Here is a 144179-nt window from a genome sequence, read left to right on the forward strand (position 1 = left end):
GACTTGATGCTTTGTGTTGTTTTGAGCCCCTCGCCCATTGTAACATTCCAAGGATTTTCTCCAGGTCTTTGTTTATTTCAGGGAATTCATCTTTCCTCCCCACCATCCTGTTTTAATTTACCAGCAGCCTTTTTATCTCATTGAGTATGAATCTTAAGGTGGGAAAGAGCCAATCTTAAGCACTGTTTGAAAAGTTAGCCCTAAACACCCCACAAAGAACAGTTTGTAGTGAAGCATTGCTAGACGTCTGGCTTTAGAAGGAAGAGGTGCTGAAGTTTCCCTGTAAGTGAGGAAAGGCTCCTGGGAAGGGCAACTTGAAGTGAGGTAGTTAGCAGGTAGGCAAAAGCTGTGACATCAGCAGTCCCATACTTGAGTACTCTGTGGTATCCTGGAGAGCCCTGTCATCTCCTGTGATGTCACCAGTGTTGCTGTGATACCAGCAGGCTATGGGGCATTTATTCAGTGCCTTTATGGTTAACCTATAGACATGGTGGCAAGATGAAGCAAGCTACTTGGAAAAGAGAATGGAGAACATAGAGAGACCAGACAGAAGCAGAAGAAAGTTGGCCTTTGGTACCATTGTAACACAGCAAGAGACAAATCTTCCGAGGATGCCATATTGAGCCTTGGCAGGGGATGGAGTGCTTCCTGCAGGAGGTAGGCTTGAACTGGGCCTTCAAGGAGTAGGGCATGGGAGGTGGCAGTCTCTGGGAAGCAATGAGACTATCCTGATTCTTTGAGTTCCTACAGAGCATATATAGAGTCAAGGATTTCTGATGATTAGTTTGGCAGAGATCCAGGAATTATCTAGGCTGCATATTCTGTAAGTCTTTGAAGTGTTTGAAGATTATCTACCTAATTGAAATATACCTTTATATATCTAAAAACTTAATTAACATAACTATGAGTTTGATTATCCTAGGCTACTATTAATCTGTACTTCTTAATTGTATATTACAATTTTAAATGAGTTGCATAAACATAATACCTTAAACAAGAGTAGAGATATATACAGTATAACAAAATTAACTTTAAATTTGTATCAATAAATTAAAATCTATAGCAATGTAAAATATTTTAAACAAGTCGTTGCTCTTTAAATGTAGATTCAATAATCTACCCTTTCATCCTATCATATCTATATGCCCTTTTCTTTTTTAGAAAGAGATTGCATTTATAATCAATATCCTTTAAATAAAAATAATCATTTATAAATAATATAGTGGGAATTTGGGCATAGCCTCTCATACTACTCCCTGCTGGTTTGGGGCACTGATAATCTAGTGGGTATCCTGAGAAAATTAAGAATTATAGTTAAATTTTGGCTGTAATCTATGAGAATGTATTGTCTCAACCAGTTTTTTGAAGCTGATTTTGGATGTTGGAACATCTGGCTACCTCTCAGGGGGTCTTCCTTGTTCAAACCATAATAGCTTGGAAGCAATCCAGAGGTTCTCATCTTCTGTGGAAACAAACGCAGAACCTCTTTTCCAAAGTAATGTATCCTTAGACAAATTTTGAAGTCTTTATATATATATTATATACTGGCTTATTTCATCAGCCTTTATAATCAAATGTCCGTTTGCATGTAAAAATCCCAAAGACTATAGAATCCAGACTCTGTGTATGATTTCTGTCTTTACATGGCTTATCTTTATACTATTTTTATTGTCTCTTTAAAGACATTATTTTTTAAAACTATGTATTTTTATATAACTTCATATATTCCTTTTTCTCCCCCAAGCCTTCATACGTTTTTACACACATTGTAAACATTTTAGAATTTTATGCCATCTAAATCTGTCTTATTGTGAATCTATAATCCTTCTCTGACCAAGAGAGATTTTAAACTGTTAAACTGAATGGCTCGGATGAAAAGCAACAGCCTTGGCTGCTGACACCACCCACCTCAGCTTTCTAACATAGTGGTGATAATTTACTGCCAGCTCTGTGATCCATGCTCTTGGCTGACTCTGGAAGTCAGTAGGTTGATGTCTCTATCAAGGAACATATAGCCCAGAAACATTTTTGTCTATACTAGCAAATGCTAAGTCTACCACACAGGATGCTGTGTAGCTTGAAGATGTGACAGTGTACCATGGCAGGAATCCACCATGCTGTGCTCTAGCCCACATGCTGTAAACTCAATGTACTGTAGCTCAAGCCTGTATGCCACACCTTGCCTGAGAGATAGAACTAGGAAGCTGTTTTTAGATCCATTTTAGAATCTTTTTTTTTTTTGAAATTCTTGCTACAATATCTGGGTGCCAAATGTAGGCAGAAGATTTCTGCAGTCTTGCCTAGCCCCCCCCACAGTCCCATCAAATCTCTCCCACCAATGGTCCCAGAGCTGCTTGGACTCAAGTAAACACAGAGAGGTTTCTTTTTATTTACAAACTGTGAGGTCTATGACAGTCCACTTGCTAGCTAGCTCTTATATCTTAAATTAATCCATTTCTATTAATCTTTGTTTTGCTATGTGTTCCATGACTTACCAGTCTGTTGGCATGTTTTTCCTTGGGCAGCAGGCTGGTGTCTCTTCAGATTCTGTCTGTCTCTTTCCTTTCTCTCTCCTTGGATTTTCTGCCTACCTCTAAGCTGCCTTGACATAGGCCAAAGCAGCTTATATATTAACCAATGAGAACAACATATATTCACAGCATACAGAATGACATCCCCAAGATAGCTACATTTTACTTGGACTTAATATCTGCTTAAAAAGAATAAAATCACTCTTGTTTCTGGAAGCCTATCTATCTATTCAATGCCAAATAAAGTCATGGTTATTAGAGGAGTACCTACAAATACTAATTTTCTGAATCCTAATTACAAATGCTAATAATCAATAAACATTTGGGCTTATACTTACTTGTCAGTGTAGTCTACACAACTCATCAAATAAATTTCTATTTCCAGTAGATGAAGTCCTCTATAGAAAACCACAGCCAATTAAATATAGAGGTGGATCTTAGGCACAATGGATATACAAAATAATGACTGCACCTAAGTCTTACATAATATTGTGGAAGTGGTAACAAAAAGATTTAAGAGCCAGAGGCTAAGTGACTTTGCTCAGAAATTGTGTCTCCTGCAATGTCAGAAGTTACAGTCATTTATTCTCAGCAACATAGCTTTCTAAACATGATCTGACTAAGCACAGCAATGACTGCAATGCCAAGAAGGGCAAGGAAAAGCCCATGAGTCTTCAACTTTACACAAAATACTATAGGCAACCAAGGATTGCTCAGAATGGAAAAAATAGTCTTCCCAAAGGAAGAGCACAGCAATTGGTTAACTAATGCATAAATTAAAAGTACAGAAAAAAGAATTTCCATGCACAGTTGTGAAACAGGTTTTCTGGTTCATTCCAGATATCTTCATTTGGTTAACATGACCAATTGTTTGGTTGGCATCTAGAACATTTGTGAACTGTGTTCAGAAGCTCTACTTTTGGGAGGCTATAAGCACAGGAAGGCCCTAACCAGTTGATGATACCTTTGTGATCTAATCAGAGTTGTAGCAAGTGTCTTTGTTCATACAGTTTCCATGTGATGAATAGCATTTTGTTCACATATTCTCACCATTAGTGACTGAAATAAGAGAAACATAAGAAAAATCAGCCTTTCATCCATCTACTGATATTTCCTCTTCAATTTTCTAAGAGCAATGGAGTTCAGGAGACCAAGTGAATTTATCTTACTTGGCTGAACAATACCTTACATTATAGGAATATGTCAGCAGGCATGAGACCACACATCTTCATTAGACCTATAAACACACAAAAGCAAAAACATTAATCTAAGGTTGACTTTAAAACATATTTTTAATTCAATATACTTGAATTTATATGTAAAACCACATACTGAAGAGTGGGAGATTAGAAGCATAGATATGGGAAATACTATCTGTAGTATTACAATATTGATTAAGGGCCTACAAATGATTCATTCATACATATAATATGCCAAATTATTTTTTATCCAATCCAATGCCCTTGTAATATTACAACATCCATTTAGAATAGTATTGTAACTGAGGCTTGCCCCAAGGTGCTGTGGTCCAAGAGAGGAGGTAAGGAAGAGGTTAGGATAGGATGAGCCAGGGATGATTGTCCAGACAATCTTGTAGCCTTACTAACTAGCAGCCAGAGTGTTTACTTATTTGTACAGAATTCATTAATCAGGGATAGATTCACAATTTTCTAAAACATAGATAATATGAATTTTATTTTTGGGCATGTGTTTTCTCTTGTATATCTGGGGTTATAAGTTTTGTCATCATTGATGAATTGTGACAGAATACAGTTATCTTTTATAATTATTTTCCTCAAGTTTAGTCACCATTGATAAACAGTTATCCTTTACAATAAATTTTATAATTCAACCCCATAATCCAACTTTTAAAGAAACTAGAGGCATATGATAGCCTGTTTTCAAGTTTGTAACTTTTGTGGCTTCAAGGACTCTAGACCAAAGTGAAATTTCCTTGCCAGCCTTGGCAGTTTGCCATGTCCCAAGCAATATATTATTAACATACATGAGAACAAAAAATCCTCAGGTAAAAGTTTTGCAGTTATTATTCAATTTCTGGCATAACACAATGCTTATATTTTATATCTTTATAGAATTTATTTATCTGTCTAATTTTGGAATTCTTGTGTTCCTTGGTCAAAGCAGCACAATGGCTCTTCATATGCTAACTTTTTTTCAGAAAGAGAGGTTCTTATATCTCATTCCTTTATCATCATTTCACATCATTCTTGTCCTATCAATATATATTTCTGTGTGGGGCAGAGGTAATTTTTGTTAATTTCACTTTAATGCTGCATGTGCCATGTAATTGCCAGAGTGTATAGTCAGAAGGGGCTGGCAATCTTATCTGAGGCTAACTCTTCTAGCCCACCGGATCTTCTTGACCTTTGTAAGTTTACTTTGGTTCGATTATCTTGTTCCTGAGTAAGTACAGGGACAGATATTTTAAGAATAACTCATGTCCTCATGAAGAGAACTCTTCTATATGTGTGTCACAACCTCAAAGGCTAAGGAAGAGAGTGAAATATATAAAGCTATCTCTCTAAAAGAGGAAGGGGTAGTATGCTCAGGCCTTTACTGGAGAAGCTTAGAAGCAGAATCATGGGTAAAGGCATAAATCATTCATAAGAAAATTTCTAGCAATCCAATATCCCCATAGTGTACAAATATTAAAAGTCCCAAAGTCTGAAATATATCAAGATCTAAATGAAAAATGGCATGGCAGACATTATGCTGCTCAGGTTTTCTGGATCTTCTTCAAACAGTTGACATGGCTTTCTGACTTTTGCTCTTCCCATAAGATATGGCTGGATCAGTATTGTGCACATTAAGTGAGTAACAATTTCTTCAGGAATTATTTCTAGAGTAAGCATCCATTATGACTCAATTATAGGGGATACAAATTAATTTTTCTTAGGTGTACAAGTATTGAGGAAGATTTAAAGGATGTGGATAATTTTCTATCTTTGATGTACATTTTATTTTTTATTACATCAATGAATGTAACACACTATGTTCATTAAAATAAACTTTCAAGTTGAAAAATTCACATGTACATGAAAAAACTGATGAGATAAGGCATTGAAGAAACAACAGTTTCTAAGTTAAATGAGTCATCTTTCTAGTTTGGAAAACTAGTTCCAATTTATGTGCTTATATGGGGACTAGTTTAGTATTTATTTTCATGTATTCTAAGACTAGGTACGATTTGCTGATGGTTGTTATGTTCATTTCTATCTATGAAATTTTATTGTGGAAATCCTAATCTCAGGCTCATTAGTACTTAATAAGTAGGCAATTTTCTTCCTTAGTGAGAAATGATTACAATTCATTTCAAACTCTCAAATAACATCTCCCCTGTTTAAATAGAGACTATTTCTCTATTGCTTTCCTGTCCAGTATGTCTCCAGTGATAGATATAAGTGGTGTCATGTGATAATGAAGAAACTACAGATGTATGTAACACTGAGACCCACAGAAAAGCTGGGATCAGGTGTTCTTTGCTCTCTGAGGAGAGACTACAATACCTCAGAAGCTTTGTGTCTGCAATACCTACATTCAAATAGAGTTGAAGATTTACTGAATGGTAATCATAGAAAGCAGAGTAACTATCTAAAGCTATACACATACTCAATCTTGGCTCATCTCAGTACTTTCAGTCTCTTTAGCCTTGAATTGTTGAGGCCTAAACATCTGAAAAGAGCAAATTATGGTGGAGAGTTGTTTCCTACTAACATCCTCATGAGGATCACAGGAGGATTTGTAATGTTCCAAGCCTCACATGATGAAGGGAAGTTTGTTTGTCTTTTTTGTGTGTCTATGTCCATGGTTCATCTACATCTGTAAACAGTAGGTCACTCACAGACCTACTCCGGCCTTATTTTGTTCCCCATATATACTTCTAATGATTAAATCTGTTACAGTTTTCCCAAAAACATTTGGTTTATATTTTCTTATTTTTTATTTTTTTTGGTTTTTCAAGACAGGGTTTCTCTGTGTAGCTTTGCGCCTTTCCTGGAACTCACTTGGTAGCCCAGGCTGGCCTCGAACTCACAGAGATCCACCTGGCTCTGCCTCCCGAGTGCTGGGATTAAAGGCGTGCGCCACCACCGCCCGGCCTTGATTTATATTTTCATGACATGTTTTTTTGAACATTTCCTGTAATGCAGTAATTCACTATACAACATCAATTTAAATGAATATCCAACATTCCAAAGAAGCAGAAATTGAATACAAGTTTTATTATATTTATTGATAATTGAGAAAAATTTGGGACTAACTGGAGGTTCAAAACAATCTAAATTCTATAAAATCTTAAATACTAGCAACACAATAATATTTATATAAAGCTATAGCAGTCTCAGGTCAATATTCTGTTTCATAAAATATACAGAAAATTATGCAGTAATTTTGAAATAATATAGTTATCCATAAAATTATCCTGACATGTCTTCATTTTTTAAATTATTACTGCTTTCATATCTTGTCAAATTAATTCTATATCATTTTAATACATGATTATTGCATAATTCTTTTTGTTATATTGCTGTATATATAGTTTTCCAAGGAACTTTTGTGAACATAAATTTTATTTCTTGGCAAAATGTTTCTAAATCATTCCAAGAATAGGGATTCCTGATGTCACTCATCTGACATTGAGCAAGGTTTGAACAATTGCTGAAGGTTTCCTTCCACTACTCACATTATAGAGAACCCTTTTATTGTATGATTACTGGGGCAGTAATTACCAATTGAGTTAGATTCTTTCATGAATTTTCTGACATGCTCTAAATTTTGAGCCCTTTGTAAAGAATTTTTAAATTTCTGTACGTTTGTTAAGTTTCTTCTCATTAGTGAAACTCTGCTAGGCTTGAATATCTGAGTACTCCATAATATTTCTCACATTCTGAATATTGTAAGGGTTCTCTCTAGTATAGATTATGTTATGATCTTCAAGATTTAAGAACCCAGATAAGGTTTTCCCACATGCTTTGTATTTGTATGCTTTCTCTAATGTATGGTTTTAGTAGAGATTATCCATGAGAAAAAGACATAACAAAAACACATTCATTACAATTTTAAGGGTTCTGCATTAAATGGGTCTTTAGTAGCCTTGAACACATGAATCATGGGTAAAGGACTTGCCACAATCTGTATATTTTTAACTTTCTTCTCCATTATGGATTCTTTGATGAACTTAAATTGTTGAGGACCTGATAAAGGATTTGCCACATTCTTTTCATCTGTAAAGTTTCCCTCCTGTGTGTACTTTGTGATGTCTTTGTAGATGTGAGATCTGCTGAAAGGACTTTCCACATTCTTTACATCTCTAAGGTTTCACTCCTGTATGTATTCTTTGATGAACATAAAATGTTGAGCTCTGTAAAGGACTTGCCACAATCTGAACATTTGTATGGTTTCTCTGCAGTGTGTACTCCTTGATGGCCTTCAAGTGTTGAGCCTGAGGTAAAGGACTTTCCACATACATTATATTTGTAAGGTTTCTCTGCAGTGTGTAAACTTTGATGAATTTTAAGTGTTGTGCCTCTGGTAAAAGACTTTCCACATCCTTTACATTTGTAAGGCTTCACTCCAGTGTGTATTCTTATATATATTGAAGTGTTGAGTCTGAGTAAGTGACTTGTCACATGTATTACATTTGTAAGGTTTCACTCCAGGATGTATTTTCTTATGAACTTGAAGTGTTGAGCTATCAGTAAAGGTGTTTCCACAATCAGAACATTTGTAAGGCTTTTCTCCATTGTATATTCTTTGATGAACTTTAAGATTTGAGCCTACGGCTGGGCGATGGTGGTGCATGCCTTTAATCCCAGTACTCGGGAGGCAGAGGCAGGTCGATCTCTGTGAGTTCAAGGCCAGCCTGGGCAACAGAGTGAGTTCTAGGACAGGCTCCAAAGCTACACAGAGAAACTCTGTCTCAAAAAATCAAAAACAAAACAAAACAAAAAGATTTGAGCCTACATTAAAGGACTTTCTACATTCATTACATTTGTAAGGTTTTTCTTCCAGTGTGTATTTTTTATGAACATTAATTTTTGAGCCAACAATAAAGGACTTTCAACATACATTACATTTATAAGGTTTTTCTCCAATGTGTATTCTTTGATGAACTTTAAGTGTTGAAACTCTGGTAAAGGACGTTCCACATTCTTTACATTTGTAAGGCTTCACTCCAGTATGTATTCTCTTATAAACTTGAAGTGGTGAACTCTGAGTAAATAACATGTCACATCTTTTACATTTGCAAGGTTTATCTGCAGTGTGGACCCTCTGATGAACTTGAAAAATTTGAGGCCTTGTTTAATGACTTGCCACATTCTTTACATTTGTATAATTTTTCTCCAGTATGGATCCTCTGATGTATATGAAATGTTGAACTCTGAGTAAAAGACTTGCCCCTTGCTTCACATATGAAAGGTTTTTCGCCAGGATTGGTTCTCTGAGGAAGATGAAGAGAAAACCCATGGGTAAAGGACCTGCCATACTCTACATTTGAAAGCTTTCTCTTCAGTGTGAATTTTGCAGTGACCTCTATATTTTGATGCATGTGACAAGAACATGTCATGCTCTGGACTTTTGTATGATTCTTTTTTTTTTTTAATTTTTATTTTGCAATACAATTCAGTTCTACATATCAGCCACAGATTCCCTTGTTCTCCCCCCTCCCGCCCCCTCACCTTCCCCCCAGCCTGCCCCCCATTCCAATCTCCTCCAGGGAAAAGCCTTCCCCACAGACTGAGATCAACCTGGTGGACTCAGTCCAGGTAGGTCCAGTCCCCTCCTCCCAGGCCGAGCCAAGGGACCCTGCATAGGCCCCAGGTTTCAAACAGGTTTCAAACTCATGCAATAAGCACAGGACCCGGTCCCACTGCCTGGATGCCTCCCAAACAGATCAGGCCAATCAACTGTCTCACCCACTCAGAGGGCCTGATCCAGTTGGTGACCCCTCAGCCATTGGTTCATATTTCATATGTTTCCGTTCGTTTGGCTATTTGTCTCTGTGCTTTATCCAACCTTGGTCTCAACAATTCTCGCTCATATAAACCCTCCTCATTCTCGCTAATTGGACTCCCAGAGATCCACCTGGAGCCTAGTCATGGATCTCTGCATCCAGATCCCTCAGTAGTTGGATGAGGTTTCTAGCACGACAATTAGGGTGTTTGGCCATCCCATCACCAGAGTAGGTCAGTTCGGACTGTTTCTCGACCATTGTCAGCAGTCTGTTGTGGGGGTATCTTTGTGGATTTCTGTGGGCCTCTCTAGCACTTTGTTTCTTCCTATTCTCATGTGGTCTTCATTTACCATGGTCTCCTATTCCTTGTTCTCCCTCTCTGTTGTTGATCCAGCTGGGATCTCCCACTCACCCAAGCTCTTGTACGATTCTTTTATCATATGGATTTTTTTTTTTTTGGTTTTTCGAGACAGGGTTTCTCTATGTAGCTTTGCACCTTTCCTGGAACTCACTTGGTAGCCCAGGCCGGCCTCGAACTCACAGAGATCCACCTGGCTCTGCCTCCCGAGTGCTGGGATTAAAGGCGTGCGCCACCACCGCCCGGCTATCATATGGATTTTATACTGCGCCTTAAGTGCTGACAACAGAGAAAATGACTTTCCACACTTTTTACGTTTGCACATTTTTTCTCCAACGTGAACTGTGTTAGTTCTAAAGAGGTCCGAGCATCTCTTGTAACTTCTCCCAAATTTCTTATATATTTGTTCAATGCAGGAATTCTTCCTGAAATCTGAAAGGTAGGTTAAAGACTGTCTACTTGCTTTGGATTTTGGTTTTTTTCCCTTCAGTGTGGCTTGAGTCATTTTGAATATTTGAAAGGAAATTGTGTGATCTGAATGGAAATGATACAGAGTGAGCCTTTTGAGGAGAAACTGAAACTTCTTCATCTATTCTGTCAGGAATATCAGTGATGGATGCTGCATAAAGATCAATTCCATCAGCACATGATTCAGGCTCTTCGTTCACAGACCTATATCTGCAGAACTTCCTTATGTGTAATTCACCAAGGCTATTACTTTTAAACTGTCCAGACAGTTCTGCCTGGAAAGTATCCTGTGTGCACTCTTTAGGGGACAACTCCTGAACGGGATAACAAAACAGAGCTGGAAGAAATGAAAGGCAATTCTAATCTAACTGTGTATAAATATACAAAAATAACATAGAAATTTTTACTTAAAATGACACTAATATGTGGAAAAATAGCAAAAAGATGAAACAAAAAATTTCAGCACTTCTTCCATAACGAATTAATGTCAAAACATGATAAACATAAAGAAAGCAATTTCATGGACTTTTATTTTATAATATGTAAAATTTGAAAAGGTCATCTTTAAACATGTCATGTTACCAACAACTGTAAAAATATTAAATGAAACTATTAGCCATTATTAAAAATATTCCATTCACTTGGAAATTGAATTATTAATCTAGGTAAAAATATTCTTTCCAAATATATTAATGATAAAATGAAAAATATCATATATAGATTTCTAAGATTAATGATTATTAATACATGTTAATGTGTAGTTATTAAAGGTGAGTCATTATTAAAAAAACAATAAAATGATCATGAAAAACAAATTTGCCTATCAGGTCCACAGAGCTTTATGCCCCTAAGGAGAGAGTGTTTCAAAATCCCCACAATCACACTGATAATTCTTTAGGACTTTCATTTCTTCAGATGCCCAAAAATATCTTAAATTAGTAAAAGATGGGCCTTTAATCTCAGCATTCGGAAGGCAGAGGCAGATGGATCTCATTGGGTGTGAGGGCAGACTGATCTACATATTTAGTTCCTGACCAATCAGGTCTACGTGGTTAGAGACCCTGACACAAAAAAAGGGAAAAATGAGAAAAATTAAATATATGTCCAGGAAAGAAAAGATGATCCATCCATGTGAATCACAGTCTGGCTTTTTCTTAGTGTTCTTCACTGACTTCAATGCAGAATATGAATGGTGACCAGAGTGCATTACAATCTGTTTTTTTCTGAAGAGTCTTAGATCTCTGATATGTTTGGATTCAAAAACACAAAAAAGGATGCTGGGTGGTGGTAGCAGATGCCACTAGGACTCAACAGGCAGAGACTTTAATCCCAGAACTCAGGATGCAGAGGCATGTAAATCTCTGTGAATTCAAGGCCAGCCTGGACTACAAAGCAAGTTACCGGATAGCCAAGGGAGTTACACAGGGAAAACTTGTCTCCAACAACAACAACATCAAATTGATAAAAGTCCTACTGAATAAAATTTATATTTTCAAAGTAGACTGAAATGTAGAATTCTCTTTCAAAGTAAAATATCATTACTCAGAGTTTACATGTGAAATTCAAAAATTCTTTTTTAAATGTAATTTTAATTTAAATATAATTATATCATTTCATTTCAAGCTTATCCCAGCCACTTTCCCTCCAACTCTTCCCACATCCACAAATCAATAATGTAATCTTCATTTGATAATTGTTACTCTTAGGAATTTATGTATATATTTTTTCAAATATATATATACATAAATATATATGTACATGAAATATATTTAAATATATTAAATATATATGAAAGTTAAATATATATTTAACTTCAGAATGTCAGTCCAGCTTTATTGTAAATGATTATATCATTTCAGGTCTCACCACTTTGCACTAGACAAGCAATAATGAGGGTAACCCATGGCAGATGATAATTCTCTTTCTCACAGTAATCATTAGGTGTCCATAATTCTTTCATTAGAGATTAGAGATAGAGGGACACTATGAATTGGGAAACATTAATTTAGGAGATTTCTTCAGTTATGATGGAATGAAAGTCAGTACTAAAGTTGAAGGAGAGACTAACAATAAACTTAGCTCCATGCATAAGAATCTTGATTTAAATTTTCTGGTATAAAATAAATATTATGTGTAATGAGGAAACTATGATGCTTTTCTTCCTTGTCTGTATCCCCTTGAAGTTCATGTTATCTTAGATGGACACTTAAGACTTCAAGCAGAACATCTAACATGTATTTTGAGAGTGAGTATCCTTTATTTTCCCAATTATATAAGAAATATTTTGAGTTTTCTCCATTTATGGTGATTATGCTGGTAATTACTTACAGTAAACATATTCTATTATATGTGGATATGTTCCTCCTACTGTTGGAGTTTTATAATGTAGGGATGTTTTATTTTGATGAAAATATTTTCTGCATTTAATGAAGAGATCATTTGGTCTCTTTGTTATAGTCTGCCCTCCTAATATATTATGGGTATTTATTTGCTTATGTTGATCCTATTAGCATCTCTTGGATGAAGTCACCTTGATCCTAGTAGATAATGATTTTGAGGTTTTCTCGAAATGGTAATTTTGTCATATAATTGGAAATGGATTAGTGTTAGTTTTTCTTTAATGTTCTGGTGGGATTATGTCCTGAATCCATCTGGATTTCTTAAGTTGAGTTTTTTTTTAATTTTTCCTTCTATTCAATTTCAGAATACATGACATGATAAATTATTTATGTCATTTGATTTATCTCTATTAGTTTATATGCTAAGAAATTCATTCATTTGTTTTTGATATTTCATATATTGTAGGCAAATGGATGTAACTGAAAAGAAGTATCCTAACTTAACCCAGAAAGACAAATACTGCATATTTTCTCAGATTGGTGGATGCTAGCTTTTAAGATTTTGGTTTCTATGTTTTCAATAGTTTAGGTAGCTAGTATGGGGCCACTGGGGATGTAGGGTTTTTTTTTCCAAAAAAGGGAAAATTAAAAACAGTATTGTAAAAAAGGAGGAGAAATTAAAACAGTATTAAATCATGAAAGTGATTATAGAGTAATTTAGAAGAGCAAATACAAAGAGGAATAATTAAAATTACAGTCCTTTCCTTGATAATCTTAGAAATATATTTATATATTTACTGACTATATGTATGTGGGCATATGTGTGATTAGATGGTAGTTTTCAGAAACCTCTTTCCACTGTCTGTGTCCTAGTGATTGAACTCTGGTCATCAGACTTGAAGGGAAGCATCTTTACCTTTCTGGACATGAGAAATCTTTTGAAGAAACATAGGAAACCATACTTCTGTAGAAGCTTGTTAAAATGCATACATGTCTAAAAACTATTTAAATGTCATTACTGTACAATAGTGTAGTCAATACCCAATCTTGAAATCATGTGCCAACAAATAAAGCCTCCTGTACACGTAATGGGTTTCATTGTTTTCTGGTGTTATACCAAAACATTTTGGGTATTGACTTTCTAATTAGTTACCATCAACAACCCAATGATAAGGCTCACATACTTAAAACATTGAATGGGAAGATATCAAACTTGTGTGCAACTGACACTTTAAACCAACTGAAATACATGCATGGTGTTAGAAGACGCTATATATGCTACATGAGGAGAAAAGTACTCATCAGTCTTTCACCATTATGAACCATGTAACTGAATATTCTCGCTGGTCTGAAAGCAATGTGCAAAATTAACAATTTGTGTTGGCAATAGATAACCAGTATTTGATTGTCTTAACTTCAACTGCATTGTTGGAACTCATACCTGACATTGTTATTGCTGCCAAGGAACTGAGACCAAATTGGACATGGGCCCTAGAAAAAAAACTATTATTATTCTGCTTAATGAGCATGGCATTAAGTGAATGTTAAATTTTTACACCCATTGATTTGTGCATCACTCATCCTTCACTAGAGAAGCATAATATGGAGATTTTGCAGAACTGAGCCCTATCTTGGATACCTTTATTTTAACTCTTGCATCAGGGGTCAGACACCTATGAACATATGGACACAGAGAGAACATAAAGACAAGCAATGGGAAATGACTCTATGGAAAAAGAAGTTTACTCATATTATAGGAATAATGGCCATACAATCACCAAGTCTGTGACAGCAAGACCCAAACGCACACAAGCCCGATACAGACAAATTCTCACATTCTAATGTGGAAAGTAGGCCCAAAGTCACAACTTTTTGACAAGAATATACGTGAAGTCCCTGTCTTTCAGGAGTAAGAAAATCTGTTTTTCAATTGAGTAACATCAATGTATGTCAATCATATTCAAAGTCTTATGTTCAGAAGCAGTTGGCCAGCACAAACATTCCTTGATTTTTTTATTTATTTTCTGCTCTTTCCTTGAGAGAATAAGATGGGGTGTGGGAATCATGACATTGGGTAAGTATGGTAAAGTGATAGTATGCAAGGAAGTAAAAGAAATAAAAATAAATTGATCCAGATATATTGTAAAAATACAGAAAAAAAACAATAGAATCACTGACATACAGGAGAAAGATTCAGACATTTATTGGAACACAAAATAAAGCCCCACATACATTGTCAAATTGCTACTGACCTACTAAGTTTCATCTAATCACTCTTTTGATGAAAAGAGGGAAAACCATGTAAAATTCTCTTTGTGTTAGATTCTAGTGTACAATTCAAAATGAAATTCTTAGGCATTGCTTCTAGTGAGGAGTTGGGCTAATCCCACTGCATTTATGGTTTGTTTCTTGTTTTGTACTCTACACATAATCCATTGTTTCCTTTCATCTTACCTGGTTCTATACCTTCTGCTCCCTCTATGTTCATAATCCAGGGTTCTTTGTTCTGTTTGAGACAGGTGAATAGCTCTGGTTTTGATACAGAAAGACCTGTGAATTAGAAGAGACATATGAAAATTTATTTACATGATGTGGAAAAGAATGGGGTTCTAACACAGGCATCTACTCAGTGGATATGAAGTAACATAAGGAAAGACTCATAAGTGAAGTCTTATTAGTCCATACTTAACAGGTGTTGTAGGCTTTTAAGAAATACACAATTTTAAATTTTTATACATTCAACTTTCCTTAAATTAACCATTACAAAAATAAAACTGTTGGAATCAAACTGTATTCACTTTATTGCTACTGAGTGACTGCAAAAAAAATGACATAAGGTATCGAAGGAAGTATTCTGTCAAATTAAAATTTTCTTATTTAGAATAAGAAAAATTGCAGTAAATATCACACTCACCAATATCTAGAAATAATTGGGAGCTAAGATTCTCTGATAGGAAACAATTCAAAATACTAATACAAGTTGCTAGACATTCCTAGAACTAAGCAGCAATCATGAAAGAATTTATTCTCACCTACAGAAACCAGGTTGCTGTAGTTCTCCAACATGACCTCTCTGTACAAATCCCTCTGACATGTGCCCAGGCATTCCCATTCTTCCTCAGAGAAATTGATGGCCACGTCCTTGTATGTCAACAGACTCTGGAGTGAAAAATGAAAATTTTCTTTGTTACAATGGTTTGAGTCCTTTTTTTCCCCAGAAAAGAGTATTTAACTAAAGAACTTTTTTTCAGTAATCAATCTGCATTTTTTAAATGTTATATATTAAGAGGAAGGATGTTGTAGCTTTTCATGAGATCAAAGTTGCAACATCTAAACACTTCATGAAATATGCACCTTTTCCCAGTGATGTATAATGTCTGAAGTTGTCCTCAATAGGAATTGAGTTTCAACATTCACCTCTAATATCAGAAAATTTGTAAATATTTTAGGTCATAAGCTGATGTAGGTAAGTCATATTGGAAAATAAAAGGTGGAAAAGAGTGGAAAGCAGGATGTAGAACAGAAATGACAGTTATAATAAAGAATTTATATTAAAATATAATAAAACACAAAAATATGGTTTTCCACAGTAAGGAACTATAGTGAAGTTTGAGAACTCTGCAAATGAAGCACTTATGTTTGTAATGTCATCAACCTGTCCCATCCTTGTGCCTACATTTACCTGAGAACATGCCATCTGTCCTTCCCCTTTTTTTTGGATCTTGTTATAAAATTTATCTTAAAGTTTCACCTTTCTGATACTCTTCCATGTGCAAAGGCAGCAGTACCTGCATTCCATGATTCCATACTCAGAGAACCAAAAGAAATTTTAAAAAAAGTCCCAAATCAGTGACTTGTGCCACAGCAGGGATGCAAAAAACATAAATGTTTACAACAGATTAAAACTTAGCTTCTCCTTCCCTGCATTGAGAGGGTCCATTATTCCAGCAGATCATAGAAATCTGTACAGCCTGGGTATGTGGCTTCAGTGCTTTGCTTTATAATGTGCATAGACATTTTAATTAGTCTAAACACAGCTGTAAAAAGTTGTACTGACCCTTCCTCACATTCCATTTCCCTGAGATTGTTAAATAAAACATAACTGACACATGTATTTGAAATAGTGGATGGACTCTCAGGGGTAGTCCCAGGTGAAAGTATTTCTCACCCTGGGTAAGTAATATACTTGCCTATAGCCAAGGCCCAGTGATGCACCACCAATGTCTCCAATGAGGTATTCCCTTTAGCTTCCAGGTTTCATTCTAAAATCCCAACATTTCACAGATTTTCAGTGAGACGAATCATTAGATTCTCATTTAAGTTTATTTTAAACAGTTAAAATGCTTCATTTGGATTCACTTGCAAATGCTATATCTACTAACACCTAAATATGGCATCCCAGCACCTAGTTTAATACTTTTGATCATTAATGAAGACACTTCAACTGCAACCACATAAATTTTCCTTGTAGAAACATTTCGATTGTTTATGAAATTGGCCTAAATATAAGTATTCTTTGCCAGTCAGTTCTCTATTAGTTCATTTGTTCAAAAAATGTACTATATAACCATAGGAGGTAATATTGCATCAGCTCCCAGAGAAGTGATTTTTAGCTGGTGTGAGCATAACAGAAGGGCATTGCAGGTTCACTGTAAAGTCAGTAGCTAGCAAAGAGAAATGATGGAATAGACTCTCTGAATCTAGTCATAAAATGGAAGAATAAAAGGAACAAAACACTCCTGTTAGGATAATTTCACACCACCTATGACTAACAAATACCATTTGGAAGGTTGTATCACATTTAAATACTTCATCTTAGTATATCTCACAGTATGTCTTTCATAGAAATTCTACTTTAAACATTACTTTTGGCAGGGCAGAAATTCCACCCTGTTTCTTTGTGCCCCTTTCTTTGATTTTATGTAATGGGCAATTGATCCCCATTAGAAAGCATCATGGAACATGGGTCCTTCCTCACTGTTAAAAATGTTAAATGTTTGTAGGACTATCAGTTAACAATTAACCACAGAATGCCCCAATGCCAGAGATAGTCTACAAAGTTTGACAAAAATCCCATCAAAACTGCAAAGTAAGGTAACATAGATATTTTGAAAAGCCCCTAAAACTTGAGACAATCAATATTGTACCCATACTAGCACTCCTAACTGATGTAAACTTGTGATTTTTGCCTTTAAAAACTGAGCTTGCAGAGGGGTGGGCACCTACTCTAGCCTCTACTGCATCAGGGCACTTGATGAGGTCCCTGATGCGCTGCTTGAACTGCTCCAATAAATTTTGCTTTTGCATTTTGGTGAGTTTGTGTCTCTGGTGGTCTTCTCGGGGGTCTTGTGCCCAGAGCCCAACATTTGGGGACTCATCTGGATTTTGGGAGGAAAATCTCTCCAGAGGCCCTGAATCCCGAACCTTTATACCAGCTGGTCGGATGCGTTTGTCTGTGCGTCTTGCCTGTTTGTTGTTTCTGTTTTCTGTTTCTCTTTTTGATTTCTGATTGCTGCCAGCAGCTGTCCATTTCTGAGAAGTTCCACTTTAGTGGATGCACAGTATCAGCAAACCTGGATGAGTTGAGAGATGTCCCCTGTCCTTGTCTGGGCAGGGTTCTCAAGTCTGAGGATACTTTGCCAGGGACCCACAAGGGTCGCATCTGTATATCCAAGAATTCTGGGGATCAGGAGACTCTGTTGACTTGTCTCCACCCCATCTGTACAGTCTTTGGCATAATCAAGGCACGATCTCCAGATGCCTGTCTGCCTGGACCATCTGTCAGCTGCTGTTGAACTCTGCTGTGGGCCCTAGTTGTTCTGTTTTGTCTGTCTTGTTGATAACTGCTGTGTGTCACATTTCTGTTCATCTTCATCTGTACATGTACCAGGTTGAGCCATGGGAAATACTCCTTCATCCCTACTTGACCTGACCCTAGCTCATTGGAAGGATGTAAAGTTGATTTCTCATAACAACAGCTTCCCATGAGACCCAAAGAAGGTGACCCAAAGCTCCAAGTCATTTAAGGAAGAAGGGAGGAATCTAACTTTTCCCTCCATCCTACTTTCTCTGCTCAATCCATCTCACCCCATCCATCCCCCACGCAATCCATATCCCCAACCAGAACCACCTTTACAGGGGCCAGCTTAAGCAACCCAAAGCCAAAAAGGGGCCACCCTGCAGCCAGACACAACGGTGGCCCTACCACTTAGATGTACCAGACCTGTGGATGCTGACAGGAGCTAACCCTATCATTATTGGCCATTTGCAACCAGTAGCCACCACACAGAATGCCCCATTTTCCAAAAACCCCAGGATTTAATTAATCTTTTAGAAACTGTTTTTTTCCCAACCAGGCCACTTATGATGATTGTGGTCAGCTTCTAAACATTCTGTTCACCACTGAGGCGAGGAATAGAATCCTGGAGGCTACCCTGAAATTGGTTCCAGGTCCCACAGAAGCTCCCACCACTGATCCAGTGACCATCAATGCTTATTTTCCTTCCAACCATCCTGATGGGGACTATAACATGGCACAAGGTAAGGAGAGGATCCATGTCAGAGGGGATAAACTGAGACCAAACTGGGAACTGTCAGGGAGAATGTCTCTCTGACAAAATGGAAAAAGGACAGATTCCTCCCCACAAAGCTGCTTGAGTTTGAGGCAGATTCAGGGGGAGAAAAAAAGCCCCTACCTCCAGAGGCAGCTAGCAGAGGAACAGAGCCACAGCCTGAGATATCTGAAGCTCTGCATCTGTGGGGGAAAGAAAAAGCAAAATGAGATAAAGATCGATCCATGGAAGAAAATCTCTCTGAAGGAGCTGTGGAAAAGCTCTGTTGTTAACGCTTCTGTTTTTCACTGACTGGCTAAGGCAAACACAAGCTCTGAGGGAAGTTGGGAAAAGGAATGCCTGCCTCAGTGCAAGCTAAGGATGCAGATGTGGTTCTAATGCGGGGCTCATGTCTGATGGAGAGGCACCTGTTAAAGCAAGCTGAGGAGAGAATGGAAATCTTCAAATATCCCATAATTAAAAATGCAAAAAGCTTGGTTGAAATCTCATGGGCAAAAACTTTGAGATCAAGTCTGGTAAAAGAGAACCAAAAGTTGACTTTTAGACCTGAAAAGAAGTGTGGGAAGTGGAGTCCATAAGCTAGTTCATAACAGTAATCGAATGAGGAATGCATTTTAGGAAAGGTAGTTTTTCCGCTAAAGATGCAACATTGGAAAAACTTTTCAGCTTGAAAAGAGATTCATAGTAAACTTAAAATACAACTTTTAAAAGAATAAGAAAGGCTGGGCAGTGGTGGCCAACGCCTTTAATCCCAGCACTAGGGAGGCAGAGGCAGGCGGATCTTTATGAGTTCGAGGTCAGCCTGGTCAACAGATCGAGATTCAGGAAAGGCGCAAAGCTACACAGAAAAACCGAAAAAACAAACAAGCAAACAAACAAAAAGAATAAGAAGGACAAAAATTGTCTAGAGTTTCTTGAATGTAGGTCCAAGGAAAGACTGTAAGAATACAAAACTTGGAGCTATGCTGCTTTTTGGCTTTACCGGCTCCTTGAGAAAATGCCTTATTTACCCTAATAGCTGTGCAAAGTTTTTACAGTAGTTGGATGACAAAAAGCCGACATGTAGAAGATTGCAAAAAGCTACCTACAAGAGCAAACAAGCCACTTTCAAATCCTTAAAGCAAGAGAAAGTAGTTTATACACCAAACTTTGTTTTATGTATGAAGAAACTTATGGGAAATTAAACAATTCTTTCCCTTTTGAACAAACAAAATGAGTGATTTCTTTGCAAATCTAATAGGGAGACAAGGAAACAGGCATTCAAAAAGAAATGACTGCTTAAGAGATGGAAAAAAAACTTCAGGAAATCTGTCTTAAAAAATGGAGTTGCCTCTCGACCATTGCCAGCAGTCTGTTGTGGGGGTATCTTTGTGGATTTCTGTGGGCCTCTCTAGCACTTTGTTTCTTCCTATTCTCATGTGGTCTTCATTTACCATGGTCTCCTATTCCTTGTTCTCCCTCTCTGTTGTTGATCCAACTGGGATCTCCCACTCACCCAAGCTCTCTTTCCCTCGACCCTCGCCCTTCACTACCCCCACTCATGTCCAGGCTGTTCATGTAGATCTCATTCCATTTCTCTGTCATTGGGCGATCTCTGTGTCTTTCTTGGGGTCCTGTTTTCCAGGTAGCCTGCCTGGTGATGTGAGTAGCAGTCCAGTCATCCTTGTTCCACATCTAGTATTCTGTTATGAGTGAGTACATACCATGTTTGTCTTTCTGAGTCTGGGATACCTCACTCAGGATGATTTTTTCTAGATCCATCCATTTGTCTGCAAACCTCATGATGTCATTGTATTTCTCTGCTCAGTAGTGTAACAGTAACGCCCGCGTTACTGTCACCCGTTCACTATGTCCAAGCGAGGGTCTGTGGATTAAAAAATAAGGGACAAGAGACAGCGGGTCATTTGCCTCAGCAGAATGCCAAATGCCAAATGCCGTTTATTGAAAGAGGGAGGAAACCTTAAATACAGGCTTACAGCACAATGGTGGATCCCCGGAGGGCAGAAGTTTGCTACTGAATGTTCTACATTCTTGTATCTAAGCTGTTAACGCCCAATATGCAGGATACACAAACAAGGAACTTCCCTAAAGCATTCAGGTGGGTGGATACCGGCAGGGAATTAGCATAGGGAGGACATCTGGTCAAGGTCGGCAAGCAGGCAACGGCTTTACTCAATATGGGAGGAGACCAGGGCCCTACAGGTCCCCCCTTTTTACTAAAAAATGAGCTTCTGACTTAGGTTGCGTGGGACGTCAGCAGGTCACCTTACCCGTCATGGAGACACCTGCCCAGGCCCCGCAAGTGCTCTGTCTTAGGTTGGTGAGCGCCCCCCAAGTATTACCTGTCTCTGAATACTCATTATCATACAGGATCAACCACATGAGCTGTAGAGTAAACTGTTGCCAAAGATCTCAAAGTGGCGCTGGGCTTGAAATCTGTGCGACACAGAAAAGACCAACAGTAGTCCTAACCCACCCATAGCCAGGAGGCTAAAGGCAATTGAGCCATTCCCTTCTTAAACGAGCCTTACTGCAAATATTGGAGTCCTTGTAAAGTGGTATCCCATAAACAAATGGAACTTGAGTTTAAATAATTTTTACAACTTTTAAAGCCAATTTAAATGTATAAATGTAGAATTAAGTTTATCATGCCCAATAAAATAAAAGATTAACTAACTGTGGTAGCTACTTTTGCTGCCAGGGTCTCCATTGTGCTAGCTGTAGAACCTAATTATGAAATAGCCATCCCAGAAATAGTAGCAGCAGTGGCCACCACCGCTATAACAGCAACAACGGCAACAGTGATGTCAGTCTCTTCTGGAGCGTGTTAGCATCATCTGTGTCTAACTGCCATGGTCCACTGGCATGGACGCAGCTCCAGGAACACGAACCACCAAGGCCCATTTTTCTTGATCCCAGCACTACTTAGGCTGGCAGGTCTGCAAAAGAACAACTAAGAACCATAAAGAAAACAAAAACAAAAACAGCAAACAAGGAGCAGAACTAATGGTCTCATAAATGGCTACATTCAAGCTCACAAATTTTAAGGTGTCTTCAAAAGAGGCTAGATGAATTTCAGGAGGCCAATAGATGTTGCACAGAGCCATTCCTGAAAAGTAGGTACTACACCAGCTTGAAGAGGGTTGCAAAATGTGAAAAGGCTTAGCTGGCATGTTACTGTTAACAAATGAAGGTCATTGACCTTCGGGGTTATCCTTAATCTCCAAGGTGTGACACATTCTTAACACTTTTGAAAAAAGTTACCATACATTACCTTCTGAAGAATCCAACCACATGGCTACACTTCCTAGGCTTACAATAATGTTTGCCAAGGCTGGCCGTATTGGGCTCTCAATCCCCATTGGCATCAGAAGGGGAGAGTTTTTTATGAAGGCCCAATAGGTCTCTGCCATGTCGGGATTCAGCAGCAGCCACAGGGCGCACACAGTGCTCAGGAACCCGAAGAGGAACTTCATTGTCCTGTGGAAAGACACAAACAGATCCCCGGGCCCACACCAACACCGGATCGGGTCCCCTCTAAGTGCCAGTAGAAAGATCCTTCCATCGCACCAGAGGATGATTTGCAACAGGAGCCCTCCAGTGCTTATCTGCAGCGGATACTCCAGCAGAATCCACCGATAAAAAATTTAAAATATATAAAACAAGGGAAAGAATAGAATGTGGAGAGGAGAGGTGAGCCCCTAGCTCCCCCCTTTTTACTTTAGAAATATATGTTTTTAAGGTACGATGGCAGCGTTCTACTATAGCCTGTCCTTGAGGATTATAAGGAATACCAGTCTTATTAACAATAGAAAAGTCTTGGCAGAATTTTGAAAATCCCGTACTGCTGTAGGCGGGACTATTATCAGTCTTTATGCATTTTGGCACGCCCATGTAAGCAAAAGCATGAAGGCAATGATTCTTTACATCCTTAACCATTTCCCCTGAATGGGCAGAAGCAAAAATTAGAGAAGAATATGTATCAATAGACATATGGACATATTGTAATTTTTCAAAGGAAGGCACGTGTGTGACGCCCATCTGCCACACATGATTAGGTAAAAGTCCTCGGGGATTAACTCCCAAATGAGGAACAGGTAAAAATTCAACACAAATAGGACATGATTTAACTATCTGGATGGCTTGTTCCCGGGTTATGCCTGTATGATGATGAAGAGATCCAGCATTAAGATGATAACGTTGATGCAACTGAGTAGCCTTATCAAAGGCAGAACAAACTAATGTGACAGCCATACGAGTAATGGCGTCAGCCCTCTGATTACCTTCACTTAGAGGTCCAGGCAATTGAGTGTGAGCTCTAATATGGCCCACATAAAGGTTATGTGAGTGGACCATATGAGTCCTTGCACTTGCAATAAATATTCATGAATGGGAGAAATGGATGGTATGTAGGCTGTTGTCTCCAAAGGCATAATGGCATGTGCCACATATTGACTATCAGTATAAATATTTACACTCTCATCAGAAAACATCTGTAAAGCAAGCAACAGCGCCTGTACCTCTGCCATCTGGGCAGAAGTGCCATGGACTTTCATTCTCTTTACTATGTTACCAGAAACCACCACAGCAAAACCATGTGAAGTGCCATCAGTAAATACTACACGGGCCTGAGGAATAGGAGTCATCTGTACTATTTTGGGAAATATAACAGGATGCAATTTAAAAAAATGACACACATCATTGGAGGGGTAGTATCAAACCGACCCTGCATGGAGCATGTCAATATGGTCCAATCATTATCATTAGCTTGCAACCATGCTATTTGAGACTGGGTGTATGGGGTCACCACAATATCTGGCTCCTTACCGAAAGTTTAAACACTGATCTTGATTCCCTTAAATATAATCTGAGCAATAGCCTGTGGATAAGGAGTGATGTTTTTTGCTGGAGAAGCTGGGGAATGTACCCATAGAATAGAACCTGTTTGCCAAAACGCTCCAGTAGGTGAATGAGAAAAACAAAATATTCATGACCTAAATAATGATAGGGAAAAGATACCTGTACCTTTTCTGGGGCAATCTGTAAATTAGCCAGGCTAAAAACCTCTTGTAATTTAGAAAAGGCATCAAAAACAAGTTTTTTATCTTTAGCAGCCAATAAAATATCATCCATATGAGTCAATCACAATTAAATGCCAATGTTTAGAAATTGCCATGGGGCAGGCAAACCAGGCTGTGTTGCTCCCATGAGAAGCATGGTATTATTTATAGCTCTAAGATCTTGTAATAGCCGCCATTTTCCTGACTTCTTCTAGAGGCCAGTTGGGATCTCAGGATTCTTGTGAAGTTATAGATATGTCCAGCACCAGAATCCAGTAATCTTTTAATCTCAATCCCATATAATTTTATTTTTAATTTAGGCTGTTTATCATTGATAACTGTTTGCCAAAACACCCCTTTTCCTATACTTTCAAAGCCTCCAGTTCTACATATAGGTGCCATTTTGCAATTAAAATATAAAAGCAATATTAATCGAGCAATTTTATCACCAGCTTCTATTTTCATGGTCCTTTTTACATATACCAATTATAAAAGCATTAAATACAATCTCTACAGGATTAAGAGGTAACTTTAGGTAATACTTCTGAGTATTTTTATAAAATCTTAAAAAGAGGATCCTTTTTTATAGATTCCAAGTAACATTAATGTAAATTGCCAAATATTAACAATGTGGACCAAACAATTTACTTGTATTTTATTTACTGGAAAAATAATTTTGTAACCTCTTTATCAGTAAGAGATTATTATTTATGGGTTTATCTTAGCAACATTATTTAATAAGCTAACAACCCAATCCATTTCAGGTATTATATTTCTATAGAATTAAACCAAGAATTTCTAGAAAGCAACTTAAATTGCAGAGCCAAATTTTCAGTAATGATCAACAGACAAGAGCATACCTAATATATAGTTCACAATTATGAATTCTGTTCCTTAGTTTATCTACCATGAGAATCCAAACATTTATTAAGACAATCAAAAGAACAGAACATCCTTTATACAATGAATAATTAATATCCCTGGAAATTCAACAGCATTGACTTAGTATTCCATGTCTGACCGAAACCATTTTTCACCAGAAGTTGGGCCCGTTTAAACTTTTAGTGCTAGTCCCTCTCCTGGCCTTTGCTTGTTTGCCTGCCCGAGAGTCTGTTCCCCTCATCAGCCTTGTGGCTAAGCCTCCCACCTGCTGCTCTGGGCTATCTCACACACATCTTTACTGCCATGCTGGTCGCATGCCCCGCACAAGCGCACTCACGTTTAAACTTTCTCTTACTTCCATGAAGGGACTACCTAATGAGTTATTCCCACCATAAGGGAAAAACAGAAAAACATTTCCCATGAAGGGATCCTAAATATTGAATTATTCCCATTCTGAGGGAAAGAAATAAAAAACATTTGAACCAAAATTAAGCAAACAGACAGCAAAACTTCTAACCTCTGGGCTCGCTTGCTGTTCAGCCAGCAGCAATGAGGCCTACCTGCCGACTCTTTGTAATTCAGATGCTGCACTGCAGAAAGAGCTCAGAGTTTCAGCTATCCTGAAAACTCTACAATTGGAAAAAGTCTTTTCTTCCTCCATTACCACTGGGAAGAGGCTTTTTTCTTGTTCATCCTTCCTCTACAGGGCCCCAATCTTTAGGCCTAGTTTCAAAATTTTTCCCCTTTTTTACCGGGAAAATCCTTTTTTCTTGATTAAAATTTTTTCTCCCTTTTCTAACGGGAAATTTCCTTTCCTTCCCTCTTCTCTTTTGGGAAGATTTCCTTTTTTATTTAAAATCTTTAGCTGTCTTGCCCTTTCTTAACTTCGGTGCCTTCCTGCTTCAACAGTCCAATCAACTGACTGTGAGCTAGCTGCACCCATTTCAATTCACCCTTATCTTTTCTTTTTTTCTTTAAATTGCTGGCCAGCCTTACCTTTCGGGTGTCCATCAGCTTGTCCCTTCTTTCTCGGATCTCGGTAACGTCTTGGTAGAATCTCGGTGGGACCTCCATTTGTAACAGTAATGCCCGCGTTACTGTCACCCGTTCACTATGTCCGAGCGAGGGTCTGTGGATTAAAAAATAAGGGACAAGAGACAGCGGGCCATTTGCCTCAGCAGAATGCCAAATGCCAAATGCCGTTTATTGAAAGAGGGAGGAAACCTTAAATACAGGCTTACAGCACAATGGTGGATCCCCGGAGGGCAGAAGTTTGCTACTGAATGTTCTACATTCTTGTATCTAAGCTGTTAACGCCCAATATGCAGGATACACAAACAAGGAACTTCCCTAAAGCATTCAGGAGGGTGGATACCGGCAGGGAATTAGCATAGGGAGGACATCTGGTCAAGGTCGGCAAGCAGGCAACGGCTTTACTCAATATGGGAGGAGACCAGGGCCCTACAGGTCCCCCCTTTTTACTAAAAAATGAGCTTCTGACTTAGGTTGCGTGGGACGTCAGCAGGTCACCTTACCCGTCATGGAGACACCTGCCCAGGCCCCGCAAGTGCTCTGTCTTAGGTTGGTGAGCGCCCCCCAAGCATTACCTGTCTCTGAATACTCATTATCATACAGGATCAACCACATGAGCTGTAGAGTAAACTGTTGCCAAAGATCTCAAAGTGGCGCTGGGCTTGAAATCTGTGCGACACAGAAAAGACCAACAGTAGTCCTAACCCACCCATAGCCAGGAGGCTAAAGGCAATTGAGCCATTCCCTTCTTAAACGAGCCTTACTGCAAATATTGGAGTCCTTGTAAAGTGGTATCCCATAAACAAATGGAACTTGAGTTTAAATAATTTTTACAACTTTTAAAGCCAATTTAAATGTATAAATGTAGAATTAAGTTTATCATGCCCAATAAAATAAAAGATTAACTAACTGTGGTAGCTACTTTTGCTGCCAGGGTCTCCATTGTGCTAGCTGTAGAACCTAATTATGAAATAGCCATCCCAGAAATAGTAGCAGCAGTGGCCACCACCGCTATAACAGCAACAACGGCAACAGTGATGTCAGTCTCTTCTGGAGCGTGTTAGCATCATCTGTGTCTAACTGCCATGGTCCACTGGCATGGACGCAGCTCCAGGAACACGAACCACCAAGGCCCATTTTTCTTGATCCCAGCACTACTTAGGCTGGCAGGTCTGCAAAAGAACAACTAAGAACCATAAAGAAAACAAAAACAAAAACAGCAAACAAGGAGCAGAACTAATGGTCTCATAAATGGCTACATTCAAGCTCACAAATTTTAAGGTGTCTTCAAAAGAGGCTAGATGAATTTCAGGAGGCCAATAGATGTTGCACAGAGCCATTCCTGAAAAGTAGGTACTACACCAGCTTGAAGAGGGTTGCAAAATGTGAAAAGGCTTAGCTGGCATGTTACTGTTAACAAATGAAGGTCATTGACCTTCGGGGTTATCCTTAATCTCCAAGGTGTGACACATTCTTAACACTTTTGAAAAAAGTTACCATACATTACCTTCTGAAGAATCCAACCACATGGCTACACTTCCTAGGCTTACAATAATGTTTGCCAAGGCTGGCCGTATTGGGCTCTCAATCCCCATTGGCATCAGAAGGGGAGAGTTTTTTATGAAGGCCCAATAGGTCTCTGCCATGTCGGGATTCAGCAGCAGCCACAGGGCGCACACAGTGCTCAGGAACCCGAAGAGGAACTTCATTGTCCTGTGGAAAGATACAAACAGATCCCCGGGCCCACACCAACACCGGATCGGGTCCCCTCTAAGTGCCAGTAGAAAGATCCTTCCATCGCACCAGAGGATGATTTGCAACAGGAGCCCTCCAGTGCTTATCTGCAGCGGATACTCCAGCAGAATCCACCGATAAAAAATTTAAAATATATAAAACAAGGGAAAGAATAGAATGTGGAGAGGAGAGGTGAGCCCCTAGCTCCCCCCTTTTTACTTTAGAAATATATGTTTTTAAGGTACGATGGCAGCGTTCTACTATAGCCTGTCCTTGAGGATTATAAGGAATACCAGTCTTATTAACAATAGAAAAGTCTTGGCAGAATTTTGAAAATCCCGTACTGCTGTAGGCGGGACTATTATCAGTCTTTATGCATTTTGGCACGCCCATGTAAGCAAAAGCATGAAGGCAATGATTCTTTACATCCTTAACCATTTCCCCTGAATGGGCAGAAGCAAAAATTAGAGAAGAATATGTATCAATAGACATATGGACATATTGTAATTTTTCAAAGGAAGGCACGTGTGTGACGCCCATCTGCCACACATGATTAGGTAAAAGTCCTCGGGGATTAACTCCCAAATGAGGAACAGGTAAAAATTCAACACAAATAGGACATGATTTAACTATCTGGATGGCTTGTTCCCGGGTTATGCCTGTATGATGATGAAGAGATCCAGCATTAAGATGATAACGTTGATGCAACTGAGTAGCCTTATCAAAGGCAGAACAAACTAATGTGACAGCCATACGAGTAATGGCGTCAGCCCTCTGATTACCTTCACTTAGAGGTCCAGGCAATTGAGTGTGAGCTCTAATATGGCCCACATAAAGGTTATGTGAGTGGACCATATGAGTCCTTGCACTTGCAATAAATATTCATGAATGGGAGAAATGGATGGTATGTAGGCTGTTGTCTCCAAAGGCATAATGGCATGTGCCACATATTGACTATCAGTATAAATATTTACACTCTCATCAGAAAACATCTGTAAAGCAAGCAACAGCGCCTGTACCTCTGCCATCTGGGCAGAAGTGCCATGGACTTTCATTCTCTTTACTATGTTACCAGAAACCACCACAGCAAAACCATGTGAAGTGCCATCAGTAAATACTACACGGGCCTGAGGAATAGGAGTCATCTGTACTATTTTGGGAAATATAACAGGATGCAATTTAAAAAAATGACACACATCATTGGAGGGGTAGTATCAAACCGACCCTGCATGGAGCATGTCAATATGGTCCAATCATTATCATTAGCTTGCAACCATGCTATTTGAGACTGGGTGTATGGGGTCACCACAATATCTGGCTCCTTACCGAAAGTTTAAACACTGATCTTGATTCCCTTAAATATAATCTGAGCAATAGCCTGTGGATAAGGAGTGATGTTTTTTGCTGGAGAAGCTGGGGAATGTACCCATAGAATAGAACCTGTTTGCCAAAACGCTCCAGTAGGTGAATGAGAAAAACAAAATATTCATGACCTAAATAATGATAGGGAAAAGATACCTGTACCTTTTCTGGGGCAATCTGTAAATTAGCCAGGCTAAAAACCTCTTGTAATTTAGAAAAGGCATCAAAAACAAGTTTTTTATCTTTAGCAGCCAATAAAATATCATCCATATGAGTCAATCACAATTAAATGCCAATGTTTAGAAATTGCCATGGGGCAGGCAAACCAGGCTGTGTTGCTCCCATGAGAAGCATGGTATTATTTATAGCTCTAAGATCTTGTAATAGCCGCCATTTTCCTGACTTCTTCTAGAGGCCAGTTGGGATCTCAGGATTCTTGTGAAGTTATAGATATGTCCAGCACCAGAATCCAGTAATCTTTTAATCTCAATCCCATATAATTTTATTTTTAATTTAGGCTGTTTATCATTGATAACTGTTTGCCAAAACACCCCTTTTCCTATACTTTCAAAGCCTCCAGTTCTACATATAGGTGCCATTTTGCAATTAAAATATAAAAGCAATATTAATCGAGCAATTTTATCACCAGCTTCTATTTTCATGGTCCTTTTTACATATACCAATTATAAAAGCATTAAATACAATCTCTACAGGATTAAGAGGTAACTTTAGGTAATACTTCTGAGTATTTTTATAAAATCTTAAAAAGAGGATCCTTTTTTATAGATTCCAAGTAACATTAATGTAAATTGCCAAATATTAACAATGTGGACCAAACAATTTACTTGTATTTTATTTACTGGAAAAATAATTTTGTAACCTCTTTATCAGTAAGAGATTATTATTTATGGGTTTATCTTAGCAACATTATTTAATAAGCTAACAACCCAATCCATTTCAGGTATTATATTTCTATAGAATTAAACCAAGAATTTCTAGAAAGCAACTTAAATTGCAGAGCCAAATTTTCAGTAATGATCAACAGACAAGAGCATACCTAATATATAGTTCACAATTATGAATTCTGTTCCTTAGTTTATCTACCATGAGAATCCAAACATTTATTAAGACAATCAAAAGAACAGAACATCCTTTATACAATGAATAATTAATATCCCTGGAAATTCAACAGCATTGACTTAGTATTCCATGTCTGACCGAAACCATTTTTCACCAGAAGTTGGGCCCGTTTAAACTTTTAGTGCTAGTCCCTCTCCTGGCCTTTGCTTGTTTGCCTGCCCGAGAGTCTGTTCCCCTCATCAGCCTTGTGGCTAAGCCTCCCACCTGCTGCTCTGGGCTATCTCACACACATCTTTACTGCCATGCTGGTCGCATGCCCCGCACAAGCGCACTCACGTTTAAACTTTCTCTTACTTCCATGAAGGGACTACCTAATGAGTTATTCCCACCATAAGGGAAAAACAGAAAAACATTTCCCATGAAGGGATCCTAAATATTGAATTATTCCCATTCTGAGGGAAAGAAATAAAAAACATTTGAACCAAAATTAAGCAAACAGACAGCAAAACTTCTAACCTCTGGGCTCGCTTGCTGTTCAGCCAGCAGCAATGAGGCCTACCTGCCGACTCTTTGTAATTCAGATGCTGCACTGCAGAAAGAGCTCAGAGTTTCAGCTATCCTGAAAACTCTACAATTGGAAAAAGTCTTTTCTTCCTCCATTACCACTGGGAAGAGGCTTTTTTCTTGTTCATCCTTCCTCTACAGGGCCCCAATCTTTAGGCCTAGTTTCAAAATTTTTCCCCTTTTTTACCGGGAAAATCCTTTTTTCTTGATTAAAATTTTTTCTCCCTTTTCTAACGGGAAATTTCCTTTCCTTCCCTCTTCTCTTTTGGGAAGATTTCCTTTTTTATTTAAAATCTTTAGCTGTCTTGCCCTTTCTTAACTTCGGTGCCTTCCTGCTTCAACAGTCCAATCAACTGACTGTGAGCTAGCTGCACCCATTTCAATTCACCCTTATCTTTTCTTTTTTTCTTTAAATTGCTGGCCAGCCTTACCTTTCGGGTGTCCATCAGCTTGTCCCTTCTTTCTCGGATCTCGGTAACGTCTTGGTAGAATCTCGGTGGGACCTCCATTTGTAACAGTAATGCCCGCGTTACTGTCACCCGTTCACTATGTCCGAGCGAGGGTCTGTGGATTAAAAAATAAGGGACAAGAGACAGCGGGCCATTTGCCTCAGCAGAATGCCAAATGCCAAATGCCGTTTATTGAAAGAGGGAGGAAACCTTAAATACAGGCTTACAGCACAATGGTGGATCCCCGGAGGGCAGAAGTTTGCTACTGAATGTTCTACATTCTTGTATCTAAGCTGTTAACGCCCAATATGCAGGATACACAAACAAGGAACTTCCCTAAAGCATTCAGGAGGGTGGATACCGGCAGGGAATTAGCATAGGGAGGACATCTGGTCAAGGTCGGCAAGCAGGCAACGGCTTTACTCAATATGGGAGGAGACCAGGGCCCTACAGGTCCCCCCTTTTTACTAAAAAATGAGCTTCTGACTTAGGTTGCGTGGGACGTCAGCAGGTCACCTTACCCGTCATGGAGACACCTGCCCAGGCCCCGCAAGTGCTCTGTCTTAGGTTGGTGAGCGCCCCCCAAGCATTACCTGTCTCTGAATACTCATTATCATACAGGATCAACCACATGAGCTGTAGAGTAAACTGTTGCCAAAGATCTCAAAGTGGCGCTGGGCTTGAAATCTGTGCGACACAGAAAAGACCAACAGTAGTCCTAACCCACCCATAGCCAGGAGGCTAAAGGCAATTGAGCCATTCCCTTCTTAAACGAGCCTTACTGCAAATATTGGAGTCCTTGTAAAGTGGTATCCCATAAACAAATGGAACTTGAGTTTAAATAATTTTTACAACTTTTAAAGCCAATTTAAATGTATAAATGTAGAATTAAGTTTATCATGCCCAATAAAATAAAAGATTAACTAACTGTGGTAGCTACTTTTGCTGCCAGGGTCTCCATTGTGCTAGCTGTAGAACCTAATTATGAAATAGCCATCCCAGAAATAGTAGCAGCAGTGGCCACCACCGCTATAACAGCAACAACGGCAACAGTGATGTCAGTCTCTTCTGGAGCGTGTTAGCATCATCTGTGTCTAACTGCCATGGTCCACTGGCATGGACGCAGCTCCAGGAACACGAACCACCAAGGCCCATTTTTCTTGATCCCAGCACTACTTAGGCTGGCAGGTCTGCAAAAGAACAACTAAGAACCATAAAGAAAACAAAAACAAAAACAGCAAACAAGGAGCAGAACTAATGGTCTCATAAATGGCTACATTCAAGCTCACAAATTTTAAGGTGTCTTCAAAAGAGGCTAGATGAATTTCAGGAGGCCAATAGATGTTGCACAGAGCCATTCCTGAAAAGTAGGTACTACACCAGCTTGAAGAGGGTTGCAAAATGTGAAAAGGCTTAGCTGGCATGTTACTGTTAACAAATGAAGGTCATTGACCTTCGGGGTTATCCTTAATCTCCAAGGTGTGACACATTCTTAACACTTTTGAAAAAAGTTACCATACATTACCTTCTGAAGAATCCAACCACATGGCTACACTTCCTAGGCTTACAATAATGTTTGCCAAGGCTGGCCGTATTGGGCTCTCAATCCCCATTGGCATCAGAAGGGGAGAGTTTTTTATGAAGGCCCAATAGGTCTCTGCCATGTCGGGATTCAGCAGCAGCCACAGGGCGCACACAGTGCTCAGGAACCCGAAGAGGAACTTCATTGTCCTGTGGAAAGACACAAACAGATCCCCGGGCCCACACCAACACCGGATCGGGTCCCCTCTAAGTGCCAGTAGAAAGATCCTTCCATCGCACCAGAGGATGATTTGCAACAGGAGCCCTCCAGTGCTTATCTGCAGCGGATACTCCAGCAGAATCCACCGATAAAAAATTTAAAATATATAAAACAAGGGAAAGAATAGAATGTGGAGAGGAGAGGTGAGCCCCTAGCTCCCCCCTTTTTACTTTAGAAATATATGTTTTTAAGGTACGATGGCAGCGTTCTACTATAGCCTGTCCTTGAGGATTATAAGGAATACCAGTCTTATTAACAATAGAAAAGTCTTGGCAGAATTTTGAAAATCCCGTACTGCTGTAGGCGGGACTATTATCAGTCTTTATGCATTTTGGCACGCCCATGTAAGCAAAAGCATGAAGGCAATGATTCTTTACATCCTTAACCATTTCCCCTGAATGGGCAGAAGCAAAAATTAGAGAAGAATATGTATCAATAGACATATGGACATATTGTAATTTTTCAAAGGAAGGCACGTGTGTGACGCCCATCTGCCACACATGATTAGGTAAAAGTCCTCGGGGATTAACTCCCAAATGAGGAACAGGTAAAAATTCAACACAAATAGGACATGATTTAACTATCTGGATGGCTTGTTCCCGGGTTATGCCTGTATGATGATGAAGAGATCCAGCATTAAGATGATAACGTTGATGCAACTGAGTAGCCTTATCAAAGGCAGAACAAACTAATGTGACAGCCATACGAGTAATGGCGTCAGCCCTCTGATTACCTTCACTTAGAGGTCCAGGCAATTGAGTGTGAGCTCTAATATGGCCCACATAAAGGTTATGTGAGTGGACCATATGAGTCCTTGCACTTGCAATAAATATTCATGAATGGGAGAAATGGATGGTATGTAGGCTGTTGTCTCCAAAGGCATAATGGCATGTGCCACATATTGACTATCAGTATAAATATTTACACTCTCATCAGAAAACATCTGTAAAGCAAGCAACAGCGCCTGTACCTCTGCCATCTGGGCAGAAGTGCCATGGACTTTCATTCTCTTTACTATGTTACCAGAAACCACCACAGCAAAACCATGTGAAGTGCCATCAGTAAATACTACACGGGCCTGAGGAATAGGAGTCATCTGTACTATTTTGGGAAATATAACAGGATGCAATTTAAAAAAAATGACACACATCATTGGAGGGGTAGTATCAAACCGACCCTGCATGGAGCATGTCAATATGGTCCAATCATTATCATTAGCTTGCAACCATGCTATTTGAGACTGGGTGTATGGGGTCACCACAATATCTGGCTCCTTACCGAAAGTTTAAACACTGATCTTGATTCCCTTAAATATAATCTGAGCAATAGCCTGTGGATAAGGAGTGATGTTTTTTGCTGGAGAAGCTGGGGAATGTACCCATAGAATAGAACCTGTTTGCCAAAACGCTCCAGTAGGTGAATGAGAAAAACAAAATATTCATGACCTAAATAATGATAGGGAAAAGATACCTGTACCTTTTCTGGGGCAATCTGTAAATTAGCCAGGCTAAAAACCTCTTGTAATTTAGAAAAGGCATCAAAAACAAGTTTTTTATCTTTAGCAGCCAATAAAATATCATCCATATGAGTCAATCACAATTAAATGCCAATGTTTAGAAATTGCCATGGGGCAGGCAAACCAGGCTGTGTTGCTCCCATGAGAAGCATGGTATTATTTATAGCTCTAAGATCTTGTAATAGCCGCCATTTTCCTGACTTCTTCTAGAGGCCAGTTGGGATCTCAGGATTCTTGTGAAGTTATAGATATGTCCAGCACCAGAATCCAGTAATCTTTTAATCTCAATCCCATATAATTTTATTTTTAATTTAGGCTGTTTATCATTGATAACTGTTTGCCAAAACACCCCTTTTCCTATACTTTCAAAGCCTCCAGTTCTACATATAGGTGCCATTTTGCAATTAAAATATAAAAGCAATATTAATCGAGCAATTTTATCACCAGCTTCTATTTTCATGGTCCTTTTTACATATACCAATTATAAAAGCATTAAATACAATCTCTACAGGATTAAGAGGTAACTTTAGGTAATACTTCTGAGTATTTTTATAAAATCTTAAAAAGAGGATCCTTTTTTATAGATTCCAAGTAACATTAATGTAAATTGCCAAATATTAACAATGTGGACCAAACAATTTACTTGTATTTTATTTACTGGAAAAATAATTTTGTAACCTCTTTATCAGTAAGAGATTATTATTTATGGGTTTATCTTAGCAACATTATTTAATAAGCTAACAACCCAATCCATTTCAGGTATTATATTTCTATAGAATTAAACCAAGAATTTCTAGAAAGCAACTTAAATTGCAGAGCCAAATTTTCAGTAATGATCAACAGACAAGAGCATACCTAATATATAGTTCACAATTATGAATTCTGTTCCTTAGTTTATCTACCATGAGAATCCAAACATTTATTAAGACAATCAAAAGAACAGAACATCCTTTATACAATGAATAATTAATATCCCTGGAAATTCAACAGCATTGACTTAGTATTCCATGTCTGACCGAAACCATTTTTCACCAGAAGTTGGGCCCGTTTAAACTTTTAGTGCTAGTCCCTCTCCTGGCCTTTGCTTGTTTGCCTGCCCGAGAGTCTGTTCCCCTCATCAGCCTTGTGGCTAAGCCTCCCACCTGCTGCTCTGGGCTATCTCACACACATCTTTACTGCCATGCTGGTCGCATGCCCCGCACAAGCGCACTCACGTTTAAACTTTCTCTTACTTCCATGAAGGGACTACCTAATGAGTTATTCCCACCATAAGGGAAAAACAGAAAAACATTTCCCATGAAGGGATCCTAAATATTGAATTATTCCCATTCTGAGGGAAAGAAATAAAAAACATTTGAACCAAAATTAAGCAAACAGACAGCAAAACTTCTAACCTCTGGGCTCGCTTGCTGTTCAGCCAGCAGCAATGAGGCCTACCTGCCGACTCTTTGTAATTCAGATGCTGCACTGCAGAAAGAGCTCAGAGTTTCAGCTATCCTGAAAACTCTACAATTGGAAAAAGTCTTTTCTTCCTCCATTACCACTGGGAAGAGGCTTTTTTCTTGTTCATCCTTCCTCTACAGGGCCCCAATCTTTAGGCCTAGTTTCAAAATTTTTCCCCTTTTTTACCGGGAAAATCCTTTTTTCTTGATTAAAATTTTTTCTCCCTTTTCTAACGGGAAATTTCCTTTCCTTCCCTCTTCTCTTTTGGGAAGATTTCCTTTTTTATTTAAAATCTTTAGCTGTCTTGCCCTTTCTTAACTTCGGTGCCTTCCTGCTTCAACAGTCCAATCAACTGACTGTGAGCTAGCTGCACCCATTTCAATTCACCCTTATCTTTTCTTTTTTTCTTTAAATTGCTGGCCAGCCTTACCTTTCGGGTGTCCATCAGCTTGTCCCTTCTTTCTCGGATCTCGGTAACGTCTTGGTAGAATCTCGGTGGGACCTCCATTTGTAACAGTAATGCCCGCGTTACTGTCACCCGTTCACTATGTCCGAGCGAGGGTCTGTGGATTAAAAAATAAGGGACAAGAGACAGCGGGCCATTTGCCTCAGCAGAATGCCAAATGCCAAATGCCGTTTATTGAAAGAGGGAGGAAACCTTAAATACAGGCTTACAGCACAATGGTGGATCCCCGGAGGGCAGAAGTTTGCTACTGAATGTTCTACATTCTTGTATCTAAGCTGTTAACGCCCAATATGCAGGATACACAAACAAGGAACTTCCCTAAAGCATTCAGGAGGGTGGATACCGGCAGGGAATTAGCATAGGGAGGACATCTGGTCAAGGTCGGCAAGCAGGCAACGGCTTTACTCAATATGGGAGGAGACCAGGGCCCTACAGGTCCCCCCTTTTTACTAAAAAATGAGCTTCTGACTTAGGTTGCGTGGGACGTCAGCAGGTCACCTTACCCGTCATGGAGACACCTGCCCAGGCCCCGCAAGTGCTCTGTCTTAGGTTGGTGAGCGCCCCCCAAGCATTACCTGTCTCTGAATACTCATTATCATACAGGATCAACCACATGAGCTGTAGAGTAAACTGTTGCCAAAGATCTCAAAGTGGCGCTGGGCTTGAAATCTGTGCGACACAGAAAAGACCAACAGTAGTCCTAACCCACCCATAGCCAGGAGGCTAAAGGCAATTGAGCCATTCCCTTCTTAAACGAGCCTTACTGCAAATATTGGAGTCCTTGTAAAGTGGTATCCCATAAACAAATGGAACTTGAGTTTAAATAATTTTTACAACTTTTAAAGCCAATTTAAATGTATAAATGTAGAATTAAGTTTATCATGCCCAATAAAATAAAAGATTAACTAACTGTGGTAGCTACTTTTGCTGCCAGGGTCTCCATTGTGCTAGCTGTAGAACCTAATTATGAAATAGCCATCCCAGAAATAGTAGCAGCAGTGGCCACCACCGCTATAACAGCAACAACGGCAACAGTGATGTCAGTCTCTTCTGGAGCGTGTTAGCATCATCTGTGTCTAACTGCCATGGTCCACTGGCATGGACGCAGCTCCAGGAACACGAACCACCAAGGCCCATTTTTCTTGATCCCAGCACTACTTAGGCTGGCAGGTCTGCAAAAGAACAACTAAGAACCATAAAGAAAACAAAAACAAAAACAGCAAACAAGGAGCAGAACTAATGGTCTCATAAATGGCTACATTCAAGCTCACAAATTTTAAGGTGTCTTCAAAAGAGGCTAGATGAATTTCAGGAGGCCAATAGATGTTGCACAGAGCCATTCCTGAAAAGTAGGTACTACACCAGCTTGAAGAGGGTTGCAAAATGTGAAAAGGCTTAGCTGGCATGTTACTGTTAACAAATGAAGGTCATTGACCTTCGGGGTTATCCTTAATCTCCAAGGTGTGACACATTCTTAACACTTTTGAAAAAAGTTACCATACATTACCTTCTGAAGAATCCAACCACATGGCTACACTTCCTAGGCTTACAATAATGTTTGCCAAGGCTGGCCGTATTGGGCTCTCAATCCCCATTGGCATCAGAAGGGGAGAGTTTTTTATGAAGGCCCAATAGGTCTCTGCCATGTCGGGATTCAGCAGCAGCCACAGGGCGCACACAGTGCTCAGGAACCCGAAGAGGAACTTCATTGTCCTGTGGAAAGATACAAACAGATCCCCGGGCCCACACCAACACCGGATCGGGTCCCCTCTAAGTGCCAGTAGAAAGATCCTTCCATCGCACCAGAGGATGATTTGCAACAGGAGCCCTCCAGTGCTTATCTGCAGCGGATACTCCAGCAGAATCCACCGATAAAAAATTTAAAATATATAAAACAAGGGAAAGAATAGAATGTGGAGAGGAGAGGTGAGCCCCTAGCTCCCCCCTTTTTACTTTAGAAATATATGTTTTTAAGGTACGATGGCAGCGTTCTACTATAGCCTGTCCTTGAGGATTATAAGGAATACCAGTCTTATTAACAATAGAAAAGTCTTGGCAGAATTTTGAAAATCCCGTACTGCTGTAGGCGGGACTATTATCAGTCTTTATGCATTTTGGCACGCCCATGTAAGCAAAAGCATGAAGGCAATGATTCTTTACATCCTTAACCATTTCCCCTGAATGGGCAGAAGCAAAAATTAGAGAAGAATATGTATCAATAGACATATGGACATATTGTAATTTTTCAAAGGAAGGCACGTGTGTGACGCCCATCTGCCACACATGATTAGGTAAAAGTCCTCGGGGATTAACTCCCAAATGAGGAACAGGTAAAAATTCAACACAAATAGGACATGATTTAACTATCTGGATGGCTTGTTCCCGGGTTATGCCTGTATGATGATGAAGAGATCCAGCATTAAGATGATAACGTTGATGCAACTGAGTAGCCTTATCAAAGGCAGAACAAACTAATGTGACAGCCATACGAGTAATGGCGTCAGCCCTCTGATTACCTTCACTTAGAGGTCCAGGCAATTGAGTGTGAGCTCTAATATGGCCCACATAAAGGTTATGTGAGTGGACCATATGAGTCCTTGCACTTGCAATAAATATTCATGAATGGGAGAAATGGATGGTATGTAGGCTGTTGTCTCCAAAGGCATAATGGCATGTGCCACATATTGACTATCAGTATAAATATTTACACTCTCATCAGAAAACATCTGTAAAGCAAGCAACAGCGCCTGTACCTCTGCCATCTGGGCAGAAGTGCCATGGACTTTCATTCTCTTTACTATGTTACCAGAAACCACCACAGCAAAACCATGTGAAGTGCCATCAGTAAATACTACATGGGCCTGAGGAATAGGAGTCATCTGTACTATTTTGGGAAATATAACAGGATGCAATTTTAAAAAATGACACACATCATTGGAGGGGTAGTATCAAACCGACCCTGCATGGAGCATGTCAATATGGTCCAATCATTATCATTAGCTTGCAACCATGCTATTTGATACTGGGTGTATGGGGTCACCACAATATCTGGCTCCTTACCGAAAGTTTAAACACTGATCTTGATTCCCTTAAATATAATCTGAGCAATAGCCTGTGGATAAGGAGTGATGTTTTTTGCTGGAGAAGCTGGGGAATGTACCCATAGAATAGAACCTGTTTGCCAAAACGCTCCAGTAGGTGAATGAGAAAAACAAAATATTCATGACCTAAATAATGATAGGGAAAAGATACCTGTACCTTTTCTGGGGCAATCTGTAAATTAGCCAGGCTAAAAACCTCTTGTAATTTAGAAAAGGCATCAAAAACAAGTTTTTTATCTTTAGCAGCCAATAAAATATCATCCATATGAATCAATCACAATTAAATGCCAATGTTTAGAAATTGCCATGGGGCAGGCAAACCAGGCTGTGTTGCTCCCATGAGAAGCATGGTATTATTTATAGCTCTAAGATCTTGTAATAGCCGCCATTTTCCTGACTTCTTCTAGAGGCCAGTTGGGATCTCAGGATTCTTGTGAAGTTATAGATATGTCCAGCACCAGAATCCAGTAATCTTTTAATCTCAATCCCATATAATTTTATTTTTAATTTAGGCTGTTTATCATTGATAACTGTTTGCCAAAACACCCCTTTTCCTATACTTTCAAAGCCTCCAGTTCTACATATAGGTGCCATTTTGCAATTAAAATATAAAAGCAATATTAATCGAGCAATTTTATCACCAGCTTCTATTTTCATGGTCCTTTTTACATATACCAATTATAAAAGCATTAAATACAATCTCTACAGGATTAAGAGGTAACTTTAGGTAATACTTCTGAGTATTTTTATAAAATCTTAAAAAGAGGATCCTTTTTTATAGATTCCAAGTAACATTAATGTAAATTGCCAAATATTAACAATGTGGACCAAACAATTTACTTGTATTTTATTTACTGGAAAAATAATTTTGTAACCTCTTTATCAGTAAGAGATTATTATTTATGGGTTTATCTTAGCAACATTATTTAATAAGCTAACAACCCAATCCATTTCAGGTATTATATTTCTATAGAATTAAACCAAGAATTTCTAGAAAGCAACTTAAATTGCAGAGCCAAATTTTCAGTAATGATCAACAGACAAGAGCATACCTAATATATAGTTCACAATTATGAATTCTGTTCCTTAGTTTATCTACCATGAGAATCCAAACATTTATTAAGACAATCAAAAGAACAGAACATCCTTTATACAATGAATAATTAATATCCCTGGAAATTCAACAGCATTGACTTAGTATTCCATGTCTGACCGAAACCATTTTTCACCAGAAGTTGGGCCCGTTTAAACTTTTAGTGCTAGTCCCTCTCCTGGCCTTTGCTTGTTTGCCTGCCCGAGAGTCTGTTCCCCTCATCAGCCTTGTGGCTAAGCCTCCCACCTGCTGCTCTGGGCTATCTCACACACATCTTTACTGCCATGCTGGTTGCATGCCCCGCACAAGCGCACTCACGTTTAAACTTTCTCTTACTTCCATGAAGGGACTACCTAATGAGTTATTCCCACCATAAGGGAAAAACAGAAAAACATTTCCCATGAAGGGATCCTAAATATTGAATTATTCCCATTCTGAGGGAAAGAAATAAAAAACATTTGAACCAAAATTAAGCAAACAGACAGCAAAACTTCTAACCTCTGGGCTCGCTTGCTGTTCAGCCAGCAGCAATGAGGCCTACCTGCCGACTCTTTGTAATTCAGATGCTGCACTGCAGAAAGAGCTCAGAGTTTCAGCTATCCTGAAAACTCTACAATTGGAAAAAGTCTTTTCTTCCTCCATTACCACTGGGAAGAGGCTTTTTTCTTGTTCATCCTTCCTCTACAGGGCCCCAATCTTTAGGCCTAGTTTCAAAATTTTTCCCCTTTTTTACCGGGAAAATCCTTTTTTCTTGATTAAAATTTTTTCTCCCTTTTCTAACGGGAAATTTCCTTTCCTTCCCTCTTCTCTTTTGGGAAGATTTCCTTTTTTATTTAAAATCTTTAGCTGTCTTGCCCTTTCTTAACTTCGGTGCCTTCCTGCTTCAACAGTCCAATCAACTGACTGTGAGCTAGCTGCACCCATTTCAATTCACCCTTATCTTTTCTTTTTTTCTTTAAATTGCTGGCCAGCCTTACCTTTCGGGTGTCCATCAGCTTGTCCCTTCTTTCTCGGATCTCGGTAACGTCTTGGTAGAATCTCGGTGGGACCTCCATTTGTAACAGTAATGCCCGCGTTACTGTCACCCGTTCACTATGTCCGAGCGAGGGTCTGTGGATTAAAAAATAAGGGACAAGAGACAGCGGGCCATTTGCCTCAGCAGAATGCCAAATGCCAAATGCCGTTTATTGAAAGAGGGAGGAAACCTTAAATACAGGCTTACAGCACAATGGTGGATCCCCGGAGGGCAGAAGTTTGCTACTGAATGTTCTACATTCTTGTATCTAAGCTGTTAACGCCCAATATGCAGGATACACAAACAAGGAACTTCCCTAAAGCATTCAGGAGGGTGGATACCGGCAGGGAATTAGCATAGGGAGGACATCTGGTCAAGGTCGGCAAGCAGGCAACAGCTTTACTCAATATGGGAGGAGACCAGGGCCCTACAGGTCCCCCCTTTTTACTAAAAAATGAGCTTCTGACTTAGGTTGCGTGGGACGTCAGCAGGTCACCTTACCCGTCATGGAGACACCTGCCCAGGCCCCGCAAGTGCTCTGTCTTAGGTTGGTGAGCGCCCCCCAAGCATTACCTGTCTCTGAATACTCATTATCATACAGGATCAACCACATGAGCTGTAGAGTAAACTGTTGCCAAAGATCTCAAAGTGGCGCTGGGCTTGAAATCTGTGCGACACAGAAAAGACCAACAGTAGTCCTAACCCACCCATAGCCAGGAGGCTAAAGGCAATTGAGCCATTCCCTTCTTAAACGAGCCTTACTGCAAATATTGGAGTCCTTGTAAAGTGGTATCCCATAAACAAATGGAACTTGAGTTTAAATAATTTTTACAACTTTTAAAGCCAATTTAAATGTATAAATGTAGAATTAAGTTTATCATGCCCAATAAAATAAAAGATTAACTAACTGTGGTAGCTACTTTTGCTGCCAGGGTCTCCATTGTGCTAGCTGTAGAACCTAATTATGAAATAGCCATCCCAGAAATAGTAGCAGCAGTGGCCACCACCGCTATAACAGCAACAACGGCAACAGTGATGTCAGTCTCTTCTGGAGCGTGTTAGCATCATCTGTGTCTAACTGCCATGGTCCACTGGCATGGACGCAGCTCCAGGAACACGAACCACCAAGGCCCATTTTTCTTGATCCCAGCACTACTTAGGCTGGCAGGTCTGCAAAAGAACAACTAAGAACCATAAAGAAAACAAAAACAAAAACAGCAAACAAGGAGCAGAACTAATGGTCTCATAAATGGCTACATTCAAGCTCACAAATTTTAAGGTGTCTTCAAAAGAGGCTAGATGAATTTCAGGAGGCCAATAGATGTTGCACAGAGCCATTCCTGAAAAGTAGGTACTACACCAGCTTGAAGAGGGTTGCAAAATGTGAAAAGGCTTAGCTGGCATGTTACTGTTAACAAATGAAGGTCATTGACCTTCGGGGTTATCCTTAATCTCCAAGGTGTGACACATTCTTAACACTTTTGAAAAAAGTTACCATACATTACCTTCTGAAGAATCCAACCACATGGCTACACTTCCTAGGCTTACAATAATGTTTGCCAAGGCTGGCCGTATTGGGCTCTCAATCCCCATTGGCATCAGAAGGGGAGAGTTTTTTATGAAGGCCCAATAGGTCTCTGCCATGTCGGGATTCAGCAGCAGCCACAGGGCGCACACAGTGCTCAGGAACCCGAAGAGGAACTTCATTGTCCTGTGGAAAGATACAAACAGATCCCCGGGCCCACACCAACACCGGATCGGGTCCCCTCTAAGTGCCAGTAGAAAGATCCTTCCATCGCACCAGAGGATGATTTGCAACAGGAGCCCTCCAGTGCTTATCTGCAGCGGATACTCCAGCAGAATCCACCGATAAAAAATTTAAAATATATAAAACAAGGGAAAGAATAGAATGTGGAGAGGAGAGGTGAGCCCCTAGCTCCCCCCTTTTTACTTTAGAAATATATGTTTTTAAGGTACGATGGCAGCGTTCTACTATAGCCTGTCCTTGAGGATTATAAGGAATACCAGTCTTATTAACAATAGAAAAGTCTTGGCAGAATTTTGAAAATCCCGTACTGCTGTAGGCGGGACTATTATCAGTCTTTATGCATTTTGGCACGCCCATGTAAGCAAAAGCATGAAGGCAATGATTCTTTACATCCTTAACCATTTCCCCTGAATGGGCAGAAGCAAAAATTAGAGAAGAATATGTATCAATAGACATATGGACATATTGTAATTTTTCAAAGGAAGGCACGTGTGTGACGCCCATCTGCCACACATGATTAGGTAAAAGTCCTCGGGGATTAACTCCCAAATGAGGAACAGGTAAAAATTCAACACAAATAGGACATGATTTAACTATCTGGATGGCTTGTTCCCGGGTTATGCCTGTATGATGATGAAGAGATCCAGCATTAAGATGATAACGTTGATGCAACTGAGTAGCCTTATCAAAGGCAGAACAAACTAATGTGACAGCCATACGAGTAATGGCGTCAGCCCTCTGATTACCTTCACTTAGAGGTCCAGGCAATTGAGTGTGAGCTCTAATATGGCCCACATAAAGGTTATGTGAGTGGACCATATGAGTCCTTGCACTTGCAATAAATATTCATGAATGGGAGAAATGGATGGTATGTAGGCTGTTGTCTCCAAAGGCATAATGGCATGTGCCACATATTGACTATCAGTATAAATATTTACACTCTCATCAGAAAACATCTGTAAAGCAAGCAACAGCGCCTGTACCTCTGCCATCTGGGCAGAAGTGCCATGGACTTTCATTCTCTTTACTATGTTACCAGAAACCACCACAGCAAAACCATGTGAAGTGCCATCAGTAAATACTACACGGGCCTGAGGAATAGGAGTCATCTGTACTATTTTGGGAAATATAACAGGATGCAATTTAAAAAAATGACACACATCATTGGAGGGGTAGTATCAAACCGACCCTGCATGGAGCATGTCAATATGGTCCAATCATTATCATTAGCTTGCAACCATGCTATTTGAGACTGGGTGTATGGGGTCACCACAATATCTGGCTCCTTACCGAAAGTTTAAACACTGATCTTGATTCCCTTAAATATAATCTGAGCAATAGCCTGTGGATAAGGAGTGATGTTTTTTGCTGGAGAAGCTGGGGAATGTACCCATAGAATAGAACCTGTTTGCCAAAACGCTCCAGTAGGTGAATGAGAAAAACAAAATATTCATGACCTAAATAATGATAGGGAAAAGATACCTGTACCTTTTCTGGGGCAATCTGTAAATTAGCCAGGCTAAAAACCTCTTGTAATTTAGAAAAGGCATCAAAAACAAGTTTTTTTATCTTTAGCAGCCAATAAAATATCATCCATATGAGTCAATCACAATTAAATGCCAATGTTTAGAAATTGCCATGGGGCAGGCAAACCAGGCTGTGTTGCTCCCATGAGAAGCATGGTATTATTTATAGCTCTAAGATCTTGTAATAGCCGCCATTTTCCTGACTTCTTCTAGAGGCCAGTTGGGATCTCAGGATTCTTGTGAAGTTATAGATATGTCCAGCACCAGAATCCAGTAATCTTTTAATCTCAATCTCATATAATTTTATTTTTAATTTAGGCTGTTTATCATTGATAACTGTTTGCCAAAACACCCCTTTTCCTATACTTTCAAAGCCTCCAGTTCTACATATAGGTGCCATTTTGCAATTAAAATATAAAAGCAATATTAATCGAGCAATTTTATCACCAGCTTCTATTTTCATGGTCCTTTTTACATATACCAATTATAAAAGCATTAAATACAATCTCTACAGGATTAAGAGGTAACTTTAGGTAATACTTCTGAGTATTTTTATAAAATCTTAAAAAGAGGATCCTTTTTTATAGATTCCAAGTAACATTAATGTAAATTGCCAAATATTAACAATGTGGACCAAACAATTTACTTGTATTTTATTTACTGGAAAAATAATTTTGTAACCTCTTTATCAGTAAGAGATTATTATTTATGGGTTTATCTTAGCAACATTATTTAATAAGCTAACAACCCAATCCATTTCAGGTATTATATTTCTATAGAATTAAACCAAGAATTTCTAGAAAGCAACTTAAATTGCAGAGCCAAATTTTCAGTAATGATCAACAGACAAGAGCATACCTAATATATAGTTCACAATTATGAATTCTGTTCCTTAGTTTATCTACCATGAGAATCCAAACATTTATTAAGACAATCAAAAGAACAGAACATCCTTTATACAATGAATAATTAATATCCCTGGAAATTCAACAGCATTGACTTAGTATTCCATGTCTGACCGAAACCATTTTTCACCAGAAGTTGGGCCCGTTTAAACTTTTAGTGCTAGTCCCTCTCCTGGCCTATGCTTGTTTGCCTGCCCGAGAGTCTGTTCCCCTCATCAGCCTTGTGGCTAAGCCTCCCACCTGCTGCTCTGGGCTATCTCACACACATCTTTACTGCCATGCTGGTCGCATGCCCCGCACAAGCGCACTCACGTTTAAACTTTCTCTTACTTCCATGAAGGGACTACCTAATGAGTTATTCCCACCATAAGGGAAAAACAGAAAAACATTTCCCATGAAGGGATCCTAAATATTGAATTATTCCCATTCTGAGGGAAAGAAATAAAAAACATTTGAACCAAAATTAAGCAAACAGACAGCAAAACTTCTAACCTCTGGGCTCGCTTGCTGTTCAGCCAGCAGCAATGAGGCCTACCTGCCGACTCTTTGTAATTCAGATGCTGCACTGCAGAAAGAGCTCAGAGTTTCAGCTATCCTGAAAACTCTACAATTGGAAAAAGTCTTTTCTTCCTCCATTACCACTGGGAAGAGGCTTTTTTCTTGTTCATCCTTCCTCTACAGGGCCCCAATCTTTAGGCCTAGTTTCAAAATTTTTCCCCTTTTTTACCGGGAAAATCCTTTTTTCTTGATTAAAAATTTTTTCTCCCTTTTCTAACGGGAAATTTCCTTTCCTTCCCTCTTCTCTTTTGGGAAGATTTCCTTTTTTATTTAAAATCTTTAGCTGTCTTGCCCTTTCTTAACTTCGGTGCCTTCCTGCTTCAACAGTCCAATCAACTGACTGTGAGCTAGCTGCACCCATTTCAATTCACCCTTATCTTTTCTTTTTTTCTTTAAATTGCTGGCCAGCCTTACCTTTCGGGTGTCCATCAGCTTGTCCCTTCTTTCTCGGATCTCGGTAACGTCTTGGTAGAATCTCGGTGGGACCTCCATTTGTAACAGTAATGCCCGCGTTACTGTCACCCGTTCACTATGTCCGAGCGAGGGTCTGTGGATTAAAAAATAAGGGACAAGAGACAGCGGGCCATTTGCCTCAGCAGAATGCCAAATGCCAAATGCCGTTTATTGAAAGAGGGAGGAAACCTTAAATACAGGCTTACAGCACAATGGTGGATCCCCGGAGGGCAGAAGTTTGCTACTGAATGTTCTACATTCTTGCATCTAAGCTGTTAACACCCAATATGCAGGATACACAAACAAGGAACTTCCCTAAAGCATTCAGGAGGGTGGATACCAGCAGGGAATTAGCATAGGGAGGACATCTGGTCAAGGTCGGCAAGCAGGCAACGGCTTTACTCAATATGGGAGGAGACCAGGGCCCTACAGAGTAGTATTCCATTGTGTATATGTACCACATTTTGTTTATCCATTCTTCAGTTGAAGGGCATCTAGGTTGTTTCCATGTTCTGGCTATTACAAACAATGCTGATATGAACATAGCTGAACAAGTGCTCTTGTGGTGTGGTTGAGCATTCCTTGGGTATATGCCCAAGAGTGGTATAGCTGGATCTTGGGGGAGATGGATTCCCAATTTTCTAAGAAATCGCCATATTGATTTCCAAAGTGGTTGTACAAGCTTGCATTCCCACCAGCAGTGGAGGAGAGTTCCCCTAGCTCCACATCCTCTCCAGCATAAGGTGTCTTCAGTGTTTTTGATCTTAGCCATTCTGACAGGCATAAGGTGGTATCTCAGAGTTGTTTTGATTTGCATTTCCCTGATGATTAGGGATGTTGAGCAATTCCTTAAATGTCTTTCAGCCATTTGACCTACTCTGGTGATGGGATGGCCAAACGCCCTAATTGTCGTGCTAGAAACCTCATCTCATCCAACTACTGAAGGATCTGGATGCAGAGATCCATGACTAGGCCCCAGGTGGATCTCTGGGAGTCCAATTAGCGAGAATGAGGAGGGTTTATATGAGCGAGAATTGTTGAGACCAAGGTCGGATTAAGCACAGAGACAAATAGCCAAACAGAGCTTGCTCCCGACCCCATCCCTGGGCACCAGCCACTCCGGGGAAGACCTGCCCAACTTGTGCCCAGGTTCTGGTCCCCGGGCAGGTGCCCTTCTACCCCAACTGGGAAGGATCCCCTTCTCCAAGACCCCTGGCAGACCCTGCAGTCTCCACGCCCTGCCCCCACGCCCATCTGCCTGAGCCCCAAGCCTCTTCCTGAGACTTAGAGGCCGGCCCCCAGCTCCCATCTTCCCCCGGACTTCCCTTCTGAAGCACAGGTGAGTGCCCTAGCTTGCCCCCGACCTCATCCCTGGGCACCAGCCACTCCGGGGAAGACCTGCCCAACTTGGGCCCAGGTTCTGGTCCCCGGGCAGGTGCCCTTCTACCCCAACTGGGAAGGATCCCCTTCTCCAAGACCCTTGGCAGACCCTGCAGTCTCCACGCCCTGCCCCCACGCCCATCTGCCTGAGCTCCAAGCCTCTTCCTGAGACTTAGAGGCCAGGCCCCCCAGCTCCCATCTTTCCCAGGACTTCCCTTCTGAAGCACAGGTGAGTGCCCTAGCTTGCCCCGGACCCCATCCCTGGGCACCAGCCACTCCGGGGAAGACCTGCCCAACTTGGCCCCAGGTTCTGGTCCCCGGGCAGGTGCCCTTCTAGCCCCACCGGGAAGGATCTCCTTCTCCAAGACCCCTGGCAGACCCTGCAGTCTCCACGCCCTGCCCCCACGCCCATCCGCCTGAGCCCCAAGCCTCTTCTTGAGACTTAGAGGCTGGCCCCCAGCTCCCATCTTGCCGTGGATTTCCCATCTGGAGGAGAGAGAGAGAGAGAGAGAGAGAGAGAGAGAGAGAAGAGCACCCATCCTCCCCCGGACTTCCCTTCTGAACAAGAGCTTCCATCCTGCCCCGGACTTCCAATTTGGACAAGAGAGCTCCCATCTGGACAAGAGAGAGAGACTTCCTGAATCTGTCAGCTCTGTCTGAACCAAGTGTGCGGATAAGGCCAGGAACGAACCACAAGGAGATGGGCAGACGTCAAGGCAGAAACACATACAACAAAATGAATAGTAATACACCATCACCAGGCCCTAGCCCTCCTCCAACACCTAGACCTGAACATCAGAAATTGGAAGAAGCAGAAGAAAATAGCCTTATGAATGTCATCATGAAGAAGCTAGAGGCTCGTGTAGAGGAAAAGACAAAAAAATGTGAAGAACGCTGTAAACAACTAGAGGAAAGGGCAAACAAATTAGAAGAAATCAAAAAAGTCCTGGAAGAGAACAATAAAATACTGAAAGAAAATCAAGAAAAATCAATGAAACAAATGAAGGAAACAGTCCAAGACCTGAAAAGGGAAATAGAAAAAATGAAGAAGACACAAACAGAGGGAATGCTGGAAATAGAAAATCTGAGAAAACGATTGGGAACTTCAGATGCAAGTATAATCAACAGAATGCAAGAGATGGAAGAGAGGATCTCTAGCGTTGAAGATACAGTAGAAGAAATAGATTCATCAGTCAAAGAAAACACTAAAGTCAACAAAGTCATGAACCAAAATGTCCAAGAAATTTGGGACACCATGAAAAGACCAAACCTACGAATAATAGGGGTAGAAGAAGGAGAAGAATACCAACTCAAGGGCACAGAAAATATATTCAACAAGATCATAGAAGAAAACTTTCCCAACTTAAAGAAGGAAATGCCTATGAAGATACAGGAAGCCTATAGAACACCAAACAGACTAGACCCCCAAAAAAAGTCCCCTCGCCACATAATAATTAAACAATTAAACGTACAGAATAAAGAAAGAATATTAATAGCAGCAAAGGAAAAAGGCCAAGTGACATATAAAGGCAAACCTATCAGAATAACACCCGATTTCTCAATGGAGACTTTGAAAGCCAGAAGGTCCTGGACAGATGTAATGCAGACATTAAGAGACCATGGATGTCAGCCTAGACTAATATACCCAGCAAAACTTTCAATCGTCATAGATGGAGTGAACAAGACATTCCATGACAAAGCCAGATTTAAACAATATTTATCCACAAACCCAGGCCTACAGAAAGCACTAGAAGGAAAATTCCAACCTAAGGAAGTCAGATACAACCTCGAAAACACAGGCAATAGATAAAGCCACAGCAGTAGACCCCAACGAAGAAAAGTACACACACATCACCACCAAAAAATAACAGGAATGAACAATCACTGGACATTAATATCCCTCAATATCAATGGACTTAATTCACCTATAAAAAGACATAGGCTTACAGAATGGATACGAAAGCAGGACCCATCTTTCTGCTGCATACAAGAAACACATCTCAAATTCAAAGATAGACACTACCTAAAAATAAAAGGCTGGGAAAAGACTTTCCAATCAAATGGTCTTAAGAAACAAGCGGGTGTAGCCATCCTGATATCCAGCAAAATAGACTTCAAACTAAAATCAATCAAAAGAGATCAAGAAGGGCATTACATACTCATCACAGGAAAGATCCACCAAGATGAAGTCTCAATTCTGAACATTTATGCCCCAAACACAAGGGCACCCACATATGTAAAAGAAACATTATTAAAGCTTAAATCACATATAAAACCCCACACATTAATAGTGGGAGACCTCAACACCCCACTTTCACCACTGGACAGATCCCCCAAATCGAAACTTAACAGAGAAATAAAGGACTTAATTGATGTCATGACTCAAATGGACTTAATCGACATCTACAGAACATTCCATCCTAACAAAAAAGAATATACCTTCTTCTCAGCACCCCATGGAACCTTCTCTAAAATCGACCACATACTTGGTCACAAAGCAAATCTAAACAGATACAAAACAATTAGAATAACCTCCTGTGTTCTATCAGACCACCATGGTCTAAAGTTGGATTTCAACAGCAACAAAAACTACAGAAAACCTACAATCTCATGGAAACTGAACAATACGCACCTGAATCACCAATGGGTTAAGGAAGAAATAAAGAAAGAAATTAAAGACTTCCTAGAGATCAACGAAAATGAAGACACCACATATCCAAACCTATGGGACACTATGAAAGCAGTACTAAGAGGGAAATTCATAGCACTAAACGCCCACATAAATAAGCTGGAGAAATCTCACACTAGTGACTTAACAGCACACCTGAAAGTTCTAGAACAGGAAGAAGCAAAGTCTCCCAGGAAAAATAGATGCCAGGAAATTATCAAAGTGAGAGCTGAAATCAATAAAATAGAAACAAAGAGAACAATAAAAAAAATTAATGAAACAAAGAGTTGGTTCTTTGAGAAAATCAACAAGATAGACAAGCCCTTATCCAAACTAACCAAAAGACAGAGAGAGAGCATCCAAATCAACAAAATCAGAAATGAAAAGGGGGACATAACAACAGACATTGAGGAAATCCAGAGAATCATCAGGTCATACTTCAAAAACCTCTATTCCACAAAACTGGAAAACCTAAAAGAAATGGATAATTTTCTGGATAGGTACCACATACCTAAATTAAATCAAGACCAGATAAACTATTTAAATAGTCCAATAACCCCTAACGAAATAGAAACAGTCATTAAAAGTCTCCCAACCAAAAAAAGCCCAGGACCAGATGGTTTCAGTGCAGAATTCTACCAGATCTTCAAAGAAGAGTTAATACCAATACTCTCTAAATTGTTCCATACAATAGAAACAGAAGGAACATTACCAAACTCCTTCTATGAGGCTACAATTACCCTGATTCCCAAACCAAACAAGGATACAACAAAGAAAGAGAACTACAGACCGATCTCCCTCATGAACATTGATGCAAAAATACTCAATAAAATACTGGCAAACAGACTCCAAGACCACATCAAAACAATTATCCACCATGATCAAGTAGGATTCATTCCAGGGATGCAAGGATGGTTCAACATATGAAAGTCTGTCAATGTGATACACCATATAAACAAACTCAAAGAAAAAAACCACATGATCATCTCACTAGATGCTGAAAAGGCATTTGACAAAATCCAACACCCCTTCATGATAAAGGTCTTGGAGCGATCAGGAATACAGGGAACATACCTAAACCTAATAAAGGCAATTTACAGCAAGCCAACAGCCAACATCAAATTAAATGGAGAGAAACTCAAAGCAATTCCACTAAAATCAGGAACGAGGCAAGGCTGTCCGCTCTCCCCATACTTATTCAATATAGTACTTGAAGTTCTAGCCAGAGCAATAAGACAACATAAGGAGATTAAGGGGATACAAATTGGAAAGGAAGAAGTCAAGCTTTCCCTATTTGCAGATGACATGATAGTATACTTGAGCAACCCCAAAGATTCCACCAAGGAACTGATACAGCTTATAAACACCTTCAGCAACATAGCAGGATACAAGATCAACTCCAAAAAATCAGTAGCCCTCCTATATACAATGGACAAAAAAGCGGAGAAGGAAATCAGAGATACATCACCCTTTACTATAGCCACAAATGACATAAAATACCTTGGGGTAATACTAACCAAGCAAGTGAAGGACCTATATGACAAGAACTTTAAGTCCCTGAAAAAAGAAATTGAAGAAGATGTCAGAAAATGGAAAGATCTCCCATGCTCATGGATAGGCAGAACTAACATAGTAAAAATGGCAATCTTACCAAAAGCAATCTACAGATTCAATGCAATCCCCATCAAAATACCAACACAATTCTTCACAGACCTGGAAAGAATAATACTCAACTTCATATGGAAAAACAAAAAACCCAGGATAGCCAAAAGAATCCTGTACAATAAAACAACCTCTGGAGGCATCACGATCCCTGACTTCAAGCTGTACTATAGAGCTACAGTAATAAAAACAGCTTGGTACTGGCATAAAAAACGACATGTGGAACAATGGAATCGAATTGAAGACCCTGATATTAATCCGCACACCTATGAACAAATAATTTTTGACAAAGAAGCCAAAAGTGCACAATGGAAAAAAGAAAGCATCTTCAACAAATGGTGCTGGCAAAACTGGATATCAACATGTAGAAGGCTGCAAATAGATCCATATCTATCACCGTGCACAAAACTTAAGTCGAAGTGGATCAAGGACCTCAACATAAATCCAGCTACTCTGAACCTGCTAGAAGAGAAAGTAGGAAGTAGTCTTGAACGCATTGGCATAGGAGACCACTTTCTAAATATAACACCAGTAGCACAGACACTGAGAGAAACAATCAATCAATGGGACCTCTTGAAACTGAGAAGCTTTTGTAGGGCAAAGGATACGGTCAACAAAGCAAAGCGACAGCCTACAGAATGGGAAAAGATCTTCACCAATCCCACATCTGACAGAGGACTGATATCCAGAATATATAAGGAACTCAAGAAATTAGACATCAAAATGCCCAACAGTCCAATTAAGAAATGGGCTATAGAACTAAACAGAGAATTCTCAACAGAGGAAACTCAAATGGCTGAAAGACATTTAAGGAATTGCTCAACATCCCTAATCATCAGGGAAATGCAAATCAAAACAACTCTGAGATACCACCTTACGCCTGTCAGAATGGCTAAGATCAAAAACACTGAAGACACCTTATGCTGGAGAGGATGTGGAGCTAGGGGAACTCTCCTCCACTGCTGGTGGGAATGCAAGCTTGTACAACCACTTTGGAAATCAATATGGCGATTTCTTAGAAAATTGGGAATCCATCTCCCCCAAGATCCAGCTATACCACTCTTGGGCATATACCCAAGGAATGCTCAACCACACCACAAGAGCACTTGTTCAGCTATGTTCATATCAGCGTTGTTTGTAATAGCCAGAACATGGAAACAACCTAGATGCCCTTCAACTGAAGAATGGATAAACAAAATGTGGTACATATACACAATGGAATACTACTCAGCAGAGAAAAACAATGACATCATGAGGTTTGCAGACAAATGGATGGATCTAGAAAAAATCATCCTGAGTGAGGTATCCCAGACTCAGAAAGACAAACATGGTATGTACTCACTCATAACAGGATACTAGATGTGGAACAAGGATGACTGGACTGCTACTCACATCACCAGGCAGGCTACCTGGAAAACAGGACCCCAAGAAAGACACAGGGATCGCCCAACGACAGAGAAATAGAATGAGATCTACATGAACAGCCTGGACATGAGTGGGGGTAGTGAAGGGCGAGGGTCGAGGGAAAGAGAGCTTGGGTGAGTGGGAGATCCCAGCTGGATCAAAAACAGAGAGGGAGAACAAGGAATAGGAGACCATGGTAAATGAAGACCACATGAGAATAGGAAGAAACAAAGTGCTAGAGAGGCCCACAGAAATCCACAAAGATACCCCCACAACAGACTGCTGGCAATGGTCGAGAGACAATCCGAACTTACCTACTCTGGTGATGGGATGGCCAAACACCCTAATTGTCGTGCTAGAAACCTCATCCAACTACTGATGGATCTGGATGCAGAGATCCATGACTAGGCTCCAGGTGGATCTCTGGGAGTCCAATTAGCGAGAATGAGGAGGGTTTATATGAGAGAGAATTGTTGAGACCAAGGTCGGATAAAGCACAGAGACAAATAGCCAAACAAACGGAAACACATGAAATATGAACCAATCCTGAGGGGTCACCAACTGGATCAGGCCCTCTGAGTGGGTGAGACAGTTGATTGGCCTGATCTGTTTGGGAGGCATCCAGGCAGTGGGACCGGGTCCTGTGCTCATTGCATGAGTTGGCTGTTTGAAACCTGGGGCCTATGCAGGGTCCCTTGGCTCGGCATGGGAGGAGGGGACTGGACCTACCTGGACTGAGTCCACCAGGTTGATCTCAGTCTGTGGGGAAGGCTTTGCCCTGGAGGAGATTGGAATGGGGGGCGGGCTGGGGGGAAGGTGAGGGGGGCGGGAGGGGGGAGAACAAGGGAATCTGTGGCTGATATGTAGAACTGAATTTTATTGCAAAATAAAAATTAAAAAAAAAAAAAAAAAAACAAAAACAAAACAAAACAAAAAAAAAAAACAAATAGCCAAACAAATGGAAACACATGAAATATGAACCAATGGCTGAGGGGTCACCAACTGGATCAGGCCCTCCGAGTGGGTGAGACAGTTGATTGGCCTGATCTGTTTGGGAGGCATCCAGGCAGTGGCCCCGGGTCCTGTGCTCATTGCATGAGTCAGCTGTTTGAAACCTGGGGCCTATGCAGGGTCCCTTGGCTCGGCCTGGGAGGAGGGGACTGGACCTACCTGGACTGAGTCCACCAGGTTGATCTCAGTCTGTGGGGAAGGCTTTGCCCTGGAGGAGATTGGAATGGGGGGCGGGAGGGGGGAGAACAAGGGAATCTGTGGCTGATATGTAGAACTGAATTGTATTGCAAAATAAAAATTAAAAAAAAAAATGGAGTTGCTTCACACCTGAAAGTTCCTCATAAGAAATCAATGCTAAATATCACAACATCAGGGGTTAAAGCTAATGAAGTGAAAATACTAATTTCTGAAAATGCTTTTTCTCTGAGTAAGCTAATGAAGGATGTTTCATGGAAGAACACCTATGTTCTTGACTCCTTTGAATAGTAGCAGTTTTGGTGAAAATACTGGACTAATAAAAATCTATCAGAAACATCAGCATTGTTAAAGAACTCAAGGCAAATACAGCTTAAAAATTAAGGAGGAAAACTGTATTAGACTTTAAGTATGAAAAGCAACTAAATCAATTTCATGATATTAAGGTTCCATTTTGCAGTCTGGGATTATTAAGAGTATAAAGAGGCCTCCAGACTGCTGAGGAGTTTGAGACAATTGTAACTAAGTTTCAGCAATGTTTTCAGACCTGCTGAAAGCTGCAGGTCTGGAACCCGACTCCAATTTAGACAATTATCTTCTCCATTGGAAAATTGTCTATTGAAACTGGATGATCCTTACAAAGTTTCTCTTTTCTTTCTTTTTGGGTTTGCTGTAAATGGTGATAGCTCTTATTAGAGTTTTTGTAAAAGATCTGAAATGCACAAAGTACAATTTAGCAACACTCACTAAATACCAGAGTTAAGAGAGCTATTAAAAAATTACACCCAGGTCAGGCGGTGGTGGCGCACGCCTTTGATCCCAGCACTTGGGAGGCAGAGCCAGGAGGATCTCTATGAGTTCGAGGCCAGCCTGGGCTACCAAGTGAGTTCAAGGAAAGGCACAAAGCTACACAGAGAAACCCTGTCTCGAAAAACAAAACAAAACAAAACAAAAATTACACCCAATTCAATCTATCAAAAACTTTCAGAATATCAAAGCTGTCTATAAGTTCTTAACTTTAGAAATGATTTGTGTACTTCCTGTCTAGTTAAGAGTGTCTTTCTAATGGAGATAGTGATAATAATTAAGAGTAAGAAATAGCCGGGCGGTGTTGGTGCACGCCTTTAATCCCAGCACTTGGGAGGCAGAGCCAGGCAGATCTCTGTGAGTTCGAGGCCAGCCTGGGCTACCAAGTGAGTTCCAGGAAAGGCGCAAAGCTACACAGAGAAACCTTGTCTCGAAAAACCAAAAAAAAAGAGTAAGAAATAGAAAATTATTTCTGTCTTGTTAGAAAATGTTAAATCCCTTCAAAGTGTTCAGAAATTTTTAGGTGTTTGCTAAGTTAGATATATGCTCGTGGAAGCCCTGTAGAGTTTGCTTAATAATTCTTATGAATATGTTTGGAAAATAGATCTATAGAGTTTCTTTAAGAACACAAGCTTGCAAGAAGTATCTAAGGTAGTCATAAGTCATGTAGTAATAAGCTTGCAAGAAGTAAAGATGCTAGTTGTAAATGTAAGTTTATTTAAGAATATAAGAAGTAAATAAGTAAAGATGCTAGTTGTAAAAGATGAATATAAGAAGTAAATAAGAAGTATATTTGCTAAAGTAGTCTTATAGTTTCCTTAGGTACAAATAAGTAGATTGTAATGCTGTATGTGAGTTTGTAAAAAAGTGTAAATATTGAATGTGAGTCTAAATGCTTGCAAGGTATGTTATATGTGAATTTGTAAAAAAGTATATATGTTAAGTGTGAGTCTGTGCTTAATGCATATGGTTTAAAAAACCCTGAGATACAGAAGTTAGTGTACTGGCAGACTGCAAAGCAGGCAGTCTAAGTGGTTTCAAAAGCTCCAGAAACCACTAAAAAGCTGAGAATGGTGGACACCAGAACCAGCACAAGGCATCCGCAGCTGAGATCTATGGAAAATCAATTCAACACAGAAAAACCTGAGCTAACATCCAAAACAGTGCAGTTTAAAATGTTACTATAACCAAAAAGGTCTCTGGCTTGAGAATGAAAGTTGCAGAGATGCTTATTGCAACTAAAATTGTTTGGTCATTAAGTGTCTCTTCATATTTGGAAATGAAAGTCTGATACCAGAATTTACTTTTTTTTTTTTTTAGCTTTTTGAACTTAAAAAAAAATGAGAAAACTACAAAAAGGGTTTTGTTATGGATTTCTTCATATTTGAAAGGCTAGTACCAGAATTTATTTGAATTTGGGGACTTAATGAAATGAACAATAGTGATTTGATTGCAATGGGATGATTTTGAATTTACTTATAGTGATTACCTACAAACTTCTGGAATTATTTGTGTTAAAAATGAAACTGTTTAAATGAAGAAATTTATTGTTTCTACCTAGACTCAAGATGCAGTTTTGTGTATGCATATATGCAGGAGATCCGTGAATTGTTCTGTGTTAAAAATTAAATTGTTTTATGGAACAGATGTAAAAATGGAATCACTTATGGAACTGGTTTTGTGTAACAAATGGAACTGTTTAAATGGAAAAGTTTGGGTTTTCCAAATAGGCTTGAGATTTTGCTTAAAAATTATCAAGAACCAAAGAAGTAATATTCCTTAGTCTATTCAATTTTAAAAATGTATTATTTAGATGGATTAATGTCATGTTTTGTTAGTAAGAAATGCAATTGAGATTACTTTAAAGTGTACAGAGTTTTATTAAGAAACTACTTTTGGATGTTTTGCTAAAAGTTTTCCAAGTGTTAATGGTTAGATTGTGAACATTGCTTTTAAATATGAGTTTGGAAGGATTTTCACAGTTTGGGATTTCTAACTAGGTTTGAGATTGTGTTTAAAAATTATAAAGAAAAGGAAGAGTTATGAGTGAATTAAGGTTGAATGTATGTTTGCAGAAATTATGTTAACCTATTGACATTAATGTACCCTGGTTTTGTGAAGTTAAGGAAATATTTAAATTTGACATAAAAACATCAGAAGTTTTTCCTATGTTCTGTTAGAAAGAAAATTTAAATGATTCTATTAAGAGTTAAAGTTCTAAGACTGAAAAAATTGTTAACTATATATAGCACCATATGTGTTAATTCAAGTGATTCTGTTAAGAGTTTGCTTTGAGTTGTAAGATTGAGAGAAATGTAACAGTGGATAGCAATATTTATTTATATTAATATTAATATTAAGGGTAATGATGAAGGTAAGGGATTCTTTATGTTTGCAATTGCATTAAGAGTTTTTAGTTTAGAAAGGGCTTGATGCAGCTAAGAATGCTGGAGTCAATTGGACCTAATCCAAAAATGAAAATGCCATCTTTATCATCCTCTATTCCCACACTGGGAGGTGTAACAGCTATGGAGAGTGCTGTGAACTCTTAATAACAAGTATATATATATGAAAGAGGGACTTGTGGGAGCCTGTTTTCAGGTTCCTCATGGCTTTATCCAGTAGGTCCACATAGAGAGGATTAATAGGACCATGGACTGAGCACAGGCTTCTGAGATGGTCTGCACTTGGCTGTGCTGGGGGGAGGTATTTTGCTCCACCCCTTGGCGTCTCTATACATACCCTGGGGCAGAGACAGTCAGGGCTTGTTAGAATAGGTTCCAGGCCCTCTCGAGTCTATCCTTTATTTTCTATCTGTTCATCTCCACCTTCGAAATCCTTCTATCTAATATTTCCTGCTGCTCACACTGTAGAAAGCTCTGGGGAACTGTGGGGTTGGTGTGTAAATTCCATGCAATATCTGATTTCAAAAGATGGCATTTTCACTCTGAAATTGTTAAGAATGTACTTTTGAAATGTGTATTTTTGTTTATTTATTTGTTCTTTTTTTTGGTTCAGTGTGGTTTTTTTCAAAACAAAGTAGATCTATGTAGCTCTGACTGTCCTGCAAATTGCGATGTATATCAGGCCTTGAACTCAGAGATCTGTCTGCCTCTGCCTCCTGAGCTGGGATTAAAGTCATGTGCCACCATCACCTGACTAAAACATTTTTATTAGCATTGAGTTTTGTGGTGACATTTTTAGACATGACATTTTTATTTCATTTGGGTCAGAGTTCAAGCCAACATATCCATAAAGCTGTCACAGGACAACTTATGGAATTAGTTCTCACCCTTGGCTGTGAGGCTTGGTGGCAAGCACCTTTACCCACACACTGAGGGATCTCACTGGCCTAAATTTTTGTTTTGACCTTTTCCTGATAAAGTTGAATATAGGACGCACACATGCTAGGAAAACTCTCATTCAGCCAACTCTCTATTATTTTGAGACTGCCTCATGGTGAGAGTTTCCTTTCCTTTTTTGCTTCTCCGACAGAAGCAGTCTGTCATATGATCCATTCAACTCCCAGCAGATCTGACAGCTCAGCCATCCTGCTCCTCCTCCATGGAAGGCAATGTACCCCCACTAACCATGTCATTGCTTAAGGTCTACCTCATGGTTCCCTGTGTCTGAAATAGAGGAGAACCCTTAAAAAAACTCATACTCTACCTCCCACTGGTGCTCCTGATTGCTAAGCTTGCCCAAAGTTGCTCAATAGCTTGTCTCTAACAGGGCCTCAGGACAGTAGTAGCTTCTCTACTAGGTAAGCAGAGATCAAATGACTAAGGCAGCACAGGGCTTCACTGCTCTGGATTCCACCCTAGGGGCAGACAGTACTCTAGTCTGGGAAATATGTATTTTAGTAGAAACTATTCCAGTATCTCAGAGCACTTTCTGTTCCTCTTCCAAGAGGTATGTGTTTTATTACACAGTCACTGGCCAGTGCAGCCTACCATTTCCTTCATAGGTCAGAAATCCTGCAGCCAAACTTAAGTCACATAAAACAGTAACTGCTGTTAAAGGAGACCGTGAATTAAAAAAACAATGAAGTGTCTATGGAAAGGCTTAGAGGTAGAAAAGCAACAATGCAAATGAGGTAATATAATCCCCAAAAATTATTTTAAAAAATTGAAACAGGCTACATGGCCTTGTCCTTCAGAGACTAGGGATTTGTGTTAGAGCACACCACATGTTTAGTCACACATTTTCTCTCAGATTGTTCATGTTAAACCTATAAAATAATAGTTCTTTTAGGCAGAGCTACACCATTTTCTCCAGTTCTATTTTGGTCAAACTAGTGTAACTACTGTTGTTTGGATTTGTGATAAGTTCAGTTCTTTATCCACATTCTTGATTTCCTGTTATGTGAATGCAAATGGCCAGTCAGAACAATTAATAATCATCTAAAATACATAAAATTGATCACCTCACTACTTATTTCTAATGTGAGCTACAGTCAAAGGAACAGAGCTTTCATGTTCCTTCTTGCCGATCCCTTTCTGTAATGAGAGTACTCCTGCTTTAAAGTTGGTCAGTGAACTCAGTTCTTACACAGGTCCCTCTTCATATGGAAGTTTGGAATGCAATCAAGAGAAGTTGGAGGACACTCATTTACTGGTTTATTTTTACTTCACAATGACCAGTTTAGGTCCAGTTTTGAAGCAGTTTGCAGAACTTTCTTTCCCACACTGGGCAGCAAAGTAGAATTAGATGTTCAAAGCAATTCTCAACTGCATAGTATGAGGCAAGCCAAAGGAACAGGAGACATTGCTCTAAACAGAAATAAATAATCAACTGCACTTGGAAAAAGTGGAAACAAATTCTTAATGATGTGAAAAATGAGGAATAGAAGAAAATAAGAGATTAGAGCAGAGATGAATTTAAACAAAATCAAATTTTAACAGTGAAACAAATAATTGTCTTTTTAAAAAAATAAACAGAATTGAAAAAACACATGGCTCTACTGACTTTCAAAAAGAGAACATCATTCTCTGGTAGAGGGAATGGTATTAATAAGATATCATATCATCATGCCCCTATGTGCAAAGTTAGCTGCTAAGACCTGTGACCTGGCACACACAGCTACAGCTAATGGAAATAACCATGACAAGCAGGATAGAAAATATCTGCATATGCAAAGGAGAGTTCTTTGTTCAAAATTCAATATTCATGGGCTCAAGCTAACCTTCCAAAATTGTACACCCAAAATCTAGCCTGCCTTCACTCACATGACATGGATCAATACATGCTGGGGAATTACAAAATCACTGATCCTGCCACAATCAGGTCCTATTTCATAGTGGTGACTTCTGCAGCTGTTTGCCTACCCTGTTTCCCCCAGCAGTGTACACAATAAATTATTCTTACTATTCTAGTATCCAGGCAAACAAAAGTCTCTTTCCTGTTACTCAAATGGACAGTTGACTACATAACCCAAATTTTTAATTTAAAATCTCATTGGTAGATGAGTTCTTCAGTCTAAAATTGTAGGTGGTTTAATCACAAGGACAACACAATGAAATAGATTTTGCTCATGGCTATCTGATCCAACATAAGAAAGTTTGTCTCAGAAATTTTATTTACAAGGATGGAGGTACTGCTCTTAGAGAATATGCTTCCCCAGGGATAAATTATTCCACACACCTAAAAGTTTAATGAACAAAAATACCTTAAATAACAACAGGCATCAAGTGGTGGTTAATGTCAAAAGAGAAGCTAGTCTGGCACAGATTTTGCATGCTACATGGGCTGTCATCCTTAAGTTTCTCTTAAGTCTTGTGTGAAGTAGTACATTGAACAATTTAAATAGGGACAGGAGAATGCAAGTTTAGCCACTTAGGCAGATGAAGATTTATAGAGTATAATTATCTTTTAGATCATACAGTATTATCTAAACATAAATATATCTTGGTGCATGATTTAAAAGAGAAATAGATCATAATATATAACCTAAAAGATACATTTAAAGAATGTATCAATGCCACAATTTTCAGAGAAAGGACATAGAATAGAAATACAAAAACAGGCATGGGAAAGTCACCTATTCATACTATGAATGGTGGTCTCAAATGAACAGTTATTCTGAGCTATTCTAACCTGAGAATAAGGATTCTTTTGCCTACAATTAAGCTGGCTCAGAAAACCACAAATGCTTCTATGAAGGACCAGAACAAGTTCATTTTAACTAAGCCATGACTGCTCACTATCTCAAGGCTAAGACATTTCTATGCAGAATTTCATTTTTTTTGTTGTTTCTATAGCTCCAGTGGCCCTCCTGTAACTCACTCTGTATACCAGGCTTGCCTTGTACTTAGAGATTCACCTGCCTTTGCCTCTTGGGTGCTGTGATTAAAGGCCTGCACTACCAGAACCTGGCTTTTAATTTCTTTTTTTTTTTTTTTTAGTTTTTAAATAATGTTTCTCTGTGTAGCCCTGGTTGTCCTAGAACTCACTCTGTAGCCCATGCTGGCCTTGAACTCACAGAGATCTGCCTTCCTCTGCCTCCCAAGTACTGGGATTAAAGGTGTGCGTCACCACTTTCCAGCAAGAATTTCATTTTTTAAGCTGTGTTTTATGTATAGGAGTATTTACCTGCTTGTGTCTGTGTGCAGTACCTGCAGAGACCAGAAGATGGAATCAGAGCCCTTGCAACTGGAGTTATAAGCAACCACCATGGTTTCCAGCATGTGGAGGTATCTCACTCCCACAGCTGAGTGACTATTGAGTACAGTCCATGCCAGCTTGTCCTCAGGTACACCTCAAGCATTGCTCTGGCATTTGAACCTTGGGCTTTCACACCCAAAGGTCCATCCTTAAAAATTCTTCAAAATGTCACAGCTCTTTGTAGATGCCTGATTGCCTTAGCCTTAGACAGACTTCAGTTCAAGTCATAGGATCTTCTCATAACCTGGATATCTTCTAAAGTCACCACCATTCAGAGCTCCAAACTGAATGTTTTGCAGGCATCAGGGAAGCAGAAAATAATTTCATTCACACAAGTCAGACTTTATGCCTGCAAGTTCCTTTTCTCTCCTTACAGGAGGAATAAACTCAAGAAGGGGAACACCTGACATGTGATTTATTGTGCTCCAATTGCTGCCTATTTACCACATTGGAGATAAACTCACTCTTGTGACTTGGATTAAATGGTCAACCATCTTTTAAAGACTTTTAGTGTCAGTTCCTCTCCTATTTGTATTCTTTGTATTTTCCACTCATTTTGTGGAGATTTGGGTTTAGAAAACTCTTGGAACAGTTCTCCCACTGGCCCTGCAGTTCATGTGGTGGCAGCTAAGGCAGTGCAGCACCATGACAGGTTCAACATCACACATTCCTCCTACCCAGTGACACCACAATCATTGTCCAAGAGAAGGAATGCTGAAGTCAGAGTCCAAGTGATGCTCCATGAGATTGTTTTCCAAGCCTGCCTCTGCCAAGGTGGATGCAACACTGGAAAAGGCCATGGGAAAGGATAAAGGATCACACAGAAGAGTGCAAACAAAAGGGAACAGGAAAGGAAAAGGCAACAGGCTAAAGTGGCTGACCAACAACTCCAGATCTGCCAGCAGAAAATGGAGACACTGAAAAACAGAGTCCAGTCTCTGAAGTAGAAGAGAAAGAAGCCAAGTCTGACAAACCATCCATTATGTCTGTCAGTATCCCCACCTCGCTACTTGTACAATCCAGAGAAATATTTTAACCAACTATTTGTAAATGTGAGTTTTTTAGTAGCTCTATAAACATTTTTAAATGGTGGGTAAAAATCCTATTTCATTCCATATTTTAAGTGTAAATGATTTTTTAAGAGGTTAAATCACTTGAGAGTTTTTGTTTTTTTAATACAATCAGAAAATATCAGGATAGTGTATCAGGAGAGGATGTGACTGTCTCAGGGGTCACCATAACATTCAGTATAGGGGGCTAGTTTTATATCCTACAACACAAAGGATTCTAAATGAAATTTGAAGTTTCTTGGTCATGCATTTGTACCCAGAATATCCTTAGGTATATCTGCTCTCATATTTCTAGTAGAAATGTTTCCTAAAAAACCACTCCTTGCTCCTTGCCTCTTCAGAACTGTCTCCTTCATAGGGTTTCATAGGGTTTCTCTCCAGTATGCTTTCTTTTATGTTCTTGAAGATGGCTTTGAAATTCAAAAGCTTTACCACATTGATTATATTCATAGGGTTTCTCTCCAGTATGTTCTTTTTCATACATTTGAAGAGTACTGGGATATGAAAGATCTTTAACACATTGTTCCCTTGTCTTTTTTTTTAAGAATGCCTTGTGAATCTATTTCAACAACTTAAAGTAGAGATATATGGTTTTCTGAAAATTTAATAATCATTAATGTACTTTAATCTGTGTTATTTACACTGTTGCTTTTGGTTAAAACTTCCAGGACACAATTTAATTTCTTCAGAGGCACATTTGTATCAACTTGCACAAGAAAATTACCTTTCATCTCCTCTAGAACTTTGAAGATGTTCTTCAGTATTATGGTCTTCCCAATTGTATCCTAAAATAACGTACCAAAAAAATATATGTTATTTTCTTTAAAACTGACCAAAATTTATGTTTCTACCTTCAGTGAAACTTAGAATATGACTGATTTATTCACCTAATATTCTTTCTCAATCAAATTACAGAGGAGGATCCAAAACCTAAGAACAGTTGTCCTCTCATTTTAATATGTGAAGAAAACTGTATCTTACCGATAATAGTGAGGTTCCTGTAGGTTTCCAGCATCACGTCTTTGTAGAGATTCTTCTGGGAAGGATCCAGTAAAGTCCACTCTTCCCAAGGGAAGTCGACATGAACATCATCATAGGTCACTGCATTCTAAAATATCCCATACATGTGTACAAGAGAAACCATAATACTTACATCATTGTAAATGTATAGTTCTTTGAGAGTATAGTCATATAATTCTGAAGCTCCCCACACTTACTTCATGACATACAAATTATATGTAATCAACAAGTCCCTTTAGAAGAAAACTGAATAAGAGGATCACTTCTGTCATTTCTGTACCGTTTGAATGGGATATCACCTTGCAAGAGAAATGCTTATTAACAAATATAGAGAGACAAGGAAACAAATCAACAGTACAGAGTACACACGAGAGAAATTGTATCAACAATTACTAACTATAAGGAAAAATAAGATGGATAAACTGGGTGTATTGGCTCATGCCTTTAACAGCAGGATTCAGAAGTCAGAGGCGGGTATATCTGTGTCTGAGTTGAATCCCAGCCTAGTCAATGCAATCAGGTCTAGGAAAGACTATGGTACATGTTAAGACCCTGTCTCCCAAGCAAAAATAAGCAGAACAAGAAAGAAAGAACTAAGAAGTTTTTACTGAAGTTCCTACAAAGAGTTATGCATTTACTTTAGTTCTGTATTCCTCAAAAATCCTGAAGTGCCACAATTCAAACTATAACATAAGTAAAAATTTACTAAAACGTAGTGCATGTTTAAATAATTATAAAGGGAAAGATGAAACCATTAGCCACATAAATGTTGATCATAAATAATCAACACAGGGCAATAGAGATGGCAAGCTAGTAAAGAGCTCTTGCTGGTCTTGCATAGAAGTGAGCTCAATTGCCAGTACTTACATGAAGAAACACATGTATCCATTATTCCAAGTTCAGGGTTACTGAGACCATCTTTTGATCACTGTGAGGATCAGGTACCCACATGGTGCATATCCATGCATTCAGATAAAATATTCATATTCATTTCAAAATCAAAACAAATGTAACAGGCAGGAGGAAGTTCATGCACCTGCAATGCAGTGACTCAGAAGGCGCAAGAATGTTAATATCATGAATACATTCCAAATAGAGAAATAGAATGATAACCTGTGTCAAATTTTAAAATTCAAGTTATATGTGGAGCTCAGTACAACAGCATATGCTTGACATTTACAAAAACCTACATCCCAGGCCCATCATTCAATAATATAAAAACAAAAAAGCCAGGAATGTTCACCCACATTAATCTGTGGACTTGGGAGCCAGAATCAGGAGGATTTGTGAGTTCCAGGCCAGCCTGGTGTACAGAACTTGTAGCCAGAGTTTTCCTGCCTGGCCCACAGTCAGGACAAATCTCTATCACCTGCCAGTCCCACAGCCACTCAGACCTGACCAAGTAAACACAGAGACTTATATTGCTTACAAACTGTATGGCCGTGGCAGGCTTCTTGCTAACTGTTCTTACAGCTTAAATTAATCCATTTCCATTAATCTATACCTTGCCACATGGCTCATGGCTTACCGGCGTCTTCACATGCTGTTTGTCATCATGGCGGCTGGCAGTGTCTCTCTGACTCAGCCTTCTACTTCCCAGCTTTATTCTCCTCCTTGTCCCGCCTACACTTCCTGCCTAGCCAATGGCCAATCAGTGTTTTATTTATTGACTAATTAGCAACACATTTGCCATACAGAACATCCCACAGCACATGAATTATGAACCCATGGCTGAGTGGTCCCCAACTGGATCAGGGCCTCTGAATGGGTGAGACAGTTGATTGGCTTGGTCTGTTTGGGAGGCATCCAGGCAGTGGGACTGGGTCCTGTGCTCATTACATGAGTTGGCTGTTTGAAACCTGGGGCCTATGCAGGGTCGCTTGGCTCGGTGTGGGAGGAGGGGACTGGACCTGCCTGGACTGAGTCTACCAGGTTGATCTCAGTCCTCAGGGGAGGCTTTGCCCTGGAGGAGATGGGAATGGGGGATGGGATAGGAGGAAGGTGGGGGAGGGAGGGGGAAGGACAGGGAAATCCATGGCTGATATGTAAAATTAAATCAAATTATAAAATAAAAAAATATATATGTATAGAACACAATTAGGTAAATGAAAAAAATTCTCCTCTGATAAAAATCTAATAACTATAACATATATTGAACATAGGAGATTAAATAAAATAGAAATTTTTATCTGATAATAGTCTATTATCCAAAATATACATATTAAACACAAAAATTCCAATAAAACAAAAATTCTTGTCTGATAAAAGTCTAATAACTAAAATATTCTTGTTGAACACAAGAAATTAAATAAAATAAAAATTCTCATCTGATATAGGTCAAATATAAAAATATACATTGAACACAAGAATTCAGATGAACAAAACAAAAATTCTCATCTGAAAAAGGTCTAATATCCAAAATGTACATACTGAACACAGGAAATCATAAACAGGACAAAATTCTCATGTGATAAAAGTCAAATATCAAAAATATACTTATCAAACACAAAAATTAAATAAAAGAAAAATTCTCTGCCGGTAAAGTTCTAATATCCAAAATATACACATTGATGACAAGAAAATGAAAGAAAAATTCTCAAATGCTAACAGTCTAATAACCAAAAAAACACACTGAACATCAAAAATCAGATAAATAAAATGAAAATTGTCATCTGATAAAGGTCAAATATTAAAAGTGTATTATATTACACAAGAAAATAAATAAAACAAAAAATTTTCACTGAGAAAATTCTAATATCCAAAATAAACATATTGAACACAAAAAGTTCAATAAAACAAAAATTCTTATCTTGTAGAGGTCAAATATCAAAAATATACTTATTGAACACAAGAAATTAGATAAATAAAACAAAAATTCTCATCTGATAAAGGTCTAATATCAACAATATCATTATTGAGCACAAAAAAACTAAAGAAAAGAAGAATTCTAATCTAATAAAAGTTTAATACTAAAATTATACATATTAAACATAGGTAAATAAAGCAAAAGTTCTCATCTGCTAAAAGGTGTAATATCAAAAATATACATATTGAACACAAGAAATCATAAAAGAAAACAAAATTTTCATGTGATAAATATCAAATATCAAACATACAGTTATTGAACATAAGAAATTAAATAAATAAAATTCAACTTATAAAAGTCTAATATCAAATGTATACATATTTGTATATTTCTTACTGTATTTATAACATTCATTTAACAATGCAATACAATTTTCTGATCCTTGAATGTTATTATTATCAACTATTAGGATATAAAGACGTGAAAGTTAGTAGTTAGACATTATAATAGAACTTGTAGTAAAATTAGATATGTTTTCAAGATTGAGCAGATATATTTTAGATAGACAGGTCATCTTCAAACACTTCAGAGATCTACAGAATATGGCATTTAAAATATTTTAATAACATAGAAAATTTTTCTTTTTTGTTATGACTATGAGACACGTCAGCTCCTGGAAGTACCAATCTACTTCAGAGAAAATATGGGCACTGAAAAAAACTACAATTAGGGATAACTTTCATTGTGGCAAAAATTAGCCACTGGACAACAAAGTATCCCCGAATCAACTGCTGACAAACAGGACAGACAGGACACGAAACAAAGGAGTACTGATTTTGCCAAATCAAGTGTGGTTATGGCTTTACCAAAAGGCATCTTCTGAGGACAGGATAATATGGCACCATCCCTGAAGTGGCCTTCGCAATCCAGAAAAGGTACTGTGCTCTTTTCTTTGAAGGCAGCTGAACAGGCAGTGGGTCGATGGCTTCTGATGTGCAATGGAACAGCAGCTGAAACAGTTATTCTTGAAGAGTAAGCTCACGCCTCTTAATAGTAGAATGGCATTTAGTAGAGGGATGTGGAGAAGAACAGGATGCTGAGATGAAGCCACATACACACATAGCCAAGAAGAATGGACAGCGGAATTAAAAAAAAATCAACAATTTCCAAAATTTAAAATCCTGAATCATGACATGACACTAGTGGAATTCAGGTGTTTCTGGTATATAGACTGCTCTCACCCAATGTGATGTTGAACTGTTGACCTTGTGTCCATCCTACTTCACAAATGAGTCTGTCAGATGTGCTAAGCCTACTTCACAAATGAGTCTCTCAGATATGCTAAGCCTATAGGCTGATGATGATGCCCCAGCACTGCGGAGAAACCTCAGGTGACTGTCCAGGCAGCTGGCTCTTTCTGTCAACTCACAATTTTTTGGAAGTTGCTTGCATGTACTTCCTGTTTTTATTTTTGTTAGCTAATATTATTTCCTTTTTGGGTCTCTGAGGGAGATGAAGATTAGTTAGTTACAGTTGAAGATTAATTAGGATAGAAAGTGAATTAGACACAATAGGATAGATAAAGGAATTATTTTCTCTGAATTTGTCAAATACAAATGGACTAGACATTGTTTAGATATTTATTACTTGTATGTATTGTATATAGTTATTGTACTTTTGTATATAGTTTTTCTTATGTTAGTTATAAGCTTTTTCCTTTTTTCTTTTTATTAAAATAGAAAAGGGGAAATATGGTGATATTTTATTTTGTACTAAAATATTATTTGTATGTTAATAAATAAAGTTGCCCAGTGGTCAGAGCTTAATAGCAAGACATAGGAAAGCCAGGTGGTGGTGGTGCACGCCTTTAATCCCAGCACTTCGTAGGCAGAGCTAGGTAAGTCTCTGTGTGTTCAGGAATACAGCCAGCATTGGATACATATGCCTTTAATCACAATACCAACCATAGAAGACCTGGAGGTCTATACAGACAGGCAGTGACGAGCCGGTCATGTGGTTGGGTTTTCAACCAATGAGAAGGCAGAACAAAAAGTCTATATAAAGACTTTAACACAGGAAGTAGCTTTGTTTCGGAGAGGTAGGACCTCTGCAGGAGGAAGGGTAAGGTTTTAGCTCTTAGCTCTGACTTCTTGGCTTTCTTCTTTGCATTGGTTCTGTGTTTCTTATTTAAAAAGACAGTTGGTTACATCTACACATATTGAACAAAATAAATAAAAGAAACATTTTTACCTAAAAAATGTCTATATCCAAAATTTACATATTGAACCTAAGAAATCAAATAAATATAACAAAACCTCTCATATGATAGAATTCGAATATCCAAAATATACATAATGAAACTAAGAAATAAAAAAAAAATCAAAAATTTTATTCTGATAAAGGTCTAACATCCAAATATATGTTTTATCCCAAGAAATCAGAAAAATAAAACAAAAAGTCTCATCAGATAAATGTCTAATATCCAAATATATATGCTGAGCATAAGGTATCAGACTACTATAACAAAAAATATCACCTGATAAATTTCTAATATCAAAAATATACATATTGAACATATTTAAATAAATAAAACAAAAATTCTCATCTGATTAAAATCTAAAATCCAAAATATGCATACTGAACACAATAAATTAATTAAATAAAAATTCTCAACTGACAAAGAACTAAAATTCTGCCCTGATAAAGGTCTAATATTCAATATATATATAAAATAAAAAATTAGATGAATTAAACAAAATTTCTCCTCTAATAAAGGTCTAATACTCACAATATGCATATTGAACACAAGAAATTAGACAAATAAAAAATTCTCATCTGATAAATGTCTAATATTTAAAATATACATTTTAAACACAGGACACTAGATAAATAAAACAAAAATTCTCACCTGATTAGGGTCTAATATCAAAAATATTCACATTCAACAAAAGAAATTAAATAAAACAAAAATTCTCACTTAATAAAAACTAATATCCAAAATATGCAAAATGAACATAAGAAATCAAATACACAAAACAAAAAGTCTCATCTGATAAAGGTCTAATATCAAAAATATACATAATGAACACAAGAAGTTAAATAAAACAAAAATTCTCACCTGATGATGTGGTGATTTCTAAAATATACATACTTAACACAAGAAATTAAATAAAACACAAAATCAGATATTATTAAGCTCTAATATCAAAAATATACATATTGAACACAAGAAATCATAAAAGAAAAAAAAATTTCTCATCTCATAAGGTCTAATATCCAAAATACACATACTGAAAATATTTAGAAAAATAAATTTTCTCACCTGTTAATGGTCTAATATTCCAAAATATACATACTGAACAGAAGAAATTAAAAGAAAAAAATTCTCACATGACAAAAGTCTAATATCCAAAATATATATAAAAACCTCGAGAAATCATATAAATAAAACAAAAATTCTCACCTGATAAAGGTCTAATAAATAAAATACACATACTGTACACAAGGAAATAAATAAAAGAAAAATTCTCATCTGATAAAGGTCTAATATTTAAAATATGCATGTGGAACATAAGTAGATGAATAAAACAAAAATTCTCATCTGATAAAGGTCAAATATCACAAATATACCTATGGAATGCAAGAAATCATATAAACAAACAAAAATTCTCATCTGCTAAAGGTCTATTATGCAAATATACATATTGAAACAAGAAATCAGATCAACAAAACAAAACTTTTCACCTCATAAAGGTTTAACATACAATATATACATATAGAACACAAGAAATCAGGAAAACAAAACAAAATAATCGAGTGATTAAGGTCTAATATGAAAAATATACTTATTGAAGACAAGAAATAAAATAAAACAAAAATTCTGTTCTGATAAAGTTCTTATATAAAAAATATATCAATTTAAAACAAGAAATCAGATAAATAAAGTGACAATTCTCATCTGTTACAGTTTTAATATCCAAAATATCGATGTTGAACAGACAAAATCAGATCAATAAAACAAAAGTTCTCACCTGATAAAGGTCTTATATCCAAAATATACATATTGATATTATTAGATAAATAAAACAAAAATTCTCATCTGTTAAAGTTTAATATTGAAAATATACATAGTAAACACAGGAAAGTAAATAAAACAAAAATTCTCACCTAAAAAATGTCTAATATCCAAAATATACATATTGAAAACACAAAAAATTATTAGATGATAATTTTTGTTTCAATTAATTTCTTGTGTTCAGTATGCATATTTTTGATATTAGAAATTATTCAGATGAAAATTTTCATTTTATTTGTCTGATTTTTTGTGTTAATTATGCATATTTTTTCTATTAAACCTCTACCAGATGAAAATTTTTGTTATGTTTATATGATTTCTTGTGTTCAATATGTATATTTAAAACAAAATTTCTCATCTGATAAAAGTCTAATATCCAAAATATATATATTGAACATAAGAAATCAGATAAATAAAACAAAATTTCTCATCTAGTAAAGGTCTTTTATAAAAAGCATACTGAACACAGTAAATTAATTAAGACAAAAATTATTATCTCATGAAAGTCTAATATCCAAAACATACATACTGAACACAAGAGTAAATAAAACAAAAATTCTCATCTCATAAAGGTGTCATATTCAAAATATACATATTGAATACAAGATATCAAATAAATAAAAGGAAAATTCTTATCTGATAAAAGTCTGGTATCCAAAATACACATATTGAGCAAAAGAAATCGGAAAAAGGAAACAAAATACTCATGAGATAAAGGTCTAATATGAAAAAATATACTTATTGAATAAAAGAAATAAACTAAAACAAAAATTCTGTTCTGATAAAGGACTAATACAAAAATATACCAATTGAACACAAGAAATCACATAACTGAAACAAAAATTCCTGCATGATAAAGGTCTCATATCCAAAATATACATATTGAACACAAGAAATCATATAAACAAAAAAAAAATTCTCACCTGATAGAGGTTTAATACCAAAAATATGTATAATGAACACAAAAAAATCAGACAAATAAAATGAAAATTCTCACCTGATAGCAGTCTAAAATTCAAAATATACATATTGAACACTAGAAATCAGTTAAATGATAAAAAAATTCTCATCTAATAAAAATTAACAACTCGAGGACATTGAAGCATCTGCCGGGGGTCTTGGAAAAGGGAGGCCTTCCCAATGACTCTGAGATACCACCTTACACCTGTCAAGATGGCTAAGATCAAAAACAAGGAAGACACCTTATGCAGGAGAGGATGTGGAGCTAGGGGAACTCTCCTCCACTGCTAGTGGGAATGCAAACTTGTACAACCACTTTGGAAATCAATATGGCGCATTCTTAGAAAATTGGGAATCCATCTCCCCCAAGATCCAGCTATACCACTCTTGGGCATATACCCAAGGAATGCCCAATCATAACACAAGAGCACTTGCTCAGCTCTGTTCATATCAGCATTGTTTGTAATAGCCAGAACCTGGAAACAACCTAGATGCCCTTCAACGGAAGAAGGGATAAATAAAATGGAATACTACTCAGAAGAGAAAAACAATGACATCATGAGGTTTGCAGGAAAATGGATGGATCTAGAAAAAAATCATCCTGAGTGAGGTAACCCAGACTCAGAAAGACAAACATGGTATGTACTCACTCATAGCAGGATACTAGATGTGGTACAAGGATGACTGGACTGTTGCTCACATCACCAGGGAGGCTACCTGGAAAACAGGACCCCAAGAAAGACACAGGGATCACCCAATGACGGAGAAATGGATGAGATCTACATGAACAATCTGGACATGAGTGGGGGGGAATGAAGGGCGAGGGTCAAGGGAAAGAAAGCTTGGGGGAGCCGGAAATCCCAACTGGATCAAGAACAGAAAGGGAGAACAAGGAATAAGAGACCATGGTAAATGAAGACCACATGAGAATAGGAAGAAGCAAAGTGCTAGAGATGCCCACAGAAATCCACAAAGATACCCTCACAATAGACTGCTGACAATGTTGAGACAATCCGAACTGTCCTACTCTGGTGATGGGATGGCCAAACACCCTAATTGTCGTGCTAGAAACCCCATCCAATGACTGAGGGAACTGGATGCAGAGATCCATGGCTTGGCCCCAGGTGGAGCTCTGGGAGTCCAATTAACAAGAAAGCAGAGGGTTTATATGAGCAAGAATTGTCTAGATCAATGTTGGGTAAAGCACAGGGACAAATAGCCAAACAAATAGAAACACATGAACTATGAACCAATGACTGAGGAGCCCCCAACTGGATGAGGCCCTCTGAATGGGTGAGATATTTGATTGGCTTGATCTGTTTGGGAGGCATCCAGGCAGTGGGACCGGGTCCTGTGCTGATTGCATGAGTTGGCTGTTTGAAACCTGGGGCTTATACAGGGTCGCTTGGCTCAGCCTGGGAGGAGGGGACTGGACCTGCCTGGACTGAGTCTACCAGGTTGATCTCAGTCTTTGGGGGGAGGCTTTGTCCTGGAAGAGGTGGAAATAGGGGGTAGGCTGGGGGGAAAGGGAGGCGGGTGGGAGGGAGGAGAACAAAGCAATCTGTGGCTGATATGTAGAACTGAATTGTATTTTAAAATAAAATTAAATTAAATTAAAAAAAATTAACAACTCATGAAAATCTAATATCCAAAATAAACATATTGAACTCAAGAAATTAAATGACACAATAATTCTCACCTGATAAAGAACTTATATCTAAAGTATACATATTCAAATAAAGAAATCAAATAAATAAACAAAATTTCTCATCTGATAAATGTCTAATATCCAAATATTATTTACTGAACACTAGAAATTAAATAAAAAGTTTTGTCATCTGATAAAAGTCCAATATCAAAAATATTATATTAAACACTAGAAATCAAATAATAAAACAAATATTCTCATCTGATGAAGGTCTAATATCTAAATTAAACCTGTTGAACAGAAGAAATCAGATAAATAAAATAACAATTTTCATCATAGAAATGTCGAATATAAAAAATATACATATTGAACACAAGATATCATTAATCAATTAAAAATTCTCACCTGATAAAAGTGCAATATCCAAAATATACATATCGAACATAACTAGCTAAATAAAAAAATTCTCATCTGATAAATGTCTTATATTGAAAATATACATATTGAACTTAATTAGATAAATAACACCAAAAAGTCACATCTGATAAAGGTCTACATCCAAAATATACATATTGAATGCAAGAAATAAAACAATAATTGTCACCTGATAAAGGTCTAATATCCAAAATATACATATTGAACTGAAGAAACCAGATCAATAAAACAAAAACTTTCATCAGATAAAGGTCTAATATCCAAAATATACATGTTGAATACAAGATATCAGACTAATATAACAAAAATTAGCATTTGACAAATGTCTAATACCCAATGTATACATATAGAATGCAGTATACCATATAAATAAAACAAAAATTCTCACCTGATAAAGTATTAATATCAAAAATATGCATGCTGGACACAAGAAATCAAATATATAAAACAAAAATTCTCATCTGATAAAGGTCTAATATCCAAAATATACATATTGAACTTAATAAGATAAATAAAACAAAAATTATCATCTGTTAAACATTTACTGTCCAAAATATACATACTTAACAGAAGAAATGAAATAAAACAAAAATCTGATCTGATAAAGGTCTAATATAAAAAATGTACATAGTGAACACAAGAAATCAGATGAATAAAACAAAAACTTCATCTGTTAAAGATCTAATATCCAAAATATACATATTGAACACAAAAAAATCCAACAAAACAAATGAAAATTCTAAATTGATAAGGATCTAATATCAAAAAATGCATATTGCACACACGAAATTAGATAAATAAAACAAAAATTCTCATCTGATAAATGTCTAATATCCAAAGTATACATACTGAACACAAGAAATTAAATAAAACAAAAAATTCTCATCTGAAAAAGGTCTAATAACCAAAATATACATATTGAACATAATAAGATAAATAAAATAAAAATTCTCATCCGTTAATGGTATAATGTCCAAAATATACATACTAAGCACAAGAAATTAAATAAGACAAAAATTTTCATCTGATAAAGGCCTAATATCCAAAATATACATATTGAATAAAAGAAATCATACAAATAAAACAAAAATTCTCCTCTGAAATCGGTCCTATATCCAAAATATATATATTGAACATAATTAGATAAATAAAACAAAAATTCTCATCTGATAAAGGTCTGATATCAAAAATATACATAGTGAACACAAGAAATCAGATAAATAAAAGGAAAATTCTCATTTGATAGAGGTCTAATATCCAAATATACAGTTTGAACAAAGGAAATCAGACAAACAAAAAAAAATTTTCATGTGATAAAATTTTAATATCCAAAATACACATATTGAACAAAATAGAAGAAAAAAACAACAATTATTAGATTATTAGATATACATATTGAACATATTTAGATAAATGAAAACAAAAATTCTCATTGGATAAAAGTCTAATATCCAAGCAGTGTGGTGGTGGCACATGCCTTTAATCCCAGCACTCGGGAGGCAGAGCCAGGCGGATCTCTGTGAGTTTGAGGCCAGCCTGGTCTACAAAGTGAGTTCCAGGAAAGGCGCAAAGCTACACAGGGAAACCCTGTTTCGAAAAAAAAAAAAAAAAAAAAACTAAAAAAAAAAGTCTAATATCCAAAACATAGATATTGAAAACAGGATACCAGATAAATAAAACAAAATTTCTCATCTGATCAAGATCTAATGACAAGTATGTATATTGAACACAAGAAATCAGATAAATAAAACAAAAATTCTCATCTGATATCAAAAATATGCATACTGAACACATGGTATCAGATAAATAAATCAAGAATTCTAACCTGATAAAGGTCTAATATTCAAAATATACAAAAAACACAAGAAATCAGAAAAACAAAACAAAATTCTCATGTGATAAAGGTTTAACATGAAAAATGTATTTATTGAACACAAGAAATTAAACAAAACAAAACTTCTGTTCTGATAATGGTCTAATATAAAAATATACTTATTGAACACAAGAAATCAGACAAAAGAAGAATTCTCATCTGATAAAGGTATCTTTATAGGCGTTTCCTTCTTTAGGTTGTGAAAGTTTTCTTCTATGATTTTGTTGAATATATTTTCTGTGCCTTTGAGTTGGTATTCTTTTCATTCTTCTATCCCTATTATTCTTAGGTTTGGTCTTTTTATGGTGTCCCAAATTTCTTGGACATTTTGGGTCATGACTTTGTTGGCTTTAGTGTTTTCTTTGACTGATGAATCTATTTCCTCTACCGTATCTTCAACACCAGAGATCCACTCTTCCATCTCTTGCACTCTGTTGGTTATGCTTGCATCTGTAGTTCCTGTTCATTTATTCAGATTTACACTTCCAGCATTTCCTCAATTTGTGTCTTCTTTGTCTCCATTTCAGTCAGGCAGCAGACCTCCTGCAGGCAGATCAGACTACCACCATCCCCCATGAGACCCTGTAACCAAGCCCCACCTCCCCCCATCCCACCCATTCTTCAAGACTGCAACTGTTCCCTGAGACAGAGATGGCCAAGACCCGATTGGACTAAGAGGTGAGTCTTTATCCTCAATCCTGAACACCCCAGACCCTAGGCTTTGGGCCCAGGGGCACAACCCTGCACCCCTACACCACTACCCATTGCAGTTCCAGTTTCGGGCCAGTCAGCAGGCAGACCTACTGCAGGCAGTTCAGACTTCCACCATCCCCCACCAGACCTTGTAACTCACAAGTCCCACCCCTCCCAACCCACCTGTGTGCCAAGATTACAACTACTCCCTGAGACAGAGCCCACAAGGGCCAACTGGACTAAGAGCTTCTCCCTGAGACAAACAGTCCATCAGAACCCAATAGACCAAGAGCTCCCACTGGACCAAGATTATTGATCCGACTGAGAGAGCCTCCCTCAGACACAGACACCGCTTGCACCAAGTGGAGAAAGAGATGGATAGAGGTCAGTGCAAAAGTACAGTCAACAACAAAAAACACACCATGGTTCCATCAGAACCTACACCAGCAAGACCTGAACATCCCAACACAGAGGAAACAGAAGAAATCGACCTTAAAAATGATCTTAAGAAGATGTTAGAGATCTTTAAAGAGGAAATGAAAAATTCCCTTAAAGAATTAGAGGAAAAGTCAAACAAAAAATGGGAAGCAATCAGTAAATCCCTTGAAAGCCAAGAGAAAGCAATTAAATATTTGAGGGAAACAGCTCAAGATTTGAAATCTGATTTCTCATTTGCAATATGTATATTTTGCATATAGACATTTATTAGGTGAGAATTTTTGTTTTATTTAATTTCTTGCATTCAATATGTATATTTTGGTTATTAAACCTTTATCAGATGAGAGTTTTTGTGTTGTGTATATGATTTCTTGTGTTTAATGTATATATATATATATATATATATATGACACTAGATCTTTATCAGATTAAAATTTTTGTTTTATTTAATTTCTTGAGTTCAATATGTAATTTTCAACATTAGAAGTTTATCAGATTAGGATTTTTGTTTAATTTATCTAATTATGTTACATTTATCAGATGAGGATTTCTGTTTTATTTATCTGATTTCTAGTGTTCAGTATTTATATTTTGGCTTAGTCCTTTATCAGATGAGAAGTTTTGTTTTATTTATCTGATTTCTTGTGTTCATTATGTATATTTTGAATATTAGAACTTTATCAGATGCAAATTTTTGTTTTATTTATCTGACGTATTGTGTAAAATATGTATATTTCTGATATTAGACTTTTATTAGGTGAGAATTTTTTTATTTATCTAATTATGTTTGATGTGTATGTTTGGGATAGTAGACCTTTATCATATGAGAATTTTTGTTTCATTTAATATCTGTGTTCAAAAAGTATATTAGGGATAGTAGACCTCTATCAGATGAGAATTTTCATTTTATTTATATTATTTATTGTGTTCAATATGTATATTTTGGATATTAGACCTTTATCAGATGAGAAATTTTGTTTTAATTAATTTGTTGTGTTCTGTATGTATATTTTGGATACTAGAAATTTATCATGTGATAATTTTTTGTTCTATTTATGTTATCATGTTCAATGTGTATACTTTGGGTATTAGAACATTATCAAATGATTTTTTTTATTTATCTGACTTCTTAGAATCAATGTGTATATTTTTGATATTAGACTTTTATCAGATGAGAATTTTTGTTTTATTTATCTGATTTCCAGTGTTCAATGTGTATATTTTTGATATTAGACCTTTAAAAGATGAGAATTTTTGTTTTATTTAATTTATTGTGTTAAATGAAAATATTTTGGATATTAGACTTTTATCGGATGAGAATTTTTGATTTACTTGTCTGATTTCTTGTCTTCACTCTGTATATTGTGGTATTAGACCTTTATCAGATGAGATTTTTTTGTTTTATTTATTTGATTTCTTGAGTTCCATATGTATATTTTGGATATTAGACCTTTATCTGATAACAATATTTGTTCTATTTACCTGATTTCTTGTGTTCAATATGTATATTTTAGATATTAGACCTTTATCTAATGATAATTTTTGTTTTATTTTTCTGATTTCTGGTGTTCAATATGTATTTTGGATATTAGACCTTTATGAGATGAGAATTTTTTTTATTTAATATCTTGTGTTCAATATGTATATTTTGGATATTAAAGTTTTATAAGATGAAAATTTTTGTTTTATTTACCTGATTTCTTGGATTCAACATGTATATTTTGGATATTAGTCCTTTTCAGATGAGAATTTTTGTTTATCTGACTTCTTGTGTTCAATATGTGTAATTTGGATATTAGACCTTTACCCTATGACAATTTTTGCTTTATTTATTTGATTTCTTGTGTTCAATATGTAATTTTGGATATTAGACCTTGATCAGATGAGAATTTTTGTTTTATTTAATTTCTTGTGTTCAATAAGAATATTTGTGATATTAGACTTTTATCCAATGAGGATTTTTTGCTTTATTTATCCAAGTATGTTCAATATGTATATTTTGGGTACTCGACCCTTATCACATGATAATTATTGCTTTGCTTTTCTGTTTTCTTTTTTCAATATGTATATTTTGTATATTAGACCTTTATCAGGTGACAATTTTATTTTATTTATCTAATTTCTTGTGTTCAATGTGTATAATTTGGATATTAAAACTATACTGGTGAGAATTTTTGTTTTATCTAATTTCTTGTTTTCAATAAGTATATTTTATATATTAGACCTACCGATGAGAATTTTGCTGTTTTTAATTTCTTGATTTCAACATATATATTTTGGATATTAGAACTTTAGCAGATGAATTTTTGTTTTACTTAATTTCTTGTGTTCAATATGTATATTTTTGTTTTTAGACCTTCATCAGATGAGAATTTTTGTATTTTTATGTGATTTCTTGTGTTGAGTATGTATATTTTTGATATTAGATCTTTATCAGATGAGAATTTTTGCTTTACTTCCTTGGTTTCTTGGATTTGATTATGAATATTTCGGAAATTAGTACTTTATCAGATGAGAGTTTTTGTTTTCTTTACCTGATTTCTAGTGTTCTGTATGTATATTTTGGATATGAGACCTTTATCAGAAGAGAAATTTTGTTTTATTTTATTTCTTGTGTTCTTTAATTATATTTTTGATATTTGAGCTTTATCACATGAAAATTTTGTTTTCTTTTTCTGATTTTTTCTGTTCTATATGTATATTTTGGATATTAGAAAATTATCAGATGATAATTTTTGTTTTATTTATCTAATTATATTTGGTATGTATATTTTGGAAATTAGACCCTAATCAGGTGAGAATTTTTGATTTATTTATCTGATTTCTTTGGTTCAATGTGTATATTTAGGATTTTAGACCTTTATCAGATATGAATTTTTGTTTGATTTATCTGATTTCTTGTGTTCAACATGTATATTTTGGATATAAGACTTATGTCAGATGAGAATTTTTTATATACAGATGATGATGTCTTGTGTTCAATATTTATAGTTTAGGTATTAGACCTTTATCACATGAGAATTTTTGTTTTATTTAACTAATTATGTTCAATATGTATATTTTGGATATTAGACTATTGTCATATGAGAGATTTTGTTTTATTTTTCTGATTTCTTGTGTTCTATAAGTATATTTTTGATAGTAGAACTTTACCGGTGAGAATGTTTGTTTTATCTAATTTCTTGTGTTCCATATGTATATTTCTTTTCTTTATTAAGAAATTTTCTATTCACTCTATATACCACCCACAGTCCCATCTCCTCCCTCCTCCTGTCTCCCAAACCTCCAGCCCAAGCCACTCCATATCTGCACTTCCCTCAAATCAAGGTCTCCCATGGGGAGTCAGCAGAGCCCTGCACACTGAGCCTAGACAGGTCCAAGCCCTTTCCCACTGTACCAAGGCTGCACAGGGCACCACACTACAGGCACCGGATACCTAAAGCCCTGCCCATGCAGCAGGAATGGATTCTGATCCCTCTGCCTGGGTGTTCCCCAAACAGTTTGAGCCAAACAACCGTCTTCCATATCCAGAGCGCCTAGTCCAGTCCCATTGGGGCTCCACAGCCACCAGTCCACACAGTCCACAGTTCATGGGCTTCCACTAGTGTGGCCGGTCATCTCTGCACGTCCTCCCATCATGATCTTGACGTCCCTTGTCTGCAGTATCTCTCCTCTCTCTCATCAATTGGATTCCCAGAGCTCAGCCTGGTGCCTGGCCGTGAATCTGTGTATCTGTCTCTATCAGTCACTGGACAAAGGCTCTATGATGACAGCTAGGTTATTCACTAGACTGGTCACCAGAGAAGACTGGTCCAGGCACCCTCTGGACAACTGCCAGCAGACCAAGGTGGGATCAACCTTGTGGATTCCTGAAAGCCTCCCCAGCACCCTGCCTTTTCCTATTCCCATGATGTCCTCATCTATCATGGTATCTTCCTCCCTGCCCTCCCACTCTGTCCCTGTTCCAGCTTGACCCTCCCATTTCCCTATGTTCTCATCCCCCACTCCTCACCCTCTGCCACCCCCCCACACCCAGTCCACTCATGTAGATCTCATCCACTTCTCCTTCACAAGATCATCCATGTGTCCCTCCTAGGGTCTTTTCCTGTTAGCTAGCCTCTCTGGAGTTGTGGGCTGCAGTCTGGCCATCCTTTCCCTCACATCTGGTATCTACTTATGAGTGAGTACATACTATGGTTGTCCTTCTGAGTCTGGGTTACTTCACTCAAAATGATATTTTCTAGTTCTATCCATTTGCCTGCAAATTTCATGATATCATTGTTTTTTACTGCTGTATATATTATTTACCATTTATATTTACCATTGTATATATGTGCCACATTTTCTTTATCCATTCTTCAGTTGAGGGGTCTACCGCTGATAATTTTTCTTATTTTCTAAAAATAGTATTCAATATGTATATTTTAGATATTAGACTTTTATCAGATAGGAATTTATTTATTTGATTTCATGTGTTTAATATGTATATTTTTGATATTAGACATTTATCAGGTGAGAATTTTTGCTTATTTATCTAGTATCTTGTATTCAAAATGCAGATTTTTATATGAGACCTTTATCAGATGAGAATTTTCATTTTATTTATCTAATTTCCAGTGTACAATATGTATATTTTGGATATTAGATCTTTAACACATGAAAGTATTTGCTTTATTTATCAGATATCTTGTGTTCAATATGAGTGTTTTAGATATTAGACCTTGATCAGATGAGAATTTTTGTTTTATGTATTTGATTTCTTGTATTCAGCATGCATATTTTCAATATTAGTTCTTTATCGTGTGAGAATTTTTGTTTTATTTATTTCTTGTGTTCAATATGTATATATTTGATATTGGACCTCTATCAGATGACAATTTTTATTTATCTAATTTCTTGTGTTGGATACACATATTTTTGATATTAGACCTTTATCATGTGAGAATTTTTGTTTTTTTTATCTGGTATGCTGTGTTTACTATGTATGTTTTGGATGTTAGACCTTTGTCAGGTGAGAATTTTTGTTTTATTTATCTAATTATGTTCAATATGTATATTTTGGATATTAGACATTTATCAGGTGAGAATTTTTGTTTTATGTATATATTGATTTTTTGTGTTCAGTATGCATATTTTTTATATTAGTTCGTTATGAGATCAAAATTTTTGTTTTTTTAATTTCTTGTGTTCAGTAAGTATATTTTGAATATTAGACTTTTATCAGATGAGAATTTTTGTTTTATAAATTTGATTTCTTGTGTTTATATGTATATTTTCGATATTACTTCTTTATCAGGTGAGAATTTTTTTAATTTCTTGTGTTCAATATGTATATTTTTGATATTAGACCTTTATGAGATGAGAATTTTCTTATTATTTATCAGATATCCTATGTTCTGTATGTATATTTTGGTAATGGGACCTTTAAAAGATGAGAATTTTTCTTTTATTGAGTTATGTTCAATATGTTTCTTTTTGATATTAGACTTGTATCAGAAGAGAATTTTGGTTTTATTTATCTGATTTCTTCTGTTCAATGTTCATATTTTGGATATTAGACCTACCGCTGATAATTTTTTAATTTCATTCAATATGTATATTTTGGATATTATACTTTTATCAGAGGAGAATTTTTTTGTTTATCTGATTTCTTGTGTTCAATATGTATATTTTGGTTAGTAGACCTTTATCAGATGTGAATTTTTATTTTGTTTAAGTGATTTCTAATGTTCAATATGTATATTGTTGATATTAGACCTACTGCCAATATATTTTTTCTTATTTATTGTGTTCAATATGTATATTGTGGATATTATACTTTTTTTTTCGTTTTTTTGAGACAGGGTTTCTCTGTGTAGCTTTGCGCCTTTCCTGGATCTCACTTGGTAGCCCAGGCTGGCCTCGAACTCATAGAGATCCTCCTGGCTCTGCCTCTCAAGGGATATTATACTCTTATCATATGACAAGTATTTTTTATTTATTCGATTTCTTGTGTTCAACATGTATATTTTTGATATTAGATCTTTATCAGACGAGAAATTTTGTTTTATTTATCTAATTTCTTGTGTTTAATGTGCATATTTTTGATATTAGTCCTTTATCAGATGTGAATTATTTCATTTATCTGGTATCCTGTGTTTAATATATATATATTTGATATTTGAATTTTTTATCAGATTGGAATTTTAGTTTTATTTATCTGATTTCTTGTGTTCAGTATGTATATTTTGGATAATGACTTTAATCAGTTGATAATTTTGTTTTATTTAATTTCTAGTGTTCAATATGAATATGTTTGATGTTAGACTTTTATCAGATGAGAATTTTTGTTGTATTTATCTGTTATCCTGTGTTCAATATTTATATTTTGAATATTAGATCTTTATCAGATGAGAATTTTTGTTTTATTTATTTAAATCTTGTGTTTGATATGCATATTTTTTATATTAGACCTTTATCAGATGAGAATTTTCATTTTATTTATCTGATTTCTTGTGTTCAATATGTATAATTTGGATATTACACCTTTAACCAGTGAGAACTTTTCTATTCTATTATTTATCTGATTTCTAGTTTTCAATACGTATATTTTGGATAATGACTTTATGAGATGAGAATTTTTGTTTTATTTAATTTCTTGTGTTCGATATGTATATATTGGATATTAGACCTTCATCATATGAGAATTTTTGTTTTATTTAATTTCATTTATCTGATTTTTAGTCTTCAATATGTTTATTTTGGATAATGACATTTTTCAGGTTAGAATTTTTGATTTATTTAATTTCTTGTGTTCAATATATACGTTTTGGTATTGGACCTATATGGTGAGAATTTATGTTTCAATTATCTGATTTCTTGTGTTCAATTTGTATGTTGTGGATATTAGATATACTGCTGATAAATTCTGTTTTTTTCTATATAATGGTGTTCAATATGTATATTTTGGATCTTAGAGGTTTATCAGATGAGAATTTTCATTTTATACACCTGATTTCTTGTGTTCAAAATTTATATTTAGGAAAATAGACATTTATTTCAAATCAGAATTTTTGTTTACTTAATTTCTTGTTTTCAATATGTATATTTTTATATTAGTCCTTTATCACATGAAAATTTTATTTTGTTTTTCTGAATTCTTGTGTTCTATATGTATATTTTGAATAGTAGACCTTTATCAGATGAGAGTCTTTGTTTATATATCTGATTTCTTGTGTTCAGTATGTATATTTTGGATATTAGATCTTTATCAGATGAGAATTTTTGTTTTATTTATCGAATTATGTTCAATATGTCTGTTTTAGATAATAGACCTTTATCAGATCACAATTTTGTTGTATTTATCTGATTTCTTGTGTTCAATATGTATATTGTGGATGTTAGACCAATAGGTGAGAATTTTTGTTTTTTTCTTATTTATTGGGTTCAGTATGTATATTTTGGATATTATACTTTTATCAAATGACAGTTTCTTATCTGATTTCTCATTTTTAATATGTATACTTTTGATATTAGGTTTATATCAGATAAGAATTTTTATTTTATTTTCTAATTTCTTGTGTTCTACATGCATATTTTGGGTATTAGACCTGCATCAGATGAGATTTTTCATTTTATTTCTCTGGTATCCTGTTTTTAATATGTATATTTTGGATATTAGACATTTATGAGATGAGAATTTTTGTTTTACTTATCTAATTTTTTGTGTTGATATGAATATTTTGTATATTATATCTTTATCTGGAGCGAATTTTTGTTTTATGTATTTAATTATGTTCAATGTGTATATTTTGGGTATTAGACATTTATCAGAGAAGAATTTTTCTTTTATTTAAATAATGTTCAATATGTCTGTTTTGAATATTAGACCTTTATCAGATCAGAATTTTTATTTTATTTATCTGATTTCATGTGTTCAATATGTATATTTTGGATATTAGACCTACTGCTGATAATTTTTGTTTTTTTTTATTCATTGTGTTCAACATGTATATTTTGGATATTATACATTTACCGGATGAGAATTTATTTTATTTATCTGATTTCTTGTGTTCAATATTTATATTTTGGATATTAGATCTTTATTAGATGAGAATTTTTTTTTTATTTTTCTGATTTCTTGTGTTTAATATGTATATTTTGGACATTTGATTTTTATCAGCAGATAATTTCTGTTTTATTTATCTAATTACAATCAATATGAATATTTTTCTTATTAGTCCTTCAACGCATTAGAATTTTGTTTTGCTTTTTTTGATTTCTTGTGTTCTATCTGTATATTTTGAATGTTAGACCTTTCTCAGGTGAGAATTTTTGTTTTATTTAATTTCTTGTGTTCAATATATACATATTTGATATTAGACCTTCATCAGATGAGAATTTTTGTTTTATTTATCTCATATCCTGTCTTTAATATGTATATTTTGGATATTAGACCTTTATCAGATGAGAATTTTCATTTTATTTATCTAATTATGTTCAATATGTCCTTTTGCAATGTTAGAGCATTATCAGATCAGAATGTTCTCATATTTATCTGATTTCTAGTGGTCAATATGCATATTTTGGGTATTAGAGCTACAGCTAATAATTTTTGATTTTTTCTAATTTATTGTGTTCAATATGTATATTTTGGATATTAGACCTTACTCAGTGAGAATTTTGTTTTGTTTATCTGATTTCTTGTGTTTTATATACACATTTTGAATATTAGACCTTTATAAGGTAAGAAATTTAGTTATATTTATCCGATTTCTTGTGTTCAACATGTATAGTTTTGATATTAGATCTTTATCAGATAAGAATATTTGTTTTATTTGTCTTAATTCTTGTGTTCAATATGTATATTTTGGATATGATATATTTATCAGGTGAGAATTTTTGTTTTATTCATATAATTATGTTTATTATGTCTGTTTTGCATATTAGATCTTTATTAGGTGAGAATTTTTTCTTTTATTTGATTTCTTGTGTTCAATATGTATATTCTGGATATTAGACCTACCGCTGACAATTATTTTTTCTTGTTTATTGTTTTCAATATGTATATTTTGTATATTAGGCATTGATCAGATAAAAATTTTTTATTTATCTAATTTCTTGTGTTCAACATATCTTCTTTGGATATTATATCTTTATCAGATGAGAATTTTTGTTTCATTTCTATGATTTGTGTATTCAATATGTATATTTTGGATATCAGATCTTTATTAGAGAATTTTCATTTTACTTATCTGATTTCCTGTGTTCAATATGTATATTTTTGATATTAGACCTTTATCAGATGAGAATTTTTGTTTTATTTATCTGATTTCTTGTGTTATATATATATATATATATACATATATATATATATATATATATATATATATATATATATATATTTTAGATATTAAACATTTATCAGGTGAGAATTTTTGTTTTATTTATTTAACTATATTGAATATGTCTGTTTTGGATATTTGACTTTTTCAGCTCAGAATTTTTGTTTTATTTATCTGATTTCTTGTGTTTAATATGTATATTTTGGATATTAGATCTACCACTAATAATTTTTTTTTAGTAATTGTATTCAATATTTATATTTTGGATATTAAACCATTATCAGATGAGAATTTTGTTTTGTTTTTCTAATTTCATGTGTTCCATATGTGTATTTTTAATATTAGACCTTTATCTGGTGAGAACTTTGGTTTATTTATCTGATTTATTGTGTTCAATATGTATATTTTGTATATTCGACCTTGATCAGGTGAGAATTTTTGTTTTATATATTTGATTTCTTGTGTTCATAGTGTATTTTGGATACAGTTTTTCTCAGGTGAGAATTTTTGTTTTATTTAATTTCTGTGTTCAATATGTATATTTTTGATAATACACCTTTATCAGATGAGAAATTTCATTTTATTTATCTGATTTCTTGTGTTCTGTATGTTTATTTTGGATATTAGACTTTCATTAGATGAGAATTTTCCTTTAATTTAACTACTTATGTTCAATACATCTGTTTTGGATAATACACCTTTATCTGATGTGAATATTCATTTTCTTTATCTGATTTCTTTTATTCAATATTTATATTTTCCATATTAGATCTACATCAGATGAGATTTTTTGTTTTATTTATCTGATTTCTTGTGTTCAATGTGTATATTTTGGATACTAGATATTTATCAGGTGACAATTTTTGTTTTATTTATCTAATTATCTTCAGTATGTCTGATTTGGATATTTGACACTTATCAGATCAGAGTTTATGTTTTATTTTTCTGATTTCTTGAGTTCAATATGTATGTTGTGAATATTAGAACTATCACTGATAATTTTTGTTTTTTTAATTATTGTATTCAATATGTATATTTTAGATATTAGATTTTTATCAGATGGGAATTGTTCTATTTATCTGATTTCTTTTGTTCAATATATATATATATTTTTGATATTAGACTGTTATCAGATGAGAATTTTTGTTTTTTTTAATATTGTATTCTGTGTTTAATATGTATATTTTGGATATTAGACATTTATCAGATGAGAATTTTTGTTTTATTTATCTAGTTTCTTGTGCTCCGTATGCATATTTTTGATATTAGACCATTATTGGCTGAGAATTTCCTGTATATTTTGGATATTAGATCTTTATGAGATGGGAATTTTTGTTTTATTTGTCCAATTTCTTGTGTTCAATAGGTGTATTTTTTATATTAGAACATTATCAGATGAGAATTTTTGTTTTATTTAATTTCTGGTGTTTCATAGTAATATTTTTGTAATTTGACCTTTGACACATGATAATTTTTTGTTTTTTTTAATCTTGTGATCAATATGTTTATTTTCGATATTAGACCTTTATCAGATGAAAATTTTTTATTTATCTGATTTCATGTGATCAATATGTATATTTTTGATATTAGATCTTTATCACATGAGTGTTTTTCTTTTATTTGTCTGATTTCTTGTGTTCAATATGTATATTTTGGATAATAGACCTTTATCGTGTGAGAATTTTTGTTTCATTTAATTTCTTTTGTTCAGTGTGAATATTTTTGATGTTACTTTTATCAGATGAATTATTGTTTTGTTTATCTAATTATGCTCAATATGTGCATATTTTATATAAGACCATTCTCAGTTCAGAATTTTAGTTATATTTATCTGAATTCTTTTTTTTTTTTCGAGACAGGGTTTCTCGGTGTAGCTTTTTGCCTTTCCTGGAACTCACTTGGTAGCCCAGGCTGGCCTTGAACTCACAGAGATCCGCCTGCCTCTGCCTCCCGAGTGTTGGGATTAAAGGCGTGCGCCACCACCGCCCGGCTGATTTCTTATGTTCAATTTTTATATTTTTTGTTTTGTTTTGTTTGTTTTGTTTTTTCGAGACAGGGTTTCTCTGTGTAGCTTTGTGCCTCTCATGGAACTCACTTGGTAGCCCAGGCTGGCCTCGAACTCACAGAGATCCGCCTGTCTCAGCCTCCTGAGTGTAATATTTTTAATTTTAAACTTACCACTGATAATTTTCTTTTCTAGTTTATTGTGTTCAATATGTAGATTTTGGATATTAGATGTTTACTGAAGGAGAATTTTTGTTTTATTTATCTTACCTCTTGTGTTTGATATGAATATTTTTGGTATTAGACCTTTATAAGATCAGAATTTTTGTTTTATTTGTCTAAATTCTTGTGTTCAATGTGTATATTTTGAGTATTAGACATTTATCAGATAAGAATTTCTGTTTTATTTAATTTCTTGTGTTCAGTACATATATTTTGGATATTAGACCTTCATCAGATGAGAATTTGCATTTTATTTATCTAATTATGTTAAATGTGTCCATTTTTTGATATTACACCTTTAGAAGATGAGTATTTTTATTTTATATATTTGATTTCTTGTGTATAGTATGCATATTTTGGATATTAGTTCGTTATCAGGTGGATTTTTGTTTTATTTAATTTCTCATGTTCAGTGTGTATATTTTGGATATTAGACCTTCATGAGATGAAAATTTTTGTTTTATTTATCTAGTAATGTTCAGTATGTCTGTTTTAGATTTAGCACCTTTATCAAATCAGAATATTTGTTTTATTTATCTGATTTCTAATTTTCAATATATATATTTTGGAAGATGACCTTTGTCAGGTTAGAATTTTTAGATTATTTAATTTCTTGTGTTCAATATGTATATTCTGGTATTAGAGCTTTATCAGATCATAATTTTTTTAATTATCTGATTTCCTGTGTTCAATATGTATATTGTGAATATTAGACCTAACACTGATAATTTTTGTTTTTTTCTCAATTAATGTGTTCAAAATGTATATTTAAATTATTATACTTTTATGAAATGAGAATTTTGTTTTATTTACCTGATATCTTGTGTTCAATATGTATATTTTGGATATTAGACCCTTATCAGGAGAGAATTTTTGTTTTATTTATCAGATTTCTTGTGTTCAATATGTGTATTTAGGATATGAAACCTTTATCAGATCAGTATTTTTGGTTCATTTAATTTCTTGTGTTCAATATGTATATTTTTCATATTAGTCCTTTATCACATGAGATTTTTTTTTCTGATTTCTTGTGTTCTGTATTTACATTTTGAGTATTAGACCTTCATCAGGTGAGATTTTTTGTTTTATTGATGTGACTTCTTGTGTTCAATATGTATATTTTTGTATTAGACCTTCATCAGTGGAGAATTTTTGTTTTGTTTATTTCACATCCTGTTTTTAATATGTATATTTTGGATATAAGGCATGTGTAAGTTGAGAATTTTTGTTTTGTTTATCTAATGTCTTATTTTCAATACATATATTTTGGATATAAAACTTTATCAAGTGAGAGTTTCTGTTTTTTTTTAATTTCTTGTGTTCAGTATGTATATTTTGGATATTAGACCTTTATCAGATGAGGATTTTTGATATATATATTTGATTTCTTGTGTTCAATATGTATATTTTTGACCTTAGACCTTTATCAGATGAGAATTTTCATTCTATTTATGTAATTATGTTGAATATGTTCATGTTCAATATTAGACATTAATTAGATGAGAATTTTTGTTTTATTTATTTTCTTGTGTTCAATAAGATAATTTTTTGTAATTTGACCTTTATCACATGAGAATTTTTTTTATTTCTTGTATTCAATCTTTATATTTTTGATGTTAGACCTCTATCAGATGAGAATTCTTTTTAATTATCTGAATTCTTGTGTTCAATATTTATATTTAGTATATTAGACTTACTGCTGATAATTTTTGCTGTTTTTTTCTAATTTCTTGTGTTTAATATGTATATTTTGGATATTAGACCTTTATCATGTTAGAATTTTTGTTTCCTTCATCAGATATCTTGTGTTCAATATGTATAATATGGTTATTAGACCTTTATTAGGTGAGAAGTTTTGTTTTATTTAATTTCTTGTTTTAAATAAATACATTTTTGATATTAGACTTTTAACCGATATAATTTTTTGTTTTATATATCTAATTATGTTCAATATGTATTTTTTGAAATTAGGTCTTTATCAGATGAGACTTATTTTTATTTATCCGATTTCTTGTTTTCAATATATATATTTTGGATAATAGACCTTAATCAGATCAGAATTTTTGTTTTATTTATTTATTTATGTTCAATATATATATTTTAAAAATTAGACCTTTATCAGATGAGAAGTTTTGATTTATTTGTATGATATCTTGTGTTCAATGTATATATTTTGGATAATAGAGTTAATCTGATGAGAATTTTTATTTTATTTATGTGATTTCTTCTGTTCAGTGTATTGATTTTGGATATTAGACCTTTTACAGATGAGAATTTTTGTTTTACTTATCTGATTTCCTGTGTTCAGTATGCATATTTTGGATATAGTTTCTTTTTCAGGTGAGAATTTTTGTTTTATTTAATTTCTTGTGTTCAGTAAGCATATTGTGGAAATTAGACCTTTATCAGTTGATAATTTTTTATTTAATTTTTTTAGTATGTATATTTTGGATATTAGACCTTTATCAGACCAGAGTTTTTGACTTATTTATCTGATTTCTTTTTTTTCAATATGTATTTTTTTTATATTAGAGCTTTATCAAAGGAAAATTTTTGTTTTATTTAATTTCTGGTTTTCAATATGTATGTTTTGGATATGAGAAATTTATCAGAACAGAATTTTTGTTTTACTTATCTAATTATGTTCCTTATGTATATTTTGGATAATAGACCTATATCAGATGGGAATTTTTGTTTTATTTATCTGATTATGTTCAATATGTATATTTTTGACATTATACCTACATCACAACAGAATTTTTGTATTATTTATATGATTTCTAGTTTTCAATTTTGTATATTTTGGATAATGACGATTACCAGGTGAGAATATTTGTTCCATTTAGTTTCTTGTGTTCAATATGTATATTTTGGATATTAGAATACTTTCAGATAAGAAACTTTTGTGTTGCTTTTCTAATTATGTTCAATATGTGTATTTTGGATATTAGATGTTCATCAGATCAGAATTTTTGTTTTATTTATCTAATTATATGCCATGTGCATATTTAGGATATTAGACCTTTATCAGGTGAGAATTTTCTTTTATTTAATTTCTTGTGTTCAGTATGTATATTTTGGAATATTAGACCTTTAACAGATGAGAAATTTTGTTTTATTTATCTATTTATGTTCAATTTGTATATTTTGTATATTAGACCTTATCAGATGAGATTTTTTTGTTTAAATATTTGATTTCACGTGTTCAGTATGAATATTTTTGATATTAGTTCTTTATAAGGTGCAGATGTAACCAACCATCTTATTAAATAAGAAACACAGGAGCAATGCAAAGAAGAAAGCCAAGAGGACAGAGCTAAGAGCTAAAACCTTACCCTTCCTCCTGCGGTGGTCTTACCTCTCCGAAACAGAGCTACTTCCTGTGTTAAAGTCTTTATATAGACTTTCTGTTCTGCCTTCTTATTGGTTGTAATCCCAACCACATGACTACCTCCTCACTGCCTGTCTGTATAGAGCTCCAGGTCTTCTATGGTTGGTATTGAGATTAAAGGCATGTGTATCCAATGCTGGCTGTATTCCTCAATACACAGAGACTTACCTAGTTCTGCCTACCAAGTGCTGGGATTACAAGCATACGCCACCACCACCCACCTTTTCTATGGCTTGCTAATAGCTCTGACCCCCCCAGACAACTTTATTTATTAACATACAAATAACATTTTAATACAAAATAAAATATCACCATATTTCTCCTTTTCTATTTTAATAAAAAGAAAAAAAGGAAAAACCTTATAACTAACATGAGAAAAACTATATACAAAAGTACAATAACTATATACAATATATACAAGTAATAAATACCTAAAAAATGTCTAGTCCATTTGTATTTGACAAATTCAGAGAAAATAATTCCTTTATCTATCCTATTTTGTTAAGTCCAAAATGTATCTAATTCACTTTCTATCCTAATTAATCTTCAACTATGATTAACTAATCTTCAATTCCCTCAGAGACCCAAGAAGGAAATAATATTAGCTAACAAAAATAAAAACAGGAAGTACATGCAAGCAACTTCCAAAAAATTGTGAGTTGAAAGAAACAGCCAGCTTCTTGGACAATCATCTGAGGTTTCTCCGCAGTGTTGAGGCATCATCTTCAGCCTATAGGCTTAGCATATCTGACAGACTCATTTGTGAAGTAGGATGTACACAAGGTCAACAGTTCAACATCACATTGGTTGAGAGCAGTCCATGTACCAGAAAAACATGAATTCCACTAGTGTCATGTCATGATTCAGGATTTTAAATTCTTGAAATTGTTGATGTTTTTTGAATGCAGCTGTCCATTCTTCTTGGCTATGTTTGTATGTGGCTTCATTTCAGCATCCCGTTCTTCTCCACATCCCTCTCTTAAATGCCATTCTACTATTGAGAGGCATAAGCTTAATTACTCTTCAAGAATAACTGTTTCAGCTGCTGTTCCATTGCACATTAGAAGCCATCGGCCCACTGCCTGTTCAGCTGCCTTCGAAGAAAAGGGCACTGTACCTTTTCTGGATTGCGAAGGCCACTTCAGAGATGGTGCCATATTATCCTGGCCTCAGAAAATGCCTTTTGATAAAGCCATAACCACACTTGATTTGGCAAGAATCAGTAGTCCTTTGTTTCGTGTCCTGTCTATCCTGTTTGTCAGCAATTGATTTGGGGATACTTTGTTGTCCAGTGGCTACCTTTTGCCACAATGAAAGTTAACCCTAATTGCAGTTTTTTCAATGCCCACATTTTCTCTGAAGTAGATTGGTATTGCCAGGATCTGACATGTCTCATAGTCATAACAAAAAAGAAAAATTTTCTAAGTTATTAAAACATTTTATATGCCATATTCTGTAGATCTCTGAAGAGTTTGAAGATGACCTGTCTATCTAAAATATATCTGCTCAATCTTGAAAACATACCAAATTTGGCTACAAGTTTTATTATAATGTCTAACTACTAACTTTCATTTCTTTATATCCTAATAGTTGGTAATAATAACATTCAAGGATCAGAAAATTGTATTACATTGTTAAATGAATGGTATAAATACAGTTAGAAATATACAAATATGTATAATTTTGATATTAGACTTTTATAAGTTGAGAAGTTTTGTTTTATTTAATTTCTTGTGTTCAATAACTATATGTCTGATATTTGACTTTTATCACATGAGAATTTTGTCTTTTTATGATTTCTTGAGTTTAATATGTATATTGTTGATGTTACACCTTTATCAGATGACAATTTTTGCTTTATTTACTTATGTTTAATATGTATAATTTTAGTATTAAACTTTTATTAGATTAGAATTCTTCTTTTCTTTAGTTTTGTGCTCAATAATGATATTGTTGATATTAGACCTTTATCAGATGAGAATTTTTGTTTTATTTACCTAATTTCTTGTGTCCAATGTGTATATTTTTGATATTCCACGTCTAAAAGATGAGAATTTTTGTTTTATTGAACTTCTTGTGTTCAATATGTTTATTTTGGATATTAGAATTTTCTCAGTGAAAAAATTTTGTTTTATACAGTTTCTTGTGTAATATAAATACATTTTTAATATTTGAACTTTATCAGATGAGAATTTTCATTTTATTTATCTGATTTTTGGTGTTCAGTGTGTTTTTTTGGTTATTAGACTGTTAACATTTGAGAATTTTTGTTTTATTTATCTGTTTTCTTGTCATCAATGTGTATATTTTGGATATTAGAACTTTACCTGCAGAGAATTTTTCTTTTATTTAATTCTTGTGTTCAATAAGTATATTTTTGATATTTGACTTTTATCACATGAGAATTTTGTCCTGTTTATGATTTCCTGTGTTCAATATGTACATTTTGGATATTAGACTTTTTTAAGATGAGAATTTTTGTTTTGTTTATCTGAATTCTTGTGTTCAATGTATATTTTTATATTTGACCAGTATCAGATGAGAATTTTTATTTTATTTAATTTCTTGTGTTCAACAAGTATATTTATTTTAGTTATTAGACTTTTATCAGATGAGAACTTTTGTTTTATTGGAATTTTTGTGTTTAATATGTACATTTTGGATAATAGACTTTTATCAGATAAAAATTTCTATTTAATCCTCTGTGTTCAATATATTTTATAGTTATTAGACTTATATCAGAGGAGGATTTTTTTCATTTTCCTAACTATGTTCTATATGTATATATTTTTTATTTTATAATTTGATTTAATTTTACATATCAGCCATGGATTTCCCTGTCCTCTCCCCTCCCACTCCCCACTTGCTCCCAGCCCATCACCCATTCCCATCTCCTCCAGGGCAAAAACTCCCATGGGGATTCAGCTCAACCTGGTAGACTCTGTCCAGGCAGGTCCAGTCCCCTCCTCCCAGCCTGAGAGAAGTGTCTCTGCATAAGTCCCAGGTTCCATACAGCAAGCTCATGCACTAAGGGCAGGTTCCGGTCCCACTGCCTGGATGCCTCCCAAACAGATGAAGCTAATCAACTGTCTCACTTATCCAGAGGGCCTGATCCAGTTGGGGGCTCCTCACCTATTGGTTCATAGTTCATGTGCTATTTGTCCTTGTGTTTTTTCCAATCTTGGTCTCAATAATTCTTGCTCATACAATCCCTCCTCTTTCTCACCAATTGGACTCCTGGAGCTCCACCTGCAGCCTGGCTGTAGATCTTTGCATCCACTTCCCTCAGTCATTGGATGAGATTTCTAGCACAACAGTTAGGGTGTTTGGCCATCCTATACCAGAGTAGGTCAGTTCAGGCTTTCTCTTGACCATTGCCAGTAATCTATTATTGAGGTATCTTTGTGGATTACTGGGGACCTCTCTAGTATTTTGCTTCTTCCTATTCTCATGTGGTCTTCATTTATCTTGGTCTTTTATTCCTTGTTCTCCCTCTCTGTTCTTGATCCAGCTGGGATCTCCTGCTCCCCTAAGCTCTCTTCCCTTCAACCCTTGCCTTCAATAACCCCACTCTCATCCAGGTTGTTCATATAGATCTCATCCATTTCTCTGTCATTGGGCAATCTCTGTGTCTTTCTTAGGGTCCTGTTTTCTAGGTAGCCTCCCTGGAGTTGGGAGTAGCAGTCTAGTCTTCCTTTGTTTTACATCTAGTATCCTCCTATGAGTGAGTACATACCATGTTTGTGTTTCTGAGTCTGGGTTACTTCACTCAGGATGATTTTCTCTAGATCCATCCATTTGCCTGCAAACCTCACGACGTCATTGTTTTCTTCTGCTGAGTAGTACACCATTGTGTATATATACCACATTTTATTTATCCCTTCTTCAGTTGAAGGGCATCTAGGTTGTTTCCAGGTTCTGGCTATTACAAACAATGCTGATATGAACATAGCTGAGCAAGTGCCCATGTGGTATGATTGATCATTCCTTGGCTTTCTGTGGAAACAAAAGCAGAACCTCTTTTCCAAAGTAACATATCCTTATATCCAAATTTTGAAGTCAAGGTACCTTTAAAATTTACATTTTGGCATAACTGAACAGCTTTTACAATTAAATATTTTTCTTCAGTTACAAATATCAAAGACAACATAATCGAGATTCTCTGTGTGATAGCCATCTTTACGTGACTTATTACCTTTATTATTTCTTTAAAGACTTTACTTTTAAAAACTATTTGTTTATATAACTGTGTATGTTCCTTTTTATCTCTTTTTGAAGCCTAAAGCACTGTGGCTCTTGGCTCCGCCCACTTTAGCTTCCCAACATGGCGGTTCTGCCAGCTCTGGGAGCCATCAAGTCTCAGAAATATTGGGTCTATGCTTTTATCAAAGCAGCGTGTAGCCCAGAAAGCTCTCTTTCTCTTTTTTTTAAATACTAGTAAAGGCTAAATCTACCACACAGCGTAATGAGCCGGTGGCACACGTCTCATTCATGCCATACTGCAGGTCAAGTGCACATGCCAAGAACCTGCCAGTACTCAAACCTGCGTTTTGCAGCATCTAGCTGCCCATATGAGACATTTAGCAGGAACCTGTTTTTGGCTATGTTTAGAATTGGTTATTAAATATTGTTAGGTTTGCCGGGCGGTGGTGGCACACGCCTTTAATCCCATCACTCTGGAGGCAGAGCCAGGTGGATCTCTGTGAGTTTGAGGCCAGCCTGGGCTACCAATTGAGTCCCAGGAGAGGTGCAAAGCTACACAGAGAAACCCTGTCTCGAAAATCCAAAAAAAAAAAAAAAAAGAAGAGCTTTCCCTTTTGGGCTGGAGAAATGGCTCAGAGGTTAAGAGCACTGACTGCTCTTCCAGAGGTCCTGAATTCAATTCCCAGCAACCACATGGTGGCTCACAACCATCTGTAATGAGATCTGGTGCCTTCTTCTGGCCAGCAGTCATACATGCTGTATACATAATAAATAAATAAATCTTTAAAAAAAATATTGTTAGGTTTAAGGTGGAAACTCGAGCCATTGGGCGCCATTTGTAGCTGGAGAATTTTTCTCCAGCTCCCACCACCAAGTCCCACCAGTCCCGGAGCCCACTTATAAAATAAACACACAGACTCTTACATTATTTAAACTGCTTGGCCATTAGCTCAGGCTTATCATTGTCTAACTCTCACTCTTATGTTCAGCCCATTTCTATTAATCTTTACTTTGCCACGTGGCTCGTGGCTTACCGGTACTTTACATCTTTCTTGTCTTGACAGTGGCTCCAGCTGGTCTCTCTTTCCTTTCCCCTTCCTCCATTCTCCTCTCTCCTTGTCCCACCTATACTGGCCAATCAGTGCTTTATTTATGTAGAGCGATATCTACAGCATAAAGGAGATATAATAAACTGATAGTAATTACTTTATAACTTGAGATAATTCTGACTTTTAAGTGTCTTACATTCCAATTAGAAGAAATAGCCTGACAGAATAGTCTGTATAAGTGAAAGAGAGCTGTTTTTGGAGGTTATTGCTCTTTTGATGGTCTTCCATCCAGCTCCTAAGTAAATCATACATTTAGGCTTATTCTTACTTATGAGTACTCAGCCATTAGTTTGGCTTAATTTCCAGCCAGCTTTTCTTAAATTAACCCTTTTATCTTTTGCCTTTAGCTTTTCTTATTCTCTAAATTCTGTAATTCTTACTCTTACTCTGTGGCTTGCTGTGTAGCTGGGTGGCTGGCTCCTGGAGCCCTCCTCCTCCTCCTCCTCCTCCTCCTCCTCCTCCTCCTCCTCCCCTGACTCCTTGATTTTAGAGCTTTCTACCCAGTTTTCTCCTATATATGCTCTGAGCCTGCAAGTCCCACCTATCCTTTCTCCTTTCTTGCTATTGGCCAGTTCTTTATTAAATCATCAGGTATTTTACACAGGCACAGTAACATAGCTTCACAGCCTGAAACAAATTCAACATGAACAAAAGCAGTACACCTTAAAATAATATTCTATTACATAGAGTTACTTGGTACCTACAACAAATGAACTTCAGTGCCAAAGTAATAGGCAGAAAATCACATGTGGAAACAAACAGGTATAACCATACTGATAGTCCACAATTTACCCTTTAAAGTTAAATTAGTGAATGAGAAAATAAAGGTCACTACATATTGATAAAGTGAGAAATTCAACAAGAGTCCATAAACACATGTTCTTGTGATATTGATGTTCCAAATTTTATAAAGCACTCACTATAAAATATGAGATAACAGATAGAATTCATCATTATTTGGGGTGATTTTAATACATGATTATATCAGTTATCAAAACAAAAGGAAAGCAATGAACAACTGATATACAAATAAATGGACTGATTTAACATTTACAGAACTTTCCATGGAACAGTAGCAGAATTCATTTTTATCAGCAGCCTGAGCAGTTACTTTTCAAGATGGTTTTGTGCAAAGCAAATCTTCTCAAAAACAAGGTAATTGAAATAATTTTTATTTTTATAAGATCACAGTATAAAAAATACAAAAAAGAACAAAAATAAACTATAGAAAATATGTAAACACATGGAGGCTAGAAAACAAAACACTGGACAATCAGTGAAATGCTAAAGAAATTGGGAGTGGATTCCAAAGTTCTTAGACACAAATGGTGGTAGGAATAGAGCATAACATTCTTGAAATGTATGAAAATAACAGAGCATTAGAATCTACAAAAAATAAAGTGTTGCAAGAGGGAAGTCGAAGTCTATTTGATATAAAGGTATACATTTAAAAATTAGGGACTAGTAGATGGTTCAGGAAGTAAAGGTACATGCCAACAAGTCTGAATTCAAATCCTGGGAAACATGGTAGAATAAAGGCATTGAACACTAGTAAACTATTCCCATCCACCATCTACATGTGAGTTATAGTGTGTGCACAACTGAGTGAACACTATGTGTGTGAGTTCATTCACAAATAACTATGTGTTGAAAACATAAAAATGAAATATCATTAGTCAGAAAGAAACAACAATGATCAGAACTCAAGTCAATGAGTTCTGAATCTCAACCCATACAGCACAAGAGAATACTCAGCCAATACTAATAAAATCAAACCTGACAAATCATACAAAAGAACCAGTAAAACACTTAGTTCTATAAAAGAATCGCCGTATATAACACACTCCTCTAATAAGAATGATACCACTTCAAGTTAAAAGACCATACAAATGGAAGGATGAATGGAACCTCACAATTAGCTGGGTCAGGGCCCAGAAGCTTCAGAAACAAAAATCACTGATGCTGAGTCAGGGGGCAGAGCTCAAGACCTCTCAGCATGGCAGAGCTACATACTGACAAGGAGAGTAAAACAGTCCCTCAGCGGTAATATGGGCATCACGTTCAAAAGTGACAATGCATTCAGTCTTCCCTAGTGTTATTGACACTGTGGTTCCAACATTTTGGAGAGCATCAGATAGGGAATTTGGTCAACAACAATAGGAGAGGACAAAAGAAAAGAGAACAGAACACACAGTAAACACTGCTGCCTATCTCCCTCTGACATCTCTATAAGTGTAAACTAACAGCTTGTCAAAGTGAAGAGACCACCTTGGCATGCAGAGCATGGGAGGAAGAAGGCCACATGCCACCCAACAAGGTGACAAAAAGAATGATTCACTTGACCTATGCAGGGGGCCCTCCTACTTGCAAGCTGCTATCCCCACTGTGATCATATATAAACCCTGGAAAGCAAATGTGCAAAAAACAAATGGTGCTGGACTTTGAACTTATTCCCTCAAGGCTGTTCATAGCACCTCTCTCCTCATAATGACGTGAAGATATGTGATGTGTGACTGATCCATCTGCATCATTGGACTTCAGCTTCAGGCAGAGAAGCAGGGATTGATTGCCAAATGATTCTCACAAAACACTCACTTCCCAGAACTACTGGTGCATGGACAAAAAAATAAACAATTGACTGTCATGAAAGTGGTGATGGGGTTGAATGTGTGTGGGGGGAGGTATGTGTGTATGAGTAAACTGATGAATTAAACACAAGTGGGTTGAAGGTTAAAGAGGCTAATGTTACAGGAGGAAATGGTGCTGGACCTAACCTTGACCCAGCTGCTTGTTCTTACCTGCTCTTTCTGTGTCTGGGGGGTCTCTGACATTTTCCTCTTGGCCACTGGTAGAGAAAAGGGAATTCCAGAAAGAATCATACTATTTCTGAAAACTCCAACAACAAAAGAAATCCAAGAACCTATCGTAAGAAAACAGATTGCCCATCTACCCTTCTCTGACCATGGAAATGGGGAAACATCAGCAAGTAGAGAACAAATTCTGTCTGAGTGAGGGTAGGAGACACTAGTGGTATAGCAATCCTATGGCAAAAGACCCCTGCACAAAACCATACATGATATCCATCTCATGTTGCAAACTGGACTTCTAAGTGTCATGACACATTTGGTGATGGAATTACTCTTTCAAAGGGGAGGCATCTCAGATACTCTGCATAACAGATATTTACATAATGATTGATAACAGTAGTGATTACAGTTATGACATAGCAAGAAAAATAATTTTATGGTGAAATGTCAAAACATGAGGAATTATTATTCAATGTTCACGCCATTAGGAAGGTTAAAAATAGTAGTTCTGGAGGCTATTAAGTATGACAATATGGGGTTGTGAGTAGCTAACAGTCTCTTTCACTATTGGCAACGCTGAGAATGAGATGCGTAAGCAAAGCACTACTTGCTAAGGAAGCTTGCTAAGAGGCAGAAAGGCTGGATCCAGAGCTTCAGACTCTGCAGTACAGCAGCAAGAAAAGCCAGAGATGGCCATTGCACAATGTTGTGGTCCCCTGAACAACAGGCACTTAATAATGGAAGACTGACTCCTCGGCTAGACCATTTAATTTCTCTGAGGCCTTGGTGTTCTCATTCTTTAAGCTCTGAGTGTGTGACATAACCTGCTCATGTCCCATCTTGAGCTTTTCATAGAAAGGATTTGGCTGATAGTAGGACCTGGACCTAGAGGTAATGAACTCCATGAACATAGTCCTCAAGTATCACAGGAATTCAGGGTGTGTTCTAGACTACTGGATGTCACGGGATGCCACATCCTGTCTCCTAAGTGCTGGGAACTTCTGGTATTTATTAAACTTGCTATTATAGGGTCAAGGGGCTGGCTAAAGAAACCCACCCTGATCCTGGAGCCCAGAACTAGGGAGGAAAGACTCAGATCAGGGCAGAAAGAAATACAGTTTGTCTCAGTCAGATCAGAGCCGTCTCTGCCCCTGGCCAACTGACTTGTGAAATCAACCAATCACAGAGCAGAACAGTAGAACCCTGGGCCCCAAGTCAACCCGCGATTGACTACACCTCCAAAACATCCAGTATAAACCGCCCTGACTGGTCATTTAAAAAAAAAAGGCTGTTGTCTCCACCATGGTAGAGGCAGCTACTCTCCTGGACTCCTCCTTCCCAAATAAATATCTTTCTCAAAAAAATTTGGGGTGTGATGATCTTCATTCACTGACATAGAGAAGATCCTTGTTGAGATGTCCCCCATTGGACAGAGCAGGAGGGAGCTGAAAGAGCAGAGCAAGGAGAAGCTGAACAGAAGATCTTTGATGAGACGTCCCTCAGTGGACAGAGCCATAAAGAGCTAAAAAGTAACACTTTTCTCTAGAGCCAGAGTACATTGCTACATTTCTGCAGGGTTTTTTCCCTTTTTGCAGAGTGAAGCAAAAGAAAGCCACAGCATAGGCAAGAGAAGCAGAGCTCTGCTAGGAAGCCCCCTTAAGAGGGGACTGAGCAAAGCTCAGCTGTAGCAGCTCTCCAGGAGAAGAGCAGGATTTTTGTATCCTGCAGGGAGGCAGGGAGATCATCCCCCATATCAGTTCCAGGCCTGAATTTCTCAAGAAGTCAGAAAATTGCCCCATCCAGGGTTGGGCTGCTTCTTTGCAGTTCCAGCTGTCAGAGCTGTGCACAACAGCTCCAGGTCTCTGGGACACCTTCAGGGCAGAGCTGTTGTGAGCAGCTTGAGGTGTCCAGTATACCTCACCCTCCAGGGCTAAACTGTCCCTTGTAGTTTCAGTCATCAGAGCTGTGCTAAACAACTTCAGGTGTCCAGGGCACCTTCAGGGCAGAGCTGCTGCTATGAGCAGCTCAAGGTGTGTGGGTTACCTCGTCCTCCAGGGTAAACTGTCTCCTTGCAGTTCCAGCCATCAGAGCTGTCCTAAGCAGATCAAGGTGTTGCCCGACTCCCCAGGTAATCGGGACACCTTTCCCCAGAGTTATTGCAACAAATTTACTTATATTGTTGGTACCCAAACCTGGGACCAACCTACAGATTTGAAAACAATTTACTTACACCTATGCTTACCCTACACTGGTAGAGGCAGGCTGTTTAGATGATGGGAGGTGGAGTTGCATGAGCTCTCTCAGGAGGCTTGTCAAAATAGCTGTCTAAGAATTTCCGTGGTGTCTACTCCACAGGTGTGTACCCTCCAGAGTCTGTGAAGATGATTCTCCTGTCTTCAAAAACAAATTGTCTATGATGGGACCTGTCACAATGGAGACCAAAATAACATCATGAACAGTTTTGAGGATGGGACTCAACATCATGACAGATTTATAAACACCTGCATGGAAATATCTATGTGTCACTAAAGTAACTATACTGGTGGAACTATCATACTCAAATTGGTACTCCCAATTCTCACCAAGGTATAACCTGGGAACTGTGAGATAGGGAACTGCTCATGCCCAACCACAGATCTGTAACTGCAGGGACTAGAGGGAGATACATGCACAAACACATAGAAAAATACACAACATAAACACATGTATATGAGAGACAGAGAGACAGAGAAAGAGATACTTAGAGAGACAGAGAAAGAGAGACTGAGTGAGAGTGGGAGAACTCTATCAATTGGATGCTGAACAAATGAATGCAGGTGTGTCCTCTCAGAGGGGAACAAAAAGAGCAGGGATCAGTCTGAGTCCCTGTATGGACACATTTAGATGTGTGACCTGGCCTCTCCAACTGCTGCTTGGAGAATCAAACGTACAAGGCCTTTTAAAGTAAGTAACAAAAAATTAACTCAAACTCACAGCAACTAACATCTCACACTAGACAGCACTTGATAGAATCTCTTCAAAGTCATGCTGGGAATTCATACTACTGCCTCAGTCTGTGAGTACTATGACTCATGCCACAGGCTCTGTTTTTGTTTCTTTTTAGAGGAAGCAGAATAATCTTTGTCCTCATGTCATTCCTGTCCGCATTTGAGGTTCTGCCTTTGGGAGGAGTTCAGAGACATGATTTTGACATACCCTGAAAGCATACCCTGAAGATGCAGCCTACCAGAAACACAGACCTTATATAAAATGAAGTAATGATGACAGAGTGGACCTGAGATTGAAACCACAGCATTTGAAAGAATGAATACCTATTCTTCATGCTCTCTTTTGTGATAAAGATTAGGCGATCTCACTGTTACTTTCTTTCAATGGTCATTTCCTGTAGCTGACTGGTCAGTCTGCACCTTCTGCTTCACCTGCATCTTGGTGAGGAAGGTTTGGTGGGATGGTGGCTCTCTGGTGCTCCTTGTGGGTAGATGAACATAAATGAACTTGCAGTATCACAAGGCAAAGGTAATGGACAGACCACCCTGAGTCCTAATCAAATGTTTGAGAAAGCTTGTTTACCAGTGACTCGGTGACACTGCAAATTATTTTGTCCTGTGCTTCAGATGCCCCCTCTGTGGAACTCAGCTGTCTCCTCTATTTGAACGGAAGTGGTTATCCCAGCTATTTGGTTTTCTCTGCCCTCATAGCACATGCTCCAAGTAACCAAGGAGATAGCCTCTTCAGGCTCATTCACAGCTACAGAGTCAGAATTTAACTTGGCTGCAGATTCCACAAGCCTGTGAGTTTACAAGTCAGGAAAAAATTGCCATAGTTCACAATCACCCCAGTCATTTGGGGGTTCCCCAAATATCTTGACAGGTCACTCTAACCATATAACTATTGATGGAGAAGACATATAAGGGCAGAACATGGTCACCATATTCAACAAGTCTCCTCACTGACAACTGAGGAACACAGAGCAGCTGGGAAGTACCTAAAGTTAGCCACTGTGGTTGAAGTAGAGTAATGTCCTTCCTTGAAATGGGCATACCTCATTAATCCCTCCCGCTTTAATGTCCGTCTCATGTTCACACATCAATGCCTATCTACCAAAAGGAATGAAAGCCAAGAGTTCCCAGCATAAAGCATTGGCCTTACCAGTTCCTGACTGTAGCTCAAGTTTTCCTTTAATCTATACCTTGCCACATGGCTCGTGGCTTACCGGCATCTTCACAAGCTGTTTCTCATCGTGGCAGCTGGCAGTGTCTCTCTGACTCAGCCTTCCACTTCCGAGCTTTATTCTCCTCCTTGTCCCACCTATACTTCTGCCTAGCCAATGGCCAATCAGTGTTTTATTTATTGACCAATTAGCAACACATTTGCCATACAGAACATCCCACAGCACCTGACTTCTGAGCTAGAACAATTATTATCCTGGAATCCTTGAATTTCAAGAGGCATGACAAGCAGGGAAATTCTGTTGGTTCCCAGAGACTCCAGCTTTCTGTTCCCCATTACTGGAAGATTCAGCACAAGCCCACTTCCTCCAGGAAGATTCCCTTTTCTTGCACAGAACTCATTACATGATTCTCTTGACCATTTCTTTCTTGACGTTTTACATTGAGGTTGAAGGTCAGCTTTCTTCAGTCACTCTCTTGTCTCTCTACCCTCTCCATTCTCTTTCTGAATTAGACTCTTCAGTATGCCATCATGTTCATCAGTAAATGGTGAAGGCACTGAATAAACTTCCCAAGGACAGTGGGTGTTGCCACAACATAACTGACATCACAGAGGATGCCAGGGCTCTCCAGGATACAATAGAATGTCTAGGGAAGAGCTGCAGATGTCATGGGAACTGAGATTGCTAAGAGCTTTCCTTACACTAGATGTCAAGTTGTCCTTTGCAGGAGCCTCTGCTGGGATACAAGGGAAGCCCTTCAGCATCCCCTTCATCCAAAGCCAGAGATCTCTCCCTGATTGAACATCCTTCAGTTCTTTCCCTGTGTAGAACTGAATCTTTATCTCCTACTGAAATTTTATGTACACAAGGTAATAATATCATAGAAATTTATATATGCTAAAGTTCATCATAAGTACCTGCAACTGAGGTGACTGGCCACACTAGTGGAAACCCATGAACTGTGGACTGGTGGCTGTGGAGCCCCCATGAGACTGGACTAGGTCCTCTGGATACAGAAGATAGTTGTTTGGCTCTAACTGTTTGGGAGGCACCCAGACAGGGGATAGGGATCTATCCATGGTCAATGGGCAGGCTTCTGGAACCCAGTGCCTGTGGTGTGACACCTTGAACAGCGTTGGTTTCGAGTGGAGGGTGTTGGACCTGCCTAGGCTTAGTGTTCTGGACTCTGCTGACTGCCCATGGCAGACTTTAATTTGGGGGATGTGCGGATGTGCAGTGGCTTAGGAGAGAGGGATGGGGGTGGGTAGAGGGAGGAAGGGAGCTCTGTGGACAGTATGTGGGGTGAGGAGAAAATTTCTTAATAATGAAAAATGGAAAAAAACAAAACAATACAAAAAAAGATGTAAAATAAAAAAAGTACCTACATCTTATCTCCTTAGCCACAAGACATTATAGACTTAATGCTGACAGAGAAGGAAGTTGTTGAACAAATTCCTGGTAAAGAGTCTACAGGAAACAGATAGGCAGAATTATGCTGGAGGAAGAGGCTGATACAGTCTAGGAACAAGCACTCATAGAAGCATGATATGGTCATGGAGCCCAGTGTGAATAAAATCTGTGTCATCAGCATGTGTGTAGTGGGTGTTATACTCTCTGTTCAGTAGCTCAAAGTGGTCTGCTATTATTAGGTAGTAAAGATGGCCAGATAGCTGGAGTCTTCCACACAGAACATGAGTTTCCCTTAGAGCAAAGGATATTCAGGAAAATCCTTTGCAAGCCCCTTCATAGTTAGCAACATAGATACTCGAGTTCCACTGGACACTCTAGATCAATGGTTATTTTTTTCCAATTCTCTGACCCTTTAAATCTTTAAATAGCATGAAGAGTAGTTCCTCGTGTTGTGATGAGCCCTAAACATAACTGTTTCGTTGTTTCTTAACTTTAATTTTGCTACTGTTTTTTTAAAATTTTATTTATTTATTATGTATACAGTATTCTGTATGCACATATCCCTGCAGGCCAAAAGAGGGCACCAGATCTCATTACAGATGGTTGTGAGCCACCATGTGGTTGCTGGGAATTGAACTCAGGATCTTTGGAAGAGCAAGCAGTGCTTTTAACCTCTGAGCCATCTCTCCAGCCCTAATTTTGCTACTGTTATGAATTGTAATTCAAATATTTGATGTGCAGTATATCTTATATGCGACCCCTAATGGGGTGGTGACCCACACAGGTTGAGGACCACAGCTCTGAATGCAGGCAGAAATCTCCTCAAATCCTGGCAGTGATGGTGGGGCAGTGTGATTCTTAGTTTTTATTATCAGACTGAATCAAACTAGTCACCTGGGAAGAGGGACCCTCAATGAGGAATTATATACATCAGATTTTTCTTTGAACTTGTCTCTGAGGGATTTTATTAATTGTTAATTGAGATAAGACTCCCTAAAATTGGCAGAATCATTTCATTGTCTGCAACCTGTACTGTGTATGTATGAAGAAGCTAGAGCATAAGCATAAGAAAACAGGTAGCATGAGTACATTTGTTTATCTCTGCTCTTGGCTGTGGATGTGATATGATTAGCTGAGTTCCTATCCTGATTTTCGAAAAATGGAACTATTACCTGGAATTGTGGGCTATGATCAATTTTTCCCATTCTAAGTTGCTGTGCCTGATAATTCAGTGCAATAAAGATATTAAGAATGCACTACATGACAGAGGGGTTTTCACAAGTCAGTGAGATGTGTGTTTCATGAAATGCTCAACAGCACCTTATCTGTCTCAGAAGAAGAGATTCTACTTCCTCCTGAACCCAACCTGTGTTTCCCTGTCACAGTTTTACAAAGACCCAGAGATACCCAAAGAGTCACAAACCACTTCACCCTGACAATAAGTGTCCCCTGATATTGTCTTGCCATAACAAGTACCATGCTAAATTCTTCTAATGTGTTCTATACAAGCTTCACTTCAACGAATGTATTTTTCCTTGAATTTCCTGAACATTGGAATTTTCAGATATGGGGAACTGGGTCTGAATTCACTGCCTTGACAATGAATTTCAGTCTTATGCTATGTCCTTCCTTGAAGGTCAGAAGAGGCTCCTTAAAGCTGAGAGCAATGTAGCACCATAAATTCCAGGTATGCTGGGGAATAAGTAATGACTAGCAATGTGTCCACTAGTTATCTTATGTTGGAGATTAACTCCAGGGCTGATGTACGTAGATCCCTGTGAAAACTTGTCGGTATCAGTCTAATTTCTGTGCCTCTTCAACAAGGTTTCTGTGAACGGATCTTTGACAAATTTCCTCCATTGAAAGTACATAGACCTTATCAGATGTGCAAAGTCACTTTGATTTTTTTTCCTTCTCCTCCTAGGACATGAAACAGGCCCTTTTGAGCTACATGAAAGGTTATCCAAGGAGAATAAGGTCTGAAATAGCCACAGGTAAAGCTTTAGAATGCAGGTCTGAGGAACAGAGTGCAAAACAAGGGCAGGACAACAGGAACACCCAGGAAATTCTTGGTTATGTCTTTGGCAGTTTAGCCTCTCTGCATGCCAGTTTCTTCTACCTAGAGAAAGATGGGTTGGGATACACCATGGAGATGGGTGCTGTCACAAGGCATGACTTACAAAATCACTTCCTTCATAAGTGGGACTTTGTTTTTTTTTTCATGTTTCTTTTTGTGTGTGGGGTTACAAGCTAGCATTTATATGAGCTAAGCTGCACATCTATTTCTGGAGAACATTTCTTTCTGGGAACAAAGGAATCAGATATTAAACTTACAAAAATTCTGAAAATTAGGCTTTAGAGCAGAGAATCACTTCACTTGGTTGAAAAAAATTAACACTTCTCTTCATGACCATTACCAAATATTGTGCGTGGCTCCTGTCCTTTGCCATTTGGAAAGACTCACCAGCTAGCTATTCTTTATTGATTAGCTACTTTCAGATGCTAAAAGAAGATGGAGAGGGAAGGTAGAAATCAACATGTTTGATCCTAAATATAGAGTGGTGTTTGCCTGTTCTAATCTCAGAATTCTAATCCTTATCTGGCTAATCTAGTAACAAATAAATGCCACCTGTGCCCATTGTTGTATTTTAATAAAAGCACATAAACGATTTTGGTGACTTACTATAACTCATGTAGTATGTATTGAGTCCAGCTATTAATAATTTCTTCTCTGTCTTGCTATTCTTATTTGGAACATTTGTTTGTTTGAGTGGAAGTGAACCGCCCCAATTTAAATGGGGGAAAAATTTTTATATAAACTACTGTAACAGAATATGTTTGGGAGTTGTAAAAGTTTTTCCACTGAAAAAAATCAGAATTGAAGAGGATCCTGTTACATACTGGGGGCAGACATCAGAGTCAGCAAAGCTTGCAAAAACAGATATTTTTTTTCTTTTAGCACTTTGATGGAAGAAGCACTTCATTTTCTTTAATTTTATAATTAATTTAATTTTACATATCAGCCATGTATTCCCCTGTCCTCCCTTCTATGGGTTCCTCCCCCTCGCTCTCCCCCAATCCACCCCCCATTCCCATCTGCTCCAGTGCAAGGACTCCCCTGGGGCTTCAGCTCAGCCTGGTAGATTCAGTGGAGGCAGGTCCAGTCCTCTCTTCCCTTCACCCAGGCTGAGCAAAGCTCTGGGCTCCAAAAATCCAGCTCATGCACTAAGGACAGGTTCTGGTCCCACTGCCTGGGGGCCTCCTAAATAGTTCAAGCTAATCAACTGTCTCACTTATCCAGAGGGCCTCATCCAGTGGGGGCTCCTCAGCTATTGGTTCATAGTTCATGTGTTTCCACTAGTTTGGCTATTTGTCCCTGTGCTTTTTCCAATGATGGTCTCAATATCTCTTGCTCATACAATCCCTCTTCTCTCTCGCTGATTGGACTCCTGGAGCTCCACCTGGGGCCTGGCTGTGGATCTCTGCATCTGCTTCCATCAGTCATTGGAGGAGAATTCTAGCATGATAGTTAGGGTGTTTAGCCATCTGATCACCAGAGAAGGTCAGTTCGGGCTTTCTCTTGACCATTGCCAATAGTCTATTGTGGAGGTATCCTTGTTGATTTCTGGGGACTTCTCTAGCACTTTTCTTCTTCCTATTCCCATGGGGTCTTCATTTATCTTGGTCTCTTTTTCCTTGTTCTCCCTCTCTGTTCCTGATCCAGCTGGGACCTCCTGCTCCCCTAAGCTTTCTTTCTTCTGACACTTGCCCTTCATTAACTCCCCTCATGTCCAGTTTGCTCATGTAGACCTCATTCATTTCTCTGTTGTTGGGTGATCTTTGTGTCTTTCTTAGGGTCCTGTTTTCTAGGTAGCCTTCCTGGAGTTGTGAGTAGCACTCTAGTCATCCTTCGTTTTACATCTCTTATCCTTCTATGAGTGAATACATACCAAGTTTGTCTTTCTGAGTATGGGTTACCTCACTCAGGGTGATTTTTTTTCTAAATCCATCCATTTGCCTGCAAACCTCATGATGTCATTGTTTTACTCTGTTGAGTAGTACTCCATTGTGTATATGTACCACATTTTATTTATGCATTCTTCAGTTGAAGGGCATCTAGATTGTTTCCAGGTTCTGGCTATTACAAATAATAATGCTATGAACATAGCTGAGCATATGCCCTTGCGGTATGATTGAGCATTCCTTGGGTATATGCCCAAGAATGATATAGCTGTGTTTGGGGGAGATTGATTCCTAATTTTCTAAGAAATCACCATATTCATTTCCAAAGTGGAAAAGTACAAGCTTGCATTTCCACCAACAATGTAGGAGTGTTTCCCTTGCTCTACATCCTCTCCAGTGTTTTTGATCTTAGCCATTCTGATGAGTGTAAGGTGGTATCTCACAGTCCTTTTGATTTGCATTTCCCTGCTGATTAGGGAGGTTGAGCAATTCCTTAAATGTCTTTCAGCCATTTGAGCTTCTTCTGTTGAGAATTCTCTGTTTAGCTCTATAGCTCATTTCTTAATTGGACTGTTGGATATTTTGATGTCTAATTTCTTGAGTTCTTTATATATTCTGGATATCAGCCCTCTGTCAGATGTGGGGTTGGTGAAGATCTTTGCCCATTCTGTAGGCTGTCACTTTGTCTTATTGACTGTGTCCTTTTCTCTACAAAAGCTTCTTGGTATAAGAGGTCCCATTGATTGATTGTTTCTCTCAGTGACTGTGATACTGATGTTATATTTAGGAAGTGATCTCCTATGCAAAAGCGTTCAAGACTACTTCCTACTTTCTCTTCTATCAGGATCAGAGTAAATGGATTTATGTTGAGTTACAAATATATATATATATATACATATATATAAATTTTGATATAAAATTCATACTTTAAGGAAAGTTTAAAAAATCAAAATAGCATCAAAGTATTATGAGAACAGTGGCAATAGAATTTCCCTTAATTTTGGCTTTCTTCTGCCCCATATCAGTTGATTCTTCTGACATGATACAGAGATTATGCATTTTCTTTTTAACAACATGCTTGGCTTTAAAGAAGGAGCGAGTCATTATCCAACTCCAAAGCCAGCTTTAATTTTTAATTGATCTGGGACTACATAAACACCATTTGTGATAAGTGTTTGTAGAGAAGAGCAAAAACAAACATTTAGGAAGACTTATGAATTTTATGTGTGATGTAATACCAATAGGCCAAGTTACTTTAAATTGGATGGTCATGCTGGTTGAGAAACTATCACCTCTTCTAAATAAGAGGTCTGTCTTCTTCAAATCAAACTTTTATCAATTTTTTTTTTCTGGAGCTGAGGATCAAAGCCAGGGACTTGCGCATGCTAGGCAAGCACTCTACCACTGAGTTAAATCCCCAAGCCCATAGTTTTGTTTTGTTTTTTTTTTTTTGATTTTTTTTTTCGAGACAGGGTTTCTCTGTTTAGCTTTGTGCCTTTCCTGGATCTCGCTCTATGGACCTGGCTGGCCTTGAACTCATAAAGATCCGCCTGGCTCTGTCTCCCGAGTGCTGGGATTAAAGTCATGTGCCGCCACCACCGCCCAGCCCTTTATCAATTTTGATGGTATTTGTAGCTTACCTTCTCTGATAGAAAGAAAAGCAAAACCTCATCCCCAATGTAGCACATATCCTGGTTTCCATTCTGAGGTCAGCACATCCTTTAAATATACAGGCTGATTTAACTCTGTAGTTTTTTTTTCTATTATCCAGTGTCTCTCCGCAGCTATTGTTCCTTTCTCATTATCATTGAGAAAATACAAAGTTAATAAAGCATTATGTGGCCGGGCAGTGGTCGCACACACCTTTAATCCCAGCACTCGGGAGGAAGAGGCAGGTGGATATTTGTGAGTTCAAGGACAGCCTGGTCTACAGAGCGAGATCCAGGAAAAGGCGCAAAGCTACACAGATAAACCCTGTATCAAAAAATCAAAATAAATAAATAAATAAATAAATAAATAAATAAATAAATAAATAAATAAATAAAATAATAGAGCATTATGTAATCTTTTTCTAGGGGATTTTGTTTCTCCTTTTTGTTTATTTAGCATACCCTTTAGAGTTCAATTTGATGTTTCTATGACTGTTTCTCCTGTAGCATTGTGTGGTATACCTGTAATATGTTTTATATTGTAATAAGCAAAAAACTGTTTCCTTTTACCAGAGACATAGGCTAGATATTGTTAGGTTTAACATATATAGGTATACCCATGATGGCCATAACTTCTAGCAATTTCTGGATTACAGAATCAACCTTTTTGAAACTCAGGGCAGTTGCTCATGGAAATCTTGAGTAGGTATCAATGGAGTGATGTACATGTTTCAATTTTTCAAATTCTACAAAATGAAACACATCCATCTGCCAGAATTCATTTTTCTGAGTGTCCTTTGGGTTACATCCTTAGGGTAGTGGAGTCTGATTGTAAAATTAACAAGTAGGATATTTCTATATAATTTCCTTAGCTTGTTTCCAGGTTATGGAAAAATCCTTTTTTAAAACCTCACTATTGACATGATTTTTTTATGAAACTCTAAGGCCTCCTGTACATTTCTTATCAATAGTTGATCAATCTCCTCATTTTTTTCGGCAAGATCTTTAAATTCTTTGTCAAGAGTTTTCAATTCCCTTAAAAGCTCAATGTGTTCCCTAAGAGCCTGGAGGGCCCGTCCTAGTGAGCCCAGATCTGGGACAGGGGAAGCCAACTCATCAGTAATAGGCCCGCAAAAATGGGAAGACGAAGAAATATAGGGAGGGGGCATTGCGAAGGGGGAACTGCCGGAGATTTTTGAGGTGGTATAAAAGGGCCCAAGGACTCCTGTGTTAAGGGGAGAGTTTTGCAGGGGGGGGGGGCGTCTGGATTATGGTAACGGACCCCCCTTTCTCTAAGGAAGCCTCCTCAGTGGGGTCTAGAGGGGAGTTAGAGGTCAAATTATTAACAGAGGCATGAGGATGGGCAAAAGCAGACTCCTGGGGATTTCTAGGTTTAAAAGTTGTGAGAATCCCCTCTTCCATAGAGCGCAGGTCGTGAACCGAGGGACAGACTGAAGGTGGACCAGAAAGCGCTCAGGGGGTCTTAGGGCAGGTAGAGGGGGAGCAAAAGGCTTCTTTGAAGATTTTTTCTCCTATATTAATAAGCTCTTGTATGTCAGGGAAATATTTATAGACTCTAAGAATGTGTTGAATAAGCTTCCAGTTAGAAAATGTGGTGATGGGAACCTTCTCTAGTCCAAAAGTCCTGTAATAATCATCTAAACAGTCCCCGAGACGTGCCCAACTTTTTTCATCTATGGTTCCTTCTTGGGGGAACCAAGAACATGTGTCTATAATATAATCAAAAAAGGCTTTAAGATCTTTTTTCTTTACACTAGTTCCTCGTATCTTGAGGGCCTCTTTTAGTCCAGAAATAAATAAATCTTGTGACAATGTTGCCTGTCCCATGGCTCATCACTTTCTTACCTGTGTCGTCTCTACCCTCCTCCAGGGTCACGTCCTGAACAGGGCGATTTCAGGGGGATCCAACAACTTCACCATGGCCTTGGTCTTCCTCCGAGAGACAACGTACAGAATCCTCAAGAGGTGGTTTCATCCACATTGGGCGCCAGTTTGCCTCGCCTACAGGGCTTCAACAGATTCTCGACCACCCTAAGGACGGAATGATAGAGACAGGAGATACAAGGAAATACACCAAGTCTAGATTCTGATCAAGGTGCAACTTTATTTTTCTCCAAGAGGGTTTATATAGTTTCTGCAGGGTGGGGGGAGCAAGAAGCTGTCATCTGCATAAGGTGGGGCAAGCTAACAGGATGTTTGCATAGGATGGTTACAGGGTGAAAGAGTCAAGGGCTCTGCCTCATTGTCCTGTTGCTAGGCAACCTGACTGTAAGATGATCTAGTTCCCTGTCTTATTGGGGGTCTGTATTTTTCTACTAACTAGAGATTCTATCCTTGTCCCTGACACAGAACATGGTCACCAGACTCAACAAGTCACCTCACTGACAACTCAGGAACACAGAGCAGCTGGGAAGTATCTAAAGTTAGCCACTGTGGTTGAAGTAGAGTGATGTCCTGCCTTGAAATGGGCACACCTCATTAATCCCTCCCTCTTTAATGTTGGTCCCATGTTCACTCACCAATGCCTATCCTCCAAAAGGAATGATAGCCAAGAGTTCCCAGCATAAAGCATTGGCCTTACCAGTTCCTGATTTCTGAGCCAGAACAATTAATATCCTGGAATCCTTGAATTTCAAGAGGCATGACAAGCAGGGAAGTTCTGTTGGTTCCCAGAGACTCCAGCTTTCTGTTCCCCATTACTGGAAGATTCAGCACAAGCCCACTTCCTCCAGGAAGATTCCCTTTTCTTGCACAGAACTTATTATATGATTCTCTTGACCATTTCTTTCTTGATGTTTTACATTGAGGCTGAAGGTCAGCTTTCTTCAGTCACTCTCTGGTTTCTCTAACCTCTCCATTCTCTTTCTGAATTAGACTCTTCAGTGTGCCATCATGTTCATCAGTAAATGGTGAAGGCACTGAATAAATTTCCCAAGGGAAGTTGGTGTTGCCACAACATACATGACATCACAGAAGAAGCCAGGGCTCTCCAGGATACAATAGAATGTCCAGGGAAGAGGTGCAAATGTCATGGGAACTGACATTGCTTCCATGCTAATGAGCTTTCCTCATAATACACTGGAAGTCAAGTTGACCTTTGCAGGAGCCTCTGCCAGGATACAAGGGAAGCCCTTCAGCACCCCCTTCATCCAAAGCCAGAGATCTCTCCCCAATTTATTGGACATCCTTTAGTTCTTTCCATGAGTGGAACTGAATGTTTATCTCCTACTGAAATTTCATGTACACAAGGTAATAATATCATAAATTTATATATGCTATAGTTCTTCATAAGTTCCTGCATCTCCTTATCTCCTTATCCACAAAACATTATAGACTTGATGCTGACTGAGAAGGACACTTGTTAAACAATTTCCTGGTAAAGAGTCTACAGGAAACCTCTGGGCAGAGTTATGCTAGAGGAGGAGGCTGATACAACCTAGGAACAAGTACACATAGGAGTGTGATAAGGTAATGGAGCTCAGTGTGACTAAAATCTTTGTCATCAGCATGTGTGTAGTAGGTGTTGTACTCTCTCTTGAGTAGCTCAAAGTGGTCTGCTGTTACTGGGCAGTAAAGGTCGCCAGACAGCTGGTGTCTTCCACACAGAACATTAGTTTCCTACAGAGCAAAGGATATTCAGGAAAGTACTTTGCAAGCACCTTCATATTTAGAAACATAGACACTAGGGTTCCACTGGGCACTCTAGATCAATCATTCTTAATTTTTCCAATTCTCTTACCCTTTAAATAGTACTAACAGTAGTTCCTCATGTTGTGGTGGACCATAAACATAATTATTTCATTGTTTCTTAACTTTAATTTTGCTACTGTTATGAATCCTAATTCAAATATTTGATTGCAGGATATCTGATATGCAACCCCCAATGGGGTGGTGACCCACAGGTTGAGGATCACAGCTCTGAATGCAGGCAAAAATCTCCTCAAATCCTGGCAGTGATGCTGGGGCAGTGTGATTCTTAATTTTTATTATCAGACTGAATCAAACTACTCACCTGGGAAGAGGGACACTCAATGAGGAATTATCTGGATCAGATTTACTTTGAGCCGGTCTCTGTGAGATTTTATTAATTGTTAATTGAGGTAATAGTCACTAAAATGGGCAGAATCATTTCATTGTCTGCAACCTGTACTGTGTACATATGAAGAAGCTAGAGCATAAGCATAAGCAAACAGGCAGCATGGGTACATTTATTTATCTCTGCTCTTGGATGTGGATGTGATATGATTAGCTGAGTTCCTACCTCGATTTTCCCAAAATGGAACTATTACCTAGAATTGTGGGCTATGATCAGTTCTTCCCATTTTAAGTTGCTGTACCTGATAACTCAGTGTAATGAAGATGTTAAGAAACCACTCTATGACAGAGGGGTTTTCACAAGTCAGTGAGATGTTTATTTCATGAAATGCACAACAGCACCATATTTGTTTCAGAAGAAGAGATCCTACTTCCTCCTAAACCCAACCTGTGTTTCCCTGTCACTGTTTTACAAAGACACAGACACACCCATAGACTCAGAAACCACTTCACACGGTCAACAAATGTGCCCTGATATTGTCTTCCCACATCAAGTACGAAGATAAATTCTTCTAATGTTTTATATACAAGCTTCACTTAAATGAATGTATTTTTCTTTGAAATTCCTGACCATTAAAATTTTCAGATATGGGAAATTGGGTCTGAATTCACTGCCTTGACTATGAATTTCAATCTTATGCTATGTCCTTCCTTGAAGGTCAGAAGAAGCTCCATAAACCTGAGAGCAAAGTAGCACCTTAAATTCCAGGTATGTGGGGGTGTAAGTAATTACAGGCAATGTAATGAATAAATAACAAAGTTAATTCTGACTCATCAGGGATAAATTCTGCAGTTCAATATGTAGGACCACTTTTTCTGCATACTGAGAATCAGTAACTATGTTGAGAGGTTCTGAAGAGAGGAAGTGATAAGGCAGGGTGCGGAGCGGAACTAACTCTCTCTTTTGGCAGAGGATTTCATAGGGCTAAGATGTAGTAACTTGCTATCTACCTCTCTAATCTTTCAGCTTTTACCCCAATATCTGGCTCTAGGTTTTTATTAATAAGACCTTTTAAGATTTGTGTTGCAGGGAAGTGGCTTAACTGTTCCTTGAACCCAAAGAATCTTCATATAAAGAAGTCTGTAACAATGTAGTATGCTTTGAAGATGCTCTCTTGTCTATTGCTCAGCTGTATATAAGCACTGGGTAGAATAAACTGTATACAATAGTGTTCAGTGACAGTCCTCCCAAATCTATCCTATGTCTCTGTCTTTCTTGTATGTCTCTGTTTTTTCTATCTGTCTTTTCTTAATCCACACTCCCCTATTCAGGTATTATTTGACAGGTTGGCTAGTCCTGACAAGGGTCTGAGAAATATGAAGGTCTGATGACATAAGGGTTTGCATTATATGGGTCTAAAAGTTCTAAATAAGGTCATAAATTTTAATTTCTGTTCATAGTTTTTATCTGTCTCCACATGTTTGCACTTTGCTTACAGACACATTCAAGCATGAATTGTTAATGACATCTGCTCCACATGAGTATGAGCCCTGAACATCATGAAAGCTGATATAAACTAATCCAACTGAAGCAAATGCTGTTTCTTTAGCTGGTCAATGAACCAGAGGTTTCTAAATTGCCTCCTTACATTTGACTAACATTCTAGATATCCAAGGCCCTGACAATAATGTGCCAATGTCAGCAGGAAGTAATTATAGAAGCCAATACATCACCCTTGTTCCACCTCCCCCCTTGGTATGTTACATCAAAAGGTAATTTCTTGTCATATGGAACCTGAGATAAAGTAATTACTGATGGTCGCCTTTAATCCTGGCACTCAGGAGGCAGAGCCAGGCAGATTTCTGTGAGTTCAAGGACAGCCTGATATACAGAGCAATATTCAAGACAGGCACAAAAACTAAAAAGAGAAACCCTGTCTTGAAAAACCAATAATAATAATAATAATAATAATTACTGATGCTCATTCTCCTTTCCAAGTTCCTTCTTGATAAGGAAGTCTGTCAGCCATCAAAGGCTTTTGGCCCTTCTGCTTCTATTAATTGCTCTTGGCTCTTGCATCACTGATGCCTTAACTCAATGATAATTCCTGTCTGGGTACCACTAAGCTGATGATGCTAAAGTCCCAATGTCAGCCCTTGGCCCAAACCCATGACAAGCTTGCAGATCATCACAACCAAGTAAGTGGAGGCTCATTTTGCCACTGGTAATGGGAAAATGGTAATTGTTTAGAACAGTGTCTGCATGGCTATTCCCAACTCTGCAACTTCACTTAAACGCCAATGGGATCCAGCATTCTGATCCCACTGGAAGATACCTGATGAGCTATATTTCTGGTGTAAACCACCTATGTTAATGTTAAGATTTTAAATCACACAAAAGACTCTTGCATCCTGGTCCAATGAGTCTCCGTGATAGTCTTCTACCCTGATGATAAGGTTTTTGTTTTTTTTTTTTTTTACCAATTAGAAACATCTCCAAGATTTGAGATCATGCACTACTCAAGGGGGGGAATCAGAGGAGCAAGAAGATGCTATAACAGGCTGATCAATCTCCTCTCAGAGATCAGACCTCAATTTCAGTTTCCTGAGACTGAGCAGGCAGTTTCTGATGAGAAGTCATAAACAAGGGACAATTAATTACTAGTGCCTCTGACCACAAAGACAAGGGAGATAGGACACATCAGGCCTGGGTCACTGAGCTAGCTCCTATGGTCAGTGCATACTAGGCCAGTCATCCTCAACAGAAGATGAATGACAAAGCCTAGAACTTGTCCAGGCTTGTACCAAAATGGAAAACTGTAGCCTGATCAACATCTAACTAGCCCTGGCAAATTAAAAGTTACTAATATTATTGCCACTAGCATGAGTCAATCATATCTAAGAGGAGCTGACTTCTTTGGACACTCACCTTCAGCTGTGATTAAAAGGAGCTCATACATCTCTCTCACAATATTTGCCATCTTGCCTTTACATGGGATGGCAGGCCCCAGAATCCTGGAAACTTTCTTGAGATAATAAGCATTCTTGCTGATTGCATACATGGATGATGGTCTTATATGGGACTTCTCCAGGATGTTAACAGAGCTACATCCCCAGCAGATGTTTGTTTACTGTGATGGCAGGGAAGAAACTAGGGCCTTTACCATGCCAAGTGAGGACCATATCATTGAGTGATGTCAGCCTGACATTTTTTTTGTAACCTCTGACATGTATGCATGCTGCCTGGTTTGCTTAACACATCCATGTTCTCAGGGTGACAATGTCTTCATGAAGTCCTCCACTGTTAGACATAGTTCAAGATGGCTATACACTCAGAATGTTGGTGTCCTGACTGTTGGAAGTAGTGAGAACATCGGGTATGTGTCTTTGATAACACCTATTTTCTATCCAGCATGGTGGCACATATCTGCCATCCAAGCACTTGAGAGGCAGGAGAATTTCCTGAAAGGAGGAGTGTGAGGCCAGCCTGGGCAACACAGTCAAGCACTGCATCCATGTCTAGCTGCAGCCATAAATCATGCATGCAGACATCCCCAGCCATCAGAGGAAAGCCATATGGCACACCAGAAACCCAGAGAGACCCAGGTTGCTCTGATGGGGCATTTGTGCCTGAAGAGGCAGGGCAAGGATGGAAGCAGACGGTACTGGTTTGAACTGAGGGGCAGGACCAAGGAGTGTTCAGACACATTGAGGGCTAGGGTTTGAAAGACCCAGCAACAAACCAGTGTGTCTCAGCCTGGAGTGACCATTTAAGGAGGCAGGGGCTCTGAGACCTGGGCCAAAGTTGTCAGTGACCCCACGATCTATGCTCCTGGTGGCTGCTGGATTCAGGAGCAGGGCCATGTTAGGTCCTGCTATAATCAGAAAGTTCAACATAGTATCTGAAGTGCAGCAAATGACCATAGGAGAACAGGCAATGAGAGCAGACATCTTACAGAGCTTATATGAAGCACAGCAGGGAAGTAGGGTTCAGGTGAAAGGGAGCAGCAAGCAGTGTCTGTGGAGCTGGGGCAGCCCAAGAGTTCCCAAAGCCCAGGCTGGCCTCGAACTCACAGAGATCCACCTGGCTCTGCCTCATAAGTGCTGGGATTAAAGGTGTGCAACACCACAGCAAGGCTTCATAATTTATGTTTTTTTGTTTGTTTGTTTTTGGAGTCAGGGTTTCTCTGTGTAGCTTTGGAGCCTATCCTGGAACACATTCTGTAGCCCATGCTGGCCTCAAACTCACAGAGATCCACCTGCCTCTGCCTCCCAAGCACTAAAGGCATCGGCCATCACTGCCTAGAAGCTTAATTTTTATTGAGTCTATTTCCTACTGAAATTCTATACTCTCAATCTCCACTTTCTGCTATTATTCTTAACATTCCTACCTTCCTGGTCATCCAGACAGGTCAGTAAAATTCTCTGTGAAACTTTTTATTATTTTTGCCACCTATAGTCCTGAAATCTTCCACATTCTTTCAAAAGACAACATTCTCAGGTTCTACCTACCAACAAAATCACCTTTGGTGTTCCATTTTTTGTTCTGACTTGCTTTTATCCTCCTGTGATTAAATTTTGCATTCCACACATTCTATCAGCCTTGTGACATTTAGGTTCAGGCCCCAGGTCACACACTGAACAACTTAAATAGGGACAGAAGACTGCAAGTCTACACCCTTGGACTGAAGGGAAACTTACACAGTAAAGACATTTCCAAATTTATTACTTAAGTACCCCAGTGATGTGAGACAGCAAGACCTTCTTCAGTTACGGTGTCCTGAGGTAAAGATCACAAGGGATGAGAAAGAGAGGAAAAGTATAAGGTAGAAATGATAAAAGCTCGGGTGGGGAGGTCTTGCACAAGGTATGTCTCATGTCAACTGTGCATCTTAAGAAGAAGCACAGCTTTATAATACTTTTAGGGTGCAAAATTGAAGGAAATGGGAAACTTTTAGGAAGTCAGCAGAAAGTATCATACAATAGGACAGACTCAGAGAGGAGGCTAATCAAACCATTCTGCACATGGGGGAACAGGGTATCTTAAGAATATTACTGACTAAGCCCACAGTGATCTGTGGATGGATAACCATAGCCATATTTGGTGAAAGAGTTGGATTTCTGGGATCTGAAGCAACTCCACCACAAAGGCCCTGGTTCAAGACCATCACCAGCTCTTCAAAGGATATTGCTGGTTTTAGAGAAGGAGCTCTGTTTCATTGTCAATATGGTATGCCTTTAGGGAAAGCTCCCAAGGCCTAGGCCCCAGGCTGTTACTAGCTGTCCCAAAAATTTTCCTAATCCCTGTGTGAAGGCCTAAAATAAAGCATTGCTTAGTCAGTACAGAACTTAATGTAAGAGTGTTCTACTTTCCTTTTTTTCTTTTCTTTCTTTCTTTTTTTTTATTGAGACAGGATTTCATTGTGTAGTTTTGGATCCTTTCCTGGACATAACTCTGTAGACCAGGCTGGCCCCAAACTCACAGAGATGAACCTGCCTCTGCCTCTTGAGTGTGTGCTGAGCAAAGTCCAGTACCACCACCACTGAACTGCTAGTGTTTTACTTTTCAAATAGTTGTCACCTGGTGTCATATTGCCCATCTGTCAAAACTAGGATTTTCTCAAGAAGAAAACTGGAACTTTATGGCAAGCCAGGAATTAAGGTTGTTTATGACCATGTAATGCCTCAATGAGCAGCTTGTTAGTGTCCCATTCTTTGATATAGTGTTAGGCCTAGAGGCTTGTTGTAAATCAGAGGTGGCTCCTTTTTAATGGTTTCCAGTCAAATGTCTGGACAATCTTGGTAAACAAATGTATATCCTATTGTCCTAATCTCTAACAGGCCTGGCTACAATAATCTCATCTTTCAGTGTTTATGTTTGGTTTGTTAAGACAGGGTTTCTCCATGTGTAGGCTGTCCTGGATCTTGCTATGTAGACCAGGTTGGTCTAAAACTCACAGAGATTTGCCTGGCTCTACCTCCTGAGTCCTGGCATTTAAGGTGTATGCAACCACTGCCTGGCAGGTTTTTTTTTCCCAGGCAGTACTCCCTCATTTTTGGTTGTGAGCCTAGCCATTAATGGCTGAGCCATCTCTCCAGCCCAAGCAGATATATTTTAGACAGGTCATCTTCAAACCCTTCAGAGATCTACAGAATATGGCATTTAAAATGTTTTAATAACTTAGAAAATTTTTCTTTTTTGTTATGACTATGACACATGTCAGCTCCTGGCAGTACCAATCTACTTCAGAGAAAATATGGGCATTGAAAAAACTGCAATTAGGGTTAACTTTCATTGTGACAAAAGGTAGCCACTGGACAACAAAGTATCCCCGAATCAATTGCTGACAAACAGGATAGACAGGACACGAAACAAAGGACTACTGATTCTTGCCAAATCAAGTGTGGTTATGGCTTTATCAAAAGGCATTTTCTGAGGCCAGGATAATATGGCACCATCTCTGAAGTGGCCTTCACAATCCAGAAAAGGTACAGTGCCCTTTTCTTCGAAGGCAGCTGAACAGGCAGTGGGCCGATGGCTTCTGATGTGCAATGGAACAGCAGCTGAAACAGTTATTCTTGAAGAGTAATTAAGCTTATGCCTCTCAATAGTAGAATGGCATTTAAGAGAGGGATGTGGAGAAGAATGGGATGCTGAGATGAAGCCACATACACACATAGCCAAGAAGAATGAACAGCTGAATTCAAAAAACATCAACAATTTCCAGAATTTATAATCTTGAATCATGCCATGACACTAGTGGAATTAAGGTGTTTCTGGTAAATAGACTGCTCTCACCCAATGTGATGTTGAACTGTTGACCTTGTGTACATCCTACTTCACAAATGAGTCTGTCAGATATGCTAAGCCTATAGGCTGAAGATGATGCCCCAACACTGCGGGGAAACCTCAGGTGACTGTCCAGGCAGCTGGCTGTTTCTGTCAACTCACAATTTTTTGGAATTTCCTTGCATGTACTTCCTGTTTTTATTTTTGTTAGCTAATATTATTTCTTTCTTGAATCTCTGAGGGAGTTGAAGATTAGTTAGTTATAGTTGACAATTAATTAGGATAGAAAGTGAATTAGATACAATAGAATAGATAATGGAATTATTTTTTTTGAATTTGTCAAATACAAATGGACTAGACATTGTTTAGATATTTATTACTTGTATGTATTGTATATAGTTATTGTACTTTTGTATATAGTTTTTCTTATGTTAGTTATAAGCTTTTTCTTTTTTTCTTTTTATTAAAATAGAAAAGGGGAAATATGGTGATATTTTATTTTGTACTAAAATATTATTTGTATGTTAATAAATAAAGTTGCCCAGTGGTCAGAGCTATTAGCAAGCCATAGGAAAGCCAGGTGGTGGTGGCGCATGCCTTTAATCCCAGCACTTGGTAGGCAGAGCTAGGTAAGTCTCTGTGTGTTCAGGAATACAGCCAGCATTGGATACACATGCCTTTAATCACAATACCAACCATAGAAGACCTGGAGGTCTATACAGACAGGCAGTGACGAGCCGGTCATGTGGTTGGGTTTACAACCAATGAGAAGGCAGAACAAAAAGTCTATATAAAGACTTTAACACAGGAAGTAGCTTTGTTTTGGAGAGGTAGGACCTCCGCAGGAGGAAGGGTAAGGTTTTAGCTCTTAGCTCTGACTTCTTGGCTTTCTTCTTTGCATTGGTTCTGTGTTTCTTATTTAAAAAGACAGTTGGTTACATCTACACATATTGAACAAAATAAATAAAAGAAACATTTTCACCTAAAAAATGTCTATATCCAAAATTTACATATTGAACCTAAGAAATCAAATAAATATAACAAAACCTCTCATCTGATAGAATTCGAATATCCAAAATATACATAATGAAACTAAGAAATAAAAAAAATCAAAAATTTTATTCTGATAAAGGTCTAACATCCAAATATATGTTTTATCCCAAGAAATCGGAAAAATAAAACAAAAAATCTCATCAGATAAATGTCTAATATCCAAATATATATGCTGAGCATAAGGTATCAGACTACTATAATAAAAATTATCACCTAATAAATGTCTAATATCAAAAATATACATATTGAACATATTTAAATAAATAAAAAAATTCTCAGCTGATTAAAATCTAATATCCAAAATATGCATACTGAACACAATATATTAATTAAATAAAAATTCTCAACTGACAAAAAACTAAAATTCTTCCCTGATAAAGGTCTAATATTATATATATATACATATATATATACCACATATATATATATATATACCATAAAAAATTAGATCAATTAAACAAAATTTCTCCTCTAATAAATGTCTAATATGCACAATATGCATATTGAACACAAGAAATTAGACAAATAAAAAATTCTCATTAGATAAATGTCTAATATTTAAAATATATATTTTAAACACAGGACACTAGATAAATAAAACAAAATTCTCACCTGATTAGGGTCTAATATCAAAAATATTCACATTCAAAAAAAGAAATTAAATAAAACAAAAATTCTCACTTAATAAAGAACTAATATCTAAAATATGCAAAATGAATGTAAGAAATCAAATATACAAAACAAAAAGTCTCATCTGATAAAGGTCTAATATCAAAAATATACATAATGAATACAAGAAATTAAATAAAACAAAAATTCTCACCTGTTGATGTTGTGATTTCTAAAATATACATACTTAACACAAGAATTTAAATAAAAGACAAAATCAGATATTATTAAGCTCTAATATCAAAAATATACATATTGAACACAAGAAATCATAAAAGAAAACAAAAATTCTCATCTCGTAAGGTCTAATATCAAAATATGCATATTGAAAATATTTAGAAAAATAAATTTTCTCACCTGTTAATGGTCTAATATTCCAAAATATACATACTGAACACAAGAAATTAAAACAAAATAATTCTCACATGGCAAAAGTCTAATATCCAAAATATATATAAAAACCTCGAGAAATCACATAAATAAAACAAAAACTCTCACCTGATAAAGGTCTAATAAATAAAATACACATACTGTACACAAGAAAATAAATAAAAGAAAAATTCTCATCTGATAAAGGTCTAATATTAAAAATATGCATGGGTAACATAATTAGATGAATAAAAAAAATTCTGATCTGATAAAGGTCAAATATCACAAATATACCTATGGAATGCAAGAAATCATATAAACAAACAAAAATTCTCATCTGCTAAAGGTCTATTATGCAAATATACATATTGAAACAAGAAATCAGATCAATAAAACAAAACTTTTCACCTCATAAAGGTTTAACATACAAAATATACATATAGAACACAAAAAATCATAAAAACAAAACAAAATTATCGAGTGATTAAGGTCTAATATGAAAAAAATACTTATTGAACACAAGAAAACAAAAATTCTGTTCTGATAAAGTTCTTATATAAAAAATATATCAATTGAAAACAAGAAATCAGGTAAATAAAGTGACAATTCTCATCTGTTAAAGTTTTAATATCCAAAATATCGATGTTGAACAGACAAAATCAGATCAATAAAACAAAAGTTCTCACCTGATAAAGGTCTTATATCCAAAATATACATATTGATATTATTAGATAAATAAAACAAAAATTCTCATCTGATAAAAGTCTAATATTGAAAATATACATAGTAAACACAGGAAAGTAAATAAAACAAAAATTCTCACCTAACAAATGTCTAATATCCAAAATATACATATTGAAAACACAAAAAAATTATTAGATGATAATTTTTGTTCTAATTAATTTCTTGTGTTCAGTATGTATATTTTGATATTAGAAATTATTCAGATGAGAATTTTCATTTTATTTGTCTGATTTTTTTGTTAATTATGCATATTATCAATATTAAACCTCTGTCAGATGAGAATTTTTGTTATGTTTATATGATTTCTTGTGTTCAATATGTATATTTAAAACAAAATTTCTCATGTGATAAAAGTCTAATATCCAAAATATATATATTGAACATAAGAAATCAGATAAATAAAACAAAAATTCTCATCTAGTAAATATCTTTTATAAAAAACATACTAACACAGTAAATTAATTAAAACAAAAATTATTATCTCATGAAAGTCTAATCTCCAAAACATACATACTGAACACAAGAACACAAGAGTATATAAAACAAAAATTCTCATCTCATAAAGGTGTAATATTCAAAATATACATATTGAATACAAGATATCAGATAAATAAAAGGAAAATTCTCATCTGATAAAAGTCTAGCATCCAAAGTACACATATTGAGCAAAAGAAATCAGAAAAAGGAAACAAAATACTCATGAGATAAAGGTCTAATATGAAAAAATATACTTATTGAATATAAGAAATAAACTAAAACAAAAATTCTGTTGTGATAAAGGACTAATATAAAAAATATACCAATTGAACACAAGAAATCACATAACTAAAACAAAAATTCCTGCATGATAAAGGTCTCATATCCAAAATATACATAGTGAACACAAGAAATCATATAAACAAAACAAAAATTCTCACCTGATAGAGGTTTAACACCAAAAATATGTATAATGAACACAAAAAATCAGACAAATAAAATGAAAATTCTCACCTGATAGCAGTCTAAAATTCAAAATATACATATTGAACACTAGAAATCAGTTAAATGATATAAAAATTCTCATCTGATAAAAATTAACAACTCGAGGACACTGAAGGGTCTGCCGGGGTCTTGGAGAAGGGAGGCCTTCCCAATGACTCTGAGATACCACCTTACACCTGTTAGGATGGCTAAGATCAAAAACAAGGAAGACACCTTATAAAGGAGAGGATGTGGAGCTAGGGGACCTCTCCAACACTGCTAGTGGGAATGCAAACTCGTACAACCACTTTGGAAATCAATATGGTGCTTTCTTAGAAAACTGGGAATCCATCTCCCCCAAGATCCAGCTATACCACTCTTGGGCATATACCCAAGGAATGCCCAATCATACCACAAGAGCACTTGCTCAGCTATGTTCATATCAGCATTGTCAGTAATAGTCAGAACCTGGAAACAACCTAGATGCCCTTCAATGGAAGAAAGGATAAATAAAATGTGTTACATATACACAATGGAATACTACTCAGAAGAGAAAAACAATGACATCATGAGGTTTGCAGGCAAATGGATGGATCTAGAAAAAAATCATCCTGAGTGAGGTAACCCAGACTCAGAAAGACAAACATGGTATGTACTCACTCACAGGAGGATACCAGATGTGGAACAAGGATGACTGGACTGCTGCTCACATCACCAGGAAGGCTACCTGGAAAACAGGACCCCAAGAAAGACACAGGAATCACCCAATGATGGAGAAATGGATGAGATCTACATGAACAATCTGGACATGAGTGGGGGAAATGAAGGTCAAGGGTTGAGGGAAAGAGAGCTTGGAGCAGGAGATCCCAGTTGGATTAAGAAAAGAGAGAGAGAACAAGGAATAAGAGACCATGGTAAATAAAGACCACATGAGAATAGGAAGAAGCAAAATACTAGAGAGGCCCACAGAAATCCACAAAGATACCCCCACAACAGACTTCTAGCAATGGTCGAGAGACAGCCCGAACTGACCTACTCTGGTGATGGGATGGCCAAACACCCTAATTGTCGTGCTAGAAACCCCATCCAAAGACTGAGGGAACTGGATGCAGAGATCCATGTCTTGGCCCTGGGTGGAGCTCTGGGAGTCCAATTAGCGAGAAAGCAGAGCGTTGATATGAGCAAGAATTGTTGAGATCAATGTTGGATAAAGCACAGGGACAAATAGCCAAACAAATGGAAACACATGAACTATGAACCAATGGCTGAGGGGCCCCCAACTGGATGAAGCCCTCTGAATGGGTGAGATAGTCGATTGGCTTGATCTGTTTGGGAGGCATCCAGGCAGTTGGACCAGGTCCTGTGCTCATTGCATGAGTTGGCTGTTTGAAACCTGGGGCTTGTACAGGGTCGCTTGGTTCAGCCTGGGAGGAGGGGACTGGACCTGCCGGGACTGAGTCTACCAGGTTGATATCAGTCCTGGGGGGGGAGAGGCTTTGTCCTGGAAGAGGTGGAAATAGGGGGTAGGCTGGGGGGAAGGGGAGGTGGGTAGGAGGGAAGAGAACAAAGGAATCTGTGGCTGATATGTAGAACTGAATTGTATTGTAAAATAAAATTAAATTAAATTAAAAAAATTAACAACTCATGAAAATCTAATATCCAAAATATACATATTGAACTCAAGAAATTAAATGACACAATAATTCTCACCTGATAAAGAACTTATATCTAAAGTATACATATTCAATAAAGAAATCAAATAAATAAACAAAATTTCTCATCTGATAAATGTCTAATATCCAAATATTATTTACTGAACATTAAAAATTAAATAAAAAATATTGTCATCTGATAAAAGTCCAATATCAAAAATATTATATTAAACACTAGAAATCAAATAATAAAACAAATATTCTCATCTGATGAAGGTCTAATATCTAAATTAAACCTGTTGAACAGAAAATCAGATAAATAAAATAACAATTTTCATCATAGAAATGTCGAATATAAAAAATATACATATTGAACACAAGATATCATTAATCAATTAAAAATTCTCACCTGATAAAGGTGCAATATCCAAAATATACATATCAAACATAACTAGCTAAATAAAAAAATTCTCATCTGATAAATGTCTTATATTGAAAATATACATATTGAACTTAATTAGATAAATAACACCAAAAAATCACATCTGATAAAGGTCTACATCCAAAATACACATATTGAACTGAAGAAACCTGGTCAATAAAACAAAAACTTTCATCAGATAAAGGTGTAATATCCAAAATATACATGTTGAATACAAGATATCAGACTAATATAACAAAAATTAGCATCTGACAAATGTCTAATATCCAATGTATACACATAGAATGCAGTATACCGTATAAATAAAACAAAAATTCTCATCTGATAAAGTATTAATATCAAAAATATGCATGCTGGACACAAGAAATCAAATATATAAAACAAAAATTCTCATCTGATAAAGGTCTAATATCCAAAATATACATATTGAACTTAATAAGATAAATAAAACAAAAATTATCATCTGTTAAACATTTACTGTCTAAAATATACATACTTAACAGAAGAAATGAAATAAAACAAAAATTCTGATCTGATAAAGGTCTAATATAAAAAATGTACATAGTGAACACAAGAAATCAGATGAATAAAACAAAAACTTCATCTGTTAAAGGTCTAATATCCAAAATATACATATTGAACACAAAAAAAATCCAACAAAACAAATGAAAATTCTAAATTGAAAAGGGTCTAATATCAAAAAATGCATATTGCACACAAGAAATTAGATAAATAAAACAAAAATTCTCATCTAATAAATGTCTAATATCCAAAGTATACATACTGAACACAAGAAATTAAATAAAACAAAAAATTCTCGTCTGAAAAAGGTCTAATAACCAAAATATACATATTGAACATAATAAGATAAATAAAATAAAAATTCTCATCCGTTAATGGTATAATGTCCAAAATATACATACTAAGCACAAGAAATTAAATAAGACAAAAATTCTCATCTGATAAAGGCCTAATATTCAAAATATACATATTGAATAAAAGAAATCGTACACATAAAACAAAAATTCTCCTCTGAAATCAGTCTTATATCCAAAATATATATATTGAACATAATTAGGTAAATAAAACAAAAATTCTCATCTGATAAAGGTCTGATATCAAAAATATACATAGTGAACACAAGAAATCAGATAAATAAAAGGAAAATTCTCATTTGATAGAAGTTTAATATCCAACTATACAGTTTGAACAAAGGAAATCAGATAAACAAAAAAAAATTTTTCATGTGATAAAATTTTAATATCCAAAATACACATATTCAACAAAATAAATGAGAAGAAAACAACAATTATTAGAGGTAGGTCTAATATTCAAATATACATATTGAACATATTTAGATAAATGAAAACAAAAATTCTCATTGGATAAAAGTCTAATATCCAAGCCGTGCGGTGGTGGCACACGCCTTTAATCCCAGCACTCGGGAGGCAGAGCCAGGCGGATCTCTATGAGTTCGAGGCCAGCCTGGTCTACAAAGTGAGTTCCAGGAAAGGCGCAAAGCTACACAGGGAAACCTTGTTTTGAAAAAAAAAAACTAAAAAAAAAAGTCTAATATCCAAAACATAGATATTGAAAACAGGATACCAGATAAATAAAACAAAATTTCTCATCTGATCAAGATCTAATGACAAGTATATATATTGAACACAAGAAATCAGATAAATAAAACAAAAATTCTCATCTGATAAAGGTCTAATATCAAAAATATATGTATTAAACACAAGAGATTAAATAAAACAAAAATTCTCACCTGAGAAAGAACTAATATCCAAAACATGATACTGAACACATGGTATCAGATAAATAAATCAAGAATTCTAACCTGATAAAGGCCTAGTATTCAAAATATACAAAAAACACAAGAAATCAGAAAAACAAAACAAAATTCTCATGTGATAAAGGTTTAACATGAAAAATGTATTTATTGAACACAAGAAATTAAACAAAACTTCTGTTCTGATAATGGTCTAATATAAAAATATACTTATTGAACACAAGAAATCAGACAAAAGAAGAATTCTCATCTGATAAAGGTATCTTTATAGGCGTTTTCCTTCTTTATGTTGTGAAAGTTTTCTTCTATGATTTTGTTGAATATATTTTCTGTGCCTTTGAGTTGGTATTCTTTTCGTTCTTCTATCCCTATTATTCTTAGGTTTGGTCTTTTTATGGTGTCCCAAATTTCTTGGACATTTTGGGTCATGACTTTGTTGGCTTTAGTGTTTTCTTTGACTGATGAATCTATTTCCTCTACCATATCTTCAACACCAGAGATCCACTCTTCCATCTCTTGCACTCTGTTGGTTATGCTTGCATTTGTAGTTCCTGTTCATTTATTCAGATTTACACTTCCAGCATTTCCTCAGTTTGTGTCTTCTTTGTCTCCATTTCAGTCGTGCAGCAGACCTGCAGGCAGATCAGACTACCACCATCCCCCATGAGACCCTGTAACCAAGCCCCACCTCCCCCCATCCCACCCATTCTTCAAGACTGCAACTGTTCCCTGAGACAGAGATGGCCAAGACCCGATTGGACTAAGAGGTGAGTCTTTATCCTCAATCCTGAACACCCCAGACCCTAGGATTGGGCCCAGGGGCACAACCCTGCACCCCTACACCACTACCCATTGCAGTCCCAGTTTCGGCCAGTCAGCAGGCAGACCTACTGCAGGCAGTTCAGACTTCCACCATCCCCCACCAGACCTTGTAACTCACAAGTCCCACCCCTCCCAACCCACCTGTGTGCCAAGATTACAACTATTCCCTGAGACAGAGCCCACAAGGGCCAATTGGACTAAGAGCTTCTCCCTGAGACAAACAGTCCATCAGAACCCAATGGACCAAGAGCTCCCAGATTATTGATCCAACTGAGAGAGCCTCCCTCAGACACAGACACCGCTTGCACCAAGTGGAGAAAGAGATGGATAGAGGCCAGTGCAAAAGTACAGTCAACAACAAAAAACACACCATGGTTCCATCAGAACCTACACCAGCAAGACCTGAACATCCCAAAACAGAGGAAACAGAAGAAATCGACCTTAAAAAATGATCTTAAGAAGATGTTAGAGATCTTTAAAGAGGAAATGAAAAATTCCCTTAAAGAATTAGAGGAAAAGTCAAACAAAAATGGGAAGCAATCAGTAAATCCCTTGAAAGCCAAGAGAAAGCAATTAAATATTTGAGGGAAACAGCTCAAGATTTGAAATCTGATTTCTCATTTTTAATATGTATATTTTGCATATAGACATTTATTAGGTGAGAATTTTTGTTTTATTTAATTTTTTGCATTCAATATGTATATTTTGGTTATTAAATCTTTATCAGATGAGAGTTTTTGTGTTGTGTATATGATTTCTTGTGTTTAATATATATATATATATATATATATATATATATATATATATATATTGGATACTAGATCTTTATCAGATTAAAATTTTTGTTTTATTTAATTTCTTGAGTTCAATATGTAATTTTCAACATTAGAAGTTTATCAGATTAGGATTTTTGTTTAATTTATCTAATTATGTTACATTTATCAGATGAGGATTTCTGTTTTATTTATCTGATTTCTAGTGTTCAGTATTTATATTTTGGCTTAGTCCTTTATCAGATGAGAAGTTTTGTTTTATTTATCTGATTTCTTGTGTTCGTTATGTATATTTTGAATATTAGAACTTTATCAGATGCAAATTTTTGTTTTATTTATCTGACGTCTTGTGTACAATATGTATATTTCTGATATTAGACCTTTATTAGGTGAGAATTTTTTTATTTATCTAATTATGTTTGATGTGTATGTTTGGGATAGTAGACCTTTATCATATGAGAATTTTTGTTTCATTTAATATCTGTGTTCAAAAAGTATATTAGGGATAGTAGACCTCTATCAGATGAGAATTTTCATTTTATTTATATTATTTATTGTGTTCAATATGTATATTTTGGATATTAGACCTTTATCAGATGAGAAATTTTGTTTTAATTAATTTCTTGTGTTCTGTATATATATTTTGGATACTAGAAATTTATCATGTGATAATTTTTTATTTTATTTATGTTATCATGTTCAATGTGTATACTTTGGGTATTAGAACATTATCAAATGATTTTTTTTTTATTTATCTGACTTCTTAGGATCAATGTGTATATTTTTGATATTAGACGTTTATCAGATGAGAATTTTTGTTTTATTTATCTGATTTCCAGTGTTCAATGTGTATATTTTTGATATTAGACCTTTAAAAAATGAGAATTTTTGTTTTATTTAATTTATTGTGTTAAATGAAAATATTTTGGATATTAGACTTTTATCAGATGAGATTTTTTTGTTTTATTTATTTGATTTCTTGAGTTCCATATGTATATTTTGGATATTAGACCTTTATCTGATGACAATATTTGTTCTATTTACCTGATTTCTTGTGTTCAATATGTATATTTTAGATATTAGACCTTTATCTAATGATAATTTTTGTTTTATTTTTCTGATTTCTGGTGTTCAATATGTATTTTGGATATTAGACCTTTATGAGATGAGAATTTTTCTTTTATTTAATATCTTGTGTTCAATATGTATATTTTGGATATTAAAGTTTTATAGGATGAAAATTTTTGTTTTATTTACCTGATTTCTTGGATTCAACATGTATATTTTGGATATTAGTCCTTTTCAGATTAGAATTTTTGTTTATCTGACTTCTTGTGTTCAATATGTGTAATTTGGATATTAGACCTTTACCCTGTGACAATTTTTGCTTTATTTATTTGATTTCTTGTGTTCAATATGTAATTTTGGATATTAGACCTTGATCAGATGAGAATTTTTGTTTTATTTAATTCTTGTGTTCAATAAGTATATTTGTGATATTAGACTTTTATTTAATGAGGATTTTTTGCTTTATTTATCCAAGTATGTTCAATATGTATATTTTGGGTACTCGACCTTTATCCGATGATAATTATTGCTTTGTTTTTCTGTTTTCTTTTTTTCAATATGTATATTTTGTATATTAGAACTTTATCAGGTGACAATTTTATTTTATTTATCTAATTTCTGGTGTTCAATATGTATAATTTGATATTAAAACTCTACTGGTGAGAATTTGTGTTTTATCTAATTTCTTGTTTTCAATAAGTATATTTGATATATTAGACCTACCAGTGAGAATTTTGTTGTTTCTAATTTCTTGATTTCAACATATATATTTTGGATATTAGAACTTTAGCAGATGAATTTTTGTTTTATTTAATTTCTTGTGTTCAATATGTATATTTTTGTTTTTAGACCTTCATCAGATGAGAATTTTTGTATTTTTATGTGATTTCTTGTGTTGAGTATGTATATTTTTGATATTAGATCTTTATCAGATGAGAATTTTTGCTTTACTTCCTTGGTTTCTTGGATTTGATTATGAATATTTTGGAAATTAGTACTTTATCAGATGAGAGTTTTTGTTTTCTTTACCTGATTTCTTGTGTTCTGTATGTATATTTTGGATATGAGACCTTTATCAGAAGAGAATTTTTGTTTTATTTTATTTCTTGTGTTCTTTAATTATATTTTTGATATTTGAGCTTTATCACATGAAAATTTTGTTTTCTTTTTCTGATTTTTTCTGTTCTATATGTATATATTGGATATTAGAAAATTATCAGATGATAATTTTTGTTTTATTTATCTAATTATATTTGGTATGTATATTTTGGAAATTAGACCCTAATCAGGTGAGAATTTTTGATTTATTTATCTGATTTCTTTGGTTCAATGTGTATATTTAGGATTTTAGGCCTTTATCAGATATGAATTTTTGTTTCATTTATCTGATTTCTTGTGTTCAACATGTATATTTTAGATATGACTTATGTCAGATGAGAATTTTTTATATATAGATGATGTCTTGTGTTCAATATTTATAGTTTAGGTATTAGACCTTTATCACACGAGAATTTTTGTTTTATTTAACTAATTATGTTGAATATGTATATTTTGGATATTAGACTATTGTCAGATGAGAGATTTTGTTTTATTTTTCTGATTTCTTGTGTTCTATAAGTATATTTTTGATAGTAGAACTTTACCAGTGAGAATGTTTGTTTTATCTAATTTCTTGTGTTCCATATGTATATTTCTTTTCTTTATTAAGAAATTTTCGCCGGGTGGTGGTGGCGCACACCTTTAATCCCAGCACTCGGGAGGCAGAGCCAGGTGGATCTCTGTGAGTTCGAGGCCAGCCTGGACTACCAAGTGAGTTCCAGGAAATGCGCAAAACTACACAGAGAAACCCTGTCTCGAAAAACCAAAAAAAAAAGAAAAAAAAAAAAAAGAAATTTTCTACTCACTCTGTATACCACCCACAGTCCCATCGCCTCCTTCCTCCCATCTCCCAAACCTCCAGCCTAAGCCACTCCATATCTGCACTTCCCTCAAATCAAGGTCTCCCATGGGGAGTCAGCAGAGCCCTGCACACTGAGCCTAGACCGGTCCAAGCCCTTTCTCACTGTACCAAGGCTGCGCAGGGCACCACACTACAGGCACCGGATACCTAAAGCCCTGCCCATGCAGCAGGAATGGATTCTGATCCCCCTGCCTGGGTGTTCCCCAAACAGTTTGAGCCAAACAACCGTCTTCCATATCCAGAGCGCCTAGTCCAGTCCCATTGGGGCTCCACAGCCACCAGTCCACACAGTCCACAGTTCATGGGCTTCCACTAGTGTGGCCGGTCATCTCTGCACGTCCTCCCATCATGATCTTGACGTCCCTTGTTTGCAGTATCTCTCCTCTCTCTCATCAATTGGATTCCCAGAGCTCAGCCTGGTGCCTGGCCGTGAATCTGTGTATCTGTCTCTATCAGTCACTGGACAAAGGCTCTATGATGACAGCTAGGTTATTCACTAGACTGGTCACCAGAGTAGACTGGTCCAGGCACCCTCTGGACCACTGCCAGCAGACCAAGGTGAGATCAACCTTGTGGATTCCTGAAAGCCTCCCCAGCACCCTTCCTTTTCCTATTCCCATGATGTCCTCATCTATCATGGTATCTTCCTCCCTGCCCTCCCACTCTGTCCCTGTTCCAGCTTGACCCTCCCATTTCCCTATGTTCTCATCCCCCACTCCTCACCCTCTGCCACCGCCCCACACCCAGTCCACTCATGTAGATCTCATCCACTTCTCCTTCACAAGATCATTCATGTGTCCCTCCTAGGGTCTTTTCCTGTTAGCTAGCCTCTCTGGAGTTGTGGGCTGCAGTCTGGCCATCCTTTCCCTTACATCTGGTATCTACTTATGAGTGAGTACATACTATGTTTGTCCTTCTGAGTCTGGGTTACTTCACTCAAGATGATATTTTCTAGTTCCATCCATTTGCCTGCAAATTTCATGATATCATTGTTTTTTACTGCTGTATATATTATTTACCATTTATATTTACCATTGTATATATGTGCCACATTTTCTTTATCCATTCTTCAGTTGAGGGGCCTACCGCTGATAATTTTTCTTATTTTCTAAAAATAGTATTCAATATGTATATTTTAGATATTAGACTTTTATCAGATAGGAATTTATTTATTTGATTTCATGTGTTTAATATGTATATTTTTGATATTAGACATTTATCAGGTGAGAATTTTTGCTTATTTATCTAGTATCTTGTGTTCAAAATGCAGATTTTTGATATGAGACCTTTATCAGATGAGAATTTTCATTTTATTTATCTAATTTCCAGTGTACAATATGTATATTTTGGATATTAGATCTTTAACACATGAAAGTATTTGCTTTATTTATCAGATATCTTGTGTTCAATATGAATGTTTTGGATATTAGACCTTGATCAGATGAGAATTTTTGTTTTATGTATTTGATTTCTTGTATTCAGCATGCATATTTTCAATATTAGTTCTTTATCACGTGTGAATTTTTGTTTTATTTATTTCTTGTGTTCAATATGTATATATTTGATATTGGACCTCTATCAGATGACAATTTTTATTTATCTATTTTCTTGTGTTGGATACACATATTTTTGATATTAGACCTTTATCAGATGAGAATTTTTGTTTTTTTTATCTGGTATGCTGTGTTTACTATGTATGTTTTGGATGTTAGACCTTTGTCAGGTGAGAATTTTTGTTTTATTTGTCTAATTATGTTCAATATGTATATTTTGGATATTAGACATTTATCAGGTGAGAATTTTTTTTATGTATATATTGATTACTTGTGTTCAGTATGCATATTTTTTATATTAGTTCATTATAAGATCAAAATTTTTGTCTTTTAATTTCTTGTGTTCAGTAAGTATATTTTGAATATTAGACTTTTATCAGATGAGAATTTTTGTTTTATAAATTTGATTTCTTGTGTTCATATGTATATTTTCGATATTACTTCTTTATCAGGTGAGAATTTTTTTAATTTCTTGTGTTCAATATGTATATTTTTGATATTAGACCTTTATGAGATGAGAATTTTCTTATTATTTATCGGATATCCTGTGTTCTGTATGTATATTTTGGTAATGGGACCTTTAAAAGATGAGAATTTTTCTTTTATTGAATTATGTTCAATATGTTTCTTTTCGATATTAGACTTGTATCAGAAGAGAATTTTGGTTTTATTTATCTGATTTCTTCTGTTCAATGTTCATATTTTGGATATTAGACCTACCACTGATAATTTTTTAGTTTCATTCAATATGTATATTTTGGATATTATACTTTTATCAGGGGAGAATTTTTTTGTTTATCTGATTTCTTGTGTTCAATATGTATATTTTGGTTATTAGACCTTTATCAGACGTGAATTTTTATTTTGTTTATGTGATTTCTAATGTTCAATATGTATATTGTTGATATTAGACCTACTGCCAATATATTTTTTCTTATTTATTGTGTTCAATATGTATATTGTGGATATTATACTTTTTTTTCGGTTTTTCGAGACAGGATTTCTCTGTGTAGCTTTGTGCCTTTCCTGGAACTCACTTGGTAGCCCAGGCTGGCCTCGAACTCATAGAGATCCTCCTGGCTCTGCCTCCCAAGGGATATTATACTTTAATCATATGACAAGTTTTTTTTATTTATTTGATTTCTTGTGTTCAACATGTATATTTTTGATATTAGATCTTTATCAGATGAGAAATTTTGTTTTATTTATCTAATTTCTTGTGTTTAATGTGAATATTTTTAATATTAGTCCTTTATCAGATGTGAATTATTTCATTTATCTGGTATCCTTTGTTTAATATATATATATATATTTGATATTTGAATTTTTTATCAGATTGGAATTTTAGCTTTATTTATCTGATTTCTTGTGTTCAGTATGTATATTTTGTTATTGGACATTTATCAGATGGAATTTCCCTTTTCTATATCTGGTATCTTGAGTTGAATATATTTTGGACATTAGACCTTTATTAAATATGAATTTTTGTTTTTTAAAGCTATTATCTTGTGTTCTTTATGTCTATTTTGGATATTAGACCTTTATCAGATCAGAAATTTTGTTTTCTTTATCTGATTTCTGGTGTACAATATGTATATTTTTGATATTAGATCTTTAGCTGATGACATTTTTTTATTATTTGTCTGATTTGTTGTGTTCAGTATGTATACTTTGGATATTTAACTTTTATCAGATGAGAATTTTTGTTTTATTAATCTAATTATGTGCAATATGCATATTTTGGATTTTAGACCTTCATCAGATGGGAATTTTTGTTTCATTTATCCAGTTACGTTCAATATGTATATACTTGATATTAGACATGTATCAGAACAGAATTTTTGTATTATTTATCTGATTTCTAGTTTTCAATATGTATATTTTGGATAATGACTTTAATCAGTTGATAATTTTGTTTTATTTAATTTCTAGTGTTCAATATGAATATGTTTGATGTTAGACTTTTATCAGATAAGAATTTTTGTTGTATTTATCTGTTATCCTGTGTTCAATATTTATATTTTGAATATTAGATCTTTATCAGATGAGAATTTTTGTTTTATTTATTTAAATCTTGTGTTTGATATGCATATTTTTTATATTAGACCTTTATCAGATGAGAATTTTCATTTTATTTATCTGATTTCTTGTGTTCAATATGTATAATTTGGATATTACACCTTTAACCAGTGAGAACTTTTCTATTATTTATCTGATTTCTAGTTTTCAATACGTATATTTTGGATAATGACTTTATGAGATGAGAATTTTTGTTTCATTTAATTTCTTGTGTTTGATATGTATATATTGGATATTAGACCATCATATGAGAATTTTTGTTTTATTTAATTTCATTTATCTGATTTTTAGTCTTCAATATGTATATTTTGGATAATGACATTTATCAGGTTAGAATTTTTGATTTATTTAATTTCTTGTGTTCAATATATACGTTTTGGTATTGGACCTGTATGGTGAGAATTTGTGTTTCAATTATCTGATTTCTTGTGTTCAATTTATATATTGTGGATATTAGATATACTGCTGATAAATTCTGTTTTTTTCTATATTATTTTGTTCAATATGTATATTTTGGATCTTAGTGGTTTATCAGATGAGAATTTTCATTTTATACACCTGATTGCTTGTGTTCAAAATTTATGTTTAGGAAAATAGATATTTATTTCAAATCAGAATGTTTGTTTATTTAATTTCTTGTTTTCAATATGTATATTTTTATATTAGTCCTTTATCACATGAAAATTTTATTTTGTTTTTCTGAATTCTTGTGTTCTATATGTATATTTTGAATAGTAGACCTTTATCAGATGAGAGTCTTTGTTTATATATCTGATTTCTTGTGTTCAGTATGTATATTTTGGATATTAGATCTTTATCAGATGAGAATTTTTGTTTTATTTATCGAATTATGTTCAATATGTCTGTTTTAGGTATTAGACCTTTATCAGATCACAATTTTGTTGTATTTATCTGATTTCTTGTGTTCAATATGTATATTGTGGATGTTAGACCAATAGGTGAGAATTTTTGTTTTTTTCTTATTTATTGGGTTCAGTATGTATATTTTGGATATTATACTTTTATCAAATGACAGTTTTTTATCTGATTTCTCATTTTTAATACGTATACTTTTGATATTAGGTTTATATCAAATAAGAATTTTTATTTTATTTTCTAATTTCTTGTGTTCTACATGCATATTTTGGGTATTAGACTTGCATCAGTTGAGATTTTTCATTTTATTTCTCTGGTATCCTGTTTTTAATATGTATATTTTGGATATTAGACATTTATGAGATAAGAATTTTTGTTTTACTTATGTAACTGTGTGTTGATATGTATATTTTGTATATTATATCTTTATCTGGAGCGAATTTTTGTTTTATGCATTTAATTATGTTCAATGTGTATATTTTGGGTATTAGACATTTATCAGAGAAGAATTTTTCTTTTATTTAAATAATGTTCAATATGTCTGTTTTGAATATTAGACCTTTATCAGATCAGAATTTTGATTTTATTTATCTGATTTCATGTGTTCAATATGTATATTTTGGATATTAGACCTACTGCTGATAATTTTTGGGTTTTTTTATTCATTGTGTTCAACATGTATATTTTGGATATTATACATTTACCGTATGAGAATTTATTTTATTTATTTGATTTCTTGTGTTCAATATTTATATTTTGGATATTAGATCTTTATTATATGAGAATTTTTTTTATTTTTCTGATTTCTTGTGTTCAATATGTATATTTTGGACATTTGATTTTTATCAACTGATAATTTCTGTTTTATTTATCTAATTACAATCAATATGAATATTTTTCTTATTATTCCTCCTACACATTAGAATTTTGTTTTGCTTTTTTTGATTTCTTGTGTTCTATCTCTATATTTTGAATGTTAGACCTTTCTCAGGTTAAAATTTTTGTTTTATTTAATTTCTTGTGTTCAATATGTACATATTTGATATTAGACCTTCATCAGATGAGAATTTTTGTTTTATTTATCTCATATCCTGTCTTTAATATGTATATTTTGGATATTAGACCTTTATCAGATGAGAATTTTCATTTTATTTATCTAATTATGTTCAATATGTCCTTTTGCAATATTAAAGCATTAACAGATCAGAATGTTTTCATATTTATCTGATTTCTAGTGGTCAATATGCATATTTTGGGTATTAGAGCTACAGCTAATAATTTTTGATTTTTTTCTAATTTATTGTGTTCAATATGTATATTTTGAATATTAGACCTTAATCAGTGAGAATTTTGTTTTGTTTATCTGATTTCTTGTGTTTTATATACACATTTTGAATATTAGACCTTTATAAGGTAAGAAATTTAGTTATATTTATCTGATTTCTTGTGTTCAACATGAATAGTTTTGATATTAGATCTTTATCAGATAAGAATATTTGTTTTATTTGTCTTAATTCTTGTGTTCAATATGCATATTTTGGATATGATGTATTTATCAGGTGGAATTTTTGTTTTATTCATATAATTATGTTTATTATGTCTGTTTTGGATATTAGATCTTCATTAGATGAGAATTTTTCTTTTATTTGATTTCTTGTGTTCAATATGTATATTCTGGATATTAGACCTACCACTGACAATTTTTGTTTTTTTCTTGTTTATTGTTTTCAATATGTATATTTTGTATATTAGGCATTTATCAGATAAAATTTTTTTTATTTATCTAATTTCTTGTGTTCAACATATATACTTTGGATATTATATCTTTATCAGATGAGAATTTTTGTTTCATTTCTATGATTTTGTGTATTCAATATGTATATTTTGGATATCAGATCTTTATTAGAGAATTTTCATTTTATTTATCTGATTTCCTGTGTTCAATATGTATATTTTTGATATTAGACCTTTATCAGATGAGAATTTTTGTTTTCTTTATCTGATTTCTTATGTTATATATGTATATTTTAGATATTAAACATTTATCAGGTGAGAATTTTTGTTTTATTTATTTAATTATATTGAATATGTCTGTTTTGGATATTTGACGTTTTTCAGCTCAGAATTTTTGTTTTATTTATCTGATTTCTTGTGTTTAATATGTATATTTTGGATATTAGATATGCCACTAATAATTTTTTTTTAGTAATTGTATTCAATATTTACATTTTGGATATTAAACCATTATCAGATGAGAATTTTGTTTTGTTTTTCTAATTTCATGTGTTCCATATGTATATTTTTAATATTAGACCTTTATCTGGTGAGAACTTTGGTTTATTTATCTGATTTATTGTGTTCAATATGTATATTTTGTATATTCGACCTTGATCAGGTGAGAATTTTTGTTTTATATATTTGATTTCTTGTGTTCATATGTGTATTTTAGATAAAGTTTTTCTCAGGTGAGAATTTTTCTTTTAATTAATTTCTGTGTTCAATATGTATATTTTTGACAATACACCTTTATCAGATGAGAAATTTCATTTTATTTATCTGATTTCTTGTGTTCTGTATGTTTATTTTGGATATTAGACTTTTATTAGATGAGAATTTTCCTTTAATTTAACTACTTATGTTCAATACATCTGTTTTTGGATAATACACCTTTATCTGATGTGAATATTCATTTTCTTTATCTGATTTCTTTTATTCAATATTTATATTTTCCATATTAGATCTACGTCAGATGAGATTTTTTGTTTTATTTATCTGATTTCTTGTGTTCAATGTGTATATTTTGGATACTAGATATTTATCAGGTGACAATTTTTGTTTTATTTATCTAATTATCTTCAGTATATCTGATTTGGGTATTTGCCATTTATCAGATCAGAATTTACGTTTTATTTTTCTGATTTTTTGAGTTCAATATGTATGTTGTGGATATTAGAACTATCACTGATAATTTTTGTTTTTTTTAATTATTGTATTCAATATGTATATTTTAGATATTAGGTTTTTATCAGATGGGAATTGTTCTATTTATCTGATTTCTTTGTTCAATATATATATTTTTTGATATTAGATTGTTATCAGATGAGAATTTTTGTTTTTTTAATATTGTATCCTGTGTTTAACATGTATATTTTGGATATTAGACATTTATCAGATGAGAATTTTTGTTTTATTTATCCAGTTTCTTGTCTTCCGTATGCATATTTTTAATATTAGACCATTATTGTATGAGAATTTCCTGTATATTTTGGATATTAGATCTTTATCAGATGGGAATTTTTGTTTTATTTGTCCAATTTCTTGTGTTCAATAGGTGTATTTTTTTATATTAGAACATTATCAGATGAGAATTTTTGTTTTATTTAATTTCTGGTGTTTCATAGTAATATTTTTGTAATTTGACCTTTGACACATGATAATTTCTTGTTTTTTTTAATCTTGTGATCAATATGTATATTTTCGATATTAGACCTTTATCAGATGAAAATTTTTTATTTATCTGATTTCATGTGATCAATATGTATATTTTTGATATTAGATCTTTATCACATGAGTATTTTTTTTTTATTTGTCTGATTTCTTGTGTTCAATATGTATATTTTGGATAATAGACCTTTATCATGTGAGAATTTTTGTTTCATTTAATTTCTTTTGTTCAGTGTGAATGTTTTTGATGTTACTTTTATCAGATGAATTATTGTTATATTTATCTAATTATGCTCAATATGTGCATATTTGATATAAGACCATTCTCAGTTCAGAATTTTAGTTGTATTTATCTGATTTCTTTTTTTTTTTTTTCCGAGACAGGGTTTCTCTGTGTAGCTTTGTGCCTTTCCTGGAACTCACTTGGTAGCCCAGGCTGGCCTTGAACTGACAGAGATCTGCCTGCCTCTGTCTCCCGAGTGTTGGGATTAAAGGCGTGCGCCACCACCGCCCGGCTGATTTCTTATGTTCAATTTTAATTTATTTTTATTTATTTATTTATTTATTTATTTATTTATTTATTTATTTATTTATTTTGGTTTTTTCGAGACAGGGTTTCTCTGTGTAGCTTTGCGCTTCTCCTGGAACTCACTTGGTAGCCCAGGCTGGCCTCGAACTCACAGAGATCCACCTGGCTCTGCCTCCCGAGTGCAATATTTTTAATTTTAAACTTACCACTGATAATTTTCTTTTCTAGTTTATTGTGTTCAATATGTAGATTTTGGATATTAGATGTTTACTAGAGGAGAATTTTTGTTTTATTTATCTGACCTCTTGTGTTTGATATGAATATTTTTGGTATTAGACTTTTATCAGATCAGAATTTTTGTTTTATTTGTCTAAATTCTTGTGTTCAATGTGTATATTTTGGGTATTAGACATTTATCAGATAAGAATTTCTGTTT

At 36.1% G+C, this 144179-nt stretch overlaps 1 protein-coding gene and 1 long non-coding RNA gene across 8 annotated transcripts; both read left to right on the forward strand.

Moving 5' to 3' along the window:
* The first annotated feature begins 352 nt into the window (after positions 1 to 352).
* On the forward strand, positions 353 to 78132 carry LOC131901160 (uncharacterized). 7 transcript variants are annotated; one of them, XM_059252403.1, is made up of 4 exons: positions 411 to 657; positions 19026 to 19209; positions 77254 to 77404; positions 77760 to 78132. In XM_059252403.1, the coding sequence occupies exons 1-4, from the start codon at positions 637 to 639 to the stop codon at positions 78115 to 78117; spliced, it is 714 nt and encodes a 237-aa protein (XP_059108386.1). In that variant the 5' UTR covers positions 411 to 636; the 3' UTR covers positions 78118 to 78132. The 7 variants fall into 7 exon arrangements, 4 of the variants coding, with proteins under 4 accessions (XP_059108386.1, XP_059108387.1, XP_059108388.1 ...); XM_059252404.1 differs by having other exon boundaries at positions 412 to 657; positions 77615 to 78078; XM_059252405.1 differs by having other exon boundaries at positions 412 to 657; positions 77694 to 78078.
* A 52998-nt stretch (positions 78133 to 131130) lies between these two features.
* On the forward strand, positions 131131 to 132060 carry LOC131901163 (uncharacterized). Its single transcript, XR_009376406.1, has 2 exons — positions 131131 to 131406; positions 131751 to 132060. It is a non-coding gene; the product is annotated as an uncharacterized LOC131901163 (long non-coding RNA).
* The last annotated feature ends 12119 nt before the right edge of the window (positions 132061 to 144179 follow it).

The sequence above is a fragment of the Peromyscus eremicus genome, unplaced genomic scaffold (genome assembly GCF_949786415.1).
Source record: "Peromyscus eremicus unplaced genomic scaffold, PerEre_H2_v1 PerEre#2#chrX_unloc_4, whole genome shotgun sequence".
Taxonomy (NCBI): Eukaryota; Metazoa; Chordata; class Mammalia; order Rodentia; family Cricetidae; genus Peromyscus; species Peromyscus eremicus.

What these genes read in the sequence shown, in the direction of transcription:
- LOC131901160 (XM_059252403.1), top strand. Translation starts at nt 637, where the DNA reads ATGGAGTGCTTCCTGCAGGAG. An exon ending in TGGAGTGCTTCCTGCAGGAG is followed by an intron (nt 658 to 19,025) that starts GTAGGCTTGAAC and finishes TTTCCCAACCAG; the next exon opens with GCCACTTATGATGATTGTGG. An exon ending in AGACCCGATTGGACTAAGAG is followed by an intron (nt 77,405 to 77,759) that starts GTGAGTCTTTAT and finishes AGCCTCCCTCAG; the next exon opens with ACACAGACACCGCTTGCACC.